Consider the following 144,179-nt stretch of genomic DNA (forward strand, 5'->3'; position numbering starts at 1 on the left):
TAAACTGATTCTCAATATTATTAACTCGTCGATTGTTTTGGTTATTTTCTATGAGTTTGTGGATATGCTCTGCCCTGGCAGTTTTTAAAACCTGTCTATAGCTTGACATACTGTTTATGCGTGCAATTCTAAAAACAATTCTTAAAAAGTTAGTTTTTTTTCCATTTGCATTCAAGGCTACAAGTTTCTTTCATGAGAGAGTGAGTTTTACTGTTATACCATGGCACAGTACGTTTTTCTCTAACCATTTTCAATTTGATGGGGGGCAACAGCTTCTAATGTATTAGAGAAAATAGTGCCAATGTTGCCAGTCATTTCATCTAGTTCATGTGAATTTTTGGGTACAAATAATAGTAGAGACAAATCAGGCAGGTTATTTGCGAATCTGTCTTAGGTGGCTGGAACAATAGTTTTGCCCAGACGGTAACGCTGAGACATATAGTTAATATCAGTGATATGCAGCATGCACGATACAAGGAAATGGTTTGTAACATCATCACTTTGAGGTATGATATCTATATCAGTAAGATCGATTCCATGCGATATAATTAAATCTAATGTACGATTACAATGATGAGTGGGCCTGGTGACATTTTGCTTGACTCCAAAAAAGTTTATTAGGTCATTAAACCCAAGTCCTAATGCATCATTTGTATTATCAACGTGAATATTAAAATCTCCCATGATTAAGCGCTTTATTAACTGTAACGAGAAGGTCTGAGAGAAAAATCAGCAAATTCTTTTAAGAATTCTGTATATGGCCCTGGTGGTGTATACACAGTAGCCAGAGCAAGAGATACATTAGATTTATTTTTCATTTCTGACAGTGTAACATTAAACAGAAGTATTTTGAATTAGTTAAACCTGTATTCTGTTTTCTGGGTAGCATTGAGAATATCACTATATATTGTTGCAACACCTCCGCCACGACCAGTCTGATGGGGCTCATGCTTATGAAAGTAATTCAGTGGAGTAGACTCATTTAGACCAATATAATCATTTGGTTTTAGCCAGGATTCAGTCAAGCACAGTATATGAAAACTATTATCTGTTATCATTTCATTTACAATAACTGCTTTAGATGTGAGTGATCTAATATTTATGAGCCCAAAGTTTAAAAATAGTTTTTGTTCATTTACTTTACATTTTTCTGGTTTAATCACGATAAGATTTTTTCTGGATCCTACATTAAATTCATATTTTGACCTCACTATTCGGGGAACAGACACAGTCTTAATAGATTTTACAGCACAAGTACTTTTATCATTTAAGCAGGTGGAACAAAAGTCATCAAAATAATTATTTGAGAATTGGCTTACTAGTCAAATGGAGCTAAGTGCCCTGGAGATGTTGTCAGAGAGCATCTCTGCTTCGAAAAAGCCTAGGACGCTCCCAGAAAAGGTTCAAATTTTTAAGTTTACTGAACCTTTCGTGTCCTCGTCGCTATGTGGGCAGTGGTCCTGAAATGATGATCGTCACCGCGGGCATCGTGCTGCGAGCGTGCACAGTTGTGCTGTGTCAGATGATGAAGTCTCCGATGATCACAGCATCGTGTTCCGTCTCGCAGAGGGGAGCTAAACAGTTTCGTGTTGAGATCTCGAAGACTAGATGGGGAGAAGACGTCGCCCGGGGCCTGGCTCGTATCCTCCGCTGTGGATGCACCCAGGGTCCATGGTGTCCCGTATACTTAGCCTGGACTTGTGAGCATCAGCACGCGAGGTTTCCAGCATGGCTCTTGTAAGAAAGGCAGAGCAGATAACTGAACAATCACATATGCGCAACTCTATCAAATCCTGGTGTATCACTTGAGGTTGGAAGAGGCAAGGTTGATAGCAGATTCATATCTGAATTCCCCCAGACCTTACACTGATACCATGGCAGCTCTTTAATCTAAAGTTTGGCCAGCCTCATCAGATAGCTCTGAATAAAATAGCCAGTGTTATGGACTCGCCTGATATTCGGCGCAGTGATCAAGCTGCCTTCGAAAAGTTCAACCTACAGGTCCAAGCACTCGTGGGCATGCTTAAATCCCTCGGTTCCCCAGGAGAGATAGCTGCAGTGCGGATCTTACGTAGCAGCTTTACTTTACATTTTTCTGGTTTATATTTTGACCTCGCTATTCGGGGAACAGACACTGTCTTAATAGATTGTACAGCACAAGTACTTTCATCATTCAAGCAGGTGAAACAAAAGTCATCAAAATAGTTATTTTAGAATTGGCTTACTAGTCATATGGAGCTAAGTGCCCCGGAGATGTTGTCAGAGAGCAGCTCCGCTTCGACTCTGCTGGGGTGCAGGCCATCAGCGCGAAAAAGCCTAGGACGCTCCCAGAAAAGATTCACATTTTTAACAAGTAACAGTTTCTGTCCTTTACACTATGACAACAACCATTCATTCAGGAGAAGTTCGACCTACAGGTACAAGCACTAGTGGGCATGCTTAAATCCCTCGGTTCCCCAGGAGAGATAGAGCTACAGTGTGGATCTCAGGTAGCACGCTTGCCTTTATCCAGGAACAACATATACTCTCACTGATCTCTCTGATTGGTTGCAGTATGAGTCATTCAGGAGGAGAAACAATGGCCTAGACAGGAGCCTTGGCAGAAGAGGTGGACCACTACTGTGCTACATGGATCTAGAGAGACAATGGAGAGAGAAGTTTTACTGGCACATCTGAATCCATCCACTAAGAACAGAATTGCACCCTACTGTCCATTCTGTAACAATACAGAGCACTTCTTAAGTCAATGCACTGAGGTTGTAAAAATGACCACAGACCAATTATCAGAATGGATCCATACCAATCAAAGGTGCTGGCGATGTGCTAGAACTCACCAAGCAGCCCAGTGCAATCTGCAGAAACCTTGTAGCATTTGTCAAGGTAAACACCTACCAGTGCTGCATGAAGTTAATTCCAGGTCACCCAAGACTGTGGTCAAGTCAACTAAAGAGGAGAGCTGTCTAGTGAATACATCTTCTGAAGTGCTGTATGTAGACAAGCCAGTAGATGGAAGTCAAGGTTATTAGAGTACTACTCCACCATGCTAAGCACACTCTGAGCACCTATGCTATCCTGGACGATGGCTCAGAGAGGACTATGCTCTTACAAGCAGCAACACGCCACCGGGGCATCCAAGGAAAGCCAGAAGACCTGGCATTACAGAATATACGTCAAGATATTCAAGCTATTCATGGGTCCAATGTGTTATTCCGTGTTTCCCAAGCCGATAAGCCTCAGCACAGCTTTCTCATCCCTGATGCCTTCACTGCAGACCACCGTGGTCTTGCACTTCACTCTTACCCCATGAACAAATTACAGAAAAGTTACAAGCACCTTGTGGGCCTCCCCAATACAGTTATTCGAACAGGCACAGCCCTTGCTGCTAATTGGAGTGGATCACCCTCACCTGATTACAGCTACAGTATCGCATCAGACAGTGTACTATAGACCCACTGAGGAACAGTTCCACTCATTCTCTACTATAGGAGAGGAAGAATTGCATAAACTTGTTAAATCATCTAAACCAACAACATGTATGTTAGACCCAATTCCATCTAAGCTCCTAAAAAGGTGCTTCCAGAAGTCATAGATCCTCTTCTGACTATTATTAATTCCTCATTGTCATTAGGATATGTCCCCAAAACCTTCAAACTGGCTGTTATTAAGCCTCTCATAAAAATAAAAAAAAACCCAAAGAACAAGTTAATTATAGACCTTATCATCTGATCGTGGTTGTATCTCTCTATTAGTTTTATTGGATCTTAGTGCTGTGTTTGACACAATTGACCACATCATTCTTTTGCATAGACTTGAACACTTTGTTGGAATTAATGGAAGTGCTTTAGCATGGTTTAAATTGTACTTATATGACTGCCATCAGTTCGTAGCAGTAAATGAAGATGTATCATATCGATCACAAGTGCAGTATGGAGCACCTCAACGCTCAGTACTAGGGCCGCTACTCTTCACGCTTTATATGTTACCCTTGGGAGATATTATCAGGAAACATGTTATGCTGATGATACTCAGCTCTATATTTCTTCACGGCCCTGGTGAAAGACACCAATTTGAAAAACGAATGGAATGCATAGTCGATATAAAAAACTGGATGTCGAGCAATTTCTTACTGCTAAATTCTGAAAAAAGGTGTTAATTATAGGACTTAAAAACTCTGCTTGTAATAACCTAGAACACTGTCTAAGACTTGATGGTTGCTCTGTCAATTCTTCATCATCAGTTAGGAACCTAGGTGTGCTATTTGATCGCAATCTTTCCTTAGAAAGCCACGTTTCTAGCATTTGTAAAACTGCATTTTTCCATCCAAAAATTTATCTAAATTATGGCCTATGCTCTCAATGTCAAATTCAGGAATGTTAATCCAATCATTTATGACCTCAAGGTTATATTATTGTAATGCTTTATTGGGTGGTTGTTCTGCATGCTTAGTAAACAAACTACAGCTAGTCCAAAATGCAGCAGCGAGAGTTCTTACTAGAACCAGGAAGTATGACCATATTAGCCCAGTCCTGTCAGCACTGCACTGGCTCCCTATCAAACATCGTATAGATTTTAAAATATTGCTTATTACTTATAAAGCCCTGAATGGTTTAGCACCTCAGTATTTGAATGAGCTCCTTTTACATTATAATCCTCTACGTCCGCTAGTACCGCTACGTTCTCAAAACTCTACCTAACATTGTTCAGGAGGCAGACACACTCTTGCAGTTTAAATCTAGATTAAAGACCCATCTCTTTAACCTGGCTTACATATAACATACTAATATGCTTTTAATATCAAAATCCGTTAAAGGATTTTTAGGCTACATTAATTAGGTAAACCTGAACCCGGAACACTTCCCATACCACCCGATGTACTTGCTACACCATTAGAAGAATGGCATCTACGCTAATATAAGTCTATTTCTCTCTTATTCCGAGGTCAACGTAGCCACCAGATCCAGTCTGTATCCAGATCAGAGGGTCACTGCAGTCACCCGGATCCAGTACGTATCCAGACCAGATGGTGGATCAGCACCTAGAAAGGACTTCTACATCCCTGTAAGACAGCAGAGACCAGGACAACTAGAGCCCCAGATACAGATCCCCTGTAAAGACATTGTCTCAGATCACCATCAGGACAAGACCACAGGAAACAGATGATTCTTCTGCACAATCTGACTTTGCTGCAGCCTGGAATTGAACTACTGGTTTCATCTGGTCAGGGGAGAACTGGCCCCCCAACTGAGCCTGGTTTCTCCCAAGGTTTTTTTCTCCATTCTGTCACCAATGGAGTTTCGGTTCCTTGCCGCTGTCGCCTCTGAATTGCTTAGTTGGGGTCACTTCATCTAGAGCGATATTGTTGACTTGATTGCAAATAAATGCACAGACACTATTTAAACTGAACAGAGATGACATCACTGAATTCAATGATGAACTGAGTTTAACTGTCATTTTGCATTATTGACACACTGTTTTGCTAATGAATGTTGTTCAGTTGCTTTGACGCAATGTATTTTGTTGAAAGCGCTGTATTAATAAAGGTGACTTGACTTGACTTGACACTACCCGTGACAAAATATTAGCGAGACAACTATGGGACAAACACAGACTGGGATGACACCCAGCTGCTGCAGGATCTAATACAGGCCTGGAGGGATTGGAAAGGAGAGTTAAAATACCTGCCAAGGATCACGTTCCCCCGAGCCTGCGTACCTCCTGCCATGGATGAGAGAAGAATAACTCATGAGATACATGTGTTCTCTGATGCCTCAGAACAATCTCATGGAGCTGTCGCTTACCTGAGGACAGTTAATTCTCAGGGTCAGCCTTATCTCTCCTTCATTGTAGCCCGTTCAAAAATTGCACCAAAATGACTGCACTCAATGCCCAGACTGGAGCTCTGTGCTGCACCAACAGGAGCCCAACTCAGTCGGTTGTTATGTGAAGTGACATTCAGCCAAGTATGGTGACCCATACTCAGAATTTGTGCTCTGCATTTAACCCATCCGAAATGCACACACACAGAACACACACACTGTGAGCACACACCCGGAGCAGTGGGCAGCCATTTATGCTGCGGCGCCCGGGGAGCAGTTGGGGGTTCAATGCCTTGCTCAAGGGCACCTAAGTCGTGGTATTGAAGGTGGAGAGAGAGCTGTTCATGCACTCCCCCACCCACAATTCCATCCGGCCCGAGACTAGAACTCACAACCCTTCGATTGGGAGTCCAACCCTCTAACCATTAGGCCACGACTTCCCCCCTAAACGAGAGCTTACCCTGCCAATCAGCCGAACTACCCTCTGGACCGACTCAACCACGTTCTTCTACTGGTTACACTCTGAGTCATGTCGATTTAAGGTTTTTGTTGGCACTCGAGTGGCAGAAATTAAGGAGCTCACTGATTGACTTTCATGGCGATATGTTGACTCAGTGAAAAAAACCCGCTGATGACCTCACCAGAGGTAAGAAGCTAGAAGAACTAGCTGAGTCCAAACGATGGAGCCATGGGCCACCCTTTCTTCTTCAAAGCCCAGACAAATGGCCGACCTCACCAACAACAGTAATAGACGAGTGTCACACAGAACTTTGCAAGTCTATATTCTGTGGAGTCACTACTACCATACCTGACAAGGAGCCTTATCTACCAGATGTGCATCAGTACACCACTTGGAGGGAACTTTTAGAGGCAACTGTACAGAAGCTTCAAGGGGCGGAAATTAACAGCAGAGCTCTTAGGGCTGATGACTACAGTACAGCCGAGATTCCTATCCTAAGAAGTGCACAACAGGAGAGTTTCAGAGAGGAGTTCAGCCTACTGCAAAATGGGAAACCAGTTCAACGCAATAGCCATCTACTTATGCTGTCTCCAGAGCTGGACAAGAAATATGAACTCATTAAAGTTGGTGGCAGATTGAGAAGATCTCAAGACTTAAACCCAGTTGCTGTGCATCCTATTATTTTGGATCAGCACCATCCCACCACTAAGCTTTTGATCCAAGACTACGATTCTCGACTTGGCCACCCCAGCCCTGAGAGAGTGTTTGCAGAGATCCGCCAAAAGTTTTGGATCTTACGAGGTCGAGAAGCAATTCTACGATATCAGCATACCTGCACTGATTGTAGACGATGGAAATCAAGCCCTCAAATTCCAAAGATGGCTGACTTACCTATAGCATGCCTACGCCTTTATAAGCCAGCATTTTACTCAACGGGTATGGACTGTTTCGGGCCCTTTGTAGTCAAGGTGGGCAGGCGCACAGAAAAGAGGTGGGGAGTCTTATTTAAATGCCTTACAACCAGATGTGTACATTTAGAGATCCTTACCAGCATGAATGCCGACTCCTTCTTAATGGCCTTGAGGAGGTTCACAGCCAGAAGAGGGACACCAGCTTAGTTGTTCTCCGACAAGGGAAGAAATTTCCAGGGAGGAGAAAGAGAGATACGAGAGGCTCTTGCGTAACTGTCCCCAGAACTCCAATTCCAGCTTGCCAAACATAACATACATTTTCACTTCAACCCACCTGGTGCACCCCACTTCGGTGGAACATGGAAAAGGGAAATTTGCTCTGTGAAAACAGCACTTTACAGAGTAGTAGGAAGTCAAGCTATCACAGAGGAAGTGCTCAATACTGTTCTCCTGGAAGTAGAAGCCATGTTGAATGCTAAACCATTGGGAAATGTATACTCCAACCCTAAGGACCTTGACCCGGTGATTCCAAATTTTCTTCTGATGGGGCGGCGGGATGGATCTCTGCCCCAAGTAGTGTACCCCAAATCCAAACTCCTGTGCAGACATAGATGGAGACATTCCCAAATTCTGGCTGATCAGTTCTGTTCTAGTTTCATTAGGAACTATCTCACAGGTTTAAAATGCGCATGGGGATCTGAGGAGGGAATGAGCATAAGATGTTGTAGTTGTAGATGGACAGCGGGTCTATCGACTGGAAAGGAAGCTTGGAGACAGTTCCAACCGGAAAGGTATCTTAGAGATAATGCTTGGAGCAAGGCAATTAAGATTGGATTCTTGGGAAACCTGTTTTTTGTGTTTGGTCTGTGGTATGACCGGCGAAGGATGCATGTTTATTCCGGAGCCAAAACTAACTTTTAAAATTCTGAAATAAATGGGAAATGAGATAAAGAGTCTTCGTATAGGAGTTACTCAGAGGAGGAACTGTTGTTGAGTAGATTAAGTGGGCCTATGCATGAATTGCATAACTGCCAAATATAATTGTCTCTTGTTTATGGTTTCAACTTCTGATCCATGGTCTGAGCGGATGAGTAGATTCGGACTATTCAAACTAGGGATGCACCGAAATGAAAATTCTTGGCCGAAACCGAAAACCGAAAAAGAGAAAACCAAGGCCGAAAACCGAAACCGAAACACCGAAATAAATTATGCCAATTATTAGTACCATTGCATTTATTGCTATGACCGTGTACTAACTTTACTAAAATTAAGACATTGCAATTGCATAAATTAATATTAAAGTTTCAAAGATAATTACAATTACATAACTTACAAAAAAAAAACCATAAAAATACTGTGGCGAGTGGGGCGGGGCCGAGAGGCGTGGGAACGAGGAGTGAGGCCAGGTGTAGTGATTGGAGATGAGCTACACCTGAGCCCCACCGTCGGTATCGAGTCCCACGTAGGAGATGGAAGGATATAAAACTGGAGCGACGACCGTGAAGGACGAGAGAGGACCAGGCCTGGGACATTATTTTATGTGTTTGGCTTTTATTTGCGCGCACCAGTCGTCCGCGAGGGGCTGGTGCGCAGTTTTGTATTTATTTTCGAATATTAAAATGAATTTTGATTGTGCGCCGGTTCCCGCCTCCTTCTTCCCGATGTATATGGAGATTTGTAAAGCGTTACAGTGGTGCCGAAACCCGGGAGAAGGAGGGACGCGCTGCTGAAGATCCCTCGCCACTGTGGTGAATCCGCGGTGCCCTCGAGCTGGCGAGGTATGTGCCGCCAGGGACGCTCGAGGCGGTGGGCTGGAGCGAGTTGCCGGGGACGGGCGAGCTCGCTGCCGACCGCCCACGACAAGGAGGGGCGGCTGCCGTCCGTGAGGGAGCGGAGGAGTCGGCGCCGTTCGCCAGGGGGCCGGAGCCTGCCGCCTCCGTGACGGAATCCGGAGGGGCAGGGAACGGGGGACTCCTGCCGCTGCCCAAAATCGGAGGAGCCGTCGCCGTCCATCGGGCGGCGGAGGAGTGTCGCGCCGTCCGCCGAGGGCCGTCCAGTGCCACCGCCGGGCACCGCGGAGGAGATCACCCAGCTGGTGGAGGGCCGAGCAGCAGTGCGTCTGGGAACCGGATTTTTTTTTTTTTTTTTTTTTTCCTCTCTCCCCTCTCTTGTCCTTGTCGCTCCTCCTTCCATCTCCTTTTCTCTCGCCTCGTCTGTCCTACCCCCAGGTTCCTGCAGGTCCCCGTGAGCGGTCCCCCCCGGAGGGAAGGGGGGGGGGGGAGTAGAGCGCAGTCTCGAGGGTACCCCCCGGCCTGCGAGGGGCGATGGGGGTATGTGGCGAGTGGGGCGGGGCCGAGAGGCGTGGGAACGAGGAGTGAGGCCAGGTGTAGTGATTGGAGATGAGCTACACCTGAGCCCCACCGTCGGTATCGAGTCCCACGTAGGAGATGGAAGGATATAAAACTGGAGCGACGACTGTGAAGAAGGACGAGAGAGGACCAGGCCTGGGACATTATTTTATGTGTTTGGCTTTTATTTGCGCGCACCAGTCGTCCGCGAGGGGCTGGTGCGCAGTTTTGTATTTATTTTCGAATATTAAAATGAATTTTGATTGTGCGCCGGTTCCCGCCTCCTTCTTCCCGATGTATATGGAGATTTGTAAAGCGTTACAAATACATAATTACAAATGATGTAAATATTTATTAAGCACATTGCAACAATGCACAGTATAAAATAAAATTCAAACAAAAAATTTATCCCACTCATGTGTATATTTAATAATAATGTACAGGCCTACTGGCCTGCAGAAAGGTGTTAAAATGAACATTTCTCTCATAAAAACAAAGTGCATTTAGGTGAAGTGCATTTGAAATTTTTCTCTGTAGGACTAGAAAGTGCATCACTTCTCCAGTTGGCAAGACTGTTATCACTTCTGGGGATGGGGACTTCAGACAGATAACCATCTAGCTTTTGAGCAGATTAGCTTGTCATCTGCCTGACATTTGAGAAATATTTGAGAGAGTGTATTTAAATAGGGCCAGGGCATAAATAAACATTTTTAGCAAATTAAAGCAGAAATCTAGCAGAAAATCTAGCATAAATATGGCTACAATCTGATATTATGTATGTATATATGTTTGTGTGTGTGTATAAGAACAAAATAGCCAACGTATTATTATTATTTGAGGCACTTTCTTGCAGAATTCCACTGAACATATCAGACAACGATGGTGCATGCCACTCATCTGGTGCAGAGACCAGTCTTTTTTTCTGCGCTCTGATCTGTCTCCTGCGCTTGGCGCTTCTCCGTCTCCACACGGGTTCTCCGCATCCAGCGCGGCCTGGAACATTTCTCGTGCGCGCTGCCTTATTTCCGCATCCAAGTAATGGTCATTATAACGCGGATCAAGCACATTCGCGATGAAGTGCAGAGGATCCGACAAGATCTCAGTGAGACGTGTGCTAACAGACTCTATAAGACTGTACTTTTCTTTGTTTTTACTTCGTGGTCCATCTTAATCTCTTTGTTAGGAGACGCTTTAGTGCTGCGAATAAAGCAATACGAAGAGAGAGAATGTTCTCACTGGTGTTAAGTGAATGTCGCGGGGAGCTCGTGGTCTTTGCTATGCAGGTGCACGTGCAGGTCGCGGTTTCTGTTTGCGTCATCACAACATTTCGGCCGTGTTGTTTCGGTGATAAAAGTCTATCGGCCGAAAACCGAAAAGGCCATTTTCGGCCGAAAATTTTCGGTGGCCGAAATTTCGGTGCATCCCTAATTCAAACCCCCAAGGATGGCTGTTAAGTCTACTCTTGACTGTTAATTGTAGGAACTGAATTCCGGAGTAAGAATCCTTTGTAGCTTCGGAAAGCGAAACCACCGTCCTAGGGCTGCTTCTGCAAACAAATGAGGCTCACGATGAATTAATGGCACCTTCCCAGAAGCCTCACCAGATTCTTGATGGATAGGCAAGACTTTGAATTTAGTGGTATCGGCTTTGGCCGGCCAAGCTCTGTGGCTTGCTAAGTGAATTATTATTCTGTGATTGTTTTGATATGGTTAATGGTTCGAAAGATAGTATAATGGAGAGATGATAAGTTGATTAAATTCAGCCTCTTCTGCTTGTGTCCTGTCGAGTATGTCAGGTTCTTGATAGGAATGCGGAGGTGCTTTGCAAGTCAGTTTGCTGGTGTCGTAGGGTTGTGAGAGCAGGAGTTTCTCACATGGCTCCATCACAGAATGCACATATGTGAAGGCACCTGCAGTTAGAAGAGAGGCAGCCCTGACAATGGCTGAAAGAAGGGTGGAAGAAAGGATGTTTGGATGAAAGGATGTCTTTGAGTTGAGGAGGAGGCTAGAGGATGAGAAGATTTGGGGGGATAGGGGAAGTAGGGACAGAGTGCGAATGAGAGGTAAAGAGAGGGTAGAATAGGCTGAGGGAAGGGTGGAAGAAGTGATGTTGGGATAAATTATGTTTCTGAGTGGGGTGTGTTGCAAGATGCAGGAAAGGAGGGAGGGAGGGAGGGAGGGAGGGAGGGAGGGGGAGAATGGAAACAGGTTTGGAAATAGAATTGGAGGTTGAAGAAAACTGGCTGGTTTTTGTGAGCAAATGCTATATAATGTGCTGTTGTAGCTGTATTATCATCCACTTGAGGCGCTGCCATGGTGGTGCTGTTGTAGCTGTATGATTGTCCACCTGAGGTGCTCCCGTGATGGTGCTGTTGTTAGCTGAATGGTGGTCCACCTGAGGCACTGCCATGGTGGTGCTGTTGTTAGCTGAATTATGATCCACCTGAGGCACTTCCGTGGTGGTGCTGTTGTTAGTTGAATGATGGTCCACCTGAGGCACTGCCGTGGTGGTGCTGTTGCTAGCTGAATAATGGTCCACCTGAGGCACTGCCGTGGTGGTGCTGTTGTTAGCTGAATGATGGTCCACCTGAGGCACTGCCGTGGTGGTGCTGTTGTTAGCTGAATGATGTTCCACCTGAGACGCTGGCATGGTGGTGCTGTTGTTAGCTGAATGATGTTCCACCTGAGACGCTGGCATGGTGGTGCTGTTGTTAGCTGAATAATGGTCCACCTGAGGCACTGCCATGGTGGTGCTGTTGTTAGCTGAATGATGGTCCACCAGAGGCCCTGCCATAGTGTTGTTGTTGTTTGGTGGGATCATCCACCAGAGGCGGTGCCATGGTGGTGCTGTTGTTAGCTGAATGATGGCCACCTGAGACGCTGCTGTGGTGGTGATTTTGTTAGCTGAATGATGGTACAGCTGACTCGCTGCTGTGGTGGTGCTGATGTTAGCTGATTGATGGTCAACCGGAGGAGCTGCCATGGTGGTGCTGTTGTTAGCTGAATGATGATCCACCTGAGGCACTGCCGTGGTGGTGCTGTTGTTAGCTGAATGATGGTCCACCTGAGGCACTGCCATGGTGGTGCTGTTGTTAGCTGAGGGATCGTCCACCTGAGGGAGGTTGGAAGGGAGAGAATGAAAAGAAGATTTGAAAAAAGAATGGGAGGTTGAAGGCGGACCGGCTGGTCTGCATGAGCAAAGACTAGAGAATACCCACGATTTGTCACTGCTTTAGTTTGAATGGCGTGAGGGACAGTGAATGGGCATCTGGAATTTAGAAGTAGCTATAGAGAATTATTAGAAAACATGGAGCCGTATTGATGATTGTTTGTTTATTTACTTATTAAGCCATACCAGCATATGTGGCTATATTTCATGGCAAAAATCAGTTAATATGTAAATCAATCCGTACACAAGTCTGTAATACATACGATTCAAGGTGGAACCATTTAGAATGTTCAATTTAACAAGCTTGTGTGTCTTTGGGATGTGAGCCGTATTTGCTGTAATCAGCTGAAATGAAGGTTACAGGAATATATTGGGATGAAAGGATGTTTGTGAGTGGAGTTTTATGAGCAAACTGTGAGCATAGAGAAGAGAGATCAGGTTGAGCGAATGCAAGTGGAATTATGTCTTGCCTGTCGCTAGGGGGTGCTGCGGTTTGATGGAAAAGACTGCGATCAGGATGATGAGAGGTGAACCTCGAGTATCGTCAGTGATATTGAATCGAACAGAGCGCCTTCCAGACCAGGCGAGTCCAACTGTCCTTCGAGAGAAGGAGACTAGATGTGCGGTGTGACATGGCCCAGTATATATGTTTTTTTTTTTTAGAAGTCAGGTGATTATTTGGGGTGTGCCCCTGCTCCAAACTTTTGTTAATAACAATTAACTCCATACAGCAGACCCAGGAAATCAAAATAAAACTAGTGATAACAAGGTGCTCTGATTGCTTTTTGTTGTAGGATACGATAGAGGATATATTCACACGTTATAGGATCAAAAATTTTGGTGTACAAAATAGATTTTTAAGATGGTCAAAAAATTGCTGAATAGTTTTTAAATAGTCTGAAAAAAAATTACGCAGCAGCAACAAACAGGAAGTCAACATTTCACATATTGTTCAAACCCTGCCAAGGAAAGTTCAAGCTTGCAGAGATTGAAATCACTTAAAATGAATAGAGGTGCCTCTGGTGTAAGTTGTAGTTTTTGGTGAACACAATCCATGATACAGGCTGCTGCTCTTGCTGCATTGCGGCTACGAGGGACACAAGCAGCACAAACAACCATGCAGACAAACTCCCTCAGGAGATAAAAATGCTTCATTCTTAAACATAAATTTTCAACATCAGGGCAGCACATTGTCTCTTTAATTGTGTACTGTTTGCACCAGGCATTACTCACGTACACAAACAGTCCTACCTTCTCTGCTTTTCCAGTCTTGCGCATTCCTGTTCATCCGTTCAACCGAGAAACCGTTCAACTCTACCGAAGCGTCAGGAATATCCTGTTGCAGTCATGTCTCCATAAGTACCATCAGACTGGAAGTGCGGTATTCAAATCATGCTTTAGAGTTAACTCGAAGTTTCTCCATTTTGCTCTGAAGAGATCATATGGCAAGGCATATACAGAGGCAGGTCAGAACCATGGGGTGCACGACTGGACCATTGTGAGAGATTAGATTCAGAGATGGATCTCAACCTCTGCACAAACAAACAAATGGCTCATGCTATCAGTCATGCAATGGCTGTCCTCTTTGTTACAGAGAGGCATCTGTGACTCACAGAAATTAAGGAAAGGGCAAAGCCTTTTTTTTTTTGGATGCCACTATTTCACCTCTTGACTTATTCAGCAGCACACTTAATACTGTCATTGATAGCTTCTACGAGGCTGAGAACAATCAATAGCTTTCAAATAACTGATCCTAGTGTGGAGGAAAGTCTTCTCTTCTTTGCAAAAATTACTCGAATCAAAGAGCTCTGGATGCCAATTTTTTTTTATTTTATTCATTGCTATATGTGTTTTTAAACACACACACACACACAAACACACACACACACACACACACACATACATATATATATATAGCATTCATCTGGCAAATCACTGCTCTCTACCTAACAAAACGGACAAACTTCTTCTGCTCTCGTGGACAAATAAGGATTTCTTACTTCTGCTGCTCTGTCTTTCACAGAAACCTGGCTGAATGAAGCCATTCCAGACAGTGTGCTCCATCTGCCTGGCTTTCAGCTGTTTAGGGCAGATTGCGACGAAGAATCAATGGGGAAATTGTGTGGGGGTGGGACATGCTTTTACATCAATGAAAGGTGGTGTATAGATGTATAACTCTGTTAAAGAAGATGTGCTGTCCTGATCTAGAACCGCAAGCTGTTCTATTCGTTGCAGGAGTTTCACTCAATCATTCTTGTGAGTGTTTACATTCCTCCGCAAGCGCATGTGAGCTCAGCTTTACAGAAACTTGCTGATCAGATCACAGAGACAGAAAGACAAAACATCTGGACTCTGTTTTAAGCATTCTCTGGGAGTTTAATAAAGCAAAACTTTCCCATTAACTGCCAAGATACAGACAATATGTTACATGTCCCACTAGAGACAGCAATATACTCGATCACTGTTACATAGTAATAAAAGATGCATATCACTCTGTTCCACAAACAGTTTTGGGGCTCTGTGATCACTGCCTGGTTCATCTTATACAAACCTACAGGCAAAAACTTGAATCTGCTAAACCTGTAGTAAAGACTTTAAATAGATGGACCAATGAAACAGAGTGAACTTTAAAATCCTGTTTCAACCTCAACTGATTGGAGTGTTTTTGAAGTGGCTTACCACCGATCTGGACAAACTAATCCTATATCAGTTTCTGTGAGGATATATGCATTCCTAACAGAACTTATTTAACATTCTACAATGATAAGCCATGGTTTACGGCAAAACTCAGACAACTTTGTCAGTCTATTTTATGCTTATAAAATATGGGGACAAAGTCATGTACAATCACGCCATGAACACACTGAATAAGGATATTAAACAACCATTAATACCTCTGTAACAGTCCCTGTCTGTCACATGATTTACTTGTCCTTATTGTCAGTGCTATGTTCATCCCATCCACAAGGGGCCACCAGTAGCACCTGTACTTTATATATAAAAGAGGAAGTAGCAGAGTAAGAGGGGCTACAAAACATGAATGAGGTAAATGTATTTATTGTAATCAGCCCGAAACTATAGAACATGTATTAATGAAATGTAAAAAATATGGAAAAGAAAGGTTAAAACTCATTAATGAAGTTAAAAACATGGGTGTTGAATCATTCAATGTGATAAGTCTTTTGAACGAAAACGCAGAACAAAGAAGAATATATGGTGCCATTATAAAATCCTGGCTTGAGAAAGTGCTGGATAGAGTTTGCTTCGGTGCATAGCACAAAGCAACTGCCCAAGGATTGTATTCAAAGACTCCTGGACTACAACCAGAAGGACAAATACTTCCTTTTATCAATTTCTACCATTTACAGATAAGACTATCCCCTGGAGTTTGCTTACTGAGCAAACAGATCTGTGGATGATGCAGTCATCGTGGGACAGTTAAATGTTCCCCACTTTATGCAATAAAAATGTGCAATAATCTTATATTTATTTGTTACTACCTCCATCCTAGTACATCACTGCATCTCACTCTATCCCATTTTATCATCTATAGCAAAACTGTTCATACAATTTATTTATCTTTCAAATTATTTTTTTTAAATATTTGTCTATTTATATTTAGATATTTGTATTTGTTTGTTTATTTATTTGTTTTTGTCTGTGTGTGATGTTGTTGTCTCTGTGAACTGGAAGCTTATGTCACTAAAACAAATTTCTTGTATGCGCAAGCATACTTGGCAATAAAGCTCATTCTGATTGATTTCTTCTCTGAGCATATTAATTCAGTTGATATAAATGAGGAAGTTTAACTTGCCACAGGAGCTGCTGAAACAGTTCTACTCAGCCGTCATTGAGTCTGTCCTGTGCACTTCAATAACTGTCTGGTTTGGTTCAGCTACAAAATCAGACATCAGAAGACTACAGCAAATGGTTTGGATTGCTAAAAGGATTATTTGTGCTCCCCTGCCCACCCTTCAAGAACTGTATGCATACAGAGTGAGGAAACGGGCTCAGAAAATCACCCTGGATCCCTCACATCCAAGTTATCCCCCTTTTTAACCACCTGACCGGCGCTTCAGAGCCACAGGACCACCAGGCACAAGAACAGTCACCCCTCCCCCCCAAGGTCAATTAACATCATGAACCGTTTCTTCCCAATAAAAATGTGCAATAATATTATATTTGTTTGTTACTACTTCCATCCTTGTACATTCCTGCATCTCTAATACAAATACATTCCTGTATTTGTCTATTTATATTTACATATTTGTATTTGTTTATTTTATTATTATCTATTTTTTATTTATGTATTCGTTTGTCTGTGTGTTGTTGTTGTTGATCTAGTGTACAGAACAAAATCCCTTATGTGGATGGAGTACCTGAGAGGTTCAGAAGTGTTTTCTCCAAGCATAAGATACCTCTTTATTTATTGAGACAACGTTTGGTCCTTCCCAAGGACCGTATTACCAAACATCAAAAAAGTAATACTGTATATGCTGTTGTAGTGAGGAGTGTGAGGATTTATATATAGTAGAAACACAACATCCGCTTTATCGACGCATGGTGCAGCATAGATGTATAAATTCTTCTGAGCAGGATCTGGCAGTCTTCTGCAGTCTACAATTGTCATGACCCAGAAGAGAGAATCCTAGATAGAGAAGAGAGGTGGTTTGAAAGAGGTGTAAAGGAAGTGAATCATGTAAAGGTGGAGCCCCTTTGAATAGGGGAGGGGGTTTGAGACCTCATCTGCCCCATGCCTATGCAGCCGGTTTTTATGAGTATATCTTTATTACGGCAATATGTCGTCATTACGACTGACTTACGATTCAGTCATTTTGAGCTCACAAAACAGATGCTCTTTATGAGGAGGGAACTTTGTGTTATTTATTTTGACAGTACCTTTAGAAGATATATTTTAATTTACATGGACACATTTAGCAGGTGTTAAAACAAGGCTAATGATGTACAATTAAATATAGTCTTACCATTAGACACATGTCATCACAGTACCATGCGCAATGAGTAACAATGAGCAAGAAAAAATGTGATATCCCTGATATGATTACTTATTATTATCATGATTGTATATTTGAGTACATTCTGCCTTGTTCACAAGCATTGCATAATTTATGTAAATGATCATGATAACATCTGATTGGCCGTAATAACTGCTTCATGTTGTATTGTTGTCTATTTGATAAATAAACTTGTCTCCGTTCATCAGCTGAGAGACCAGATCAATCAGATGTCTGATCTTTTATTAGGCTATATAAAAACACATACTTTCAATGAACTTTAATTTTTTAAGTCACCTATAATTTTTAAGTTATTATTTAATCAATGCAACCCAACTGCAGTTTGATTGATATTACTTGGATTAAAATAAATAAATAAATAAAATAAAATTTGCTTTTCTTAAAGCTCAGATTTATGAATATGTGGAGATTTTCGCGTTAAGCCGTCTGTCTGCTGTAGTTTTATGTTTAGTATCCTCTCATTTCACATTATACTATACTATTTGTAAAATATTTATAGTGAATATATACACATTCACAACATTACAAACCACTGAGAGATGAAGTGAATAACATTGATTATATCATTACAATGGCATCTGTAAATAGGTGTGATATCTTAGGAAGCAAGTATGTAAATCTTTTCTAATCCATATTTAGATATGTCTTATAACATAAAGACCCTGCAAAAGATGTTAAACATTGATGGGAGGTGATAAATCATAAACATTGTTTATTTTTTCCATTAGAAATAGAAAATTCAACCACATTGAATTGTTGGAAACTGTATCTCATGCACTATGTTCTCAGATATAGTTATTTTTGAGTAAATCCTCTTCAATATGTATTTCAGTGTTTTCTCTACTAATTGTCTTTTTTAACGAGTGGTTTCGGCTTGGTGCCGCTGGTGTGAATAGTCTGCAGTGATGCTGAAGCGTGTGTGTTTTCGTTGTGTGCTGCAGGAGCAAAGGCAGCTGACCCATGAGAACGTCCAGAGGAAGCAGGCGCGCACAGGAGAGGAGCGAGACGAAGAGGATGAAGAGCAGCCCAGCGAGAGCGAGAGTGAAGACGAAGACAATGAGATCATATACAACCCCAAAAACCTGCCGCTCCGCTGGGACGGAAAGGTGCATTTAGATCTGTTGTAGTTATTTATAGTGTTCATCAGAGATTGAATCAGAAAACTGTTTTTTTTTTTTTTAATTCAAATTAGACATTCAGATAATACCAGACCCTCCAAAAACATAATAAACAGTAGTGATCATTAAGACTTGGGTCTTTGTACATAACGTTTCTAGTATTTTAACTCTTCACTATTTCAAACCTCACACAGCTCTAGTGTTAAAACACTTCTAGTGTGTCATTAACCTTGTCTTTTTTTTGTCTTTAGCCGATTCCATACTGGCTGTACAAGCTGCACGGCCTGAACATCAATTACAACTGTGAGATCTGTGGGAATTACACGTACAGAGGACCCAAAGCCTTCCAGAGACACTTTGCAGTAAGTTTGCAAGAAAAATGATCCTCCTCCAGCAGATGTATCAATCAAGCAGGATCTCAGTTTAGTGATTTTACTGACTTTTATTGCAGTTTCCAGATGTTTTCTGATACCTTTAATGAGAGATCTACTCTTATAGTAAAATAAAATATCTGCTAGTGTCTTACACAGTAGAGTATAGACAGAAATGTAAAAGAACAAGTACGTGTAACTGGTTTGGTGTATTGAAAAGCCTATAACAGCTGTGGTGTTCCCGGTTTTCTGTGTTGCAGGAGTGGCGTCACGCTCATGGCATGCGCTGTTTGGGCATTCCTAACACTGCCCACTTTGCCAACGTCACCCAGATTGAGGACGCAGTGTCCCGTGAGTACAGTAATTCATCACAGATATACACAAACCACCCAGTTCATGCAGTGTATAGTATGAGTTACTGTTAATAAATGATCACACAGCATTCTTCCATCTCCAGTCAAGCTGTTATTTAACTGTTAACAGAATCAACAGTTTTGTTGTAGTTGGACATTACTATCCTTCTGATCAAACTCATGGCAGTATTAGCTATTTGTTGGTACAAACAGATAATATTTTATTTTATTTTTTTGACAAAATGAACATCGATGACTCTTAATAATCAACACCAAAAGTTCTCTAAAAAATGGTCCTAATGGTATCTGTTCTCGAACTTAATGCGTTTTTCCCTTTACTCTGTATAGTCTGGTCAAAGCTGAAGTCACAGAAAGCATTAGAGCGCTGGCAGCCGGACACAGAGGTGAGTTCTTCTCAAACACATTACACTGAGTGAAGTCACATTCAGCTCTGCTCCAACTGAAGCATCTGCTTTAAACAACATTCATCAGCTGTTAAACTCTGCTTCAGAGGCTTGATTTGATCCTTTTGGAGAGAGTTTAGTGATTAGTGAAGATTTCAAGCTGAAACATCTTCAGACTGGATGTTTGTGAGTTCAGAGAGAGAGAAAATATCTGTATATTTGATCTTGCAGGAGGAATATGAAGACTCCAGCGGAAACGTGGTCAACAAGAAAACTTATGAGGATCTGAAGCGACAGGGTCTTCTGTAGCTCAACAAACAAGAGTCTGAACACACAAAACACTCACAGCGTGAATACTGAAGCAGAAATGTGAAAGAGTTTCGTCCTCTTGTGTTCCCCACAGTTTGGGAGGAATTTGATTTGTCTTTTTGAGAATGAGCAGTTTGTACATTTGTATTACTCTTTCATTATTCCTTGTTTTTGCATTTGATGTCTTAAATATGAAACAGAGACTTTCATTAATCAATCAAGTTTAGTACGTTGTGTGAACAATGTTTACTTGAGCAGCCTGCTGTTTTTAACCAGTCTGGAGACTTTAAACCTGCTGTAGAATAAAATCAAACAGTGAGATGGTTTTACTTCAGCAGACATCTGTCACTAAAATATATTCAGACCCCTTCATTTAATGTTGCAGTCTAATGCTAAAATCCTTTATTTTTCATTCACATCAATCTACACTCCATACATCATAATGACAGAAAATCAGATGTGATGACTGCAAATGTGTTGAAAGAAAGAACAAACAGAAAAACAGTGTCACATTGACTGAATTCAGTTCAGAAGCACCTCATTTCTCTGAATCATCATCGAGATTTAAAATACAATTATTAAAATGCAGATTTCTGTATTTCAAGGTTGAGTTCATCTTATTAAAGCTCCTCTTGTGTGTAATAAGAGCACAGCTGTATCAGATTATGAAAATACAAAGCCATTCCAGAGACAAAGAGTTTGACTTATTTTACAATCAATATTAGATTAATCTGATGAAAAAGTATTCGCTCAGTTATATAGTATTGTATAATTTATGTTAAGTTCAGCTCTAGTTTTGTTATAAAGGGGTCAAGAGAGATTTTTTACTTTTGTCAGTATGTACCTTAAGGTTTACTTCTGTTAGTAATGTTAATAAAGTGTTTTGCTAAAAAATAAATAAATGTAGATAATTATTATTTTCAAACCTTATTCTGTCTAAAACGAGCTGTTTTAAGGGGCGAGACTGTTTCTGTGTGTTATTAAAGATACTGCTTGTAATTAGACCTCTGCTCACATTTTGTGAATCAAACAATATAGACAGAGAATCACAGTCTGTATTTATGTTGTCAGATCAGAGAGTTTGACTGAATCCCAAACCATAAACCCAGGATATAGCGGCTGAGTGAATGTGGTCTGGACTGTGTGGATGAGGTTCATTGAGTCAGAGACGCTGTAGAAGGACAGAGTTCCTGCTCTGTGATCCACATACACTCCTATTCTCCTGCAGCTGGAGGAAACAGGGAGTTTAGTCTGTTTGTTATCGTGACAGAATGAGAAACTAGAGGAAGAGCAGTGCAGTCTCCAGGACTGATCATTACGTCCAAACACACACTCATTACCAGATCCCTTCCTGCTGATGCTCTTATATGACACTGATATATTCACACCAGTCCCACTCCACTCCAGCTCCCAGTAACAGCGTCCACTCACACTCTCTCTACACAACACCTGACGATAATAATCAAATCTGTCTGGATGATCAGGATACGGCTGAGCTGTGTCAGTGGTAGTCACCAATCTGTTCCCTTCAGACAGACAGAGATGTTTCTGTGCAGTGTTTGGATCCAGAGTGAACTGATGACGATCTGATGAAGAAACAAAACACTGTAATCAAGAGTTGTAAAAGTTAAGCTTCTATCTTATTCATATCTTATCTAAAATAATGTATTTATTTTTAAAGAGTGTTTTGATCTATCAGAGTTGTGTTATGATGTTCATGAATTCACTTCAAAAACTGTTCTCACATTGAAAGTTTACATCTGGAGTGTTTCATGACCAGATTTTGCTTCTCTCAACTTACTTTCATTTTTATCCAAACTTTCTTTAGCATTTAAGCCAAATCCCTTTTTATTTTATTTTTTGTGTAGCTGAACTTTAAAAAAATATTTGTCCGGATTGAAAAAAAAAAGTGCTTTTATCAAAAATGTACAGTAAACATCAGTATGAATGTATTGCAGAACTAAAGTGAGTGTGATTGTGTTTGTTAGTGACTTACATTGTAGGAAGTCCTCTCTGCTCCTGGGAACAATGTTACTGACTGAGAAAATAACAGATATAAACACTCAGAGAGAAAATGAGACCTGGATCTATTCCTTAGACATTTCTCACATTTTCTTTATGATATTAGATGATGTTTGTGTCGTTACAGAGAGCAGATGAATCTCTAATATTTTACCAGATATCTTTTTCATCTCCTCTTTGCAGAAATCCTCCAGTTTGAGTCTCAGCTGACGGACAGATTCTCTCACTCCATCAAAAGAAAAGAGGAAACTGTCAGAGATGTTTTCTGTAGATTCAGGAGGAGCTGAGAGAGACTGAAGACTCTGCAGGAATAACAACACACACGACTCAAAGACCTGATTATCTCACACTGTCCTCAATAACCTGCTCTACAGTTGGGTTACCTGCAGGAAATGGATGTGATCGTCTGTGTGTGAAAGCTGCTCCAGCTCAGTGTTTCTCTTCTTCAGATCTTCAATCTCTTGCTCCAGTCGCTCCATTTGTCCTTCAGCTCGACTCACTGCAGTCTTTTCCTGATCTCTGATCCGCTGTGTCACCTCAGAGCGGCTTCTCTCAATGGAGCGGATGAGCTCAGTAAAGATCCTCTCACTGTCCTCCACTGCTGTCTGTGCAGAGCGCTGTTAGACACACATCACAATCAGCTCTTACTGCTTCCTCACAGCGGCTTCAGTGGGACTGAAAGAGGAGTCAAACTGAGTCTCAAACTTCTCTTCTTCTCCAAACTCACCTTATGAGACTCCACAGCGTCTCTCAGCTGCTCAAGATCTTTCTGTCTCTGCTGGATTCTCTGCTGGATTTCACTCTGTGTCTCCTTCAAGTGTTTCTGGAGGACACATTCAAAACAGCAAATCACATACAAAGCTATCACAAACTCATATAAAATTGTGCCTGTTTGATAAAAAATATCTTCTCTACAGAGTTTCTCAGAGTTTTAAGATCATTAATTGAATTTAGTTTCCATGAAGACCTCACATTTAAAGCAGTACATATGTTTATTGTCATCATTATTCTGTGATCAAGAATTAATGTGAAGGAATGGACAAAAACAATATGATGCATGTACAGTTATAGCAGAAATCTTGAGCGATGTGTCAGAGGTGAGTAAAGTTGAGCTCATGCTCTAATGCACAGAGTCATGTAGTAACTCTCAATGGGAGAGTAGATCACATGATGCACTCATGATCAGCTGGAGACTGCAGTGAGGAGAAACACTTGAAGGGTCAGCATTAAATGTGTGATTTCAGTTCATACCTCTTTCTCTGTCCTCTCTGCTGCAGTTGACACAGTCTCATGGTTTTTATGTTCATCCATTGCACACAGCATGCAAACACATTGCTGGTCAGTACGACAGAAAACCTCCAGAAGCTTCTCATGTTTCTGGCAGATCATCTGCTGCAGTCGTCCAGTGGCATCAGTCACTTTGTGTCTCTTTCCTGAACGAAACTCTTCATGACGCTCAAAGTGAGTTTGACAGTAAGACTCCAGACACACCAGACAGGACTTGACAGCTTTGTGTTTTCTTCCAGTACAGATGTCACACTCCACGTCTCCAGATCCAGCAGGAACAGCAGCTTTTAATTTGGTCTTCTTCAGTTTCTCCACCACTTCAGCCAGCATGGTGTTTTTAGCTAAAGCAGGTCTTGGACTGAAGGTCTGTCTGCACTGAGGACAGCTGTAGACTCTCTTCTGATCCTCTTGATCCCAGCAGTCTGTAATGCAGCTCATACAGTAACTGTGTCCACAGGGAATGGCCACAGGATCCTTCAGGAGATCCAGACACACTGGACAGCTGAACTGCTCCACTGAAAAAACACTGGCTTCAGCCATTTCACTGTCTACAGCAATACAGACACAAACAACAGCTCAACAGAAGAACAGTTTCAGTTTCTTTTAACTGAGTTTCCTGGTTCTGTGTTTGAGAGACGTGTGCAAAACAAGTGTGTCTGTAAATCTGAAAACATACTGAAATGTCCACTAGGTGTCAGTCTTATACAGAAACTCAGAGTTAGTGAGATAACACAAAATGGGATAAACACCTTTACAAAATAAAACTACAGTAATACATGAATGTAACTTGCACATGGACATTTTACACGCGCAGGGTTTGAAACTTTTTCACTCACAAGCTAGTTTATCTATTAAATATGTTCCTTTAGGAGTGAAATTGAAAGGATGCTAATGCCATGAGATCCTGGTGAGATCCAGATATGAGGTGTTGAGATCCTGGAAGAAACCTTATTTGGCTCATGCCCATAACCCAGCTATGTTATTACAGGGTCTGGAGCTAAGAATGCTGTTTCATGCTCACAATCTTCAAAGCTGTTTGAGCTTATTCTTAAACTGCACTGTAAAAAGTTACCAAACCACATATTCATTCCATATCGAATAACATTCTCCAGCACAGCTTGACAGAACAACTACCCGATCTTACTGTTAACACCATAGAGTCTCACCCTTCTCAAGAAATACAGGCTCTGTTATATCTTGGAACATGTGAATACAAAGGTATTTGTAATAGTACACCTTGATAATAGGAACATCATGGGAAAAAAACTGGACTGTAATCTCAAAGATCATCTCCTCGGTTTTCTTCACAGTGACTATAAGATGGTGTACATCACACCTTTCCACAAATTGTTTAATTTCACCATGATAAGATCTTGATATATCTTGGTCTTTGTATAACAAACTAAGTATTGCTGTCATCACTGAATTTTACAACATAGTTTGTGGTTTCCCTCACACAACCATTTGTGTATGTGAAGAGGACGGGGAAGTTCAACATCCTCTTGGGGCACTGGTTCTAATGAATTTGGAATCCAATATTGTACTATTTACCTAACCCTTATGAAACAAAAATATATTGCAGTATATTGGAAAATATCATGTATTATAGTAGGCATATATTCTTATATATATTTATTTTTTCCAATATATTGCAATATATTGAAAGCGGCAATCATTTGTATATTTTGCAATATATTATATAATATATGTATCATCAATATATTATTAAATGTATTCAAATACATAAAATACTAGAAAATAAAAAGGGAAAATAATATATTACAATATATCTCAATATATTTTAAGAAATATATTGGTAAATATATTTTCCTTTCGTAAGGCAAACCTGTTGTGTTCTATTTTTTAAAAAGTTCTACCGCACAAGTTTTTAAAAGACAATTAGATTGCACTGATCTGAAAAATCCTGCGTTTCAAACCGAAGGCAAAAATCGCATAGCTCATTTGCTAAAGAAACCTCATCCATTTCACATTTACGTGGTTTACTTGGTTCCATACTTGTAAAAAAATGTTTTTAGAGTTTCCACATATTTTTAAAGTTTAAGGTGGTAAATTTATACTCATTCATATCTTTCTGTCGTCCTCTAGCTTGCCTTAATTGACAACTGAGCTTTTTTGTATGATTATCAACTCAACATAATCTTTGTTTTTAAATGCTGTTTTTTTTTTTCAGATTAATGCAATCCTTCAGCTCCTTAGTTATATACAGCTTATTGTTTGGATATATGAAAACAATCTTTTTGGTTAATACATTATCCACACAGAAGTTTATGTAGTCTGTAATAGTCTCCGTAGTCTCATCAATGTGCATGTTATTAAAAACATAACAAGTCTGTGCATATTAAAAGACCTTTTAGTCTTTCTATAGCCCATCTGACCACAATTTTATATTTTTTTACTATTGGTTTGCTACGTTTGATCATGGTTTTATATGTAGGAATGAGGTAAATGGTATTATGTTCAGCACTGGCCAAAGGTGGTTTAGATCTGGCCGCATAATTAAATCCTAGTTATATCCCGTGGCAAAACAGCCCTTACGAAAGGAAAATATATTTACCAATATATTTCTTAAAATATATTGTGATATATTGTAATATATTATTTTCCCTTTTTATTTTCTAATATTTTATATATTTGAATACATTTAATAATATATTGATGATACATATATTATATAATATATTGCAAAATATACAAATGATTGCCGCTTTCAATATATTGCAATATATTGGAAAAAATAAATATATATAAGAATATATTCCTAATATATTACATTACATTTTCCAATATACTGCAATATATTTTTGTTTCATAAGGGAGAGAAACAAATAGAGACATAATTAGCGTAGCTGCTGTTCCAACAAAGTAAAATAAATCAGTTTAACCAAAGCTAAAGAATAATAATGCACATTTGATCAGATACAACTGCAGTTAAAAAATATGAGATGCATTATTCGAATGCTTGGTGAAAAAGATGTGTTTTTAATCTAGAGTCACAAGTTCACCCTTACATCTAATTTGATAGCAAATAGTTAGCATATTTTGGCATGCTGTCCTGGGGGAAGGGTCTGGGCCCGGAACAGATGGGGTGGAGGAGGGATGCTGATAAACCGTCAATGGATAGAGATAAGTCAGTGATATTTATACTATAGAATTGAATACTTGATTGCGGTCGACCTATGTTGATTAGGCTAAGTATCTGACACGCTCCTCCCGAATCTTGTTACTAAAACATAATTTCACGAGTTCACGCTTACATATAATTAGCTGAGGTATGGTATGCATATTTGGCGTACTGGGAAGGGCTCCGAGCTCAGGAATGGCCCGAACCTAGAGTACCCCCCAAAAATGGAAGAGAGGACAGCCGCCAGATTAAGAACGCCCCCAAAATAGCATTGAGTACTGGTGGGGGCTGATTTTATTTTTCTGAGAAGTCATCTCGTTGGCAGGCCGGAAGAGCCTACTTACTCCAGTGGGAGTGACTTAAGCGTTGGAAGGGTAGGCCCTACTGGCTGCAGGTACTGGACTATATGGTTAGAGATGCCCGGTCGGTAGGGCTCGAGCCGATGCTCAACTGGAACTCACAGCATTGGAACGGTGAGCCCTATCGGCCGATGAGGAGGAGTAGCGTGGTTGTATAGCCTGAGTTGCCTCGACTGGAATAAGTCACTGTGTTGGCATATGGGCCCTACTGGCTGATAAGCCCCTGCTATTCAGAGGGCAAAGGGCATATGGCTGACCGAGAGGGCCCATGAAGCCTCGTCCGACGGGAGCACACACTATCGAATGGGTAAGCCTCTCTGACCATAGAAAAAGAACAGGTAAGTTTGTCTAGCCTGGAGACTCTTGCCGACGTCCGACGGGAGTTTGTACTCACGGCATCGAACAGGTAAATTTATCCGGATTTAAGACGGAAAGGTAAAGTTGTGTGGCCAAGAAGCTTTCACCAGCATCCAACAGGATCTTCATGCTCGCTGTATCTGCTGGGTCAGCGTCGCAGGCTGTAGGATGGAAGAGGTAAGTTTGGGTGGCCGTGAGGCTCTCGCTGACGGCCGATGGGAGCTTGTATTCACGGAATCGAACGGGTAAGCCTCGACGACTGTAGAATGGAAAATTAGGTTCTCACCGGGCTCCCGTGGGAGCTGGATATTCCCAAAATGGATAGGTCAGCTTGGAGGCTGTAAAAAGGAAAGGAAAGGTCTGGCCAGGAGGCTCTCGCTGGCATCCAATGGGAGCACAAGCATTGAATGGGTAAGCTTTGCTGGCCGAAGGATGGAAAAGGTAAGTTTGTCTAGCCAGGAGGTTCTCGCCGACATTCGATGGGAGCTTCCTACTCATGGCATCGAATGGGTAAACCTCTCCAGGCGTAGAAGGAAAGGTAAAGTTGTGTGGCCGGGAGGCTCTCGCTGGCAATCGATGGCAGCACACGCATCGAATGGGTAAGTCTCGTCGACCGTAAGAAGGAAAAGATAACGTTATCTAAACTGAATGCTCTCGCCGACGTCCAATGGGAGTACATACATCGAATGGGTAAGCCTCGCTGGCTGTAGAGTAGAAGGGTAAAAATGTCTGGCCCGGAGGCTACAGATGGGTAAGTCTCGCCGAACATAAAAGGATTTACTCCAAAACTTGACTCCAAAAGAGTTTATTAGGTCATTAAACCCAAGTCCTAATGCATCATTTGTATTATCAACGTGAATGTTAAAATCTCCCATGAGTGCGTATCTCACGTAGCACGCTTGCTGAGCAAGTTGCTGAGAGAGCTGAGAACTGAGTTCAGGCGCAGCAAGTTCCATTATCCAGGAACAACCTATACTCTCACTGATCTCTCTGATTGGTTGCAATATGAGTCATTCAGGAGCCTTGGAAGAAGAGGTGGACCACTACTATGCTACATGGATCTAGAGATGCTAAGCACACTCTGAGCACATATGCTATCCTGTACGATGGCTCAGAGAAGACTATGCTCTTACAAGCAAACTTGGCACATCTGAATCCATCCACTAAGAACAGAACTGCACCCTACTGTCCATTCTGTAACAATACAGAGCACTTCTTAAGTCAATGCACCAAGGTTGTATGCACCTATGCTATCCTGGACGATGGCTCAGAGAGGACTATGCTCTTACAAGCAGCAACACGTCACCTGGGCATCCAAGGAGAGCCAGAAGACATGGCCTTACGGAATATACGTCAAGATATTCAAGTTCTTCATGGGTCCAAGTTGTCATTCCGTGTTTCCCAAGCCGATAAGCCTCAGCACAGCTTTCTCATCCCTGATGCCTTCACTGCAGACCACCTTGTTCTTGCACTATAGACCCCCTGAGGAACAGTTCCACTCATTCTCTACTATAGAAGAGGAACATCATCTAAACCAACAACATGTATGTTAGACCCTATACCATCTACGCTCCTAATAGAGGTGCTTCCAGAAGTCATAGATCCTCTTCTGACTATTATTAATTCTTCATTGTCATTAGGATATGTCCCCAAAACCTTCAAACTGGCTGTTATTAAGCCTCTCATAAAAAAAAAAAAACACAACTTGACCCCAAAGAACTAGTTAATTATAGACCAATATCGAATCTCCGTTTTCTGTCCAAGATACTAGAAAAGGTGGTATCCTCACAATTATATTCCTTCTTAGAGAGAAAAATGGTATATGAGAGGATTTCTAGTCAGGATTTAGACTGTATCATAGTACTGAGACTGCTCTCCTTAGAGTTACAAATGACCTGCTCTTATCATCTGATCGTGGTTGTATCTCTCTATTAGTTTTATTGGATCTTAGTGCTGCGTTTGACACAATTGACACAACGATCTTTTGCATAGACTTGAACACTTTGTTGGCATTAATGGAAGTGCATTAGCATGGTTTAAATCGTACTTATATGACCGCCATCAGTTCGTAGCAGTGAATGAAGATGTATCATATCGATCACAAGTGCACTATGGAGTACCTCAAGGCTCAGTACTAAGGCTGCTACTCTTCACGCTTTATATGTTACCCTTGGGAGATATCATCAGGAAACATGGTGTTAGCTTTCACTGTTATGCTGATGATACTCAGCTCTATATTACTTCGCGTCCTGGTGAAACACACCAATTTGAAAAACTAATGGAATGCATAGTCAATATAAAAAAACTGGATGTCGAGTAATAGGTACCTAGGTGTGCTATTTGATCAAAATCTTTCCTTAGAAAGCCACGTTTCTAGCATTTGTAAAACTGCATTTTTCCATTTAAAAAATATATCTAAATTATGGCCTATGCTCTCAATGTCAAATGCAGGAATGTTAATCCATGCATTCATGACTTCAAGGTTAGATTATTGTAATGCTTTATTGGGTGGTTGTTCTGCATGCTTAGTAAACAAACTACAGCTAGTCCAAAATGCAGCAGCAAGAGTTCTTACTAGAACCAGGAATTATGAACATATTAGCCCGGTCCTGTCAACACTGCACTGGTTCCCTATCAAACATTGTAGAGATTTAAAAATATTGCTTATTACTTATAAACCCTGAATGGTTTAGCACCTCAGTATTTGAATGAGCTCGTTTTACATTATAATACGTTTACATTATAATACGTTCTCAAAATGTAATTTTATTAATACGATTCAGGAGGAGCGCGTCAGATACTTATCCTAACCAACACAGGTGGACCATAATCAAGTAATCAATCCCATAGTATAAATATCGCTGACTTACCTCTATCCACTGACGGTTTATCAGCATCCCTCCTCCACCCCATCTCCTCACTTCGAGCTCACTTTATAGACATACATCTGCAATTAAAGCAGGTAACAGTGAGTAAAGCAATATTAATGTATGTGAATAGAGTATTAGCAATTCAAGCGGGATTTGAGGTGATGATGCTGGCGATGCGAAAGGGTTATAAGCTAATTCACAAGCTAGGACCACGCCACAAACAAGCAAAGAAACTGGGGAAGAGTAGAAAGAGGATGAAGGGGTCGAGAGAATGGGATGATGGTCAGGTGGATCAGGGCATCTTGAATTGATGGCTCAGAGAGACTCAGAGTGGGGAAACTGTCTCTAGGATATATTTAGGCCAGACAATGAGGACCCCAAAGCTGGGAAGAGCTGAGTTAAGCGTGAGCTCAGAATGCCTGATCATACGGAGAGGATGCAGAGGCTGATTAGTTCAGGAGTTTGATGGTTGACACAGGTTCTTGTTTTCATAAGACTTTAGAAGTACGAATGTGTGAGAATGAGAGAAGCTGGGACATTATAGCCAGTGTATATTAGTAGGTTATTAGGTGCAATTAAGTTTAAAATGCGCATGGGGATCTGAGGATGGAATGAGCATAAGATGTTAAGTTGTAGATGGACAGTGGGTCGGTCAATTGGAAAGGAAGCTTTGGGACAGTTCCAACCGGAAAGGTATCTTAGAGATAATGCTTGGAGCAAGGCAATTAAGATTGGATTCTTGGGAAAACTGTTTGGTGTTTGGTCTGTGGTATGACCGACGAGGGATGCAGGTTTATTCCGGAGCCAAGTCTAAATTTGAAATTCTAAAATAAATGGGAAAAGAGACGAAAAGTCGGTAACGAGATTGAGGAGTCTTGGTATAGGAGTTACTCAGAGGAGGAACTGTTGTTGAGTAGATTAAGTGGGCCTATACATAACTGTATATTGCATAACTGACAAATATAATTGTCTCTTGTTTATGGTTTGAACTTCTGCTGCATAGTTTGAGCAGATGAGTAGATTCAGACTATTCAAACCCCCAAGGATGGCTGTTAAGTCTACTCTTGACTGTTGATTGTAGGAACTGAATTCCGGAGAAAGAATCCTTTGTAGCTTCGGAAAGTGAGACCAACGTCCTAGGGCTGCTTCTGCAAACGAATGAGGCTCACAATGAATTATTGGCACCTTCCCAGAAGCCTCACCAGATTCTTGATGGATAGGCAAGACTTGGAATTTAGTGATATCAGCTTTGGCCGGCCAAGCTCTGTGGCTTGCTAAGTGAATTATTATTCTGTGATTGTTATGATATGGTTAATGGTTGGAAAGATAGTGTCATGGAGAGATGATAAGTTGTTTTAATTCAGCCTCTTCTGCTTGTGGCCTGTCGAGTATGTTCAGGTGTGTTGCAAGACGCAGGAAGGGAGGGAGGGAGGGGGAGAATGGAAAGAGGTTTGGAAATAGAATTGGAGGTTGAAGGAGACTTGCTGGTCTGTGTGAGTAAATACTATAGAATGTGCTGTTGTAGCTGTATGATCATCCACTTGATGCGCTGCCATGATGGTGCTGTTGTAGCTGTATGACTGTCCGCCTGAGGCACTGCCGTGGTGGTGATGTTGTTAGCTGAATAATGGTCCACCTGAGGCGCTGTCGTGGTGGTGCTGTTTTTAGCTGAATAATGGTCCACCTGAGGCACTGCCATGGTGGTGTTGTTGTTAGATGAATGATGGTCCACCTGAGGCGCTGCCATGGTTGTGCTGTTGTTAGCTGAATGATGGCCATCTGAGAAGCTGCTGTGGTGGTGGTGTTGTTAGCTGAATGATGGTACAGCTGAGGCGCTGCTGTGGTGGTGCTGTTGTTAGCTGAATGATGGTCCACCGGAGACACTGCCATGGTGGTGCTGTTGTTTGCTGAGGGATCATCCACCTGAGGCGCTACCATGGTGGTGCTGTTGTTAGCTGAATGATGGTCCACCTGAGGCCCTGCCATGGTGTTGCTGTTGTTTGCTGAGGGATCATCCACCTGAGGCGCTGCCATGGTGGTGGTGTTGTTAGATGAATGATGGCCATCTGAAACACTGCTGTGGTGGTGCTGTTGTTAGCTGAATGATGGTCCACCTGAGGCGCTGCCGTGGTGGTGCTGTTGTTAGCTGAATAATGGTCCACCTGAGGCACTGCAATGTTGGTGCTGTTGTTAGCTGAATGATGATCCACCTGAGGGGCTGCCATGGTGGTGGTGTTGTTAGCTGAGGGATCGTCCACCTGAGGGAGGTTGTAAGGGAGAGAATGAAAATAAGATTTGAAAAAAGAATTGGGAGGTTGAAGGAAGACCAGCTGGTCTGCATGAGCAAAGACTAGAGAATACCCAAGTTCCCCATCGAGGGAGAGACGATGCGTCGATAACGCTTTGGGAACGCATTCTGCGTGAGTGCGTCTGAAGCATCCATGTCAACTAGTCCAATGGCGAGAGTGAGCGTCAGGAGTGACGTCACGACCAGGAATTGATAAAAACCCCAACCGGAGCAACTCGTGTTAGCTTTCTGTGCCTCAGCAAGCGATCTGAGTCAAACCTGTCTGTCATATTTACTGTTGTCTTGTGCAAAGTTTATATACTATGGCTAAGCAACTATTCAAACCGTGTGCTTCTCCCTGCCCGCGTTATTTAACGGGTGGGGATACACACGAGCTTTGTGTAGTTTGTTCGGGAGTGGAGCATGCGTTATCAGCCTTCGAGGAGACTGATTGCCCGCATTTTGAGAAGCTTTCGCTTCGCATGCTCCGCTCCTGCTTGTCATTCTTTGATGAGAAGAGCGGCGAGCCTCGCGCTCCTCAGGGTGCAGGACCCGCTTCTGCCGAGGCAGAACGGAGAATGCATTCCTGGGGTTCGCAAATGGATCTCTCAGCGGGGTTGGAGACGGGTCCGAGGGCTCTTTCTCTTCCCTTACCTGGGAGATCCATAGCTCAAACTCCGGTGTCGGAAGCCGGCCCCGCGGCTTCTTCCGCCCGGGGGGAGAGCCCATTGCTTCGTTGCTCTAGCTCCGAGGAGTTAGATGTAACGGGCAGTGAAGGTGACACAATCAGGGGGGAAGAGGATTCGCCATCTCTTTCCCCAGCATATGAGGAGTTGGTTGATGTATTAACACGAGCTGTAGATAAATTACATATATCTTGGCCATCTGATAAACAGAGCGCTCGTCCTAAAAGCAAATTAGACGAGCGTTTTCTGTCTTCTAAAACATCGCCTACATCACGGGGTCTCCCTTTTTTCCCTGATCTTCACAGTGAGCTGTCTAGATCGTGGAATAAGCCATATTCATCACGTCTTTTCAGCCCTCAAGTGCGCATTTATTCTGATATAAGAGGGCTGAAAGAAAATGGTTATGAAGCGATGCCCCGGGCGGAGCAGACACTCGCGAGCTATCTTTCCCCTGGTTCAGCGTCATCTATTAAGAACCCGACTTTGCCCACGAAGCCTTTAAAGATCACATCTAATTTAGTGGGTAAAGCTTACACAGCAGCAGGTCAGGTTGGAGCTTGCCTTCACTCGATGGCTTTGCTTCAGGCTTATCAGGCTGAGCTGCTGGGGGAGTTAGATAACAGTGAGGGAGTCAGCCGTGACGAAATTCGCGAACTTCGTCAGGCTACGGATTTATCTCTCAGGGCGACTAAAGAAACAGCACGTGCTATTGGTGGATCTATGGCTGCTTTGGTTTCTACAGAAAGACACCTTTGGCTTAATCTTTCAGATATTAAAGATAAAGATAGATCTTTTCTTTTAGACGCTCCCATTTCTCATGAAGGTCTGTTTGGTGATGCTGTGAATGAAGTGGTTGAAAGATTTCAAGAAAATAAAAAGCAATCTGAAGCTTTTAAAAGTTTTCTCCCTCACCGTTCTAATCCTGATGCTGCTGGGCATGCAAGGCAGCCCCAGCCATCATGCTCCTCATATCGTGTTTTTCAAAAAGAGAGTGTTGCGTCTCGCGCTCCTCCTCAAAAATCACGGGGACCGAGCCAGCACTCACAGCCAAAGCAATCTAAGCAGAAGCCGGATCTGAGGACCGTTCTTCTCGCTAAGAAAGCTTCGGCTCAGAAGAAAAGCCCCCACGCCAAATGGGTCAGACCTGTGAGGGCAGCCCCAATCGAGACGGTGCGGTGTACACCTCAGTATACGGTGCCCGTCCGGTCTCGGTGCTCTCATGGGGCCGTCCTGCCAACCCCGCCACCCTTGGTGCCTCGGGGCGCAGCGGTCTCCAGCGGGTCTCTGGCTCACTCCCTCTGAGGGGGGTCCAAGAGCAGTTAGCTCGGGTGGTTCCTGCGCTTCGGCTTCAGGTCCCCGAACTAGCTGTTCAAATTACACCAGAGGCCAGCCTCGAGAGGCTGGTTCCCTTAGTAGAATGTCTGACAGAATGGGAAAGTCTGCCGAATATATCTCAATGGGTCCTGCAGATAGTAGAGAAGGGTTACAGAATCCAGTTCGGTTCTCGTCCCCCACGCTACAACGGGGTGTTGCTCACAGTAGTGCATCCCGAGCAGGCTCTGGTCATGGAGCAAGAAGTGAAATCTCTTTTAGCGAAAAATGCTATAGAGCAGGTGTATCCTCCCGACAGGGCATCGGGTTTTTACAGCCGTTATTTCATTGTTCCAAAAAAGGATGGAGGGCTGCGTCCCATTTTAGATCTTCGTCTGTTGAATCGTACAGTTCAGAAATTAAAATTCAAGATGCTGACACTCAAACAGATCGTGACTCAAATCAGATCCGAGGACTGGTTCGTCACAATAGACCTAAAAGATGAGTACTTCCATATCTCCATCCTCCCTCAGCACAGGAAGTTCCTAAGGTTTTCTTTCGGGGGCAAAGAATACCAGTATCGGGTACTTCCCTTCGGTCTAGCTCTCTCACCCCGCACATTCACGAAATGCGTAGATGCAGCTCTGGCCCCGCTCAGGCTGCAGGGCATACGTATTCTGAATTACCTGGACGACTGGTTGATTTTAGCAGAATCAGAACAGTTGGCGGTTCGGCATCGAGATGTCGTCCTCGCTCATATGCAAAAGTTGGGTTTGAGGCTCAATACCAAGAAGAGTGTGCTATCTCCATTACAGAGGACCACTTTTCTTGGGGTGGTATGGGATTCGGTCACGATGCGAGCCCGCTCATGTAGCCAACATCCTGGCAGCCACTTCGGAGCTAAAGCAAGGCCAGTCACGCACTGTAAAACAGTTCGAGAGATTGTTGGGTCTCATGGCAGCAGCGTCCAATGTGATCCCCTTTGGCCTGCTGGGCATGAGACCTTTACAGTGGTGGCTCAGGACCAGAGGGTTCTCCCTTGGTCATATGGAGAGAACACTGGTTCCTGTCCCAGGGTCCGGTATTGGGAGCTCTTTGTCATCGGGTTACCATCTCGACAGATGCTTCCCTTACCGGCTGGGGAGTGGTAATGGAAGGCCGCTCAGCTCAGGGTCTGTGGGAGAGCCATCATCACTCTTGGCACATCAACTGCCTGGAGATGATGGCTGTCTTCAAAGCTTTGAGGCACTTCCTGCCAGACCTGAGGGACCATCATGTGCTGGTCCGCACAGACAATACATCGGTGGTCTCTTACATCAACCGTCAGGGGGGTCTGCGCTCGCGCCCACTCTGCAAATTAGCGCACCAGATCCTCCTGTGGTCTCTGGGGAAATTACGCTTTCTGAGGGCGATGTATATACCAGGGACTCATAATATTGGAGCAGACACCCTGTCGAGGCAGGTGCTGAGGCCAGGGGAATGGAGGCTTCACCCGGAGGTGGTGGAGCTCATATGGGAATGTTATCTTAGCTTTGGGTGTGGCCTCTGAGGGGGCACAACTCATAGAGAGTGGTCTCTCAACTGAGGTTGTGGAGACCATTCTTAGCTCCGGAGCTCCAGCTACGAGGAAACTTTATAGACTCAAATTGAATGTTTTTTCTTCTTGGTGTTACCAACATCAGTGTGACCCCGTCCACTGCTCTGTTGGCTCAGTTCTTGAGTTTTTACAAGACCGCTTCGCTTCTGGTCTATGTCCATCCACCTTAAAAGTTTACGTGGCGGCCATCTCGGCTTTCCACGCCCCAGTGGGTGGTGCATCTCTGGGTCGAGACCCTCTTATCTCTCGTTTCCTTCGTGGCACCTTGAGGCTGAGACCTGCAACTCGTTCTAGAGTGCCGGCCTGGGACCTGGCTATAGTTTTAGAAGGCCTTTCTAGGGCTCCGTTTGAACCCCTAGATTCGGTCTCTGAGAAGTTTCTTTCGTTTAAGACTACTTTTCTCCTTGCTATTTCGTCCCTTAAAAGAGTCAGAGACCTTCAGGCTCCCTCGGTTTCTCCCACCTGCCTTGAATTTGCACCTGGGATGGTCAAAGCATTTCTCTACCCGAAGCAGGGATACGTCCCTAAGGTACCGACCGTTGTTCCGAGACCTATTGTTCTGCAGGCTTTCTGTCCTCCCCCGTTTGCATCATCGGACCAGGAAAAGTCCAACCTCTTGTGCCCGGTGCGAGCATTGGACACTAATGTTCATCGGACTTCTTCTTTTCGGAAATCCGATCAGCTGTTTGTTTGTTTCGGGTCACCTAAGATCTTCCTGCCACTAAACAGACACTTAGTAAGTGGATAGTTGGGGCTATCCTTCTTGCCTATGAGTCTTCTGACCTACCGTGCCCTTTGGGGGTCAGAGCTCATTCTACTAGGAGTATGGTGGCCTCTAGAGCCTTATTATCTGGAGCCTCTCTTCAGGATGTTTGTGATGCGGCAGGCTGGTCCTCGCCACTCACATTCGTCAGGTTTTATAGCCTAGACCTGGACGCTACTCCCGGGTCTCAGGTTTTTAATTCTAGAGGCGTTGGGTTTTCTGTCTGACACTCAGGCACTTGTATTATGGCGGTTTGGGTATTCTCGTTCCCAAAGCGTTATCGACGCATCGTCTCTCCCTCGATGGGGAACGTCTCGGTTACGTCTGTAACCTCGGTTCCCCGAGAAGGGAACGAGACGATGCGTCTCCCTGCCATACTTCCTTCGTTCCTGTGATCGACTTGCTTCGGCACTGTCGAAGCTAACACCGGTTGCTCCGGTTGGGGTTTTTATCAATTCCTGGTCGTGACGTCACTCCTGACGCTCACTCTCGCCATTGGACTAGTTGACATGGATGCTTCAGATGCACTCACGCAGAATGCGTTTCCAAAGCGTTATCGACGCATCGTCTCATTCCCTTCTCGGGGAACCGAGGTTACAGACGTACAGACGATTTGTTACTCCTTTAGTTTGAATGGTGTGAGGGACAGTGAATGGGCATCTGGAATTTAGAAGTAGCTATAGAGAATTATTAGAAAACATGGAGCTGTATTGATGATTGTTTGTTTATTTACTTATTAAGCCATACCAGCATATGTGGCTATATTTCATGGCAAAAATCAGTTAATATATAAATCCATCCGTACACAAGTCTGTAATACATACGATTCAAGGGGGAACCATTTAGAAAGTTTAATTTAACAAGCCTGCTTGTCTTCCCTTATGAAACAAAAATATATTGCAGTATATTGGAAAATATCATGTAATATATTAGGCATATATTCTTATATATATTTGTTTTTTCTAATATATTGCAATATATTGAAAGCGACAATCATTTGTATATTTTGTAATATATTATATAATATATGTATCATCAATATATTATTAAATGTATTCAAATATATAAAATTTTAGAAAATAAAAAGGGAAAATAATATATTACAATATATCACAATATATTTTAAGAAATATATTGCTAAATATATTTTCCTTTCGTAAGGGTTTGGGCTGTGAGCCGTATTTGCTGTAATCAGCTGAAATGAAGGGTGTAGGAATATGTTGGGATGAAAGGATGTTTGTGAGTGTAGTTTTATGAGCAAACTGTGAGCACAGAGAAGAGAGATCAGGTTGAGCGAACGCAAGTGGAATTATGTCTTGCCTGCAGAGGGGGCGCTGCGGTTTGATGGAAAAGTATGCGATCGGTACGATGAGAGGTGAACCTCAAGTATCGCCTGTGATATTGAATCGAACAGAGCGCCATCCAGACCAGGCGAGTCCAACTGTCTTTCGAGGGAAGGAGACTAGCTGTGCGGTGTGACGTGGCCCAGTATATATGGTTTTTTTTAGAAGTCAGGTGATTGTTTGGGGCGTGCCCCTGCTTCGAACTTTTGTTAATAACAATTAACTCCATACAGCAGACCCAGGAAATCAAAATAAAACTAGTGATAACAAGATGCTCTGATTGCTTTTTGTTGTAGAATACGATAGAGGATATATTCACACGTTATAGGATCAAAAATTATGGTGTATAAAATAGATTTTTAAGATAGTCAAAAAAATTGTTGAATAGTTTTTAAATAGTTGGAAAAAAAATTACGCAGCAGCAACAAACAGGAAGTCAACATTTCACATATTGTTCAAACCCTGCCAAGGAAAGTTCAAGCTTGCAGAGATTAAGATGAATAGAGGTGCCTCTGGTGTAAGTTGTAGTTGTTGGTGGACACAATCCGTGATACAGGCTGCTGCTCTTGCTGCATTGCGGCTACGAGGGACACAAGCAGCACAAACAACCATGCAGACAAACTCCCTAAGGAGATAAAAAGGCCTCATTCTTAAACATAAAATTTCATCATCGGGGGTGCACATTGTCTCTTTAATTGTGTACTGTTTGCACCAGGCATTACTCACGTACACAACCAGTCCACTCGCTCTGCTTTTCCCTTCTTGCGCACTCCTGTTCATCCGTACAAGCGATAAACCGTTCAACTCCACCCCAGCGTCAGGAATATCCTGTTGCAGTCATGTCTCCATAAGTACCATCAGACTGGAAGTGCGCTACTCAAAGCATGCTTTAGAGTTAACTCGAAGTTTCTCCATTTTGCTCTGGAGAGATCTCTTATTGCACAATATAATAGACGGCAGGGGTGGCCTATTTCCCCAACGCTGAAGATGCTGCTGTATCCTGCCTCGCTGACCTCTTTTCCTCAGTCTCCTCTTGTGTTCAGGTTACAACCTCACAAGATCTGGCTGGTCCAATGGATAAGGTTGAACATATTAAAGCTCAAGCAGTGCATCTCTGGTGGAACAAATAGGCATCCATGCTCCCACTCCTTCATTGGCTGTTTGGCACCTTATAAGAAATCCTGACACAATACCTCCCAGGCAAACAAGTTGGACAGTCATCGCCATGATATCCGCACAAAAAAAAAAAAGTCACAAAAAGAATCACAGGCACAAATCGACAAACAACTGATGCAGTAGAGAAGCACAACTGGAAGATACCTTTCTTTTTAAGCCCTGTATAGTTACATTTGGTTTGGAAGGCAAGGCCAAGACAGAGGCAGGTCAGAACCATGGGGTGCAAGACTGGACCATGGTGAGAGATTAGATTCAGAGACGGATCTCAACCTCTGCACAAACAAAGAAATGGCTCATGCTATCAGTCATGCAATGGCTGTCCTCTTTGTTACAGAGAGGCATCTGTGACTCACAGAAATCAAGGAAAGGGCAAAGCCTTTTTTTTTTGGTTGCCACTATTTCACCTCTTGGCTTATTCAGCAACACACTTAATACTGTCATTGATAGCTTCTACGAGGCTGAGAACAATCAATAGCTTTCAAATAACTGATCCTAGTGTGGAGAAAACTATTCTCTTATTTGCATAAATTGCTCGAATCAAAGAGCTCCAGATGCCAAAATTAAACTTTATTGGTGAAAACAACAAAGCTGAGATGCCAGCTGCACATCTGACCATCCTTTCAAGTTTCTCTGTTTTTATACAGTATCTTTAAAACTTTGAATATTTAAACACATTCAAAGATGATATATTCTGAAGATACTGAATAAACTTTGGTTAAAGACAAAAGTGCTAAGTTATTTCTATTAGTGACACTTTTATACACCGGAGATGTGAATAAAACAGTGTGACAGTTTACATGAAACTGCATTAAACAGAACATTTTTCCCTTACATAAAGAAAATATTTCCTCATATAATAACAAACAATAAATTAAATCATTTGTTGCATATAGAACATTTTCTGAATAATATTTTTGTTAATATGTTCCAACAGAGTAATACATAAGGATTTGCTACTTTTTATATATTGAAAAATATGTGACAATGTTTACTTATATACTGAAATATATGCAATTTTATATTCAATAATATCGTTCATAAAACATAGATGTAAATTAGAGGTAGAACGGTTCAACATTTTCATATTTTGGTTTGTTTCACGGTTTTAGAGTCACGGTCTCGGTATGGTTGCTATGGTTGTGCTATGTTTATGGAGAAACTATATATCTATCTATTGTAATTACAAGCAACAGCACAAATAAATACAATACAGTAAATATACCAATAAAATAAACAGTGATTTTCAGTTTTTTATTTATTTAGGGAGGTCTAGCATTAGTTTTTAGGTACAGAAATTGAAAAAAGTAATCAAATGTAAAACAGCATCACATATTTGACTGTATAAATTAAATATTGTTCTTTATTAACGTTACAAAAGCTTTTTATTCAACAGCAGTGAGTGATTTCTTTGTTAGTGCTGTTTGATTAATATAAAAAAAAGTGCTGTCCCTTTAAGAGAATGCACTGATGCAGTGCACTGATACAGTAGGCCTATGTTTAGCTGGCTATGTCTGCTGTAGTGTACTTACCAAAATTGGCATTTTGACATAATTTTTGTGAGAATTTGTCCATTTTAATTAATCACTATAATTCAGACAAAGCTTATTTTTGCGCGTGTTCTGAGGTGGGTTATCGGACTACGGATGAGCGCATGCACAAATCTTTACACTGCACATGCAAGCTCTCGTCCCCTGGCTCTAAACTGACAAAGGTTGAATGAATTTAGTTTAAACACAGATATCAACGTGTGCTGTTCAGGTCTCATCTGTGTATGACAGAATAAATGACAGCTCATATTCCATCAAAAGGCATTCACATAGAACATGAGTGCGTGGTTTGGCCACGTTTTTCTATGTCTGGGAATCCAGGATGCGCATGCATCAACAGAAACATATATTAGCTGAAACCTTGTTGTTTTACAGGTTATTTATAGCAAACCATATTACAAATGCATTGTCAGATTTAAGTTGGTCCCAGCACATGCCGAACCGTGTGTGGTGAACCTAACGGTTCGGTTTTTTTTTTTTTTTTTTTTTTTTTGTGAACCGTGCCATCCGTAATGTAAATGTAATAAAATATGGTATTGTGTGTGTGTAGATATATTGGAACTTATATGTACCATACATTCACATATGGAAACATGTATGTATAATTATTTGTACTCAGTTATGACGAAAATATATATTGTCATACATGTATTTATATTTATTCATAGTACATAAAGCACACAATTATGTTATAAATGTCAAATCCCATTTTTTTACCCACCATGTTGCCATGACTTTAACAAGGCATCTAATTATCTAAAATTACAAAACTTCTTATATTTGTTTTAGTAAATCTTTCAGGTATCTTTTCTTATAAATCATCATACATGTTTTCATATACCAAATGTGTATCTATGCAAACAGTAAGATATGTTCCTGGATCAACATCTTCTGATGATCCTGGATCAACATTATTGTCCAGAAATATAGACTTAACCCAGTGCCTACCCCTAAACATAACCCTACCAATAATTTATTTCTAAAATCAGTTGGAAATGACAGCTGATTGACAAAGGTGTAGAAGCACCTAACTATGGTTTTAAACCTAAAACAGGTATTTCATGAAAAGTTCAATTTCAATTCTGATTGGTTGATTTGAATGTTGATCCAGGAACATGTTGTACTTGGTGAAATCACGCTCGCCGTTCAGCTTTATATAAAATCAAGTATTTACTCTTTGATTATTTAATTAATTGTTGAGAAATTAATTGAGTGTTTCATTAAAGCTATTACATGTAAACATTTTATTCATTGCTATATGTGTTTTTAAACACACACACATATATATATATATATATATATATATATATATATATTTGTGTTTTGTATCAATATGCAGCCACATGAATGAATATATTGCAATATACCGAAAAACATAAGCATGAGTTTCCCATTTATGGGAATGTATTAATATATTGAATTATATTTTCCAGTATATTTCCATCTGTCTGTGTAGATAAACTAAACCATCTAGGTGTTAAAACATTCCAAAAATATATATATTTTTATTAAAATCACTGGACTAAAAAAAGCTTAAAAAGATTTTTCGGTGTTTATCCAAACACCATTATCAGTTATAAAAACAGGAAGTTACTCTGGCAAATATATCCAAAAAAATGACACATGACCAATAGACCTCTAGAGTGAGCAATCATATTATTACGAGATTAGATGTGTAACACATGCCAGAGTAGATGGTGTTACTGCTCCCCCTGTATCACATTTAGTGGCCGATCCCTACATGTAGGAAGTGGAACAAAAACTTTGGCCATGTATAGTGGGGCGAATCCAAGCCACTGCTTCAGATTTGTGGACGATACATGGGTGAAGATTAAGAGAAGGGAGGAGATTGATTAAGTGTCCTGATGGCACCGCACATGGCAGCCGAGGTGCTTTGTTCTCCAGTTGTTTTGCTGTTTTTGTCATTTTTTCCTGGTTTTTGTTTTTCATACTCAATACTGCTGAACATTCGGCAGAACATGCCACAAAATCTCCGATCAGTTTTCATTTATTCTGATGTTTTGCTGAACGTTGTAGTTGGTGGAGCAGTGGTGCTGATCAAATGCTTCAGGAAGCGCAGACGGGGGAAGACAGCTGGCTCACTCATCAAGCTCAGGAAGCTTGATTTTGAACGCTTCCTAGCATTGCCTAGCATTCATCTGGCAAATCACTGCTCTCTACCCAACAAAACGGACAAACTTATTCTGTTCTCGTGGACAAATAAGGATTTCTCAGTTCTGCTGCTCTGTCTTTCACGGAAACCTGGCTGAATGAAGCCATTCCAGACAGTGTGCTCCATCTGCCTGGCTTTCAGCTGTTTAGAGCTTTTACCTCAATGAAAGGTGGTGTATAGATGTGTAACTGTGTAAAAGAATATGTGCTGTCCTGATCTAGAAGCACAAGCTGTTCTATTCGTTGCAGGAGTTTCACTCAATCATTCTTGTGAGTGTTTACATTCCTCCGCAAGCGCATGTGAGCTCAGCTTTACAGAAACTTGCTGATCAGATCACAGAGACAGAAAGACAAAACATCTGGACTCTGTTTTAAGCATTCTCTGGGAATTTAATAAAGCAAAACTTTCCCATTAACTACGAAAATACGGACAGTGTGTTACATATCCCACCAGAGACATCAAAGAAGTAATGCTGTTTATGCTGTTAAGTGTAGTGAGGAGTGTGAGGATTTATACATAGTAGAAACACAACATCCGCTTTATCGACGCATGGTGCAGCATAGATGTATAAATTCTTCTGAGCAGGATCTGGCAGTCTTCTGCAGTCTACAGTTGTCATGACCAAGAAGTGAGAATACTAGATAGAGAAGAGAGGTGGTTTGAAAGAGGTGTAAAGGAAGTGAATCATGTAAAGGTGGAGCCCCTTTGAATAGGGGAGGGGGTTTGAGACCTCATCTGCCCCATGCCTATGCAGCCGGTTTTTATGAGTATATCTTTATTACTGCAATATGTCGTCATTACGACTGACTTACGATTCAGTCATTTTGAGCTCACAAAACAGATGCTCTTTATGAGGAGGGAACTTTGTGCTATTTATTTTGACAGTACCTTTAGAAGATATATTTTAATTTACATGGAGACATTTAGCATGTGTTAAAACAAGGCTAATGATGTACAATTAAATATAGTCTTACCATTAGACACATGTCATCACAGTACCATGCGCAATGAGTAACAATGAGCAAGAAAACATGTGATATCCCTGATATGATTACTTATTATTATCATGATTGTATATTTTAGTAAATTCTGCCTTGTTCACAAGCATTGCATAATTTATGTAAATGATCATGATAACATCTGATTGGCCGTAATAAATGCTTCATGTTGTATTGTTGTCTATTTGATAAATAAACTTGTCTCTGTTCATCAGCTGAGAGACCAGATCAATCAGATGTCTGATCTTTTATTAGGCTATATAAAAACACATACTTTCAATGAACTTTAATTTTGTAAGTCACCTATAATTTTTAAGTTATTATTTAATCAATGCAACCCAACTGCAGTTTGATTGATATTACTTGGAATAAAATAAATAAATAAATAAAATAAAATTTGCTTTTCTTGAAGCTCAGATTTATGAATATGTGGTGATTTTCGCTTTAAGCCGTCTGTCTGCTGTAGTTTTATGTTTAGTATCCTCTCATTTCACATTATACTATAATATTTGTAAAATATTTACAGTGAATATATACACATTCACAACATTACAAACCACTGAGAGATGAAGTGAATAACATTGATTATATCATTACAATGGCATCTGTAAATAGGTGTGATATCTTAGGAAGCAAGTATGTAAATCTTTTCTAATCCCTATTTAGATATGTCTTATAAAATAAAGACCCTGCAAAAGATGTCAAACATTGATGGGAGGTGATAAATCATAAACATTGTTTATTTTTTCCATTAGAAATAGAAAATTCAACCACATTGAATTGTTGGAATAGATCTAGTGTCAGATCTTTTTGTTATTTTTGAGTAAATCCTCTTCAATATGTATTTCAGTGTTTTCTCTACTAATTGTCTTTTTTAACGAGTGGTTTTGGCTTGGTGCCGCTGGTGTGAATAGTCTGCAGTGATGCTGAAGCGTGTGTGTTTTCGTTGTGTGCTGCAGGAGCAAAGGCAGCTGACCCATGAGAACGTCCAGAGGAAGCAGGCGCGCACAGGAGAGGAGCGAGACGAAGAGGATGAAGAGCAGCCCAGCGAGAGCGAGAGTGAAGACGAAGACAATGAGATCATATACAACCCCAAAAACTTGCCGCTCGGCTGGGACGGAAAGGTGCATTTAGATCTGTTGTAGTTATTTATAGTGTTCATCAGAGATTGAATCAGAAAACTGTTTTGTTTTTTTAATTCAAATTAGACATTCAGATAATACTCCAAAAACATAATAAACAGTAGTGCTCATTAAGACTTGGGTCTTTGTACATAACTTTTCTAGTATTTTAACTCTTCACTATTTCAAACCTCACACAGCTCTAGTGTTAAAACACTTCTAGTGCGTCATTAACCTTGTCTTTTTTTGTCTTTAGCCGATTCCATACTGGCTGTACAAGCTGCACGGCCTGAACATCAATTACAACTGTGAGATCTGTGGGAATTACACGTACAGAGGACCCAAAGCCTTCCAGAGACACTTTGCAGTAAGTTTGCAAGAAAAATGATCCTCCTCCAGCAGATGTATCAATCAAGCAGGATCTCAGTTTACAATTAAGTCAGTGATTTTACTGACATTTAATGCAGTTTCCAGATGTTATCTGGCACCTTTAATGAGAGATCTACTCTTATAGTAAAATAAAATATCTGCTAGTGTCTTACACAGTAGAGTATAGACAGAAATGTAAAAGAACAAGTACGTGTAACTGGTTTGGTGTATTGAAAAGCCTATAACAGCTGTGGTGTTCCCGGTTTTCTGTGTTGCAGGAGTGGCGTCACGCTCATGGCATGCGCTGTTTGGGCATTCCTAACACTGCCCACTTTGCCAACGTCACCCAGATTGAGGACGCAGTGTCCCGTGAGTACAGTAATTCATCACAGATATACACAAACAACCCAGTTCATGCAGTGTATAGTATGAGTTACTGTTCATAAATGATCACACAGCATTCTTCCATCTCCAGTCATGCTGTTATTTAACTGCTAACAGAATCAACAGTTTTGTTGTAGTTGGACATTTCTATCCTTCTGCTCAAACTCATGACAGTATTAGCTATTTGTTGGTACAAACAGATAATATTTTATTTTATTTTTTTTGACAAAATGAACATCAACACCAAAAGTTCTCTAAAAAATGGTCCTAATGGTATCTGTTCTCGAACTTAAATGTATTTTTCTCTGTTCTCTGTATAGTCTGGTCAAAGCTGAAGTCACAGAAAGCATTAGAGCGCTGGCAGCCGGACACAGAGGTGAGTTCTTCTCAAACACATTACACTGAGTGAAGTCACATTCAGCTCTGCTCCAACTGAAGCATCTGCTTTAACCAACATTCATCAGCTGTTAAACTCTGCTTCAGAGGCTTGATTTGATCCTTTTGGAGAGAGATTAGTGATTAGTGAAGATTTCAAGCTGAAACATCTTCAGACTGGATGTTTGTGAGTTCAGAGAGAGAGAAAATATCTGTATATTTTATCTTGCAGGAGGAATATGAAGACTCCAGCGGAAACGTGGTCAACAAGAAGACTTATGAGGATCTGAAGCGACAGGGTCTTCTGTAGCTCAACAAACAAGAGTCTGAACACACAAAACACTCACAGCGTGAATACTGAAGCAGAAATGTGAAAGAGTTTCGTCCTCTTGTGTTTCCCACAGTTTGGGAGGAATTTGATTTGTCTTTTTGAAAATGAGCAGTTTGTACATTTGTATTACTCTTTCATTATTCCTTATTTTTGCATTTGATGTCTTAAATGTGAAACAGAGACTTTCATTAATCAATCAAGTTTAGTACGTTGTGTTAAAAATGTTTTCTTGTGCAGCCTGCTGTTTTTAACCAGTCTGGAGACTTTAAACCTGCTGTAGAATAAAATCAAACAGTGAGATGGTTTTAGTTCAGCAGACATCTGTCACTAAAATATATTCAGACCCCTTCATTTAATGTTGCAGTCTAATGCTAAAATCCTTTATTTTTCATTCACATCAATCTACACTCCATACATCATAATGACAGAAAATCAGATGTGATGACTGCAAATGTGTTGAAAGAAAGAACAAACAGAAAAACAGTGTCACATTGACTGAATTCAGTTCAGAATCACCTCATTTCTCTGAATCATCATCGAGATTAAAAATACAATTATTAAAATGCAGATTTCTGTATTTCAAGGTTGAGTCCATCTTATTAAAGCTCCTCTTGTGTGTAATAAGAGCACAGCTGTATCAGATTATGAAAATACAAAGCCATTCCAGAGACAAAGAATTTGACTTATTTTACAATCAATATTAGATTAATCTGATGAAAAAGTATTCGCTCAGTTATAGTATTGTGTGATTTATGTTAAGTTCAACTCTAGTTTTATTTTAAAGGGGTCAAGACAGATTTGTTTCTTTTGTCAGTATGTACCTTAAGGTTTACTGTTAGTAATGTTAATAAAGTGTTTTGCTAAAAAATTAAATAAATGTAGATAATTATTATTTTCAAACCTTATTCTGTCTAAAACGCGCTGTTTTAAGGGGCGAGCCTGTTTCTGTGTGTTATTAAAGATACTGCTTGTAGTTAGACCTCTGCTCACATTTTGTCAATCTAACAATATAGACAGAGAATCACAGTCTGTATTTATGTTGTCAGATCAGAGAGTTTGACTGAATCCCCAACAATAAACCCAGGATATAGCGGCTGAGTGAATGTGGTCTGGACTGTGTGGATGAGGTTCATTGAGTCAGAGACGCTGTAGAAGGACAGAGTTCCTGCTCTGTGATCCACATACACTCCTATTCTCCTGCAGCTGGAGGAAACAGGGAGTTTAGTCTGTTTGTTATCGTGACAGAATGAGAAACTAGAGGAAGAGCAGCGCAGTCTCCAGGACTGATCATTACCTCCAAACACACACTCATTAAAAGATCCCTTCCTGCTGATGCTCTTATATGACACTGATATAAACACAACACTCCCACTCCACTCCAGCTCCCAGTAACAGCGTCCACTCACACTCTCTCTACACAACACCTGAAAACAACCATCAAATCTGTCTGGATGATCAGGATACGGCTGAGCTGTGTAAGGTGTGTAAGTCACCAATCTGTTCCCTTCAGACAGACAGAGATGTTTATGTGCAGTGTTTGGATCCAGAGTGAACTGATGACGATCTGATGAAGAAACAAAACACTGCAATCAAGAACTGTAAAAGTTAAGCTTCTATCTTATTTATAACTTATCTATAATAATGTATTTATTTTTAAAGAGTGCTTTGATCTATCAGAGTTGTGTTATGATGTTCATGAATTCACTTCAAAAACTGTTCTTCTCACATTGAAAGTTTTCATCTGGAGTGTTTCATGACCAGATTTTGCTTCTCTCAACTTACTTTCATGTTTATCCAAACTTTCTTGAAAGTTGAAAGCCCAACAGTGAAAACAGTGAAGCAAAATCCCTTTTTATCTTTTTGTGTAGCTGAACTGTAAAAACTCTTTGTTCAGATTGAAAGAAAAAAGTGATTTTTATCAAAATTTGATTAATTCTATTCAGTAATACGTTCTTTTTTTCTTTTGCATAAACAGAAATGCAAACACATTCACATATAGGCCTTTACACACAAGCACAGAAAGCTGTAGATACATGGACAGAACAGACAAATATCAAGCTGTATTTTTAGAAATGTACAGGATTGGTTGTTGTAATGCTGCTGGTGATGGATGAACTGTAGGGCATCATATTTTAACTTGTTTGTTGGTTTGTTAAATGAGTGTTAATTATTATTAATAAAGTAATCTGATTACAGCTTTAGATTAAATAAAAAGAGTAATTCACAGTAAACATCAGTATGAATGTATTGCAGAACTAAAAGTGAGTGTGATTGTGTTTGTTAGTGACTTACATTGTAGGAAGTCCTCTCTGCTCCTGGGAACAATGTTACTGACTGAGAAAATAACAGATATAAACACTCAGAGAGAAAATGAATCCTGGATCTATTCCTTAGACATTTCTCACATTTTCTTTATGATATTAGATGATGTTTGTCTCGTTACAGAGAGCAGATGAATCTCTAATATTTTACCAGATATCTTTTTCATCTCCTCTTTGCAGAAATCCTCCAGTTTGAGTCTCAGCTGACGGACAGATTCTCTCACTCCATCAAAAGAAAAGAGGAAACTGTCAGAGATGTTTTCTGTAGATTCAGGAGGAGCTGAGAGAGACTGAAGACTCTGCAGGAATAACAACACACACGACTCAAAGACCTGATTATCTCACACTGTCCTCAATAACCTGCTCTACAGTTGGGTTACCTGCAGGAAATGGATGTGATCGTCTGTGTGTGAAAGCTGCTCCAGCTCAGTGTTTCTCTTCTTCAGATCTTCAATCTCTTGCTCCAGTCGCTCCATTTGTCCTTCAGCTCGACTCACTGCAGTCTTTTCCTGATCTCTGATCCGCTGTGTCACCTCAGAGCGGCTTCTCTCAATGGAGCGGATGAGCTCAGTAAAGATGCTCTCACTGTCCTCCACTGCTGTCTGTGCAGAGCGCTGTTAGACACACATCACAATCAGCTCTTACTGCTTCCTCACAGCGGCTTCAGTGGGACTGAAAGAGGAGTCAAACTGAGTCTCAAACTTCTCTTCTTCTCCAAACTCACCTTATGAGACTCCACAGCGTCTCTCAGCTGCTCAAGATCTTTCTGTCTCTGCTGGATTCTCTGCTGGATTTCACTCTGTGTCTCCTTCAAGTGTTTCTGGAGGAGACATTCAAAACAGCAAACCTCACATATTACACAAAACTATCACAAACGCATGTAAAATTGTGCCTGTTTGATTAAAAATATCTTCTCTACAGTGTTTCTCAGAGTTTTAAGATAATTAATTGAATTTAGTTTCCATGAAGTCCTCACATATGAAGGAGGGCATATGTTTATTATCATAATTATTCTGCAATCAAGAATTAATGTGAAGTAATGGACAAAAACAATAACTCTGGTGCATGTAGAGTTATAGCAGAAATCTTGAGCGATGTGTCAAAGGTGAGTAAAGTTGAGCTCATCCTCTAATGCACAGAGTCATGTAGTAACTCTCAATGGGAGAGTAGATCACATGATGCACTCATGATCAGCTGGAGACTGCAGTGAGGAGAAACACTTGAAGGGTCAGCATTAAATGTGTGATTTCAGTTCATACCTCTTTCTCTGTCCTCTCTGCTGCAGTTGACACAGTCTCGTGGTTTTTATGTTCATCCATTGCACACAGAATGCAAACACATTGCTGGTCAGTACGACAGAAAACCTCCAGAAGCTTCTCATGTTTCTGGCAGATCATCTGCTGCAGTCGTCCAGTGGCATCAGTCATTTTGTGTCTCTTTCCTGAACGAAACTCTTCATGACGCTCAAAGTGAGTTTGACAGTAAGACTCCAGACACACCAGACAGGACTTGACAGCTTTGTGTTTTCTTCCAGTACAGATGTCACACTCCACGTCTCCAGATCCAGCAGGAACAGCAGCTTTTAGTTTGGTCTTCTTCAGTTTCTCCACCACTTCAGCCAGTATGGTGTTTTTAGCTAAAGCAGGTCTTGGACTGAAGGTCTGTCTGCACTGAGGACAGCTGTAGACTCTCTTCTGATCCTCTTGATCCCAGCAGTCTGTAATGCAGTTCATACAGTAACTGTGTCCACAGGGAATGGCCACAGGATCCTTCAGGAGATCCAGACACACTGGACAGCTGAACTGCTCCACTGAAAAAACACTGGCTTCAGCCATTTCACTGTCTACAGCAATACAGACACAAACAACAGCTCAACAGAAGAACAGTTTCAGTTTCTTTTAACTGAGTTTCCTGGTTCTGTGTTTGAGAGACGTGTGCAAAACAAGATTGCGTGTAAGTCTGAAAACTCACATACTGAAATGTCCACTAGGGGTCAGTCTCATACAGAAACTCAGAGTTAGTGAGAATACAAAGTGGGATAAACCAGAACAACTACCTGATCTTACTGTTAACACCATAGAGTCTCAGCCTTCTCAAGAAATACAGCCTCTTTTATTTCTTGGAACATGTGAATACCAAGGTATTTGTAATAGTACACCTTGATAATAGGAACACCATGGGAACAAACTGGACTGTAATCTCCAATTGACTTGGGATTCAAAGATCATCTCCTAAGTTTTCTTCACATTAACAACAAGATGGTGTACATCACACCTCTCCACAAATTGTTTAATTTCATCAGGATAAGATCTTGATATATCTTGGTCTTTGTATAACAAACTAAGTATGGCTGTCATCACTGAATTTTACAACATAGTTTGTGGTTTCCCTCACACAACCATTTGTGTACAATGTGAAGAGGACGGGGAAGTTCAACATCCTCGTGGGGCTCTGGTTCTAATGAATTTGGAATCCAATATTGTACTATTTACCTTAACCTGTTGTGTTCTATTTGTTAAAAAGTTCTACCGCACCCGTTTTTAAAAGACAGACTACAGAGTCTACAATTAGATTGCACTGATCTGAAAAATCCTGCGTTTCAAACCGAAGGTAAAAATAGTATAGCTCATTTGCTATAGTAACCTCATCCATTTGACATTTACGTGGTTTACTTGGTTCCATATTTATAAAATTTTTTTTAGAGTGTTCCACATATTTTTAGAGTTTAGGGTGGTAAAATTATACTCAGTCATATCTTTCTGTTGTCTCCTAGCTTTCCTTAACTGACAAATGAGCTTTTTTTTGTATGATTATCAACTCAACATAATCTTTTTTTTTTTTAATGCAGTTTTTTTTTTTTTCAGATTAATGCAATCCTTCAGATCCTTATTTATATACAGCTTATTGTTCGAATATATGAAAACAATCTTTTTGGTTAGTACATTATCCACACAGAAGTTTATGTAGTCTGTAATAGTCTCCGTAGTCTCATCAATGTGCATGTTACTAAAAACATAACAAGTCTGTGCTTATTAAACGACCTTTTAGTCTTTCTATAGCGCATCTGACCACACTATTATATTTTTTCCTATTGGTTTGCTACCGAACCTAGAGGACCCCCCTTTTCCGTCTATTTATAAAGTGAACTCGAAGTGAGGAACATTGTATAGATTTTAAAATATTGTTTATTAGTTATAATGCCCTGAATGGTTTAGCACCTCAGTATTTGAATGAGCTCCTTTTACATTATACTCCTCTACGTCCGCAACGTTCTCAAAACTCAGGCAATTTGATAATACCTAGAATATCAAAATCAACTGCGGGCGGCAGATCCTTTTCCTATTTGGCGCCTAAACTCTGGAATAACCTACCTAACATTGTTCAGGAGGCATACACACTCTTGCAGTTTAAATCTAGATTAAAGAACCAATCTCTTTAACCTGGCTTACACATAACACACCAATATGCTTCTATATCCAAATTTGATTTTTAGGCTGCATTAATTAGGTAAACCGGAACCGGGAACACTTCCCATAACACCCTATATGTACTTGCTACATCATTAGAAGAATGGCATCTACGCTAATATTACGCTCTTGTTCCGAGGTCACCGTATTCACCAGATCCAGTCTGTATCCAGATCAGAGGGTCACTGCAGTCACCCGGATCCAGTACGTATCCAGACCAGATGGTGGATCAGCACCTAGAAAGGACCTCTACATCCCTGAAAGACAGCGGAGACCAGGACAACTATAGCCCCAGATACAGATCCCCTGTACAGACCTTGTCTCAGAGGACCACCAGGACAAGACCACAGGAAACAGATGATTCTTCTGCACAATCTGACTTTGCTGCAGCCTGGAATTGAACTACTGGTTTCGTCTGGTCAGAGGAGAAGGGTCTGTCTGCAGACTGCAAGACAGGGGCATAACTTGAAGTAGGGGGCGTAACCTGAAGTAGGAGGCGTAACTTGAAGTTGTTCAAATCACACAGAACCACGCGAGATGTCTAAACGAGATTTTGTCGGGATGCGTTCGAAACTGCATACCCTTTAATTAGGCACTTAATTTCAATAAGAACTAACTTAATGAGCACTAAAAGAGTACATACTCTACAGCCTGAATCCGTATGTATGAAGTATGAATGCAATTTGTATATCATCATCCGCTATGTTGATCATGTGACCTACAAAGTTAAAACAAGCACAAAAACTTAAAACTTGTCTAAATGATTAAAACAATGTATAAAAGTTAGCATCACAATAAATGCATACATGTACAAGTCAACAACACATGATACAAAGTTTCATTCAAACGTATTGTTCTAACAATCATGTATTTACAGATGGTGAAACCAACATCCTCCTGCCATCTGAACACATCTGATACAGTTCTGCTGCTGCACTTCACAATCTCACTCTTCTCAATGCGGATGTCGTTGAGCAACAGGATGAGGAAGACCTTGATGACGGCTCTCTGAACCACACAACCTTGAAGCGAGAGCAGAAGAACACGTGCAGGACAATCTGACTGCTGTATCTGCTCCAAACTTTCATGTGCCTGCACCCCATGAGCACGACTACCTAAAAACCATTTACACAGAGTTTACAAGTACATGCATTGATTTATTACTTTTGTAGTGGGCTAAACCACTGAAGTGGTTCAAATTTATAAATAAATTATAAATTTATCCAAAGCGACTTACAGTGTATTCAGACTAACAGTTTTTACCTAACAAGTGTTCCCTGGTATTCGAACTGAGAATGAAGACACCACAGCAGCATCTGGTCCTGATGAGACCATAAGAGCTGGAGTGATGGAGCGTCTCATCTGCTCCTGATGAGACAGTAAAGGGCAAGTGGAGTGAGGGAGCATCTCATCAATTCCAGGATGATGCTGTGGTCTTCTCCATCCTCAGTGCACACACCAGTCTACAGACATTTTCATGCCCTACAAAAATCCACATATACAATACAAAAAGTCATTACATTATTCTTTTGTTTCAGGTTTTCCCTTTTTTTTCACCTTTCCTTGCAGGTCCTGCTCCACCACAAAAGATCTGCAGCAAATGCACAGAAATCAAGAATAAGAAAAGAGATGTAATAGTTGTTTAAAATTACATTAAAATAAAATACAACTTAAGATTAAAAATGTTTCATTTATTTTTGTAGTGTACTTAACACAAATCCTTTAATGGCAGCATTCCTTCATCAGTCTCTCTGCAGCAGATAAACACACGTGTCTCATCTGTTCCTGTAACATCCAGACAAGAGTCAGTCTCCTCTGTCATATATCTGTGATATGCTGCATTTGATGTTACTCACTTTTTATCCAACACAAATGTTCCTTAAATTATCAATATTGCAAACGGACAAATAAAATAGATAACTTATGTTTAGTTACTTTACATAGATTTGTTTGTTTACATGACTTACACTCATCTATAGCAGTGTTGACAAATGTGAATTCTACACAATATCACACACACACATCACTCAGACACCTGTTTCATGTCTGTTAGATGTGCTCATCTACAATTCTTATCAAACATTATCCAGTCAGATCATAAATAGACATTTTAGTAATAGTAAAAGAAGTATATATGGTTTATGTAAATGCACTATTGAGTCGTGTACTTAATTGAGCTCCCCTGTTATAAAATATGTTTATGGCAAAATCACAAATATGCTATATTATAGGTCACAGACAGGGTTTAGATTAAGCCTGTGAAACCGGAGGATAGCGTCTTTAGACCTTTTGCTTTTAGGTTGCTTACTTTACGCCTTAGTTTTAATAATAAAACTGTCTCTCACAGCCATAGACAGTAAAAGAAATGGACACAGCGACCCCATTGGAACTCAATTGAGACAAGTGAAGCCCATTTTTAGCGTTTTTTAGCACTTCCGTTTCTGACGCGCAGACTCAAACGAAGCTTGACGACGTCAGCAACCTGTCTGCCAGATGTAAATCTTCTAAGTGGCTGTGCGTGCAAACTGCCATCGTTAATCTTGCAGAGACGGCTAGCTTGAGCAGGGAGTTCTTTCGCGTGAGTGAGCAGGAGTAAGTATTCTGATTAATTATTTTGTATAGTATTTTAAAATGTAACGCCAGTACGCCATATTAAGTTAATTGCCTGCGAGCTTCTCCTCCTGTCTGTACGGTAATGCGACAGAGAGCCGAGTGGTTATGACGCAATCGTTAGCCTATTTTGTACAAAAACTGTTTATACGGGGCCATAATGTAACATAGAAGGTAATGAAGCCCTTTATACATTGTAGTGTATCTTTAGAAATAAATAATGGACAAACGGAGTCTTTAAACGCCTCAGATGTAAAGTTATTCGCTGTCAAAGTGACGCCAAAATGAATGGGAGTCAATGGGAATGCTAACGCAAGTGAAGTTCTGCTAAAAGATGGCAGCCCCCACCCAACTTCAACTTCCGGTCGAGTTCCTTGCCCCCTGCTCACAGCAAGCTGTCATATTCGTCTTCTTTCCAGTTTAACGGCGGTTGGCATCCAGCTTATTGCTGCATTACCGCCCTCTTCTGTTCCGGAGTGTGGATCAGATAATACGTTTTCCTACTAAAATGTACACATCTCTCACATTGTCCCCTAACATTAATATCTACACACACATCATGCATAAAATAACCCTGCCTAAAACCCCTGCCTCCCTTAAAACGTAATCAATATTCTACTCTGTGCCCTAATTAAAGCCGCCATATTGTCAACAACTTATCGTTTTGAGATCTCGCATGGTTCTGTATGATTTGGACAACTTCAAGTTACGCCACCTACTTCAAGTTACGCCCACTTCAAGTTACGCCCCCGTCTTGCAGTCTGCAGACGTACACGCTTGGGTCAGAGGAGAACTGGCCCCCCCAACAGAGCCTGGTTTCTACCAAGGTTTTTTTCTCCATTCTGTCACCGATGGAGTTTTGGTTCCTTGCCGCTGTCGCCACTGGCTTGTTTAGTTGGGGTCACTTCATTTACAGCGATATTGTTGACTTGATTGCAAATAAATGCACAGACACTATTTAAACTGAACAGAGATTACATCACTGAATTCAATGATGAACTGCATTTAACTGTCATTTTGCATTATTGACACACTGTTTTCCTACTGAATGTTGTTCAGTTGCTTTGACGCAATGTATTTTGTTTAAAGCGCTATATAAATAAAGGTGACTTGAATTGACTTAAGGAGAGGGGATGGAGGAGGGATGCTGATAAACCGTCAATGGATAGTGATAAGTCAGTGATATTTATACTATAGAATTGAATACTTAATTGTGGTCGATCTACGTTGAGAATTTGACACGCTCCTCCCGAATCTTGTTACTAAAGTTCACGCTTACATATAATTAGCCCGAGGTATGGTATGCTTATTTGGCGTGCTGTCCGGGGAAGGACTCCGAGCTCAGGAATGGCCTGAACCTAGAGTACCCCCCAAAAAGCAAATAGACGAGAGGAAAGCCGCCAGATAAAGAACGCCCCCCAAAATAGCTGAGTACTGATGGGGGCTAATTTTATTTTTCTGAGAAGTCATCTCGTTGGCAGGCCGGAAGAGCCTACTTACTCCAGTGGGAGTGACTTAAGCGTTGGAAGGGTAGGCCCTACCGGCTGCAGGTACTGGTCTATGTGGTTAGAGGTGCCCGGTCGGTAGGGCTCGAGCCGATGCTCAACGGGAACTCACAGCATTGGAACGGTGAGCCCTACCAGCCGATAAAGAGGAGTAGCGTGGTTGTATAGCCCGACCGTGAGGGCCCACATTGCCTCGACTGGAATAGGTCACGGTGTCGGCATACGGGCCCTACTGGCTGATAAGCCCCTGCTATTCAGAGGGCAAAGGGCATATGGCTGACCGAGAGGGCCCATGAAGCCTCCGACTGGAGATTAAGACTCAGTACGACGGAGTTCTGGGTCCTCTCGGCTTGACAAATAAAAAGGTTTTTGGGCTGACCAACAAGGAGACTTTTGCGACATCCGATGGGAGGTCGATACTCATGGCATCGGATGGATGAGACTCGCTTGGGGGCAGCAAGTATGGTCACCGACCGGGAGAACTCTCACCGACGTCTGACGGGAGCACACGCATCAGATGGGTAAGCCTCACCGGATGGGGAGAGGAAAAGAAAGCCCGTGCTGGGAGGCTCTCGCTGCATCCAATGGGGTATCAACTCAGAACATCGAATGGGTAAACCTCGACAGGCGGGGGGAAAACATGTAAGGATAGTGGAGATAGTTTAGACAGTATTTGATGGAAGATCGAGACTCGTGGTGTCGGACAGTTATGCCTCGCCTACCTTCGAATGGAAATGTAAAGTTATGTCACTGGGAGACTCTCGCTGACATCCAATGGGAGCTCACATGATCGAATGGGTAAGTCTCGCCGACCATAGAAAAGGAACAGGTCAGTCAGCTCACGGCATCAAATGGGTAAACCTCTCCAGGCGTAAAAGGAAAGGTAAAGTTGTGTGGCCGGGAGGCCCTCGCCAACATTCGATGGGAGCACACGCATCGAATGGGTAAGTCTCGCCGACCGTAGGAAGGAAAAGGTAAGGTTATCTAACCTGAAGGCTCTCACCGACGTCCGATGGGAGCACACGCATCGAAGTAATAGTACATCCGTCTAGTTACAAAATGGAATCTTCAAAATTGTGTGTACTGTTTTTTGGTCCAATAATTAATATCTCTGTCTTATCCGAATTTAATAGTAGAAAATTATTGGTCCTCCAATCTTTTACATTATTAAAACAATCTGTTAGCTTAGATAATTTAGAAGTTTCATCTGGTCTCGTTGAGATATATAGCTGAGTATCATCCGCATAACAGTGGAAACTAATCCCATATTTTCTAATAATATTACCAAGGGGCAACATGTATATTGAATAGAAGGGGACCTAGGACTGTCATGATTCTGCCCTCGTGTCCTTGATTTTTCCTAGTCTTGAGGCAGGATCATGGCAGACCGTGTTTTGTGTACAAGCACATGGCCTTGTCTTTGGACCATGTGCTTGTGTTGTCTCGTTCCCTTGCCCCGCCCCCCTTGTTATCCTAGTCTTGTTGTGATTGCCTTATCTGTGCCACCTGTTGTGTCCTGATTAGTTCCCCTATTTAGATCCCCTAGTGTGCTGTCTTTTGTCGGTTCATTGTTCAACTTATGTGTTCCTACCTGTCAGCCTCCTGAGATATCTTGTCCTTGAAACCCCTCTAAGAAGTCTTTTGTCTAGCAGTGAGTGTTTATTTGTAGTTCGTGTTCTCCTGTTTAGAGTCCTTGTTTACCTTGTCTACTCAGTTTTTGTTAAATTATTTAGTGTCTACCCTAGCCCTTGTTTTCCCCCTCGTGGGTTTTGTTTTTCCCCTTTTTGTATATAATAAATCCTGTGTAACCCGATTCCTGTCTGCACTTGAGTTCCTCCCTTGCCAACCCTGACAGAATGAACCGACCAAAAAGGAACTCAGCAGGCAGGAGGTCCCCCGAGCTCCAACACCTGTTGGAGTTCCGTCGTCAATGTTGGATGTCATCCCCCACCGACAGGAAGGGGGTCACCCTCCCATACTCGCCCGAGGGGGAATGGATCCTACAAAATTATGTCCGGCTGTGGGAGAGCGTCTCCCAGGAGGAGCCACCGAGGTCCCCCCCACCTACCCAGCTGCCAACGATCCCTGAGGGTCGTGTCCTGGCCGTGGCAACCCTGGGGAATCAGGCAAGTCCCTCCCAAAATCCTGAGGCACCTCCCACTACCTTCAGTCTCCCCAACAAGCGAGGGAGACGGTTTTCATGGGAGTCAGCTTCAGAGTCTTCGGCGTCCGAGTCTGCCCTGCCCGAGACCAAACTCCCCCAACCCGCCTCTGACCCAGCTGTGGCCTCTGCACCGCGCCCAAGGAGGAAGAGGAAGAAGAAGGGGCCTGCCGGTCCTGTGACCCTGTCTCCTCCTGAGCCAGCAGCGGAGAGCGCTGGCGTGCCCATGCGAGCAGCGGAGAGCGCTGGCGTGCCCGAGCCAGCAGCGGTGAGCGTGCCCGAGCCAGCAGCGGTGAGCGTGCCCGAGCCAGCAGCGGTGAGCGCTGGCATGCCCGAGCCGGCAAAGAAGAGAGCTGTATTCAAGTCTGCAGTCGTGAGAGCGGAGGAGAGAGCCGCGGCCGACTCTGCAGCAGAAACTCTAGTACAGTCTGTCTCATCTCGTAAGGAGATGCCAGTTATCATAGCTGCTAAAGCTTTGTCTGATTATTTGTCCCGTCTTGTTCAAATATTAGAAGTCCCCGTCAGTCCTGTCTTGTCCCCTGACCCTGTCCCCAGAAATCCCGAGTGTCCAGCCGTTGTCCCCCCGTGTCCTGTGGTCCCCCGGTGTCCAGTAGATGTGGTCCCCCGGTGTCCAGTAGATGTGGTCCCCCGGTGTCCAGTAGATGTGGTCCCCCCGTGTCCAGTAGATGTTGTCCCCCCGTGCCCAGTAGATGTTGTCCCCCCGTGCCCAGTAGATGTGGTCTTCCCGTGTCCTGTTGTTGCCCCGCGTCCCGTAAGTGTTGCCCCGCGTCCTGTATCTGCTCCTGTCATGTCCTCTGTCAGTTGTCCCGAGTCCCCCCCACCCCTCACCACCCAGACCTGCCCGGACCCCTCGTCGTCAGCCTCCGTCCCATCCTCCTAAGACTCCTGCCCCTCCCACCCACCCTGGTCTGTCCCCCATGAACTTTGTGGTCCCGCCTCCTCCCCTTCCCTGTTTGTTTTTTTGATTTGCCACCCTAACCCTGCCATTGTGTATTCATGTTTGCCGTTGTTATTATTTGTCATGTCTTGTTGGTTTGTGTCGGTGTCCCAGTCTGTCATGTCAGTCATGTCCCGTGTTTGATGTTCCCTTGATGAGCGTCTGGAAGCCGCTCCTTAAGGGAGGGGTTCTGTCATGATTCTGCCCTCGTGTCCTTGATTTTTCCTAGTCTTGAGGCAGGATCATGGCAGACCCGTGTTTTGTGTACAAGCACATGGCCTTGTCTTTGGGCCATGTGCTTGTGTTGTCTCTTCCCTTGCCCCGCCCCCCCTTGTTATCCTAGTCTTGTTGTGATTGCCTTATCTGTGCCACCTGTTGTGTCCTGATTAGTTCCCCTATTTAGATCCCCTAGTGTGCTGTCTTTTGTCGGTTCATTGTTTAACTTATGTGTTCCTACCTGTCAGCCTCCTGAGATATCTTGTCCTTGAAACCCCTCTAAGAAGTCTTTTGTCTAGCAGTGAGTGTTTATTTGTAGTTCGTGTTCTCCTGTTTAGAGTCCTTGTTTACCTTGTCTACTCAGTTTTTGTTAAATTATTTAGGGTCTACCCTAGCCCTTGTTTTCCCCCTCGTGGGATTTGTTTTTCCCCTTTTTGTATATAATAAATCCTGTGTAACCCGATTCCTGTCTGTACTTGAGTTCCTCCCTTGCCAACCCTGACAAGGACAGATCCTTGTGGCACTCCATATTTTATTGGTAATAAATGAGATGACTCCCCATTTAAAAAAAAAAAAAAATGGTAGCGATCGGACAGCTAGGATTTTTATCCAAGGATCTTTTTCTGTTGAGTTAGGTAAGTTTTCTTCATCTATTGCCCCTATATCTGTGGAGTGCCCCAAGGATCCATTTTAGGGCCACTTCTTTTTCATTTATATATGCGACCTTTAGGGGACATAATGTTTCATTTCATCTATATGCTGATGATACCCAGTTGTACATACCATTGAAGGCTGGCGGGACCATTGAACCCTTATTGGCCTGTCTTGGGGACATCAAAAAATGGCTGTCCAATAGCTTTCTTGGATTAAATGAAAATAAAACCGAGGTAATCGTCTTTGGCCCCCCAGAGTTGAGAAGTGGTCTCATAAATGAGCTTGGCAAGCATTTCTCCTCAGTCTCCTCCCAGGTCAGGAACCTTGGTGTCATTCTGGACTCTGAACTTTGCTTAAATAAGCAAATTAATACAGTTGTCAAGAAAAGTTTATCAATTATGGATCATCTGGAGATGGAAATCATTTTTAACTTTTAATGACCTGGAGAAAGTCATTCATGCTTTTACTACCTCCCGCCTTGACTACTGTAATTAATTATATCTGGGTCTTCCTCAGTCATACATTGCAGGCTTACAGATGGTGCAAAATGGTGCTGCAAGGCTGTTGACCGGGACAAAGAAAGCAGATCACATTACACCAATTTTAGCTTCTCTTCATTGGCTTTCTGTCTATTAAAGAATTCAATTTAAAATGTTGTTATTTGTTTTTAAAGCTCTTAATGGTCAAGCTCCATCTTATCTCTCAGATCAGCTAATTCCGGTTTCATCCTCCAGATCTCTAAGATCCTGATAGAGCTCTTTTAGTTGTCCCTCGCTCATGTTTAAAAAAGAAGGGTGATAGGGCTTTTTCTATTCCTCCCCCCCTGTCTCTGGAACCAACTTCCACTGGACATTCGCCTTTCACCTTCTATTACAAAATTTAAAATAAAGTTGAAAGCATATCTTTATTCCCAGGATTTTTAATTTTTTACATTTGGATTGTATCTATGTTCTATTGTTTTTCTGTGTCATCTGTTTTGTTTATTTTATGTATATCTTTGACTTTGTTCAGTGCTTTGTGAGTCGTGTGCAGTTTATGTGCTATGGTGGGGCCTGAAACCTGACTGAAATTCTTCATACAGATAATTTTTTTTGCAGGAAGTTGCTCAATTGAACAGACACAACTTTTTCAAAAATTTTAGACATAAATGGAAGATTTGAAATAGGCCTATAATTTGCCAGTTCACTGGGATCTAGTTTTGGTTTCTTAATAAGAGGCATAAATACAGCCAGCTTAAATGGCGTTGGGACGTGACCTAAAGATAACGACGAGTTAATAATATTGAGAATCGGTTTATTTGGCTACAGGTAACAACTCTTTCAGTAATATAGTGGGTACAGGATCTAATAAATATGTTGTTGGTTTAGATACAGTGATACATTTAGTTAGCGCTTCCTGTCCTAGAGTTGTAAAGCACTGCAGTTTATCTTTGGGTGCGATGGATCAAATTGAAATTTTTTAGACGCTGTAGAATCTACATTCACTATTGTATTTCTAATGTTATCTATTTTATCAGTGAAGAAATTCATAAAGTCATTACTATTAAACGTTGATGGAATATTTGATTCAGGTGGCATCTGGTTATTTGTTAATTTAGCCACTTTGCTAAATAAAAACCTTGGATTGTTTTGGTTATTTTCTATGAGTTTGTGGATATGCTCTGCCCTGTCTATAGCTTGATATACAGTTTTTCCGTGCAATTCTAAAAACAATTCTTAAAAAGTTAGTTTTTTTTTCCATTTGCGTTCAAGGCTACAAGTTTCTTTCACGAGAGAGTGAGTTTTACTGTTATACCATGGCACAGTACGTTTTTCTCTAACCATTTTCAATTTGATGGGGGCAACAGCTTCTAATGTATTAGAGAAAATAGTGCCAATGTTGCCAGTCATTTCATCTAGTTCATGTGAATTTTTGGGTACAAATAATAGTAGAGACAAATCAGGCAGGTTATTTGCGAATCTGTCTTTGGTGGCTGGAACAATAGTTTTGCCCAGACGGTAACGCTGAGACATATAGTTAATATCAGTGATATGCAGCATGCACGATACAAGGAAATGGTTTGTAACATCATCACTTTGAGGTACGATATCTATATCAGTAAGATCGATTCCATGCGATATAATTAAATCTAATGTACGATTACAATGATGAGTGGGCCTGGTGACATTTTGCTTGACTCCAAAAGAGTTTATTAGGTCATTAAACCCAAGTCCTAATGCATCATTTGTATTATCAACGTGAATATTAAAATCTCCCATGATTAAGCGCTTTATTAACTGTAACGAGAAGGTCTGAGAGAAAAATCAGCAAATTCTTTTAAGAATTCTGTATATGGCCCTGGTGGTCTATACACAGTAGCCAGAGCAAGAGATACATTAGATTTCTTTTTCATTTCTGACAGTGTAACATTAAACAGAAGTATTTTGAATTAGTTAAACCTGTATTCTGTTTTCTGGGTAGCATTGAGAATATCACTATATATTGTTGCAACACCTCCGCCACGACCAGTCTGATGGGGCTCATGCTTATGAAAGTAATTCAGTGGAGTAGACTCATTTAGACCAATATAATCATTTGGTTTTATCCAGGTTTCAGTCAAGCACAGTATATGAAAACTATTATCTGTTATCATTTCATTTACAATAACTGCTTTAGATGTGAGTGATCTAATATTTATGAGCCCAAAGTTTAAAAATAGTTTTTGTTCATTTACTTTACATTTTTCTGGTTTAATCACGATAAGATTTTTTCTGGATCCTATATTAAATTAATATTTTGACCTCACTATTCGGGGAACAGACACAGTCTTAATAGATTTTACAGCACAAGTACTTTTATCATTTAAGCAGGTGAGAATTGGCTTACTAGTCAAGTGGAGCTAAGTGCCCTGGAGATGTTGTCAGAGAGCATCTCTGCTTCGAAAAAGCCTAGGACGCTCCCAGAAAAGGTTCAAATTTTTAACAAGTAGCAGTTTCTGTCCTTAACACAATGAAAACAACCATTCATTTAAAAGCAACAAGTTTACTAAACCTTTCGTGTCCTCGTCGCTATGTGGGCAGTGGTCCTGAAATGATGATCGTCACCGCGGGCATCGTGCTGCGAACGTGCACAGTTGTGCTGTGTCAGATGATGAAGTCTCCAGGATCAAAGCATCGTGTTCCGTCTCGCAGAGGGGAGCTAAACAGTTTCGGGTTGAGATCTCGAAGACTAGATGGGGAGAAGACGTCGCCCGGGGCCTGGCTCGTATCCTCCGCTGTGGATGCACCCAGGGTCCGTGGTGTCCCGTATACTTAGCCTGGACTTGTGAGCATCAGCACGGGAGGTTTCCAGCATGGCTCTTTTAAGAAAGGCAGAGCAGATAACTGAACAATCACATATGCGCAACTCTATCAAATCCCGGTGTATCACTTGAGGTTGGAAGAGGCAAGGTTGATAGCAGATTCATATCTGAATTCCCCCAGACCTTACACTGATACCATGGCAGCTCTTTAATCTAAAGTTTGGCCAGCCTCATCAGATAGCTCTGAATAAAATAGCCAGTGTTATGGACTCGCCTGATATTCGGCGCAGTGATCAAGCTGCCTTCGAGAAGTTCAACCTACAGGTCCAAGCACTCGTGGGCATGCTTAAATCCCTCGGTTCCCCAGGAGAGATAGCTGCAGTGCGGATCTTACGTAGCAGCTTTACTTTACATTTTTCTGGTTTATATTTTGACCTCACTATTCGGGGAACATACACTGTCTTAATAGATTGGACAGCACAAGTACTTTCATCATTTAAGCAGGTGAAATAAAAGTCATCAAAATAGTTATTTTAGAATTGGCTTACTAGTCATATGGAGCTAAGTGCCCTGGAGATGTTGTCAGAGAGCAGCTCTGCTTCGACTCTGCTGGGGTGCAGGCCATCAGCGCGAAAAAGCCTAGGACGCTCCCAGAAAAGATTCACATTTTTAAAAAGTAACAGTTTCTGTCCTTTACACTATGACAACAACCATTCATTCAGGAGAAGTTCGACCTACAGGTACAAGCACTAGTGGGCATGCTTAAATCCCTCGGTTCCCCAGGAGAGATAGAGCTACAGTGTGGATCTCACGTAGCATGCTTGCCTTTATCCAGGAACAACATATACTCTCACTGATCTCTCTGATTGGTTGCAGTATGAGTCATTCAGGAGGAGAAACAATGGCCTAGACAGGAGCCTTGGCAGAAGAGGTGGACCACTACTGTGCTACATGGATCTAGAGAGACAATGGAGAGAGAAGTTTTACTGGCACATCTGAATTAATCCACTAAGAACAGAATTGCACCCTACTGTCCATTCTGTAACAATACAGAGCACTTCTTAAGTCAATGCACTGAGGTTGTAAAAATCACCACAGACCAATTATCAGAATGGATCCATACCAATCAAAGGTGCTGCCGATGTGCTAGAACTCACCAAGCAGCCCAGTGCAATCTGCAGAAACCATGTAGCATTTGTCAAGGTAAACACCTACCAGTGCTGCATGAAGTTAATTCCAGGTCACCCAAGACTGTGGTCAAGTCAACTAAAGAGGAGAGCTGTCTAGTGAATACATCTTCTGAAGTGCTGTATGTAGACAAGCCAGTAGATGGAAGTCAAGGTTATTAGAGTACTACTCCACCATGCTAAGCACACTCTGAGCACCTATGCTATCCTGGACGATGGCTCAGAGAGGACTATGCTCTTACAAGCAGCAACACGCCACCGGGGCATCCAAGGAAAGCCAGAAGACCTGGCATTACAGAATATACGTCAAGATATTCAAGTTATTCATGGGTCCAAGGTGTCATTCCGTGTTTCCCAAGCCGATAAGCCTCAGCACAGCTTTCTCATCCCTGATGCCTTCACTGCAGACCACCGTGGTCTTGCACTTCACTCTTACCCCATGAACAAATTACAGAAAAGTTACAAGCACCTTGTGGGCCTCCCCAATACAGTTATTCGAACAGGCACAGCCCTTGCTGCTAATTGGAGTGGATCACCCTCACCTGATTACAGCTACAGTATCGCATCAGACAGTGTACTATAGACCCACTGAGGAACAGTTCCACTCATTCTCTACTATAGGAGAGGAAGAATTGCATGAACTTGTTAAATCATCTAAACCAACAACATGTATGTTAGACCCAATTCCATCTAAGCTCCTAAAAAGGTGCTTCCAGAAGTCATAGATCCTCTTCTGACTATTATTAATTCCTCATTGTCATTAGGATATGTCCCCAAAACCTTCAAACTGGCTGTTATTAAGCCTCTCATAAAAAAAAAAAAAAAAAAAAAAACACAACTTGACCCCAAAGAACAAGTTAATTATAGACCTTATCATCTGATCGTGGTTGTATCTCTCTATTAGTTTTATTGGATCTTAGTGCTGTGTTTGACACAATTGACCACAACATTCTTTTGCATAGACTTGAACACTTTGTTGGAATTAATGGAAGTGCTTTAGCATGGTTTAAATTGTACTTATATGACCGCCATCAGTTCGTAGCAGTAAATGAAGATGTATCATATCGATCACAAGTGCAGTATGGAGCACCTCAACGCTCAGTACTAGGGCCGCTACTCTTCACGCTTTATATGTTACCCTTGGCAGATATTATCAGGAAACATGTTATGCTGATGATACTCAGCTCTATATTTCTTCACGGCCTGGTGAAAGACACCAATTTGAAAAACTAATGGAATGCATAGTCGATATAAAAAACTGGATGACGAGTAATTTCTTACTGCTAAATTCTGAAAAAACAGAGGTGTTAATTATAGGGCCTAAAAACTCTGCTTGTAATAACCTAGAACACTAAGACTTGATGGTTGCTCTGTCAATTCTTCATCATCAGTTAGGAACCTAGGTGTGCTATTTGAGCGCAATCTTTCCTTAGAAAGCCACGTTTCTAGCATTTGTAAAACTGCATTTTTCCATCCAAAAAATATATCTAAATTATGGCCTATGCTCTCAATGTCAAATTCAGGAATGTTAATCCAAGCATTTATGACCTCAAGGTTATATTATTGTAATGCTTTATTGGGTGGTTGTTCTGCACGCTTAGTAAACAAACTACAGCTAGTCCAAAATGCAGCAGCGAGAGTTCTTAATAGAACCAGGAAGTATGACCATATTAGCCCAGTCCTGTCAGCACTGCACTGGCTCCCTATCAAACATCGTATAGATTTTAAAATATTGCTTATTACTTATAAAGCCCTGAATGGTTTAGCACCTCAGTATTTGAATGAGCTCCTTTTACATTATAATCCTCTATGTCCGCTAGTACCGCTACGTTCTCAAAACTCAGGCAATTTGATAATACCTAGAATATCAAAATCAACTGTGGGTGGGAGATCCTTTTCCTATTTGGCGCCTAAACTCTGGAATAACCTACCTAACATTGTTCAGGAGGCAGACACACTCTTGCAGTTTAAATCTAGATTAAAGACCCATCTCTTTAACCTGGCTTACATATAACATACTAATATGCTTTTAATATCCAAATCCGTTAAAGGATTTTTAGGCTGCATTAATTAGGTAAACCGGAACCCGGAACACTTCCCATACCACCCGATGTACTTGCTACATCATTAGAAGAATGGCATCTACGCTAATATAAGTCTATTTCTCTCTTATTCCGAGGTCAACGTAGCCACCAGATCCAGTCTGTATCCAGATCAGAGGGTCACTGCAGTCACCCGGACCCAGTACGTATCCAGACCAGATGGTGGATCAGCACCTAGAAAGGACTTCTACATCCCTGTAAGACAGCAGAGACCAGGACAACTAGAGCCCCAGATACAGATCCCCTGTAAAGACATTGTCTCAGATCACCATCAGGACAAGACCACAGGAAACAGATGATTCTTCTGCACAATCTGACTTTGCTGCAGCCTGGAATTGAACTACTGGTTTCATCTGGTCAGGGGAGAACTGGCCCCCCAACTGAGCCTGGTTTCTCCCAAGGTTTTTTTCTCCATTCTGTCACCAATGGAGTTTCGGTTCCTTGCCGCTGTCGCCTCTGACTTGCTTAGTTGGGGCCACTTCATCTACAGCGATATTGTTGACTTGATTGCAAATAAATGCACAGACACTATTTAAACTGAACAGAGATGACATCACTGAATTCAATGATGAACTGCGTTTAACTGTCATTTTGCATTATTGACACACTGTTTTGCTAATGAATGTTGTTCAGTTGCTTTGACGCAATGTATTTTGTTGAAAGCGCTGTATTAATAAAGGTGACTCGACTTGACTTGACACTACCCGTGCCAAAATATTAGCGAGACAACTATGGGACAAACACAGACTGGGATGACCCCCAGCTGCTGCAGGATCTAATACAGGCCTGGAGGGATTGGAAAGGAGAGTTAAAATACCTGCCAAGGATCACGTTCCCCCGAGCATACGTACCTCCTGCCCTGGATGAGAGAAGAATAACTCATGAGATACATGTGATCTCTGATGCCTCGGAACAATCTCATGGAGCTGTCGCTTACCTGAGGACAGTTAATTCTCAGGGTCAGCCTTATCTCTCCTTCATTGTAGCCCATTCAAAAATTGCACCAAAATGACTGCACTCAATGCCCAGACTGGAGCTCTGTGCTGCCCTAACAGGAGCCCAACTCAGTCGGTTGTTAGAACAAGAGCTTACCCTGCCAATCAGCCGAACTACCCTCTGGACCGACTCAACCACGGTCTTCTACTGGTTACACTCTGAGTCATGTCGATTTAAGGTTTTTGTTGGCACTCGAGTGGCAGAAATTAAGGACCTCACTGATTGACTTTCATGGCGATATGTTGACTCAGTGAAAAAAACCCGCTGATGACCTCACCAGAGGTAAGAAGCTAGAAGAACTAGCTGAGTCTAAACGATGGAGCCATGGGCCACCCTTTCTTCTTCAAAGTCCAGACAAATGGCCGACCTCACCAACAACAGTAATAGACGAGTGTCACACAGAACTTTGCAAGTCTATATTCTGTGGAGTCACTACTACCATACCTGACAAGGAGCCTTATCTACCAGATGTGCATCAGTACACCACTTGGAGGGAACTTTTAGAGGCAACTGTACAGAAGCTTCAAGGGGCGGAAATTAACAGCAGAGCTCTTAGGGCTGATGACTACAGTACAGCCGAGATTCCTATCCTAAGAAGTGCACAACAGGAGAGTTTCAGAGAGGAGTTCAGCCTACTGCAAAATGGGAAACCAGTTCAATGCAATAGCCATCTACTTATGCTGTCTCCAGAGCTGGACAAGAAATATGAACTCATTAAAGTTGGTGGCAGATTGAGAAGATCTCAAGACTTAAACCCAGTTGCTGTGCATCCTATTATTTTGGATCAGCACCATCCCACCACTAAGCTTTTGATCCAAGACTACGATTCTCGACTTGGCCACCCCAGCCCTGAGAGAGTGTTTGCAGAGATCCGCCAAAAGTTTTGGATCTTACGAGGTCGAGAAGCAATTCTACGATATCAGCATACCTGCACTGATTGTAGACGATGGAAATCAAGCCCTCAAATTCCAAAGATGGCTGACTTACCTATAGCATGCCTACGCCTTTATAAGCCAGCATTTTACTCAACGGGTATGGACTGTTTCGGGCCCTTTGTAGTCAAGGTGGGCAGGCGCACAGAAAAGAGGTGGGGAGTCTTATTTAAATGCCTTACAACCAGATGTGTACATTTAGAGATCCTTACCAGTATGAATGCCGACTCCTTCTTATTGGCCTTGAGGAGGTTCACAGCCAGAAGAGGGACACCAGCTGAGTTGTTCTCCGACAAGGGAACAAATTTCCAGGGAGGAGAAAGAGAGATACGAGAGGCTCTTGCGGAACTGTCCCCAGAACTCCAATTCCAGCTTGCCAAACATAACATACATTTTCACTTCAACCCACCTGGTGCACCCCACTTCGGTGGAACATGGAAAAGGGAAATTTGCTCTGTGAAAACAGCACTTTACAGAGTAGTAGGAAGTCAAGCTATCACAGAGGAAGTGCTCCATACTATTCTCCTGGAAGTAGAAGCCATGTTGAATGCTAAACCATTGGGAAATGTATACTCCAACCCTAAGGACCTTGACCCGGTGACTCCAAATTTTCTGATGGGGCAGCGGGATGGATCTCTGCCCCAAGTAGTGTACCCCAAATCCAAACTCCTGTGCAGACATAGATGGAGACATTCCCAAATTCTGGCTGATCAGTTCTGTTCTAGTTTCATTAGGAACTATCTCGCAGGTTTAAAATGCGCATGGGGATCTGAGGAGGGAATGAGCATAAGATGTTGTAGTTGTTGATGGACAGCGGGTCTATCGACTGGAAAGGAAGCTTGGAGACAGTTCCAACCGGAAAGGTATCTTAGAGATAATGCTTGGAGCAAGGCAATTAAGATCGGATTCTTGGGAAACCTGTTTTTTGTGTTTGGTCTGTGGTATGACCGGCGAAGGATGCATGTTTATTCCGGAGCCAAGTCTAACTTTTGAAATTCTGAAATAAATGGGAAATGAGATGAAGAGTCTTCGTATAGGAGTTACTCAGAGGAGGAACTGTTGTTGAGTAGATTAAGTGGGCCTATGCATGAATTGCATAACTGCCAAATATAATTGTCTCTTGTTTATGGTTTCAACTTCTGATCCATGGTCTGAGCGGATGAGTAGATTCGGACTATTCAAACCCCCAAGGATGGCTGTTAAGTCTACTCTTGACTGTTAATTGTAGGAACTGAATTCCGGAGTAAGAATCCTTTGTAGCTTCGGAAAGCGAAACCACCGTCCTAGGGCTGCTTCTGCAAACAAATTAGGCTCACGATGAATTAATGGCACCTTCCCAGAAGCCTCACCAGATTCTTGATGGATAGGCAAGACTTTGAATTTAGTGGTATTGGCTTTGGCCGGCCAAGCTCTGTGGCTTGCTAAGTGAATTATTATTCTGTGATTGTTTTGATATGGTTAATGGTTGGAAAGATAGTATAATGGAGAGATGATAAGTTGATTAAATTCAGCCTCTTCTGCTTGTGTCCTGTCGAGTATGTCAGGTTCTTGATAGGAATGCGGAGGTGCTTTGCAAGTCAGTTTGCTGGTGTCGTAGGGTTGTGAGAGCAGGAGTTTCTCACATGGCTCCATCACAGAATGCACATATGTGAAGGCACCTGCAGTTAGAAGAGAGGCAGCCCTGACAATGGCTGAAAGAAGGGTGGAAGAAAGGATGTTTGGATGAAAGGATGTCTTTGAGTTGAGGAGGGGGCTAGAGGATGAGAAGATTTGGGGGGATAGGGGAAGTAGGGACAGAGTGCGAATGAGAGGTAAAGAGAGGGTAGAATAGGCTGAGGGAAGGGTGGAAGAAGTGATGTTGGGATAAATGATGTTTCTGAGTGCGGTGTGTTGCAAGATGCAGGAAAGGAGGAAGGGAGGGAGGGGGAGAATGGAAACAGTTTTGGAAATAGAATTGGAGGTTGAAGAAGACTGGCTGGTTTTTTTGAGCAAATGCTATAGAATGTGCTGTTGTAGCTGTATGATCATCCACTTGAGGCGCTGCCATGGTGGTGCTGTTGTAGCTGTATGATTGTCCACCTGAGGTGCTCCCGTGATGGTGCTGTTGTTAGCTGAATGGTGGTCCACCTGAGGCACTCCCATGGTGGTGCTGTTGTTAGCTGAATTATGATCCACCTGAGGCACTTCCGTGGTGGTGCTGTTGTTAGCTGAATGATGGTCCACCTGAGGCACTGCCGTGGTGGTGCTGTTGCTAGCTGAATAATGGTCCACCTGAGGCACTGCCGTGGTGGTGCTGTTGTTAGCTGAATGATGGTCCACCTGAGGCACTGCCGTGGTGGTGCTGTTGTTAGCTGAATGATGTTCCACCTGAGACGCTGGCGTGGTGGTGCTGTTGTTAGCTGAATAATGGTCCACCTGAGGCACTGCCATGGTGGTGCTGTTGTTAGCTGAATGATGGCCACCTGAGACGCTGCTGTGGTGGTGATTTTGTTAGCTGAATGATGGTACAGCTGACTCGCTGCTGTGGTGGTGCTGTTGTTAGCTGATTGATGGTCAACCGGAGGAGCTGCCATGGTGGTGCTGTTGTTAGCTGAATGATGATCCACCTGAGGCACTGCCGTGGTGGTGCTGTTGTTAGCTGAATGATGGTCCACCTGAGGCACTGCCATGGTGGTGCTGTTGTTAGCTGAGGGATCGTCCACCTGAGGGAGGTTGGAAGGGAGAGAATGAAAAGAAGATTTGAAAAAAGAATGGGAGGTTGAAGGCGGACCGGCTGGTCTGCATGAGCAAAGACTAGAGAATACCCACGATTTGTCACTGCTTTAGTTTGAATGGCGTGAGGGACAGTGAATGGGCATCTGGAATTTAGAAGTAGCTATAGAGAATTATTAGAAAACATGGAGCCGTATTGATGATTGTTTGTTTATTTACTTATTAAGCCATACCAGCATATGTGGCTATATTTCATGGCAAAAATCAGTTAATATGTAAATCAATCCGTACACAAGTCTGTAATACATACGATCCAAGGTGGAACCATTTAGAATGTTCAATTTAACAAGCTTGTGTGTCTTTGGGATGTGAGCCGTATTTGCTGTAATCAGCTGAAATGAAGGGCATAGGAATATATTGGGATGAAAGGATGTTTGTGAGTGGAGTTTTATGAGCAAACTGTGAGCATAGAGAAGAGAGATCAGGTTGAGCGAATGCAAGTGGAATTATGTCTTGCCTGTCGCTAGGGGGTGCTGCGGTTTGATGGAAAAGACTGCGATCGGGATGATGAGAGGTGAACCTCGAGTATCGTCAGTGATATTGAATCGAACAGAGCGCCTTCCAGACCAGGCGAGTCCAACTGTCCTTCGAGAGAAGGAGACTAGATGTGCGGTGTGACGTGGCCCAGTATATATGTTTTTTTTTAGAAGTCAGGTTGTAAGAGCCATATAAAGATTAGTTAATCTGAAATAATAATTTAGTAAAATTAATAAGAAAATATTTTATTAAAATTCATAAGATATATTTTGGTTTAAAATGCATACTTAGTAATGTGTAGATCTGTTTACATTTAACTGTTTTGAGCTTCCAGTCAGATCGCACCACGTCACAATGCAAGTGATTGGATGTGTTTAGTTTTAGTTTTGAAGTTAGATACGTTGGAAGCAACACAGTTTTTTGACCGTGCGTACCATGTAACGTTTTTTTTTTTTTTTTTTTTGGAAGTAAACATTTAAAATGAAGATCGTGGTTTGCTCGTGTTTCAAATACTGTTTATTATTTGACTCACTTCAAAAAGTGGTACAGAAGAATTAGAAGCGAATATGTGCCACAACATTAGTCAAAAAACTCGCTAATCTGAAACGCCGTTGGATTACTTGGATAAAAGGAGGACGTGGCGAGCTTGTTGTTGGATGAGGAAACAGCGGATTGGACTTTAGCGCCGTGAACAAACCACAGAGCTGGGACAAGTCTGCTCAAGAGACCCGCGACAAGATCGGCAGTTTCACCGCTGTTTGTCGAGCTATCCTCTGGCCCGCTAGCTAACGGCTAATTGGCCTGTGAGTCAACAGAGAAGTGACGCTGCGCGCTGAAGTGCGGACTTTTTTCTTCAAAAGACGGGATAAAAACGCACGAAGATAATGAGTGAGTTTGGAAGAAAAGAAAAGAAAAAAAATATATCAGCTTCTCCCTGTAAAACGTATGCCTATTAAGCTCTAATTCAGTCAATGTGGAGTTATGGCGAGAAATAAGAAGTAGTTTTGCACTTGGTTTATTTAGAAAAGTAACTTTGAAGAAAGTGTTTGAAACATTTGCATACGACTAAAGCATTAACTCTGCTATATGTAAGATGGCTGAAGAAGATGAACAAAGATGTATTGAGGATACAATGGAAAAGGGAAGGTCACATAAACTGACAGAAAAGGCATTAGAAGAGAGATTGCAGAGGTGCATTGCACTGAGAAGAAGAACATTAGGAATTCTGACAAGCAAAAGAAAGGAGTTAGAATCAATGATGAGTGATGCTCAAAATTTACACCGGGTGAAAAATATGATGGAAAATGATTTTGCAACATCACTAAATGAGTTTAACCGTCTCAACAACGAAGTTGCAAATCTTTTGACTGAGGATGAAAAAACAGCTGATCAAGACATCTGGTTTGAACCTAAAATGGCAGCAATTAAAGGATTTATGAAAAGGACAAAAAATTGGATTGCAGCTGAGCATGAACCCATACTGACAGTGGAAAAGGTGCTGCAAGAAGAAAATAATGTGGTTGATTATCTGCAAGAAACTGTTAAACCAAATGACAGTGTTTCACAGGTGGGGGTCAGTGATGTCACACATGACAGCCCACGTGGATCACAAGTCAGTCGCACCTCAGCTGTGTCACGAGTATCGTCAGCAAGAGCTAGACAGGAAGCGGAACATGCAGCCCTGCTTGAACGTGCTGCAGCACTAAAGAAAATGCAACAGCTTGAGTTTGAAGCAGCTAAAATCAAAGCTGAAAAGGAAGAGTTAGTGCTGGAAACTGCATTAGCTGAGAGTAAAGCAAAATTAAGGGTGCTTAAAGAATATGAAAGATCTGAAGATGGTTTAAGTAGTTACTCGGCAGTGCTAAAGTCAAAAGTTGGACACATGAAGAAAAGAGCTAGCATTTTGCTTCCACAGCAAGCTAATACGAACACTTATGTTCAATCACATACACAGCACTCTCGAATACAACAACAATCTCAACCAGACTTCAATTATGTGTCTAATGCTCAATCTAACAGCCGTGATGACATAATAACGGTTATGCAAAAACAGAATGTAATCACTGAGCTACTAGTAAAACAACAACAGCTATCTCACCTACCAACCAAGGACATTCCTGTGTTAAAGGGTGATGCACTACAATACAAATCTTTCATGAGGGCGTTTGAGCACGCAATAGAGCAGAAAACCAGCAATGATCAAGACAAATTGTACTTCTTGGAACAATTTACGGCCGGTGAACCTCAAGAGCTTGTTCGCAGCTGTGCTCATATGACGCCAAACAAAGGCTACTGCGAGGCGAAGCGACTACTTCATAAGCACTATGGGGATGAATTACGGATTGCCAGCGTGTACATTGACAAAGCACTCAAATGGCCTCAAGTGAAATCTGATGATGGGAAAGCGTTAAGCGCCTATGCAATGTTCCTGATTGGATGTCGCAATACTATGGAAGACATCGAATTCTTAGAGGAGATGGATAATCCAACCAATTTACGGACAGTGGTGTCTAAGTTACCATATAAATTGAAAGAACGTTGGCGTGCTGAAGCTTATGACATAAAAGAGCAAAGAGGCAGGAGAGCAAAATTTGCTGATTTGGTGAGTTACATAGACCGCCAAGCTAGAATAGCAATGGATCCCCTCTTTGGTAATATCTCAGACAGCCGCACAATCTCAAGTGGAAAGACTGACCAAAAAGAAAAGCATCATGGAAGGAAAGAGGTCCGTGGAAGCAGTTTCGCAACAAATGTTTTCACCGAAAGCAAAGGGCCTCAAGAAATGCATGTTAAACCAGCAAATTCAAGTAAAACTGTGAGTGCCTTTGAGAAGCCATGTTTGTACTGTCAGCAATCACATACCCTTGCCTCATGCAGCAAAATCAAACACCAACCACATAAGGAACGTGTGGAATTCTTAAAACAGAAGGGCTTGTGTTTTGGATGCTTAGTTCCGGGTCATCTTAGCAAATACTGCAAAAGAAGAATTGAGTGTAAAGAGTGTGCTTTAAAGCATCCGGATATTCTGCATATAATAAAAGAAGAAGGTTCTGTCTCACCTGAAAAGAAAGATGGTCATCATGGAAGTGAAGTATCTTGTGCTCAAGTTTCTATTCTGCAAGAGTCCTGTAGCCTCATGGGGGCCGGAGAAGCGGAATGTGTGCTGTCAATAATACCAGTGAAGATAAAATCGAAAAGGAGTGACAAGTGTGTTGAAACATACGCCTTTTTGGACCTGGGAAGCACAGCAACGTTCTGCACAGAAGACCTGCAAAAGAAACTAAACATGAAAGGGAAACCGACACGAATACTTCTTAGCACTATGGGTCAAGACAAACCTGAAGAGCAGAAGCTCATGAACAGTTTCGTCATATCAGACTTAGAAGTGTGCGGGTTGGAAGATACCAAGTTCATTGAGCTACCTAAGGTGTTTACTCATAGTAACATACCTGTTCACATCAAAAACATACCTAAAAAGTCAGATATCCAGAAGTGGTCTTATCTCAATGAAGTACGCTTACCAGAGATAGAAGCGGATGTAGGCCTGCTTATTGGAGCTAACTGTTCAAGAGCAATGGAACCATGGCATGTTATCAATGCCAAGGATGGAGGCCCTTATGCTGTGAAGACTGCCATTGGCTGGGTTGTGAATGGGCCTGTAAGAAAAGAACTGAACAATGCAATGAATAAAACGCCTACTTTTTCAGTAAATAGAATTTCTGTGATGGAGATTGAGTCTTGTGAAGACAAAAGGTTTATGCAGTCTGTGCAGAAAACCACAATTTTTGAGAACGGGCATTACAGCATTGGACTGCCATTAAAGAATGAGAACATCCAAATGCCCAATAACCGTTGTCTGGCGGAACAGCGTATAGCCTGTTTGCTTAGAAAGTTCAAGAAGAATCCTGAATTTTTTGAAGAGTACAAGAGCTTCATGGAGACCATCATTGACAAAGGCTACGCTGTTCAAATTCCAGTCCAACAGCTGAAACGTGATGACAACAGGCTGTTTTACATACCGCATCATGGGGTGTACCACCCGAAGAAAAAAAAGTTGCGGGTGGTCTTCGACTGCACAGCTTCATTTCAAGATAGGTCTCTGAATAGTGAACTGCTCCAAGGACCTGACTTGACCAACACGTTAATTGGTGTGCTTTTAAGATTTCGTGAGGAGCCAGTAGCTATAATGGCGGACATCGAGTCGATGTTTTATCAGGTCAAGGTGCCAGAAAGTGACGCAGACCTACTCCGTTTTCTTTGGTGGCCCAACGGCAAATTGAACAAGCCTATGGAGGAATTCCGAATGACTGTGCACCTCTTCGGAGCCACTTCTTCACCAAGTGTTGCCTCATATGCACTAAAAAGAACTGCTGAAGATCACAAGGCTGATGTGTCTCCAGAAACTGTCCAGACAGTTCTGCGCAACTTCTACGTAGATGACTGTTTGAAGAGTGTAGCTAAAGAAGAAGATGCAGTGACCCTGGCTAAAGATCTTCGTACCCTGTGTGCCAGTGGAGGCTTCACTCTAACAAAGTGGGTGAGCAATAGCAGGAAGGTGTTAATGACAATCCCTGAAGTGCATAGAGCCAGCGAAGTGAAGGATCTGGATCTGAGACATGATGCTTTAACAGTCGAGAGGACCCTCGGTGTACAGTGGGACACAGAAACTGATACCTTCACCTACAGTATGAAGCTGCAAGACAAGCCAATGACCAGAAGAGGCATTTTATCAGTCGTGAATTCCATATATGACCCCCTTGGCTTTCTGGCTCCGGTTATTTTGCCCGCTAAACTCCTGCTGAAAGATCTTTGTAAAGAACAATATGGATGGGATGAGAACATTGATGAAAAACATGCTGAAGTTTGGAAAAGATGGATCGAAGATGTCAGTCATCTCTCTAATTTCCATGTGAGGAGGTGTTTGAAGCCTACAGATTTTGGATGCACTGCAGTAGCACAGTTACATCATTTTTCAGACGCTTCTGAGTCTGCATACTGCACTGTGTCTTATCTGCTGCAAGAGAATAGCCAAGGTGAGAAACATTGTGCATTCCTCATGGGAAAGGCAAGAGTGGCTCCACTCAAACTGTTCACCATTCCCAGACTCGAGTTGACTGCAGCAGTTGTTGCTGTTAAAATAGACAAGATGTTAAATCAAGAGCTTCAAGTTCCATTGCAGCAATCTATTTTTTGGACAGACATTACTACTGTGCTCCGATATATTGACAGTGAAACTGCTCGTTTCAAAACCTTTGTTGCGAACAGAATCTCGTTGATCTGAGAGGCAACCAAGCCATCACAATGGAAGTACGTCAGAACAACTGAAAATCCTGCAGATCAAGCCAGCAGGGGACTGAAAGCTAAAAGTCTGATGCAAGGAGGAACCTGGATCAATGGGCCAGACTTCTTGCTGGACAAAGAATGTGATTGGTCGGAACAACCTTTGCGAAGGAAGGAAAGCCTTCAAAATGATCCGGAAGTCAAGAATGGAGCTACAGTCAACATGATCAAAGTTGAAGAAAACATGGAACCAATCGACAAACTGATCAGCTATTACTCAGACTGGAAAAAGCTAAAAAGAGCAGTGGCCTGGATAAACAGCTCGGTCGCAGCAGTCAGCTATTTAAACTGGATCCGATTCTTCAAGATGGCATGTTAAGGGTTGGCGGAAGACTCAACGACAGGAGTAGGAGGAGTAGGAGGAGATGACGACAGCCTTCACGTGGCCCCCTCCGTGAGTAGCAAGAAATGGTGCAAGACCAGCTTGCGAAACTAATGTCGCCAACCAGTCATCATCTAGCTGGCAGACCGAGGTGCAAGAGACCGAAGGGACATGGTGCGTCCATGTCAGGACGAGTGACCATCCCGACCATCGAGTACCAAGGTCTGTCGGTGTTCCAACTTAATGTAGAGGGCCTTACCACCGCCAAAATGGAAGTCATCTACCACCTCGCTGACTCCCACAAAGTAGCAGCCGTCCTCCTCCAGGAGACACACTGTGACAGTGATAACATCCTCAAGCTGCCCGGTTTCCAGCTTGCTGGGTCTACCCACAGCAAACAGCACGGACTTGCAACCTTTGTAAGGAACAACCTTAGTTGGACAGCCACTGGCCAATCTCCACCAGGCTCGAGTATCGAATGGCTGTCCACTAAGGTGCAGACCACAACGGTTGTCAATGTCTACAAGCCCCCACCATCAATGCTGACCATGGCATCACTTCCACCGGCACCTGCACCCGCCATCTATGCAGGGGACTTTAACTGCCAACACATACATTGGGGTTACAGCCATACTACACCAAATGGAGAGATATTAAGCCAATGGGCCTCCAGTGCCAATGCGTTGCTGCTGTTCGACCCCAAAGAACCTCCAAGCTTCTTTTCAGCACGCTGGAATACCCACACCAACCCGGACCTGGCTTTCGTTGTGTGGCACACGGCTCAAAAGCCAGAGAGACGTGTCCGGGATAGATTCCCCCGCTCACACCACCGACCGTCCATCATAAAGGTCCCATCCCTGGTGCAGCCAGTTGTAGGGAAACCCGTCAGGAGATGGAACTTTCGTAAGGCAAATTGGCAGTCATTCACTGAGGAGACAGAAAAAGCATCATTCTGTCTCCCATATCCAGACAACGCTGATGTGGATGCTGGGTATGCAGCTTACTGCAGAGTACTCCTTGGGGCAGCAAGGAAAACCATCCCCCGTGGCTTTAACACAAATTACATCCCGGGCTGGGATGGAGAATGCAGCCACCTCCTGCATGTCCACCAGCAGGCAAGCTCCAGGGAGGAAGTTGAAGAATCTGCAACGGTACTTCTGCAGAAGCTAGATGCCACCCGTAGGTCAAGGTGGATAGAAGTAGTTCAGTCAATTGACTTCACCCACTCCAGCCGTAAGGCGTGGCGGACAATAAACCAGCTGACAGGTAGAACACCATCGACCTCCCGGTGCCCAATAACAGCAAATGCCATCGCATCCCAGCTCCTTAAGAACAGCTGTTTCCCTGATGCTGATAAGAACTTTGCCCGCACAATATCACACCAGGTGACTTCCCTGTATAGAGCAGCTAGTGTGGATGCCAACTTGTCAGGGGAATTTACAACAGCTGAACTCCAGACTGCCTTGAGTAAGACCAAACAAGGGAAAGCACCAGGCCATGATTACATCCACCCTGAGTTTGTGACTCACCAGAGTGTAAGAACATCTGTATGGCTCTGCTCATTCTACTCGACATGCCTTCGGAGGTCCAAGCTCCCGAAGATATGGCGCCGCGCTGCTGTTATAGCCCTTCCAAAACCAAACAAGCCTGCGGAAGACCCCAAATCCTACCGACCCATCTCACTGCTCTGTGTTCCATTCAAAACCCTGGAGAGGCTGATCTATAATCGTATCGAGCCAATAGTGGACCCTCAACTCCCACGGGAACAAGCTGGCTTCCGGCGCAGTCGGTCAACGGTTGACCAGGTGACACTGCTCACCCAAGACATTGAGGACAGCTTTCAGGAAAAACAGAAGGCTGGAGTAGTGCTGCTTGATCTTACAGCCGCTTACGATACCGTTTGGCACCGCGGACTCCACCTAAATCTACTATAGATCATTCCCGACCGGCACATGGTGAAGTTCATCATTGAGATGGTGAAGAACCGCAGCTTCACCTTAAAGACAAGTGACGGTCAATACAGCAGGCTTAGAAGGCTGAGGAATGGTGTTCCGCAGGGATCTGTCCTTGCACCGATGTTATTCAATATCTACATCCATGACTTACCGGAAACAACATCCCGGAAATATGGTTACGCTGACGACCTGGCCATTATGATGAGACAACAAACATGGGAGCAGATACAGGCCAGCCTAAACCAGGACATGGACACCTTGGCAGCCTACCTGCGTGAGTGGCATCTACAGCTCAGCATCGGCAAGACAGTTGTAGCAGCTTACCACCTGAACAACAGTGAGGCCAGACGGGAACTGGACATATTCGTTAATAACAAGCGTCTTGAGTTCCAGCAAGCCCCACGGTACCTTGGCGTACGCCTGGATAGATCTCTAACATTCAAACAACACCTTGAAGAAGTGACGGCCAAAGTGTCATCAAGGGTGGCAATAATTCAACGTCTTGCTGGTACTAGCTGGGGTGCAACTGCCAAGGTGCTTCGAATATCAACAGTAGCTCTCGTTTTCTCCACAGCTGAATACTGTGCCCCAGCCTGGTGCAGAAGCCCACACGCCAGGAAATTCGACACTGCCATAAACACCGCCCTTCGGACTATAACTGGCTGCCTGAATTCTACCCCTGTCTACCATCTGCCAACACTAGCAGGAATTGCCCCGGCCGGCGTCCGACGAGAGGCTGCTACCCTCGCTCTTGCAAGGAAAGCCCAAAGATGCAACTGGCATATCCTGCACAATACCACCACAACAGCACTGCCTCCTCATAGACTGAAGTCCCGCCACCCGTACAACAAGGCGGCACAAGACCTGCTCAGGTCCATCCCTGAAGACCTGTCTACAGAGGCATGGCTCGCGGCAGCTTGGAAGCAGGAGTGGGAGTCAGCAGGACCCTCACGAATCCACCGTTACATCTTTGACCCTGGAGGCGGTCTTGAAGGAGAGGATCTGCCACGTCGGCAATGGACTCTGCTAAACCGCCTGCAAACTGGGGTGGGACGTTACAAAGCATCGATGAGGAAGTGGGGCCTGGAGGACAGAGCAGTGTGTGAGTGTGGGGAGCCAGAGCAGACCGCTGAGCACATAATCACCACCTGTCCACTGTATAAACCACCTTTGGAGGCCGGCCTCTTCGACGTGGGACCTGAGATGAGAACGTGGCTGAGTTCTACTGAGCTGGACATTTGATGACGACACACGAAAGAAGAAGAAGAAGAAGGAAGACTCAACAAGTCTGCCATGCCAGAAAACGCGAAACATCCAGCAATTATTTCAAAGCACAGCAGAGTTGCTACATTGAGTTTGAGAGACATACACCAAAGAACAGGACACTGCGGACGCAGTTATGTTTTGGCACAACTGAGGTGCAGGTACTGGATCCCAAAAGCAAATTCTGCAATTCGAAAGATAATCAACAAATGCACAGTGTGCCGTAGGATTAATGGAAAGGTTGGTGAGCAAAAGATGGCAAACCTCCCTGATGATAGGCTCTTGCCAGATAAACCTCCTTTTACAAATACCGGTGTTGATTTCTTTGGGCCGTTTGATGTCAAGCGGGGCCGGAGTACCATCAAAAGGTATGGCGTGATGTTCACTTGTCTCACTCTCAGAGCAGTGCACATTGAACTTGCAGATAGCCTCGACACAGACTCCTGCATTAATGCAATTCGTCGCTTTGTGTGCAGGAGAGGTCAAGTTACCATCATGCGTTCTGACAACGGCACAAATTTTGTGGCCGCTGAAAGAGAGTTGAGAGAAGCCATTCAACGGCTGGATAATGACAAAATTGAAAAGGCCTTGCAACCAAAGGGAATAAAATGGATATTCAATAGCCCAGCTGCTTCGCACCAAGGCGGGATTTGGGAAAGACAAATTCGGACTGTGCGAAGAATCCTTAATTCCCTTTTGAAAGAGCAAGCAGTGAATGATGATTGTCTTCTGAAAATAATGTGTGAGGTCGAAAGCATCATCAATGGTAGGCCGCTTACAACTATTTCAGATGATGTGAATGACGTAGAACCTCTAACACCCAATCACTTAATGCTGTTGAAATCTCAACCCGACATGCCTCCAGGGATTTTCAGCAAAGATGACATGTACAAAAGAAAGAGATGGAAGCAAGTTCAACATCTTGTGGATTTATTTTGGACTAGATGGACACGTGAATACCTTTCACTTCTTCAGGAGCGCCAGAAATGGCTTAAGCCAAGAAGAAACTTCATGATGGGAGATGTTGAGTTAATAGTGGATAGTTCTTCCCCACGGAACTCCTGGCTCATGGGAAGGGTAGTTGAAACGTTCCCGGACTCCAGTGTAACAGTACGAAGAGTGAAGATAAGGACCAAGACCAACACTCTGGAAAGACCTATAAACAAACTGTGCTTATTGGAAGAGGCAACGTCAGAAGAGTGAAGAAAGAAGAAACAAGTTGATAGTTTATGGACATTTAGAAATTGTTTGGCTCTCAGTGTTTAAGTTTATAATTGCTTAGTCCTCCTGCCTAACCAATTAGGGGCCGGATAATGTAAGAGCCATATAGAGATTAGATAATCTGAAATAATAATTTAGTAAAATTAATAAGAAAATATTTTATTAAAATTCATAAGATATATTTTGGTTTAAAATGCATACTTAGTAATGTGTAGATCTGTTTACATTTAACTGTTTTGAGCTTCCAGTCAGATCGCACTACGTCACAATGCAAGTGATTGGATGTGTTTAGTTTTAGTTTTGAAGTTAGAGACGTTGGAAGCAACACAGTTTTTTGACCGTGCGTACCATGTAACGTTTTTTTTTTTTGTTTTTGTTTTGGAAGTAAACATTTAAAATGAAGATCGTGGTTTGCTCGTGTTTCAAATACTGTTTATAATTTGACTGACTTCAAAAAGTGGTACAGAAGAATTAGAAGCGAATAGGTGCCACAACACAGGTGATTATTTGGGGTGTGCCCCTGCTCCAAACTTTTGTTAATAACAATTAACTCCATACAGCAGACCCAGGAAATCAAAATAAAACTAGTGATAACAAGGTGCTCTGATTGCTTTTTGTTGTAGGATATGATAGAGGATATATTCACACGTTATAGGATCAAAAATTTTGGTGTACAAAATAGATTTTTAAGATGGTCAAAAAATTGTTGAATAGTTTTTAAATAGTCTGAAAAAAAATTACGCAGCAGCAACAAACAGGAAGTCAACATTTCACATATTGTTCAAACCCTGCCAAGGAAAGTTCAAGCTTGCAGAGATTGAAATCACTTAAAATGAATAGAGGTGCCTCTGGTGTAAGTTGTAGTTTTTGGTGAACACAATCCATGATACAGGCTGCTGCTCTTGCTGCATTGCGGCTACGAGGGACACAAGCAGCACAAACAACCATGCAGACAAACTCCCTCAGGAGATAAAAAGGCCTCATTCTTAAACATAAATTTTCAACATCAGGGCAGCACATTGTCTCTTTAATTGTGTACTGTTTGCACCAGGCATTACTCACGTACACAAACAGTCCTACCTTCTCTGCTTTTCCAGTCTTGCGCATTCCTGTTCATCCGTACAACCGAGAAACCGTTCAACTCCACCGAAGCGTCAGGAATATCCTGTTGCAGTCATGTCTCCATAAGTACCATCAGACTGGAAGTGCGGTATTCAAATCATGCTTTAGAGTTAACTCGAAGTTTCTCCATTTTGCTCTGAAGAGATCATATGGCAAGGCATATACAGAGGCAGGTCAGAACCATGGGGTGCACGACTGGACCATTGTGAGAGATTAGATTCAGAGATGGATCTCAACCTCTGCACAAACAAACAAATGGCTCATGCTATCAGTCATGCAATGGCTGTCCTCTTTGTTACAGAGAGGCATCTGTGACTCACAGAAATTAAGGAAAGGGCAAAGCCTTTTTTTTTTTTTGGATGCCACTATTTCACCTCTTGACTTATTCAGCAGCACACTTAATACTGTCATTGATAGCTTCTACGAGGCTGAGAACAATCAATAGCTTTCAAATAACTGATCCTAGTGTGGAGGAAAGTCTTCTCTTCTTTGCAAAAATTACTCGAATCAAAGAGCTCTGGATGCCAAGTTTTTTTTTTTATTCATTGCTATATGTGTTTTTAAACACACACACACACACACACAAACACACACACACACACACACACATACATATATATATATATATATTTGTGTTTTGTATCAATATACAGCCACAAATGGTGCATGAATATATTGCAATATACTGAAAAACATAAGCATGAGTTTCCCATATATGGAAATGTATTAATATATTGAATTATATTTTCCAGTATATTTCCATCTGTCTGTGTAGATAAACTAAACCATCTAGGTGTTAAAACATTCCAAAAATATATATATTTTTTATTAAAATCACTGGACTTAAAAAAGCTTAAAAGATTTTTCGGTGTTTATCCAAACACCATTATCAGTTATAAAAACAGGAAGTTACTCTGGCAAATATATCCACAAAAGTCACATGACCAATAGACCTCTAGAGTGAGCAATCATATTATTACGAGATTAGATGTGTAACACATGCCAGAGTAGATGGTGTTACTGCTCCCCCTGTATCACATTTAGTGGCCGATCCCTACATGTAGGAAGTGGAAGAAAAACTTTGGCCACGTATATAGTGGGGCGAATCCAAGCCACTGGTTCAGATTTGTGGACGATACATGGGTGAAGATTAAGAGAAGGGAGATTGATTAAGTGTCCTGATGGCACCGCACATGGCAGCCGAGGTGCTTTGTTCTCCAGTTGTTTTGCTGTTTTTGTGAACAGAAAGCTTGATTTTGAACGCTTCCTAGCATTGCCTAGCATTCATCTGGCAAATCACTGCTCTCTACCCAACAAAACGGACAAACTTCTTCTGCTCTCGTGGACAAATAAGGATTTCTCACTTCTGCTGCTCTGTCTTTCACAGAAACCTGGCTGAATGAAGCCATTCCAGACAGTGTGCTCCATCTGCCTGGCTTTCAGCTGTTTAGGGCAGATTGCGACAAAGAATCAATGGGGAAATTATGTGGGGGTGGGACATGCTTTTACATCAATGAAAGGTGGTGTATAGATGTATAACTCTGTTAAAGAAGATGTGCTGTCCTGATCTAGAAGCACAAGCTGTTCTATTCGTTGCAGGAGTTTCACTCAATCATTCTTGTGAGTGTTTACATTCCTCCGCAAGCGCATGTGAGCTCAGCTTTACAGAAACTTGCTGATCAGATCACAGAGACAGAAAGACAAAACATCTGGACTCTGTTTTAAGCATTCTCTGGGAATTTAATAAAGCAAAACTTTCCCATTAACTGCCAAGATACAGACAATATGTTACATGTCCCACTAGAGACAGCAATATACTCACTCACTGTTACATAGTAATAAAAGATGCATATCACTCTGTTCCACAAACAGTTTTGGGGCTCTGTGATCACTGCCTGGTTCATCTTATACAAACCTACAGGCAAAAACCTGTAGTAAAGACTTTAAATAGATGGACCAATGAAACAGAGTGAACTTTAAAATCCTGTTTCAACCTCAACTGATTGGAGTGTTTTTGAAGTGGCTTACCACCGATCTGGACAAACTAATCCTATATCAGTTTCTGTGAGGATATATGCATTCCTAACAGAACTTATTTAACATTCTACAATGATAAGCCATGGTTTACGGCAAAACTCAGACAACTTTGTCAGTCTATTTTATGCTTATAAAATATGGGGACAAAGTCATGTACAATCACGCCATGAACACACTGAATAAGGATATTAAACAACCATTAATACCTCTGTAACAGTCCCTGTCTGTCACATGATTTACTTGTCCTTATTGTCAGTGCTATGTTCATCCCATCCACAAGGGGCCACCAGTAGCACCTGTACCTTATATATAAAAGAGAAAGTAGCAGAGTAAGAGGGGCTACAAAACATGAATGAGGTAAATGTATTTATTGTTATCAGCCCGAAACTATAGAACATGTATTAATGAAATGTAAAAAAAAATATGGAAAAGAAAGGTTAAAACTCATTAATGAAGTTAAAAACAATGGGTGTTGAATCATTCAATGTGATAAGTCTTTTGAACGAAAATGCAGAACAAAGAAGAATATATGGTGCCATTATAAAATACATTAAAGAAATAGGAATAATTAATATAATTTAATATATATATATATATATATATATATATATATATATATATATATATATATATATATATATATATATACCTTTTGTTTTCTTTTTTTTTGTCATCTGCATATCAGTGCTTTATACTCCAGTCTAGTCGGTGGCGGTAAATGCACCAAAAGTTGGTTTGCCATCCGCCACAAAAAGTTATTAGAAGAAGAAGAAGAAGAAGAAGAAGAGGGGCTTCAGTTTAAGTAACCACATGATATTGGCTGTTCTCTTAAATAATCCTGGCTTGAGAAAGTGCTGGATAGAGTTTGCTTCGGTGCATAGCACAAAGCAACTGCCCAAGGATTGTATTCAAAGACTCCTGGACTACAACCAGAAGGACAAATACTTCCTTTTATCAATTTCTACCATTTACAGATAAGACTATCCCCTGGAGTTTGCTTACTGAGCAAACAGATCTGTGGATGATGCAGTCATCGTGGGACAGTTAAATGTTCCCCACTTTATGCAATAAAAATGTGCAATAATCTTATATTTATTTGTTACTACCTCCATCCTGGTACATCACTGCATCTCACTCTATCCCATTTTATCATCTATAGCAAAACTGTTCATACAATTTATTTATCTTTCAAATTATTTTTTTAAATATTTGTCTATTTATATTTAGATATTTGTATTTGTTTGTTTATTTATTTGTTTTTGTCTGTGTGTGATGTTGTTGTCTCTGTGAACTGGAAGCTTATGTCACTAAAACAAATTTCTTGTATGCGCAAGCATACTTGGCAATAAAGCTCATTCTGATTGATTTCTTCTATGAGCACGTTAATTCAGTGGATATAAATGAGGAAGTTTGACTTGCCACAGGAGCTGCTGAAACAGTTCTACTCAGCCGTCATTGAGTCTGTCCTGTGCACTTCAATAACTGTCTGGTTTGGTTCAGCTACACAATCAGACATCAGAAGACTACAGCAAATGGTTTGGATTGCTAAAAGGATTATTTGTGCTCCCTTGCCCACCCTTCAAGAACTGTATGCATACAGAGTGAGGAAACGGGCTCAGAAAATCACCCTGGATCCCTCACATCCAAGTTATCCCCTTTTTTAACCATCTGACCGGTGCTTCAGAGCCACAGGACAACCAGGCACAAGAACAGTCACCCCCCCAAGGCTAATTTACCTCATGAACCGTTTCTTCCCAATAAAAATGTGCAATAATATTATATTTGTTTGTTACTACCTCCATCCTTGTACTTCCCTGCATCTCACTCTATTCAATTTTGTCAGCTATAGCACAACTGTTCATACAGTTTATTTAGTTTTGAAATTATTTGTCAGTATTTGTCTATTTATATTTACATATTTGTATTTGTTTATTTTATTATTATCTATTTTTTATTTATGTATTCGTTTGTCTGTGTGTTGTTGTTGTTGATCTAGTGTACAGAACAAAACCTGAGTGTGATTCACACCTTGTAACATCGAGCGGATAATCACATTAAACAAACAAAATTGGACATTTATTTAAACTCATACAAAATTAAAAAGGGAGATGAAACAGAACAAAGGAGACATCATTTCCAAAAAACAAGCAAACAAGTTGTTATCCCTTATGTGGCTGGAGTACCTGAGAGGTTCAGAAGTGTTTTCTCCAAGCATAAGATACCTCTTTATTTATTGAGACAACGTTTGGTCCTTCCCAAGGATCGTATTACCAAACATCAAAGAAGTAATGCTGTATATGCTGTTAAGTGTAGTGAGGAGTGTGAGGATTTATACATAGTAGAAACACAACATCTACTTTATCGACGCATGGTGCAGCATAGATGTATAAATTCTTCTGAGCAGGATCTGGCAGTCTTCTGCAGTCTACAATTGTCATGACCCAGAAGTGAGAATCCTAGATAGAGAAGAGAGGTGGTTTGAAAGAGGTGTAAAGGAAGTGAATCATGTAAACGTGGAGCCCCTTTGAATAGGGGAGGGGGTTTGAGACCTCATCTGCCCCATGCCTATGCAGCCGGTTTTTATGAGTATATCTTTATTACTGCAATATGTCGTCATTACGACTGACTTACGATTCAGTCATTTTGAGCTCACAAAACAGATGCTCTTTATGAGGAGGGAACTTTGTGTTATTTATTTTGACAGTACCTTTAGAAGATATATTTTAATTTACATGGACACATTTAGCAGGTGTTAAAACAAGGCTAATGTTGTACAGTTAAATATAGTCTTACCATTAGACACATGTCATCACAGTACCATGCGCAATGAGTAACAATGAGCAAGAAAAAATGTGATATCCCTGATATGATTACTTATTATTATCATGATTGTATATTTGAGTACATTCTGCCTTGTTCACAAGCATTGCATAATTTATGTAAATGATCATGATAACATCTGATTGGCTGTAATAATTGCTTCATGTTGTATTGTTGTCTATTTGATAAATAAACTTTTCTCTGTTCATCAGCTGAGAGACCAGATCAATCAGATGTCTGATCTTTTATTAGGCTATATAAAAACACATTCTTTCAATGAACTTTAATTTTGTAAGTCACCTATAATTTTTAAGTTATTACTTAATCAATGCAACCCAACTGCAGTTTGATTGATATTACTTGGATTAAAATAAATAAATAAATAAAATAAAATTTGCTTTTCTTGAAGCTCAGATTTATGAATATGTGGAGATTTTCGCGTTAAGCCGTCTGTCTGCTGTAGTTTTATGTTTAGTATCCTCTCATTTCACATTATACTATAATATTTGTAAAATATTCATAGTGAATATATACACATTCACAACATTACAAACCACTGAGAGATGAAGTGAATAACATTGATTATATCATTACAATGGCATCTGTAAATAGGTGTGATATCTTAGGAAGCAAGTATGTAAATCTTTTCTAATCCATATTTAGATATGTCTTATAAAATAAAGACCCTGCAAAAGATGTTAAACATTGATGGGAGGTGATAAATCATAAACATTGTTTATTTTTTCCATTAGAAATAGAAAATTCAACCACATTGAATTGTTGGAATAGATCTAGTGTCAGATCTTTTTTTTATTTTTGAGTAAATCCTCTTCAATATGTATTTCAGTGTTTTCTCTACTAATTGTCTTTTTTAACGAGTGGTTTTGGCTTGGTGCCGCTGGTGTGAATAGTCTGCAGTGATGCTGAAGCGTGTGTGTGTTTTCATTGTGTGCTGCAGGAGCAAAGGCAGCTGACCCATGAGAACGTCCAGAGGAAGCAGGCGCGCACAGGAGAGGAGCGAGACGAAGAGGATGAAGAGCAGCCCAGCGAGAGCGAGAGTGAAGACGAAGACAATGAGATCATATACAACCCCAAAAACCTGCCGCTCGGCTGGGACGGAAAGGTGCATTTAGATCTGTTGTAGTTATTTATAGTGTTCATCAGAGATTGAATCAGAAAACTGTTTTGTTTTTTTTAATTCAAATTAGACATTCAGATAATACTCCAAAAACATAATAAACAGTAGTGATCATTAAGACTTGGGTCTTTGTACATAACATTTCTAGTATTTTAACTCACTATTCACTATTTCAAACCTCACACAGCTCTAGTGTTAAAACACTTCTAGTGTGTCATTAACCTTGTCTTTTTTTTGTCTTTAGCCGATTCCATACTGGCTGTACAAGCTGCACGGCCTGAACATCAATTACAACTGTGAGATCTGTGGGAATTACACGTACAGAGGACCCAAAGCCTTCCAGAGACACTTTGCAGAAGTTTGCAAGAAAAATGATCCTCCTCCAGCAGATGTATCAATCAAGCAGGATCTCAGTTTACAATTAAGTCAGTGATTTTACTGACATTTAATGAAGTTTCCAGATGTTTTCTGGCACCTTTACTCGGGTCTAATTGTACGCTAATGAGAGATCTACTCTTATCATGAAATAAAATACCTGCTAGTGAACAGGACTAATAGATCGGTAGGGGTGTTGATGCTAATCCACCACAGGGCTCCGGTAAGAAGTGTGACAGGAGACAGGGCACTGTTCAAATCTTTATCTAAAGTATTTTAGGGTTTACAGCAGATGGCACAACATTACTCCAATTAGACTGGATATTGTACAAATTATGGCCACTAAGTGTTAAATGTGGTCTTTCTGAAATAAACTGAATAAACAAACATCGTTTACATCTGCTAAATGTAAATTACAGACATGTAATGGAACTAAAACTTGCTACTGTCACATTATGTATTAATCAACATGAGAGCATTAACAATAGCGAGCATACACATTTGGATCATGGTATATCTTAAATATAACAACATTATAAACAATGTAAATTTCGATTACACAAGCTGAAAAAAAAAAAAAAAAAAGTAAACATAGCTGACCTATAATCAGGAATGATTAAATAAACTTACATTCAATCACGCACATTAACACCTGATGAAATGGTGGTGCAAGCGGCTAGTGAAAGTGAAACTTCTGGGAAGCTGCGGGTCGATTATCATTACCACTGTGTTCCCAGCTAGATCTTGAGTTACCCGCTGCCATTTCTGGTGAGTCTGGAAACCCGGTAGGTAGTGTTGTGTAAAGTAAGACCAGAAATGATCGATTTCTGTATTCTGGAAATGACACCAACGACCCTTGGACAAGGGCTCAGGGGTGTAGATCACCTAGGGAACCAAGGCGTCTCGCCGCCCCATGAGAAGCAAATTCGGGTTAATTGGATCCAAGTCTGTCACGTCAGATGAAACGTTATCCCAAGGGCTTGCTGTTCAGGATACCCTCTACTTCGATCAGATCAGTCTGCAAGACATCTTCAGGCACAGACTGACTCCTGATGACTACTCGTAGTGCAGACTTTACAAATTGGCCTCTGAAGTGGGGTGCGCCGGAAGGATTCATCCTAAAAATAATTTGATAGCTAGCCAGCTACTCCTGCAGTCTGGGCTCCATCTCCTTGAAAGCTTCTCTCAGCTGTGGGTAAGTCAGCCATAATAGGTAGAGTCGGCTTAGCTCTCCACTTCTGACACGTTACACACTCTCTCTGGTGTCGTTTGATGACTTGCCTGCCCCTTAGGATCCAGAAATGGCAACGTAGCTCTGCGAAGACCCTATCAGGTCCTGGATGGAGTAAACGCTCATCAAAGTGCTTAACAATGAGTTTAGTCACCTGATGATGGGGATCTAGAACCACTAGGTATATCTCGGTTTTGCTAAAGACATCGATCGCTGTAGCCTACCTCCCACACGAATTGGACAGAACTCAGGGTCAAACTCGGGTGCAAGTGTGTTGAGACGGCTGGCTGCGGGCACCTGGTTCCCTAATTTTAAAGCCTTGAACTCCTCTGAGAAGGATTCCTCCTGACATTGACTTAAGATGAGAGCTTCTGCACGCCTTTATTCTAAGGATGCTTTACTAGTATCTTGGGTGGCCGCCCCATGGAGGGACCGGTAGGTCGCGTTGACTAAGGCACTCCAAGAGGTATACTGATATGCATCCACAGAATACGGCTTTCCTTGTTTTTGAGGTATCTTCTCTGGCCTCTACAAGGGGCTTGACTGGCCAACAGTCTGGTGGTTCACGGAGGAATTCTGGGCCTCAACTCCAGATGTCAGAGTTCGCCAGCTCCATGAGCGTCTTTACTCTGGTAATATCGTCCGCCGGGTTATTCGATGAATCAATGTATCACCAAGAGTGGAGCTCAGTCAACACTTGTATTTCTGCCACCCTTGTCCCAACGAACACCTTGTATCTACAGGACTCAGACTGTATCCAGGTGAGCACCGTAGTTGAGTTAGCTCCTGTCTGAGAAACTGTGCAAGCTGAGCACTAGTCAATGCTGCACAGACCTCGAGACGTGGCATTGATAGCTGACACTTGGGGGCTACCCTAGAGTGAGCCATGAGAAAGGTGGTGTGGATCTTACCTTGCAGCTCGGCACGGAGATAAGCCACCGATCCATAAGCAACCTCAGACGAGTAGCCAAACACATAAAGGCTTAAATTTGATTTCTCCACATCAAAGTTGGCAGGAAGATAGCACCTTGGAAGCTTGATCTTACAGAGATCATGCAACCCATTCTCCCATACGTTCCACTTCTCCAGCAGGTCTGCAGGAAGATTCGGATTGTCCCAATCCCTCAGTTTGGTCCAGAGTCTCAGAACGAGAACTTTGGCTCGTATGGTGAAAGGAATGGAGGATCCTAGAGGGTCATATTGTGTTGCCAAGACCTTATAAAAATACCTCATGGTCGGGTGATCCTCTGCTAGTGTACAATGCTTGTAACCCAGGCTGTCTTCTAGGCAGTGCCACATTAAGCCAAGAGCTGGCTCCAATGGGTCTGAATGATTTTGCCATAACCACAATTAGATTCTCTCTGAACGAGCCTTAGATGGGAGGTGCTGGACAACTGAAGGGATATTAGTAGCACACTGTCTGAATTCAAATCCCTCGGAGGCTAAGAGAGGTCTCATCTTGTCAATTAGTCGCTTGGCTTCCTCAGCAGTGGGAAGGCTCTGTAGGCAGTTTTCCACGTAGAAGCTCTGCTCTATGGACTGCAACACTTCTTCATTCCTGAACTGTTGGCAGCGAACGTGCATCTGCATCACAAAGGTGGCACAGCAGGGGCTGCAGGTCGTCCCCAAAGGCAAGACTTGCCATTCATAGATGTCCAGCAGGTCCTTTCTGCATATTCCTCCAGATTAACCTCAGAAGGGGTCTATCCTCTGATAGGAGTCTCACTTGGTGGAACATATCGACTGCCCCTTCAATTCTCTGATGTCATGTTGGATGGTGCGAAGGGCCATAATCTCTTATCTTCCCTCAATTCCAAGCTGCTGGACTGCTGCAGGAAGGATGATACTCCGATACATCCTTTATCCACTTCAGAATCTGATCAGGTGAGCACTCAGTGATTTTGCTACACTGTGACAGGTAATGCTCCTGACTCTTACAGAACAGACACAAACGCTTCAGTCTCCTGGCTGATTATTGAGCATTAGCAGCATTGGTATGGATAGACTGTCCTGTGCCAGCTTCCATGGGCTGTTCACTGCCATGATAGACTGCAGTGGACCGAGTCTGGGGCTTGGGTACAGACTGGCGGTCCTTACGTGAGACATGTACTCTCTCTGGCTTGTAGCGCTGCACCATCTTGGTAGATAAACACTTTGCTTCTGCCTTGACCTTCAACCAGTCAGCAAGGTCATGTAGGTTATATGGATTGAGGCTGTCAGTGTGCAATAGACCTCGCAATTGTGAATGCTCTATAAAGTTGTCTTGGTAGAGTTTGGGCAATTTACTGAGTAATCTATTGACATGCCCTGTACAAGAGAGCTCTCCTCCCTGTGGCCCCTCGAGTGACATCAGCATACCAACTAGCAAGTCAACATTTAGTGCAAAACTCTGAAAGGCCTTTGCATCCCCAACTCTAATATCAGGTGAGTTCAGCAGGGCTGTGATCTCGCTTTGTGCCAGTTGATGAGGCTGGCCATACTGCCGTTGCAATGCTATCATAGCTGCCTTATAAGGCGCAGGATGATGCCGACATGCTTGTGCAACCAGCCTAGCTTCCTCAAGAGCCAACTGCTCCATCAGTACCCTGTATTTATAGTGCTCTGTAAGCTCTGTGTGAGGATTGAGAAGAGTATCCAAGGCCATCTTCAGGTCTGTGAACTCCCTCTCTATTGTTCACAAGCTTAGGCAAGGCTGGAATGGGAACTGGTTGTAGCTGGGGTGTAATTGACAAAGGCTGGTAAACCAGAAAAGGAGGTGGTGGCTGGCGAACCACTGAAGGGGGATACCCAGGCTGCACAGGAGTGTAGAGAGGAGGCTGAGCAGAGGGCGGTACGGGTCGGACACTGCGAATGATTGTCGCGTGGCTTGGCTCAGCATGTGCGCCTTTAACTGATATACAACTGATATATATGTAACTGATATATATAACTGAAGTAACGGTATGTAGCAGTGAGGAGGCAAGCTGACATGTAGAATCTGCTGTGCTGAATAGAATCCCCTGCTGTGGCGTTACATGTGGCGCAGATAGGGGGGGAGCACCATGGTATGTTGAAGTAGTACCATATGCAGCAAGAAGGGTGCCTTGTTTACATGCCACAAATCTGACTGCTGAGAAATATCAATGTGGGCTGTTTGAGCTTGAAATTACTGGCCTAAATGCGGAAACGGGACAGATGAGACTGCAGTAGCCTTCGGTCTGACTACAGGTGGTGATATAGTTTGGGCTTGAACATCTACCTGGAACATGGGTGATGCAGCACCACTGTTGAATGAATCACACTCTGATGCGCTGTGATACCCTGGAGGATCTACTAAAGAGCTAGGATGACCCACAGATCTCTCAACATCCAACTGATGACTCATAGCGGAAACTTCTTCATACAGCACCAGCGATAGATCACCCATGGGCAGCTGCTCCACAGTCGAGACTGGCTTGGCCTGTCCACTGAGGTCAAACGGCGCTGCTGGAGAATCAGTCCTTGGTAAGTTGTATGAACTGTCATGAAGAACAGGGTCTGGTATGAGAGACTTCGGCAAGGCTATATCATAAGCTTGCAGACGTGTGGAAAGCTGACGTGCTCTCGCCTGTGTGCGAACACCGTTTGTCGTATCAGGGGAATGAAGCAGGCTCTGTTGCTCCATATCACCAAAGTGAGTCTAGCATCTGGCTCGAAGGACCAAAATTAACAGGACTAATAGATCGGTAGGGGTGTTGATGCTAATCCACCACGGGACTCCGGTAAGAAGTGTGACAGGAGACAGGGCACTGTTCAACTCTTTATCTGATGTATTTTAGGGTTCACAGCAGATGGCACAACATTACTCCAGTAAGACTGGATATTGTACAAATTATGGCCACAAAGTGTTAAATGTGGTTTTTCTGAAATAAACAGAATAAACAATCATCAGTTTACATCTGCTAAATGTAAATTACAGACATGTAATGAACTAAAACTTGCTACTGTCACATTATATATGAATCATCATGAGAGGATTAACAATAGCGAGCATACACATTTGAATCACGGTATATCTTAAATATAACAACATTATAAACAATGTAAATTTCGATTACACAAGCTGAATATTTAAACACAACGAAATAAACATAGCTGATCTATGATCAGGAATGATTAAATAAACTTACATTCAATCACGCAAATTAACACCTGATGAAATGGTGATGAATGATGAACTCACATCAACTAGCGGCACACATTCATAATAATAGTCCTTCCACCATGAACATGCAAAGGGAATTTAGAACAGCTAGTGTCTTACACAGTAGAGTATAGACAGAAATGTAAAAGAACAAGTACGTGTAACTGGTTTGGTGTATTGAAAAGCCTATAACAGCTGTGGTGTTCCCGGTTTTCTGTGTTGCAGGAGTGGCGTCACGCTCATGGCATGCGCTGTTTGGGCATTCCTAACACTGCCCACTTTGCCAATGTCACCCAGATTGAGGACGCAGTGTCCCGTGAGTACAGTAATTCATCACAGATATACACAAACCACCCAGTTCATGCAGTGTATAGTATGAGTTACTGTTAATAAATGATCACACAGCATTCTTCCATCTCCAGTCATGCTGTTATTTAACTGCTAACAGAATCAACAGTTTTGTTGTAGTTGGACATTTCTATCCTTCTGCTCAAACTCATGGCAGTATTAGCTATTTGTTGGTACAAATACAGATAATATATATATTTTTATTTTTTTGCTTATATCTATTCTTAGAAAATAACGGGTTTATAAATGTCCCCAACATATTTTAATAATCTTTGATAAGAGGAGAACACATTTTAATAAATGGGGGAAAAAAAGACAAGATTGTTGCATGGAGCACAACATAATATCATTGAGCTTTACACAATGTATTGGAAATTTATATAAATGAACATTGATGACTCCTCATAATCAACACCAAAAGTTCTCTAAAAAATGGTCCTAATGGTATCTGTTCTTGAACTTAAATGTGTTTTTCCCTTTACTCTGTATAGTCTGGTCAAAGCTGAAGTCACAGAAAGCATTAGAGCGCTGGCAGCCGGACACAGAGGTGAGTTCTTCTCAAACACATTACACTGAGTGAAGTCACATTCAGCTCTGCTCCGACTGAAGCATCTGCTTTAACCAACATTCATCAGCTGTTAAACTCTGCTTCAGAGGCTTGATTTGATCCTTTTGGAGAGAGATTAGTGAAGATTTCAAGCTGAAACATCTTCAGACTGGATGTTTGTGAGTTCAGAGAGAGAGAAAATATCTGTATATTTGATCTTGCAGGAGGAATATGAAGACTCCAGCGGAAACGTGGTCAACAAGAAGACTTACGAGGATCTGAAGCGACAGGGGCTTCTGTAGCTCAACAAACAAGAGTCTGAACACACAAAACACTCACAGCGTGAATACTGAAGCAGAAATGTGAAAGAGTTTCGTCCTCTTGTGTTTCCCACAGTTTGGGAGGAATTTGATTTGTCTTTTTGAGAATGAGCAGTTTGTACTTTTGTATTACTCTTTCATTATTCCTTATTTTTGCATTTAATGTCTTAAATGTGAAACAGAGACTTTCATTAATCAATCAAGTTTAGTACGTTCTGTGAACAATGTTTTCTTGTGCAGCCTGCTGTTTTTAACCAGTCTGGAGACTTTAAACCTGCTGTAGAATAAAATCAAACAGTGAGATGGTTTTAGTTCAGCAGACATCTGTCACTGAACTATATTCAGACCCCTTCATTTAATGTTGCAGTCTAATGCTAAAATCCTTTATTTTTCATTCACATCAATCTACACTCCATACATCATAATGACAGAAAATCAGATGTGATGACTGCAAATGTGTTGAAAGAAAGAACAAACAGAAAAACAGTGTCACATTGACTGAATTCAGTTCAGAAGCCCCTCATTTCTCTGAATCATCATCGAGATTAAAAATACAATTATTAAAATGCAGATTTCTGTATTTCAATGTTGAGTCCATCTTATTAAAGCTCCTCTTGTGTGTAATAAGAGCACAGCTGTATCAGATTATGAAAATACAAAGCCATTCCAGAGACAAAGAATTTGACTTATTGTATAATCAATATTAGATTAATCTGATGAAAAAGTATTCGCTCAGTTATAGTATTGTATAATTTATGTTAAGTTCAACTCTAGTTTTGTTTTAAAGGGGTCAAGAGAGATTTTTCACTTTTGTCAGTATGTACTTTAAGGTTTACTTCTGTTAGTAATGTTAATAAAGTGTTTTGCTAAAAAATAAATAAATGTAGATAATTATTATTTTCAAACCTTATTCTGTCTAAAACGAGCTGTTTTAAGGGGCGAGACTGTTTCTGTGTGTTATTATTGCTTGTAATTAGACCTCTGCTCACATTTTGTCAATCTAACAATATAGACAGAGAATCACAGTCTGTATTTATGTTGTCAGATCAGAGAGTTTGACTGAATCCCCAACCATAAATCCAGGATATAGCGGTTGAGTGAATGTGGTCTGGACTGTGTGGATGAGGTTCATTGAGTCAGAGACGCTGTAGAAGGACAGAGTTCCTGCTCTGTGATCCACATACACTCCTATTCTCCTGCAGCTGGAGGGAACAGGGAGTTTAGTCTGTTTGTTATCGTGCCAGAATGAGACGCTAGAGGAAGAGCAGAACAGTCTCCAGGACTGATCATTACCTCCAAACACACACTCATTACCAGATCCCTTCCTGCTGATGCTCTTATATGACACTGATATATTCACACCAGTCCCACTCCACTCCAGCTCCCAGTAACAGCGTCCACTCACACTCTCTCTACACAACACCTGACGATAATAATCAAATCTGTCTGGATGATCAGGATACGGCTGAGCTGTGTAAGTGTAAGTCACCAATCTGTTCCCTTCAGACAGACAGAGATGTTTATGTGCAGTGTTTGGATCCAGAGTGAACTGATGACGATCTGATGAAGAAACAAAACACTGTAATCAAGAACTGTAAAAGTTAAGCTTCTATCTTATTTATAACTTATCTATAATAATGTAAGAGTGTTTTGATCTATCAGAGTTGTGTTATGATGTTCATGAATTCACTTCAAAAACTGTTCTTCTCACATTGAAAGTTTGCATCTGGAGTGTTTCATGTCCAGGTTTTGCTTCTCTCAACTTACTTTCATGTTTATCCAAACTTTCTTGAAAGTTGAAAGCCCAACAGTGAAAACAGTGAAAACAGTGAAGCAAAATCCCTTTTTATCTTTTTGTGTAGCTGAACTGTAAAAACTCTTTGTTCAGATTGAAAGAAAAAAGTGATTTTTTATCAAAATTTGATTAATTCTATTCAGTAATACGTTCTTTTTTTCTTTTGCATAAACAGAAATGCAAACACATTCACATATAGGCCTTTACACACAAGCACAGAAAGCTGTAGATACATGGACAGAACAGACAAATATCAAGCTGTATTTTTAGAAATGTACAGGATTGGTTGTTGTAATGCTGCTGGTGATGGATGAACTGTAGGGCATCATATTTAAATTTGTTTGTTGGTTTGTTAAATGAGTGTTAATTATTATTAATAAAGTAATCTGATTACAGCTTTAGATTAAATAAAAAGAGTAATTCACAGTAAACATCAGTATGAATGTATCTTCTGTCAAACAGAACTAAAAGTGAGTGTGATTGTGTTTGTTAGTGACTCACATTGTAGGAAGTCCTCTCTGCTCCTGGGAACAATGTTACTGACTGAGAAAATAACAGATATAAACACTCAGAGAGAAAATGAGACCTGGATCTATTCCTTAGACATTTCTCACATTTTCTTTATGATATTAGATGATGTTTGTCTCGTTACAGAGAGCAGATGAATCTCTAATATTTTACCAGATATCTTTTTCATCTCCTCTTTGCAGAAATCCTCCAGTTTGAGTCTCAGCTGACGGACAGATTCTCTCACTCCATCAAAAGAAAAGAGGAAACTGTCAGAGATGTTTTCTGTAGATTCAGGAGGAGCTGAGAGAGACTGAAGACTCTGCAGGAATAACAACACACACGACTCAAAGACCTGATTATCTCACACTGTCCTCAATAACCTGCTCTACAGTTGGGTTACCTGCAGGAAATGGATGTGATCGTCTGTGTGTGAAAGCTGCTCCAGCTCAGTGTTTCTCTTCTTCAGATCTTCAATCTCTTGCTCCAGTCGCTCCATTTGTCCTTCAGCTCGACTCACTGCAGTCTTTTCCTGATCTCTGATCCGCTGTGTCACCTCAGAGCGGCTTCTCTCAATGGAGCGGATGAGCTCAGTAAAGATCCTCTCACTGTCCTCCACTGCTGTCTGTGCAGAGCGCTGTTAGACACACATCACAATCAGCTCTTCCTGCTTCCTCACAGCGGCTTCAGTGGGACTGAAAGAGGAGTCAAACTGAGTCTCAAACTTCTCTTCTTCTCCAAACTCACCTTATGAGACTCCACAGCGTCTCTCAGCTGCTCAAGATCTTTCTGTCTCTGCTGGATTCTCTGCTGGATTTCACTCTGTGTCTCCTTCAAGTGTTTCTGGAGGAGACATTCAAAACAGCAAATCTCACATATCACACACAAAAAAAAAAATCTTCTTTACAGTGTTTCTCAGAGTTTTAAGATCATTAATTGAATTTAGTTTCCATGAAGTCCTCACATATGAAGGAGGGCATATGTTTATTATCATCATTATTCAAGAATTAATGTGAAGTAATGGACAAAAACAATAACTCTGGTGCATGTACAGTTATAGCAGAAATCTTGAGCGATGTGTCAAAGGTGAGTAAAGTTGAGCCATGTAGTCATGTAGTAACTCTCAATGGGAGAGTAGATCACATGATGCACTCATGATCAGCTGGAGACTGCAGTGAGGAGAAACACTTGAAGGGTCAGCATTAAATGTGTGATTTCAGTTCATACCTCTTTCTCTGTCCTCTCTGCTGCAGTTGACACAGTCTCATGGTTTTTATGTTCATCCATTGCACACAGCATGCAAACACATTGCTGGTCAGTACGACAGAAAACCTCCAGAAGCTTCTCATGTTTCTGGCAGATCATCTGCTGCAGTCGTCCAGTGGCATCAGTCACTTTGTGTCTCTTTCCTGAACGAAACTCTTCATGACGCTCAAAGTGAGTTTGACAGTAAGACTCCAGACACACCAGACAGGACTTGACAGCTTTCTGTTTTCTTCCAGTACAGATGTCACACTCCACGTCTCCAGATCCAGCAGGAACAGCAGCTTTTAGTTTGGTCTTCTTCAGTTTCTCCACCACTTCAGCCAGCATGGTGTTTTTAGCTAAAGCAGGTCTTGGACTGAAGGTCTGTCTGCACTGAGGACAGCTGTAGACTCTCTTCTGATCCTCTTGATCCCAGCAGTCTGTAATGCAGCTCATACAGTAACTGTGTCCACAGGGAATGGTCACAGGATCCTTCAGGAGATCCAGACACACTGGACAGCTGAACTGCTCCACTGAAAAAACACTGGCTTCAGCCATTTCACTGTCTACAGCAATACAGACACAAACAATAGCTCAACAGCAGAACAGTTTCAGTTTCTTTTAACTGAGTTTCCTGGTTCTGTGTTTGAGAGACGTGTGCAAAACAAGTGTGTCTGTAAATCTGAAAACATACTGAAATGTCCACTAGGTGTCAGTCTTATACAGAAACTCAGAGTTAGTGAGATAACACAAAGTGGGATAAACACCTTTACAAAATAAAACTACAGTAATACATGAATGTAACTTGCACATGGACATTATACACGGGTTTGAAACTTTTTCACTCACAAGCTAGTTTATCTATTAAATATGTTCCTTTAGGAGTGAAATTGAAAGGATGCTAATGCCATGAGATCCTGGTGAGATCCGGATATGAGGTGTTGAGATCCTGGAAGAAACCTTATTTGGCTCATGCCCATAACCCAGCTATGTTATTACAGGGTCTGGAGCTAAGAATGCTGTTTCATGCTCACAATCTTCAAAGCTGTTTGAGCTTATTCTTTAACTGCACTGTAAAAAGTTACCATACCATATATTCATTCCATATCGAATAACATTCTCCAGCACAGCTTGACAGAACAACTACCTGATCTTACTGTTAACACCATAGAGTCTCACCCTTCTCAAGAAATACAGGCTCTGTTATATCTTGGAACATGTGAATACCAAGGTATTTGTAATAGTACACCTTGATAATAGGAACACCATGAAAAAAAAAAAAAAACTGGACTGTAATCTCAAAGATCATCTCCTCAGTTTTCTTCACATTAACAATCACCTTTATTTATATAGTGCTTTAAACAAAATACATTGCGTCAAAGCACTGAACAACATTCATTTGGAAAACAGTGTCTCAATAATGCAAAATGATAGTTAAAGGCAGTTCATCATTGAATTCAGTGATGTCATCTCTGTTCAGTTGAAATAGTGTCTGTTTTTATTTGCAATCAAGTCAATGATATCGCTGTAGATGAAGTGACCCCAACTAAGCAAGCCAGAGGCGACAGCGGCAAGGAACCGAAACTCCATCGGTGACAGAATGGAGAAAAAACCTTGGGAGAAACCAGGCTCAGTTGGGGGGTCAGTTCTCCTCTGACCAGACGAAACCAGTAGTTCAATTCCAGGCTGTAGCAAAGTCAGATTGTGCAGAAGAATCATCTGTTTCCTGTGGTCTTGTCCTGGTGGTCCTCTGAGACAAGGTCTTTCCAGGGGATCTGTATCTGGGGCTCTAGTTGTCCTGGTCTCCGCTGTCTTTCAGGGCAGTAGAGGTCCTTTCTAGGTGCTGATCCTCCATCTGGTCTGGATACGTACTGGATCCGGGTGACTGCAGTGACCCTCTGATCTGGATACAGACTGGATCTGGTGGCTACGGTGACCTCGGAACAAGAGAGAAACAGACAAATATTAGCGTAGATGCCATTCTTCTAATAATGTAGAAAGTACGGTGTTATGTGAAGTGTTTCCGGTTCCGGTTTACCTAATTAATGCAGCCTAAAAATCCTTTAACGGATTTGGATATTAAAAGCATATTAGTATGTTATGTGTAAGCCAGGTTAAAGAGATGGGTCTTTAATCTAGATTTAAACTGCAAGAGTGTGTCTGCCTCCCGAACAATGTTAGGTAGGTTATTCCAGAGTTTAGGTGCCAAATAGGAAAAGGATCTGCCGCCTGCAGTTGTTTTGATATTCTAGGTATTATCAAATTGCCTGAGTTTTGAAAACGTAGCGGACGTAGAGGATTATAATGTAAAAGGAGCTCATTCAAATACTGAGGTGCTAAACCATTCAGGGCTTTATAAGTAATAAGCAATATTTTAAAATCTATACGATGTTTGATAGAGAGCCAGTGCAGTGTTGACAGGACCAGGCTAATATGGTCATACTTCCTGGTTCTAGTAAGAACTCTTGCTGCTGCATTTTGGACTAGCTGTAGTTTGTTTACCAAGAGTGCAGAACAACCACCCAATAAAGCAATTTTAACTACAAGATGGTGTACATCACACCTTTCCACAAACTGTTTAATTTCACCATGATAAGATCTTGATATATCTTGGTCTTTGTATAACAAACTAAGTATGGCTGTCATCACTGAATTTTACAACATAGTTTGTGGTTTCCCTCACACAGCCATTTGTGTACAATGTGAAGAGGACGGGGAAGTTCAACATCCTCGTGGGGCTCTGGTTCTAATGAATTTGAAATCCAATATTGTACTATTTACCTAACCCTTATGAAACAGAAATATATTGCAGTATATTGGAAAATATCATGTATTATATTAGGCATATATTCTTATATATATATTTATTTTTTCCAATATATTGCAATATATTGAAAGCGGCAATCATTTGTATATTTTGCAATATATTATATAATATATGTATCATCAATATATTATTAAATGTATTCAAATACATAAAATACTAGAAAATAAAAAGGGAAAATAATATATTACAATATATCTCAATATATTTTAAGAAATATATTGGTAAATATATTTTCCTTTCGTAAGGCAAACCTGTTGTGTTCTATTTTTTAAAAAGTTCTACCGCACAAGTTTTTAAAAGACAGACTACAGAGTCTACAATTAGATTGCACTGATCTGAAAAATCCTGCGTTTCAAACCGAAGGCAAAAATCGTATAGCTCATTTGCTAAAGAAACCTCATCCATTTCACATTTACGTGGTTTACTTGGTTCCATACTTGTAAAAAAATGTTTTTAGAGTTTCCACATATTTTTAAAGTTTAGGGTGGTAAATTTATACTCATTCATATCTTTCTGTCGTCCTCTAGCTTGCCTTAATTGACAACTGAGCTTTTTTGTATGATTATCAACTCAACATAATCTTTGTTTTTAAATGCAGTTTTTTTTTTTTCAGATTAATGCAATCCTTCAGCTCCTTAGTTATATACAGCTTATTGTTTGGATATATGAAAACAATCTTTTTGGTTAGTACATTATCCACACAGAAGTTTATGTAGTCTGTAATAGTCTCCGTAGTCTCATTAATGTGCATGTTATTAAAAACATAACAAGTCTGTGCATATTAAAAGACCTTTTAGTCTTTCTATAGCCCATCTGACCACACTTTTATATTTTTTTCCTATTGGTTTGCTACGTTTGATCATGGTTTTATATGTAGGAATGAGGTAAATGGTATTATGTTCAGCACTGGCCAAAGGTGGTTTAGATCTGGCCGCATAATTAAATCCTAGTTATATCCCGTGGCAAAACAGCCCTTACGAAAGGAAAATATATTTACCAATATATTTCTTAAAATATATTGTGATATATTGTAATATATTATTTTCCCTTTTTATTTTCTAATATTTTATATATTTGAATACATTTAATAATATATTGATGATACATATATTATATAATATATTGCAAAATATACAAATGATTGCCGCTTTCAATATATTGCAATATATTGGAAAAAAATAAATATATATAAGAATATATTCCTAATATATTACATTACATTTTCCAATATACTGCAATATATTTTTGTTTCATAAGGGAGAGAAACAAATAGAGACATAATTAGCGTAGCTGCTGTTCCAACAAAGTAAAATAAATCAGTTTAACCTCAGTTATTAAAAGTTTATTTAAAGAATAATAATGCACATTTGATCAGATACAACTGCAGTTAAAAAATATGAGATGCATTATTCGAATGCTTGGTGAAAAAGATGTGTTTTTAATCTAGAGTCACAAGTTCACCCTTACATCTAATTTGATAGCAAATAGTTAGCATATTTTGGCATGCTGTCCTGGGGGAAGGGTCTGGGCCCGGAACAGATGGGGTGGAGGAGGGATGCTGATAAACCGTCAATGGATAGAGATAAGTCAGTGATATTTATACTATAGAATTGAATACTTGATTGTGGTCGACCTATGTTGATTAGGCTAAGTATCTGACACGCTCCTCCCGAATCTTGTTACTAAAACATCATTTCACGAGTTCACGCTTACATATAATTAGCTGAGGTATGGTATGCATATTTGGCGTACTGGGAAGGGCTCCGAGCTCAGGAATGGCCCGAACCTAGAGTACCCCCCAAAAATGGAAGAGAGGACAGCCGCCAGATTAAGAAAGCCCCCAAAATAGCATTGAGTACTGGTGGGGGCTGATTTTATTTTTCTGAGAAGTCATCTCGTTGGCAGGCCGGAAGAGCCTACTTACTCCAGTGGGAGTGACTTAAGCGTTGGAAGGGTAGGCCCTACTGGCTGCAGGTACTGGACTATATGGTTAGAGGTGCCCGGTCGGTAGGGCTCGAGCCGATGCTCAACTGGAACTCACAGCATTGGAACGGTGAGCCCTATCGGCCGATGAGGAGGAGTAGCGTGGTTGTATAGCCGGAGTTGCCTCGACTGGAATAAGTCACTGTGTTGGCATATGGGCCCTACTGGCTGATAAGCCCCTGCTATTCAGAGGGCAAAGGGCATATGGCTGACCGAGAGGGCCCATGAAGCCTCGTCTGACGGGTGCACACACTATCGAATGGGTAAGCCTCTCTGACCATAGAAAAAGAACAGGTAAGTTTGTCTAGCCTGGAGACTCTTGCCGACGTCCGACGGGAGTTTGTACTCACGGCATCGAACAGGTAAATTTATCCGGATTTAAGACGGAAAGGTAAAGTTGTGTGGCCAAGAAGCTTTCACCAGCATCCAACAGGATCTTCATGCTTGCTGCATCTGCTGGGTCAGCGTCGCAGGCTGTAGGATGGAAGAGGTAAGTTTGGGTGGCCGTGAGGCTCTCGCTGACGGCCGATGGGAGCTTGTATTCACGGAATCGAACGGGTAAGCCTCGACGACTGTAGAATGGAAAATTAGGTTCTCACCGGGCTCCCGTGGGAGCTGGATATTCCCAAAATGGATAGGTCAGCTTGGAGGTTGTAAAAAGGAAAGGAAAGGTCTGGCCAGGAGGCTCTCGCTGGCATCCAATGGGAGCACACGCATCGAATGGGTAAGCTTTGCTGGCCGAAGGATGGAAAAGGTAAGTTTGTCTAGCCAGGAGGTTCTCGCCGACATTCGATGGGAGCTTCCTACTCATGGCATCGAATGGGTAAACCTCTCCAGGCGTAGAAGGAAAGGTAAAGTTGTGTGGCCGGGAGGCTCTCGCTGGCAATCGATGGCAGCACACGCATCGAATGGGTAAGTCTCGTCGACCGTAAGAAGGAAAAGATAAGGTTATCTAAACTGAATGCTCTCGCCGACGTCCAATGGGAGTACATGCATCGAATGGGTAAGCCTCGCTGGCTGTAGAGTAGAAGGGTAAAAATGTCTGGCCCGGAGGCTACAGATGGGTAAGTCTCGCCGATCATAAAAGGATTTACTCCAAAACTTGACTCCAAAACTTGACTCCAAAAGAGTTTATTAGGTCATTAAACCCAAGTCCTAATGCATCATTTGTATTATCAACGTGAATATTAAAATCTCCCATGAGTGCGTATCTCACGTAGCACGCTTGCTGAGCAAGTTGCTGAGAGAGCTGAGAACTGAGTTCAGGCGCAGCAAGTTCCATTATCCAGGAACAACCTATACTCTCACTGATCTCTCTGATTGGTTGCAATGAGTCATTCAGGAGCCTTGGAAGAAGAGGTGGACCACTACTATGCTACATGGATCTAGAGATGCTAAGCACACTCTGAGCACATATGCTATCCTGTACGATGGCTCAGAGAAGACTATGCTCTTACAAGCAAACTTGGCACATCTGAATCCATCCACTAAGAACAGAACTGCACCCTACTGTCCATTCTGTAACAATACAGAGCACTTCTTAAGTCAATACACCAAGGTTGTATGCACCTATGCTATCCTGGACGATGGCTCAGAGAGGACTATGCTCTTACAAGCAGCAACACGTCACCTGGGCATCCAAGGAGAGCCAGAAGACATGGCCTTACGGAATATACGTCAAGATATTCAAGTTCTTCATGGGTCCAAGTTGTCATTCCGTGTTTCCCAAGCCGATAAGCCTCAGCACAGCTTTCTCATCCCTGATGCCTTCACTGCAGACCACCTTGTTCTTGCACTATAGACCCCCTGAGGAACAGTTCCACTCATTCTCTACTATAGAAGAGGAACATCATCTAAACCAACAACATGTATGTTAGACCCTATACCATCTACGCTCCTAAAAGAGGTGCATCCAGAAGTCATAGATCCTCTTCTGACTATTATTAATTCTTCATTGTCATTAGGATATGTCCCCAAAACCTTCAAACTGGCTGTTAGTAAGCCTCTCATAAAAAAAAAAAAAACACAACTTGACCCCAAAGAACTAGTTAATTATAGACCAATATCGAATCTCCGTTTTCCGTTATATTCCTTCTTAGAGAGAAAAATGGTATATGAGAGGATTTCTAGTCAGGATTTAGACTGTATCATAGTACTGAGACTGCTCTCCTTAGAGTTACAAATGACCTGCTCTTATCATCTGATCGTGGTTGTATCTCTCTATCAGTTTTATTGGATCTTAGTGCTGTGTTTGACACAATTGACACAACGATCTTTTGCATAGACTTGAACACTTTGTTGGCATTAATGGAAGTGCATTAGCATGGTTTAAATCGTACTTATATGACCGCCATCAGTTCGTAGCAGTGAATGAAGATGTGTCATATCGATCACAAGTGCACTATGGAGTACCTCAAGGCTCAGTACTAGGGCTGCTACTCTTCACGCTTTATATGTTACCCTTGGGAGATATCATCAGGAAACATGGTGTTAGCTTTCACTGTTATGCTGATAATACTCAGCTCTATATTTCTTCGCGTCCTGGTGAAACACACCAATTTGAAAAACTAATGGAATGCATAGTCAATATAAAAAAACTGGATGTCGAGTAATAGGTACCTAGGTGTGTTATTTGATCAAAATCTTTCCTTAGAAAGCCACGTTTCTAGCATTTGTAAAACTGCATTTTTCCATTTAAAAAATATATCTAAATTATGGCCTATGCTCTCAATGTCAAATGCAGGAATGTTAATCCATGCATTCATGACTTAAAGGTTAGATTATTGTAATGCTTTATTGGGTGGTTGTTCTGCATGCTTAGTAAACAAACTACAGCTAGTCCTAAATGCAGCAGCAAGAGTTCTTACTAGAACCAGGAATTATGACCATATTAGCCCGGTCCTGTCAACACTGCACTGGTTCCCTATCAAACATTGTAGAGATTTAAAAATATTGCTTATTACTTATAAACCCTGAATGGTTTAGCACCTCAGTATTTGAATGAGCTCGTTTTACATTATAATCCTCTACGTCCGCTACGTTCTCAAAATGTAATTTTATTATTAAGATTCAGGAGGAGCGCGTCAGATACTTATCCTAACCAACACAGGTGGACCATAATCAAGTAATCAATCCCATAGTATAAATATCGCTGACTTACCTCTATCCACTGACGGTTTATCAGCATCCCTCCTCCACCCCATCTCCTCACTTCGAGTTCACTTTATAAATAGACGGGGAAGTGGGGGTACTCTAGGTTCGGGCCATTCCCGAGCTCGGAGCCCTTCCCCGGACAGCACGCCAAATACGCATACCATACCTCAGCTAATTATATGTAAGCGTGAACTAGTGAAACTCAGGCAATTTGATAACACCTAGAATATTAAAATCAACTGCGGGTGGCACATTGTTCGAGAGGCAGACACACTCTTGCAGTTTAAATCTAGATTAAAGACCCATCTCTTTAACCTGGCTTACACATAACATACTAATATGCTTTTAATATCCAAATCCATTAAAGGATTTTTAGGCTGCATTAATTAGGTAAACCGGAACCAGGGAACACTTCACATACCGCCCGATGTACTTGCTACATCATTAGAAGAATGGCATCTACGCTTATATTAGTCTGTTTATGTCTTATTCCGAGGTCAATGTAGCCACCAGACCATCAGGACAAGACCACAGGAAACAGATGATTCTTCTAGACAATCTGACTTTTCTGCAGCCTGGAATTGAACTACTGGTTTCATCTGGTCAGGGGAGAACTGGCCCCCCAACAGAGCCTGGTTTCTCCCAAGGCTTTTTTCTCCATTCTGTCACAGATAGAGTTTTGGTTCCTTGCCGCTGTCGCCTCTGACTTGCTTAGTTGGGGTCACTTCATCTACAGTGATATCATTGACTTGATTGCAAATAAATGCACAGGCACTATTTAAACTGAACAGAGATGACATCACTGAATTCAATGATGAACTGCCTTTAACTGTCATTTTGCATTATTGACAAACTGTTTTGCTAATTGATGTTGTTCAGTTGCTTTCATGCAATGTATTTTGTTTAAAGCGCTATATAAATAAAATTGACTTGCCAATGGCAAAATATTAGCGAGACAACTATGGGACAAACACAGAGACTGGGATGACCCCCAGCTACTGCAGGATCTGATACAGGCCTGGAGGGATTGGAAAAGGAGAGTTAAAATTCCTGCCAAGGATCACGTTCCTCTGAGCACACGTACCTTTATTCTGTGGAGTCACTACGACCATACCTGACAAGGAGCCTTATCTACCAGATGTGCATCAGTATACCACTTGGAGGGAACTTTAAGAGGCAACTGTACAGAAGCTTCAAGGGGCAGCAAATTAACAGCAGAGCTCTTAGCGCTGATGACTACAGTACAGCCGACATTCTTATCCTAAGAAGTGCACAACTGCTTCTCCATGGCCTCTAGCTCAAGATGCATTCGATGCTGCAACATGTCCTCACCTGCAATCACAGGTAGACATACATCTGCAATTAAAGCAGGTAACAGTGAGTAAAGCAATATTAATGTATGTGAATAGAGTATTAGCAATTCAAGCGGTATTTGAGGTGACGATGCTGGCGATGCGAAAGGGTTATAAGCTAATTCACAAGCTAGGACCACGCCACAAACAAGCAAAGAAACTGGGGAAGAGTAGAAAGAGGATGAAGGGGTCGAGAGAATGGGATGATGGTCAGGTGGATCAGGGCATCTTGAATTGATGGCTCAGAGAGACTCAGAGTGGGGAAACTGTCTCTAGGATATATTTAGGCCAGACAATGAGGACCCCAAAGTTGGGAAGAGCTGAGTTAAGCGTGAGCTCAGAATGCCTGATCATACGGAGAGGATGGGGATCTGAGGATGGAATGAGCATAAGATGTTAAGTTGTAGATGGACAGTGGGTCGGTCAATTGGAAAGGAAGCTTTGGGACAGTTCCAACCGGAAAGGTATCTTAGAGATAATGCTTGGAGCAAGGCAATTAAGATTGGATTCTTGGGAAAACTGTTTGGTGTTTGGTCTGTGGTATGACCGGCGAGGGATGCAGGTTTATTCCGGAGCCAAGTCTAAATTTGAAATTCTGAAATAAATGGGAAAAGAGACGAAAAGTCGGTAACGAGATTGAGGAGTCTTGGTAAAGGAGTTACTCAGAGGAGGAACTGTTGTTGAGTAGATTAAGTGGGCCTATACATAACTGTATATTGCATAACTGACAAATATAATTGTCTCTTGTTTATGGTTTGAACTTCTGCTGCATAGTTTGAGCAGATGAGTAGATTCAGACTATTCAAACCCCCAAGGATGGCTGTTAAGTCTACTCTTGACTGTTGATTGTAGGAACTGAATTCCGGAGAAAGAATCCTTTGTAGCTTCGGAAAGTGAGACCAACGTCCTAGGGCTGCTTCTGCAAACGAATGAGGCTCACAATGAATTATTGGCACCTTCCCAGAAGCCTCACCAGATTCTTGATGGATAGGCAAGACTTGGAATTTAGTGATATCAGCTTTGGCCGGCCAAGCTCTGTGGCTTGCTAAGTGAATTATTATTCTGTGATTGTTATGATATGGTTAATGGTTGGAAAGATAGTTTCATGGAGAGATGATAAGTTGTTTTAATTCAGCCTCTTCTGCTTGTGGCCTGTCGAGTATGTTCAGGTGTGTTGCAAGACGCAGGAAGGGAGGGAGGGAGGGGGAGAATGGAAAGAGGTTTGGAAATAGAATTGGAGGTTGAAGGAGACTTGCTGGTCTGTGTGAGTAAATACTATAGAATGTGCTGTTGTAGCTGTATGATCATCCACTTGATGCGCTGCCATGATGGTGCTGTTGTAGCTGTATGACTGTCCGCCTGAGGCACTGCCGTGGTGGTGATGTTGTTAGCTGAATGATGGTCCACCTGAGGCGCTGTCGTGGTGGTGATGTTGTTAGCTGAATAATGGTCCACCTGAGGCACTGCCATGGTGGTGTTGTTGTTAGATGAATGATGGTCCACCTGAGGCGCTGCCATGGTTGTGCTGTTGTTAGCTGAATGATGGCCATCTGAGAAGCTGCTGTGGTGGTGGTGTTGTTAGCTGAATGATGGTACAGCTGAGGCGCTGCTGTGGTGGTGCTGTTGTTAGCTGAATGATGGTCCACCGGAGACACTGCCATGGTGGTGCTGTTGTTTGCTGAGGGATCATCCACCTGAGGCGCTGCCATGGTGGTGCTGTTGTTAGATGAATGATGGCCATCTGAGACGCTGCTGTGGTGGTGCTGTTGTTAGCTGAATGATGGTCCACCTGAGGCGCTGCCGTGGTGGTGCTGTTGTTAGCTGAATAATGGTCCACCTGAGGCACTGCAATGTTGGTGCTGTTGTTAGCTGAATGATGATCCACCTGAGGGGCTGCCATGGTGGTGGTGTTGTTAGCTGAGGTGATCGTCCACCTGAGGGAGGTTGGAAGGGAGAGAATGAAAATAAGATTTGAAAAAATAATTGGGAGGTTGAAGGAAGACCAGCTGGAGTGACGTCATGACCAGGAATTGATAAAAACCCCAACCGGAGCAACCGGTGTTAGCTTTCTGTGCCTCAGCAAGCGATCTGAGTCAAACCTGTCTGTCATATTTACTGTTGTCTTGTGCAAAGTTTATATACTATGGCTAAGCAACTATTCAAACCGTGTGCTTCTCCCTGCCCGCGTTATTTAACGGGTGGGGATACACACAAGCTTTGTGTAGTTTGTTCGGGAGTGGAGCATGCATTATCAGCCTTCGAGGAGACTGATTGCCCGCATTTTGAGAAGCTTTCGCTTCGCATGCTCCGCTCCCGCTTGTCACTCTTTGATGAGAAGAGCGGCGAGCCTCACGCTCCTCAGGGTGCAGGACCCACTTCTGCCGAGGCAGAACGGAGAATGCATTCCTGGGGTTCGCAAATGGATCTCTCAGCGGGGTTGGAGACGGGTCCGAGGGCTCTTTCTCTTCCCTTACCTGGGAGATCCATAGCTCAAACTCCGGTGTCGGAAGCCCGCCCCGGTGTCGGGAGAGCCCATTGCTTCGTTGCTCTAGCTCCGAGGAGTTAGATGTAACGGGCAGTGAAGGTGACACAATCAGGGGGGAAGAGGATTCGCCATCTCTTTCCCCAGCATATGAGGAGTTGGTTGATGTATTAACACGAGCTATAGATAAATTACATATATCTTGGCCATCTGATAAACAGAGCTCTCGTCCTAAAAGCAAATTAGACGAGCGTTTTCTGTCTTCTAAAACATCGCCTACATCACGGGGTCTCCCTTTTTTCCCTGATCTTCACAGTGAGCTGTCTAGATCGTGGAATAAGCCATATTCATCACGTCTTTTCAGCCCTCAAGTGCGCATTTATTCTGATATAAGAGGGCTGAAAGAAAATGGTTATGAAGCGATGCCCCGGGCGGAGCAGACGCTCGCGAGCTATCTTTCCCCTGGTTCAGCGTCATCTATTAAGAACCCGACTTTGCCCACGAAGCCTTTAAAGATCACATCTAATTCAGTGGGTAAAGCTTACACAGCAGCAGGTCAGGCTGGAGCTTGCCTTCACTCGATGGCTTTGCTTCAGGCTTATCAGGCTGAGCTGCTGGGGGAGTTAGATAACAGTGAGGGAGTCAGCCGTGACGAAATTCGCGAACTTCGTCGGGCTACGGATTTATCTCTCAGGGCGACTAAAGAAACAGCACGTGCTATTGGTAGATCTATGGCTGCTTTGGTTTCTACAGAAAGACAACTTTGGCTTAATCTTTCAGATATTAAAGATAAAGATAGATCTTTTCTTTTAGACGCTCCCATTTCTCATGAAGGTCTGTTTGGTGATGCTGTGAATGAAGTGGTTGAAAGATTTCAAGAAAATAAAAAGCAATCTGAAGCTTTTAAAAGTTTTCTCCCTCGCCGTTCTAATCCTGATGCTGCTGGGCGTGCAAGGCAGCCCCAGCCATCATGCTCCTCATATCGTGTTTTTCAAAAAGAGAGTGTTGCGTCTCGCGCTCCTCCTCAAAAATCACGGGGACCGAGCCAGCACTCACAGCCAAAGCAATCTAAGCAGAAGCCGGATCTGAGGACCGTTCTTCTCGCTAAGAAAGCTTCGGCTCAGAAGAAAAGGTACTGACGCCAAATGGGTCAGACCTGTGAGGGCAGCCCCCCCGAGACGGTGCGGTGTACACCTCAGTATACGGTGCCCGTCCGGTCTCGGTGCTCTCACGGGGCCGTCCTGCCAACCCCGCCACCCTTGGTGCCTCGGGGCGCAGCGGTCTCCAGCGGGTCTCTGGCGCTGTGTCTCCCAGACGCTGCGTCAGGCTCGCTCCGTCTGAGGGGGGTCCAAGAGCAGTTAGCTCGGGTGGTTCCTGCGCTTCGGCTTCAGGTCCCCGAACTAGCTGTTCAAATTACACCAGAGGCCAGCCTCGAGAGGCTGGTTCCCTTAGTATAATGTCTGACAGAATGGGAAAGTCTGCCGAATATATCTCAATGGGTCCTGCAGATAGTAGAGAAGGGTTACAGAATCCAGTTCGGTTCTCGTCCCCCACGCTACAACGGGGTGTTGCTCACAGTAGTGCATCCCGAGCAGGCTCTGGTCATGGAGCAAGAAGTGAAATCTCTTTTAGCGAAAAATGCTATAGAGCAGGTGTATCCTCCCGACAGGGCATTGGGTTTTTACAGCCGTTATTTCATTGTTCCAAAAAAGGATGGAGGGCTGCGTCCCATTTTAGATCTTCGTCTGTTGAATCGTACAGTTCAGAAATTAAAATTCAAGATGCTGACACTCAAACAGATCGTGACTCAAATCAGATCCGAGGACTGGTTCGTCACAATAGACCTAAAAGATGCGTACTTCCATATCTCCATCCTCCCTCAGCACAGGAAGTTCCTAAGGTTTTCTTTCGGGGGCAAAGAATACCAGTATCGGGTACTTCCCTTCGGTCTAGCTCTCTCACCCCGCACATTCACGAAATGCGTAGATGCAGCTCTGGCCCCGCTCAGGCTGCAGGGCATACGTATTCTGAATTACCTGGACGACTGGTTGATTTTAGCAGAATCAGAACAGTTGGCGGTTCGGCATCGAGATGTCATCCTCGCTCATATGCAAAAGTTGGGTTTGAGGCTCAATACCAAGAAGAGTGTGCTATCTCCATTACAGAGGACCACTTTTCTTGGGGTGGTATGGGATTCGGTCACGATGCGAGCCTCTCTTTCGCCCGCTCGTGTAGCCAACATCCTCGCAGCCACTTCGGAGCTAAAGCTAGGCCAGTCACGCACTGTAAAACAGTTCGAGAGATTGTTGGGTCTCATGGCAGCAGCGTCCAATGTGATCCCCTTTGGCCTGCTGGGCATGAGACCTTTACAGTGGTGGCTCAGGACCAGAGGGTTCTCCCTTGGTCATATGGAGAGAACACTGGTTCCTGTCCCAGGGTCCGGTATTGGGAGCTCTTTGTCATCGGGTTACCATCTCGACAGATGCTTCCCTTACCGGCTGGGGAGCGGTAATGGAAGGCCGCTCAGCTCAGGGTCTGTGGGAGAGCCATCATCACTCTTGGCACATCAACTGCCTGGAGATGATGGCTGTCTTCAAAGCTTTGAGGCACTTCCTGCCAGACCTGAGGGACCATCATGTGCTGGTCCGCACAGACAATACATCGGTGGTCTCTTACATCAACCGTCAGGCCAGGAAATCAAAATAAAACTAGTGATAACAAGATGCTCTGATTGCTTTTTGTTGTAGAATACGATAGAGGATATATTCACACGTTATAGGATCAAAAATTATGGTGTATAAAATAGATTTTTAAGATAGTCAAAAAAATTGTTGAATAGATTTTAAATAGTTGGAAAAAAAATTACGCAGCAGCAACAAACAGGAAGTCAACATTTCACATATTGTTCAAACCCTGCCAAGGAAAGTTCAAGCTTGCAGAGATTAAGATGAATAGAGGTGCCTCTGGTGTAAGTTGTAGTTGTTGGTGGACACAATCCGTGATACAGGCTGCTGCTCTTGCTGCATTGCGGCTACGAGGGACACAAGCAGCACAAACAACCATGCAGACAAACTCCCTAAGGAGATAAAAAGGCCTCATTCTTAAACATAAAATTTCAACATCAGGGGTGCACATTGTCTCTTTAATTGTGTACTGTTTGCACCAGGCATTACTCACGTACACAACCAGTCCACTCGCTCTGCTTTTCCCTTCTTGCGCATTCCTGTTCATCCGTACAAGCGATAAACCGTTCAACTCCACCCCAGCGTCAGGAATATCCTGTTGCAGTCATGTCTCCATAAGTACCATCAGACTGGAAGTGCGCTACTCAAAGCATGCTTTAGAGTTAACTCGAAATTTCTCCATTTTGCTCTGGAGAGATCTCTTATTGCACAATATAATAGACGGCAGGGGTGGCCTATTTCCCCAATGCTGAAGATGCTGCTGTATCCTGCCTCGCTGACCTCTTTTCCTCAGTCTCCTCTTGTGTTCAGGTTACAACCTCACAAGATCTGGCTGGTCCAATGGATAAGGTTGAACATATTAAAGCTCAAGCAGTGCATCTCTGGTGGAACAAATAGGCATCCATGCTCCCACTCCTTCATTGGCTGTTTGGCACCTTATAAGAAATCCTGACACAACCTCCCAGGCAAACAAGTTGGACAGTTATCGCCATGATATCCGCACAAAAAAAAAAAAGTCACAAAAAGAATCACAGGCACAAATCGACAAACAACTGATGCAGTAGAGAAGCACAACTGGAAGATACCTTTCTTTTTAAGCCCTGTATAGTTACATTTGGTTTGGAAGGCAAGGCCAAGACAGAGGCAGGTCAGAACCATGGGGTGCAAGACTGGACCATGGTGAGAGATTAGATTCAGAGACGGATCTCAACCTCTGCACAAACAAAGAAATGGCTCATGCTATCAGTCATGCAATGGCTGTCCTCTTTGTTACAGAGAGGCATCTGTGACTCACAGAAATCAAGGAAAGGGCAAAGCCTTTTTTTTTTGGTTGCCACTATTTCTCCTCTTGGCTTATTCAGCAACAAACTTAATACTGTCATTGATAGCTTCTACGAGGCTGAGAACAATCAATAGCTTTCAAATAACTGATCCTAGTGTGGAGAAAAGTATTCTCTTATTTGCATAAATTGCTCGAATCAAAGAGCTCCAGATGCCAAAATTAAACTTTATTGGTGAAAACAACAAAGCTGAGATGCCAGATGCACATCTGACCATCCTTTCAAGTTTCTCTGTTTTTATACAGTATCTTTAAAACTTTGAATATTTAAACACATTCAAAGATGATATATGCTGAAGATACTGAATAAACTTTGGTTAAAGACAAAAGTGCTAAGTTATTTCTATTAGTGACACTTTTATACACCGGAGATGTGAATAAAACAGTGTGACAGTTTACATGAAACTGCATTAAACAGAACATTTTTCCCTTATATAAAGAAAATATTTCCTCATATATTAATATTAATGATTTAATAAATTAAATCATTTGTTGCATATAGAACATTTTCTGAATAATATTTTTTGTTAATATGTTCCAACAGAGTAATACATAAGGATTTGCTACTTTTTATATATTGAAAAATATGTGACAATGTTTACTTATATACTGAAATATATGCAATTTTATATTCAATAATATCGTTCATAAAACATAGATGTAAATTAGAGGTAGAACGGTTCAACATTTTCATATTTTGGTTTGTTTCACGGTTTTAGAGTCACGGTCTCGGTATGGTTGCTATGGTTGTGCTATGTTTATGGAGAAACTATATATCTATCTATTGTAATTACAAGCAACAGCAAAAATAAATACAATACAGTAAATATACCAATAAAATAAACAGTGATTTTCAGTTTTTTATTTATTTAGGGAGGTCTAGCATTAGTTTTTAGGTACAGAAATTGAAAAAAGTAATCAAATGTAAAACAGCATCACATATTTGACTGTATAAATTAAAGATTGTTCTTTATTAACGTTACAAAAGCTTTTTAATCAACAGCAGTGAGTGATTTCTTTGTTAGTGCTGTTTGATTAATATATAAAAAAAGTGCTGTCCCTTTAAGAGAATGCACTGATGCAGTGCACTGATACAGTAGGCCTACGTTTAGCTGGCTATGTCTGCTGTAGTATACTTACCAAAATTGGCATTTTGACATAATTTTTGTGAGAATTTGTCTATTTTAATTAATCACTTTAATTCAGACAAAGCTTATTTTTGCGCGTGTTCTGAGGTGGGTTATCGGACTACGGATGAGCGCATGCACAAATCTTTACACTGCACATGCAAGCTCTCGTCCCCTGGCTCTAAACTGACAAAGGTTGAATGAATTTAGTTTAAACACAGATATCAACGTGTGCTGTTCAGGTCTCATCTGTGTATGACAGAATAAATGACAGCTCATATTCCATCAAAAGGCATTCACATAGAACATGAGTGCGTGGTTTGGCCACGTTTTTCTATGTCTGGGAATCCAGGATGCGCATGCATCAACAGAAACATATATTAGCTGAAACCTTGTTGTTTTACGGGTTATTTATAGCAAACCATATTACAAATGCATTGTCAGATTTAAGTTGAACCGCGGTCCAGCACATGCCGAACCGTGTGTGGTGAACCTAACGGTTCGTTTTTTTTTTGTTTGTTTTTTTGTGAACCGTGCCATCCGTAATGTAAATGTAATAAAATATGGTATTGTGTGTGTGTAGATATATTGGAACTTATATGTACCATACATTCACATATGGAAACATGTATGTATAATTATTTGTACTCAGTTATGACGAAAATATATATTGTCATACATGTATTTGTATTTATTCATAGTACATAAAGCACACAACTATGTTATAAATGTCAAATCCCATTTTTTTTACCCACCATGTTGCCATGACTTTAACAAGGCATCTAATTATCTAAAATTACAAAACTTCTTATATTTGTTTTAGTAAATCTTTCAGGTATCTTTTCTTATAAATCATCATACATGTTTTCATATTCCAAATGTGTATCTATGCAAACAGTAAGATATGTTCCTGGATCAACATCTTCTGATGATCCTGGATCAACATTATTGTCCAGAAATATAGACTTAACCCAGTGCCTACCCCTAAACATAACCCTACCAATAATTTATTTCTAAAATCAGTTGGAAATGACAGCTGATTGACAAGGGGGTAGAAGCACCTAACTATGGTTGTAAACCTAAAACAGGTATTTCATGAAAAGTTCAATTTCAATTCTGATTGGTTGATTTGAATGTTGATCCAGGAACATGTTGTACTTGGTGAAATCACGCTCGCCGTTCAGCTTTATATAAAATCAAGTATTTACTCTTTGATTATTTAATTAATTGTTGAGAAATTAATTGAGTGTTTCATTAAAGCTATTACATGTAAACATTTTATTCATTGCTATATGTGTTTTTAAACACACACACACACACACACACACACACACACACACACACACACACACATATATATATATATATATATATATATATATATATATATATATATATATATATATATATATATATATATATATTTGTGTTTTGTATCAATATGCAGCCACACATGGTCCATGAATATATTGCAATATACTGAAAAACATAAGCATGAGTTTCCCATTTATGGGAATGTATTAATATATTGAATTATATTTTCCAGTATATTTCCATCTGTCTGTGTAAATAAACTAAACCATCTAGGTGTTAAAACATTCCAAAAATATATATATTTTTATTAAAATCACTGGACTAAAAAAAGCTTAAAAAGATTTTTCGGTGTTTATCCAAACACCATTATCAGTTATAAAAACAGGAAGTAACTCTGGCAAATATATCCACAAAAGTCACATGACCAATAGACCTCTAGAGTGAGCAATCATATTATTACGAGATTAGATGTGTAACACATGCCAGAGTAGATGGTGTTACTGCTCCCCCTGTACCACATTTAGTGGCCGATCCCTACATGTAGGAAGTGGAAGAAAAACTTTGGCCACGTATAGTGGGGCGAATCCAAGCCACTGGTTCAGATTTGTGGACGATACATGGGTGAAGATTAAGAGAAGGGAGATTGATTAAGTGTCCTGATGGCACCGCACATGGCAGCCGAGGTGCTTTGTTCTCCAGTTGTTTTGCTGTTTTTGTCATTTTTTCCTGGTTTTTGTTTTTCATACTCAATACTGCTGAACATTCGGCAGAACATGCCACAAAATCTCCGATCAGTTTTCATTTATTCTGATGTTTTGCTGAACGTTGTAGTTGGTGGAGCAGTGGTGCTGATCAAATGCTTCAGGAAGCGCAGACGGGGGAAGACAGCTGGTGCACTCATCAAGCTCAGGAAGCTTGATTTTGAACGCTTCCTAGCATTGCCTAGCATCCATCTGGCAAATCACTGCTCTCTACCCAACAAAATGAACAAACTTCTTCTGCTCTCGTGGACAAATAAGGATTTCTCACTTCTGCTGCTCTGTCTTTCACGGAAACCTGGCTGAATGAAGCCATTCCAGACAGTGTGCTCCATCTGCCTGGCTTTCAGCTGTTTAGAGCTTTTACCTCAATGAAAGGTGGTGTATAGATGTGTAACTCTGTTAAAGAAGATGTGCTGTCCTGATCTAGAAACACAAGCTGTTCTATTCGTTGCAGGAGTTTCACTCAATCATTCTTGTGAGTGTTTACATTCCTCCGCAAGCGCATGTGAGCTCAGCTTTACAGAAACTTGCTGATCAGATCACAGAGACAGAAAGACAAAACATCTGGACTCTGTTTTAAGCATTCTCTGGGAGTTTAATAAAGCAAATCTTTCCCATTAACTACGAAAATACGGACAGTGTGTTACATATCCCACCAGAGACATCAAAGAAGTAATGCTGTATATGCTGTTAAGTGTAGTGAGGAGTGTGAGGATTTATACATAGTAGAAACACAACATCCGCTTTATCGACGCATGGTGCAGCATAGATGTATAAATTCTTCTGAGCAGGATCTGGCAGTCTTCTGCAGTCTACAATTGTCATGACCAAGAAGTGAGAATCCTAGATAGAGAAGAGAGGTGGTTTGAAAGAGGTGTAAAGGAAGTGAATCATGTAAAGGTGGAGCCCCTTTGAATAGGGGAGGGGGTTTGAGACCTCATCTGCCCCATGCCTATGCAGCCGGTTTTTATGAGTATATCTTTATTACTGCAATATGTCGTCATTACGACTGACTTACGATTCAGTCATTTTGAGCTCACAAAACAGATGCTCTTTATGAGGAGGGAACTTTGTGTTATTTATTTTGACAATACCATTGTTTTCTTTGAAGTACCTTTAGAAGATATATTTTAATTTACATGGACACATTTAGCAGGTGTTAAAACAAGGCTAATGATGTACAATTAAATATAGTCTTACCATTAGACACATGTCATCACAGTACCATGCGCAATGAGTAACAATGAGCAAGAAAAAATGTGATATCCCTGATATGATTACTTATTATTATCACGATTGTATATTTGAGTACATTCTGCCTTGTTCACAAGCATTGCATAATTTATGTAAATGATCATGATAACATCTGATTGGCTGTAATAACTGCTTCATGTTGTATTGTTGTCTATTTGATAAATAAACTTTTCTCTGTTCATCAGCTGAGAGACCAGATCAATCAGATGTCTGATCTTTTGATAGGCTATATAAAAACACATACTTTCAATGAACTTTAATTTTGTAAGTCACCTATAATTTTTAAGTTATTACTTAATCAATGCAACCCAACTGCAGTTTGATTGATATTACTTGGATTAAAATAAATAAATAAATAAAATAAAATTTGCTTTTCTTAAAGCTCAGATTTATGAATATGTGGAGATTTTCACGTTAAGCCGTCTGTCTGCTGTAGTTTTATGTTTAGTATCCTCTCATTTCACATTATACTATAATATTTGTAAAATATTTATAGTGAATATATACACATTCACAACATTACAAACCACTGAGAGATGAAGTGAATAACATTGATTATATCATTACAATGGCATCTGTAAATAGGTGTGATATCTTAGGAAGCAAGTATGTAAATCTTTTCTAATCCCTATTTAGATATGTCTTATAAAATAAAGACCCTGCAAAAGATGTTAAACATTGATGGGAGGTGATAAATCATAAACATTGTTTATTTTTTTCCATTAGAAATAGAAAATTCAACCACATTGAATTGTTGGAATAGATCTAGTGTCAGATCTTTTTGTTATTTTTGAGTAAATCCTCTTCAATATGTATTTCAGTGTTTTCTCTACTAATTGTCTTTTTTAACGAGTGGTTTCGGCTTGGTGCCGCTGGTGTGAATAGTCTGCAGTGATGCTGAAGCGTGTGTGTTTTCGTTGTGTGCTGCAGGAGCAAAGGCAGCTGACCCATGAGAACGTCCAGAGGAAGCAGGCGCGCACAGGAGAGGAGCGAGACGAAGAGGATGAAGAGCAGCCCAGCGAGAGCGAGAGTGAAGACGAAGACAATGAGATCATATACAACCCCAAAAACTTGCCGCTCGGCTGGGACGGAAAGGTGCATTTAGATCTGTTGTAGTTATTTATAGTGTTCATCAGAGATTGAATCAGAAAACTGTTTTGTTTTTTTAATTCAAATTAGACATTCAGATAATACTCCAAAAACATAATAAACAGTAGTGATCATTAAGACTTGGGTCTTTGTACATAACATTTCTAGTATTTTAACTCACTATTCACTATTTCAAACCTCACACAGCTCTAGTGTTAAAACACTTCTAGTGTGTCATTAACCTTGTCTTTTTTTTGTCTTTAGCCGATTCCATACTGGCTGTACAAGCTGCACGGCCTGAACATCAATTACAACTGTGAGATCTGTGGGAATTACACGTACAGAGGACCCAAAGCCTTCCAGAGACACTTTGCAGTAAGTTTGCAAGAAAAATGATCCTCCTCCAGCAGATGTATCAATCAAGCAGGATCTCAGTTTACAATTAAGTCAGTGATTTTACTGACATTTAATGCAGTTTACAGATGTTTTCTGGCACCTTTACTCGGGTCTAATCGTGCGCTAATGAGAGATCTACTCTTATCATGAAATAAAATACCTGCTAGTGAACAGGACTAATAGATCGGTAGGGGTGTTGATGCTAATCCACCACGGGACTCCGGTAAGAAGTGTGACAGGAGACAGGGCACTGTTCAAATCTTTATCTAAAGTATTTTAGGGTTTACAGCAGATGGCACAACATTACTCCAATTAGACTGGATATTGTACAAATTATGGCCACTAAGTGTTAAATGTGGTCTTTCTGAAATAAACTGAATAAACAAACATCAGTTTACATCTGCTAAATGTAAATTACAGACATGTAATGGAACTAAAACTTGCTACTGTCACATTATGTATTAATCAACATGAGAGCATTAACAATAGCGAGCATACACATTTGGATCATGGTATATCTTAAATATAACAACATTATAAACAATGTAAATTTTGATTACACAAGCTGAAAAAAAAAAAAAAAAAAAAAGTAAACATAGCTGACCTATAATCAGGAATGATTAAATAAACTTACATTCAATCACGCACATTAACACCTGATGAAATGGTGGTGCAAGCGGCTAGTGAAAGTGAAACTTCTGGGAAGCTGCGGGTCGATTATCATTACCACCGTGTTCCCAGCTAGATCTTGAGTTACCCGCTGCCATTTCTGGTGAGTCTGGAAACCCGGTAGGTAGTGTTGTGTAAAGTAAGACCAGAAATGATCGATTTCTGGATTCTGGAAATGACACCAACGACGCTTGGACAAGGGCTCAGGGGTGTAGATCACCTAGGGAACCAAGGCGTCTCGCCGCCCCATGAGAAGCATATTCGGGTTAATTGGATCCAAGTCTGTCACGTCAGATGAAACGTTATCCCAAGGGCTTGCTGTTCAGGATACCCTCTACTTCGATCAGATCAGTCTGCAAGACATCTTCAGGCACAGACTGACTCCTGATGACTACTCGTAGTACAGACTTTACAAATTGGATCTCCCTTTCCCATGTGCCTCTGAAGTGGGGTGCGCCGGAAGGATTCATCCTAAAAGTAATTTGATAGCTAGCCAGCTACTCCTGCAGTCTGGGCTCCATCTCCTTGAAAGCTTCTCTCAGCTGTGGGTAAGTCAGCCATAATAGGTAGAGTCGGCTTAGCTCTCCACTTCTGACACTTTACACACTCTCTCTGGTGTCGTTTGATGACTTGCCTGCCCCTTAGGATCCAGAAATGGCAACGTAGCTCTGCGAAGACCCTATCAGGTCCTGGATGGAGTAAACGCTCATCAAAGTGCTTAACAATGAGTTTAGTCACCTGATGATGGGGATCTAGAACCACTGGGTGTATCTCGGTTTTGCTAAAGACATCGATCGCTGTAGCCTACCTCCCACACGAATTGGACAGAACTCAGGGTCAAACTCGGGTGCAAGTGTGTTGAGACGGCTGGCTGCGGGCACCTGGTTCCCTAATTTTAAAGCCTTGAACTCCTCTGAGAAGGATTCCTCCTGACATTGACTTAAGATGAGAGCTTCTGCACGCCTTTATTCTAAGGATGCTTTACTAGTATCTTGGGTGGCCGCCCCATGGAGGGACCGGTAGGTCGCGTTGACTAAGGCACTCCAAGAGGTATACTGATATGCATCCACAGAATACGGCTTTCCTTGTTTTTGAGGTATCTTCTCTGGCCTCTACAAGGGGCTTGACTGGCCAACAGTCTGGTGGTTCACGGAGGAATTCTGGACCTCAACTCCAGATGTCAGAGTTCGCCAGCTCCATGAGCGTCTTTACTCTGGTAATATCGTCCGCCGGGTTATTCGATGAATCAATGTATCACCAAGAGTGGAGCTCAGTCAACTCTTGTATTTCTGCCACCCTTGTCCCAACGAACACCTTGTATCTACAGGACTCAGACTGTATCCAGGTGAGCAACGTAGTTGAGTTAGCTCCTGTCTGAGAAACTGTGCAAGCTAAGCACTAGTCAATGCTGCACAGAGCTCGAGACGTGGCATTGATAGCTGACGCTTGGGGGCTACCCTAGAGTGAGCCATGAGAAAGGTGGTGTGGATCTTACCTTGCAGCTCGGCATGGAGATAAGCCACCGATCCATAAGCAACCTCAGATGCGTAGCCAAACACATAAAGGCTTAAACTTGATTTCTCCACATAAAAGTTGACAGGAAGATAGCACCTTGGAAGCTTGAGCTTACAGAGATCAGGCAGCCCATTCTCCCATATGTTCCACTTCTCCAGCAGGTCTGCAGGAAGATTCGGATTGTCCCAATCCCTCAGTTTGGTCCAGAGTCTCAGAACGAGAACTTTGGCTCGTATGGTGAAAGGAATGGAGGATCCTAGAGGGTCATATTGTGTTGCCAAGACCTTATAAAAATACCTCATGGTCGGGTGATCCTCTGCTAGTGTACAATGCTTGTAACCCAGGCTGTCTTCTAGGCAGTGCCACATTAAGCCAAGAGCTGGCTCCAATGGGTCTGAATGATTTTGCCATAACCACAATTAGATTCTCTCTGAACAAGCCTTAGATGGGAGGTGCTGGACAACTGAAGGGATATTAGTAGCCCACTGTCTGAATTCAAAGCCCTCGGAGGCTAAGAGAGGTCTCATCTTGTCAATTAGTCGCTTGGCTTCCTCAGCAGTGGGAAGGCTCTGTAGGCAGTTTTCCACGTAGAAGCTCTGCTCTATGGACTGCAACACTTCTTCATTCCTGAACTGTTGGCAGTGAACGTGCATCTGCATCACAAAGGTGGCACAGCAGGGGCTGCAGGTCGTCCCCAAAGGCAAGACTTGCCATTCATAGATGTCCAGCAGGTCCTTCTGCATATTCCTCCAGATTAACCTCAGAAGGGGTCTATCCTCTGATAGGAGTCTCACTTGGTGGAACATATCGACTGCCCCTTCAATTCTCTGATATCATGTTGGATGGTGCGAAGGGCCATAATCTCTTCTCTTCCCTCAATTCCAAGCTGCTGGACTGCTGCAGGAAGGATGATACTCCGATACATCCTTTATCCACTTCAGAATCTGATCAGGTGAGCACTCAGTGATTTTGCTACACTGTGACAGGTAATGCTCCTGACTCTTACAGAACAGACACAAACGCTTCAGTCTCCTGGCTGATTATTGAGCATTAGCAGCATTGGTATGGATAGACTGTCCTGTGCAAGCTTCCATGGGCTGTTCACTGCCATGATAGACTGCAGTGGATCGAGTCTGGGGCTTGGGTACAGACTGGCGGTCCTTACGTGAGACATGTACTCTCTCTGGCTTGTAGCGCTGCACCATCTTGGCAGATAAACACTTTGCTTCTGCCTTGACCTTCAACCAGTCAGCAAGGTCATGTAGGTTATATGGATTGAGGCTGTCAGTGTGCAATCGACCTCGCAATTGTGAATGCTCTATAAAGTTGTCTTGGTAGAGTTTGGGCAATTTACTGAGTAATCTATTGACATGCCCTGTACAAGAGAGCTCTCCTCCCTGTGGCCCCTCGAGTGACATCAGCATACCAACTAGCAAGTCAACATTTAGTGCAAAACTCTGAAAGGCCTTTGCATCCCCAACTCTAATATCAGGTGAGTTCAGCAGGGCTGTGATCTCGCTTTGTGCCAGTTGATGAGGCTGGCCATACTGCCGTTGCAATGCTATCATAGCTGCCTTATAAGGCGCAGGATGATGCCGACATGCTTGTGCAACCAGCCTAGCTTCCTCAAGAACCAACTGCTCCATCAGTACCCTGTATTTATAGTGCCCTGTAAGCTCTGTTTGAGGATTGAGAAGAGTATCCAAGGCCATCTTCAGGTCTGTGAACTCCCTCTCTATTGTTCACAAGCTTAGGCAAGGCTGGAATGGGAACTGGTTGTAGCTGGGGTGTAATTGACAAAGGCTGGTAAACCAGAAAAGGAGGTGGTGGCTGGCGAACCACTGAAGGGGGATACCCAGGCTGCACAGGAGTGTAGAGAGGAGGCTGAGCAGGGTGATACCCAGCGGTCTGTATTGGAGGGCGATACGGGTCGGACACTGAGAACGACTGTCGCGTGGCTTGGCTCAGCATGTGCGCCTTTAACTGATATACAACTGATATATATGTAACTGATATATATAACTGAAGTAACGGTATGTAGCAGTGAGGAGGCAAGCTGACATGTAGAATCTGCTGTGCTGAATAGAATCCCCTGCTGTGGCATTACATGTGGCGCAGATAGGGGGGGGAGCACCATGGTATGTTGAAGTAGTACCATATGCAGCAAGAAGGGTGCCTTGTGTTACATGCCACAAATCTGACTGCTGAGAAATATCAATGTGGGCTGTTTGAGCTTGAAATTACTGGCCTAAATGCGGAAACGGGACAGATGAGACTGCAGTAGCCTTCGGTCTGACTACAGGTGGTGATATAGTTTGGGCTTGAACATCTACCTGGAACAAGGGTGATGCAGCACCACTGTTGAATGAATCACACTCTGATGCGCTGTGATACCCTGGAGGATCTACTAAAGAGCTAGGATGACCCACAGATCTCTCAACATCCAACTGATGACTCATAGCGGAAACTTCTTCATACAGCACCAGCGATAGATCACCCATGGGCAGCTGCTCCACAGTCGAGACTGGCTCGGCCTGTCCACTGAGGTCAAACGGCGCTGCTGGAGAATCAGTCCTTGGTAAGTGGTATGAACTGTCATGAAGAACAGGGTCTGGTATGAGAGACTTCGGCAAGGCTACATCATAAGCTTGCAGACGTGTGGAAAGCTGACGTGCTCTCGCCTGTGTGCGAACACCGTTTGTCGTATCAGGGGAATGAAGCAGGATCTGTTGCTCCATATCACCAAAGTGAGTCTAGCATCTGGCTCGAAAGTCCAAAATTAACAGGACTAATAGATCGGTAGGGGTGTTGATGCTAATCCACCACGGGACTCCGGTAAGAAGTGTGACAGGAGACAGGGCACTGTTCAACTCTTTATCTGATGTATTTTAGGGTTCACAGCAGATGGCACAACATTACTCCAGTAAGACTGGATATTGTACAAATTATGGCCACAAAGTGTTAAATGTGGTTTTTCTGAAATAAACAGAATAAACAATCATCAGTTTACATCTGCTAAATGTAAATTACAGACATGTAATGAACTAAAACTTGCTACTGTCACATTATATATGAATCATCATGAGAGGATTAACAATAGCGTGTCATGATTCTGCCCTGGCCTTGTCTTTGGGCCATGTGCTGGTGTTGTCTCGTTCCCTTGCCCCGCCCCCCTTGTTAACCTAGTCGTGTCGTGATTGTCCTATCTGTGTCACCTGTCGTGTCTTAATTGTTCCCCCTATTTAGATCTCCTAGTGTGCTCTGTCTTGCGTCGGTTCATTGTGATTTGTGATTGTTCCTCACCTGTGATTATACCCTGGTAACCCCTTTGAGATATTGTGTCCTGTGTAACCGTGAGTGTTTACTTGTAGTTAGTGTTCTCTAGTTTTGAGTCTTTGTTTATCTTGTCTAATCAGTCCTGTTTAGTTATTTTTGTATCTGCCCTAGTCCTTGTTTTCCCCCTCGTGGGTTTTGTTTTCCCCTTTTGTATTAATAAATCCTGTGTGTAACCCGATCCCTGTCTGCACTTGAGTTCCTCCCTTACCAAACCCTGACAGAATGAACCGACCACCAAGGAACTCAGCAGGCAGGAGGGCCTCTGAGTTTCAGCGTCAGGCGGAGTTCCGGAGGCTGTGCTGGACGTCATCCCCCACCGACAGGAAGGGGGTCACCCTCCCATACTCGCCTGAGGGGGAATGGATCCTCCAAAATTATGCCCGGCTGTGGAAGAGCATCTCCCAGGAGGAGCCACAGAGGTCCCCCCCACCTACCCAGCTGCCAACGATCCCAGAGGGTCGTGTCCTGGCCGTGGCAACCCTGGGGGATCAGGCAAGTCCCTCCCAAGATCCTGAGGCACCTCCCACTACCTTAAGTCTCCCCAACAAGCGAGGGAGACGGTTTTCATGGGAGTCAGCTTCAGAGTCTTCGGCGTCCGAGGCTGCCCTGCCCGAGACCAAACTCCCCCAACCCGCCTCTGACCCAGCTGTAGCCTCTGCACCGCGCCCGAGGAGGAAGAAGAAGGGGCCTGCCGGTCCTGTGACCCTGTCTCCTCCCGTGCCAGCAGCGGTGAGCACTGGCGTGCCCGTGCCAGCAGCGGAGAGAGCTGGCGTGCCCGAGCCAGCAGCGGAGAGAGCTGGCGTGCCCGAGCCAGCAGCGGTGAGCGTGCCCGAGCCAGCAGCGGTGAGCACTGGCGTGCCCGAGCCGGCAAAGAAGAGAGCTGTCTGCAGTCGTGAGAGCGGAGGAGAGTGCCGCGGCCGACTCTGCAGCAAAGACTCTAGTACAGTCTGTCTCATCTCGTAAGGAGATGCCAATTATCCTAGCTGCTAAAGCCTTCTCCGATTATTTGTCTAGTCTTGTCCAGATCCTAGAAGTCCCCGTCAGTCCTGTCTTGTCCCCAGACCCTGTCCCCAGAAGTCCCGAGTGTCCAGCCGTTGTCTCCCCGTGTCCTGTTGTCCCCCCGAGCCCAGTAGATGTTGTCTCCCCGTGCCCAGTAGATGTTGTCTCCCCGTGTCCAGCTGATGTTGTCATGTGTCCTGTTGTCCCCCCGCGTCCCGTTGATATAGTCGTCCCTCGTCCAGCTGTTGTCGTCCCTCGTCCTGTGACTCCTCCTGTCATGTCCTCTGTCAGTTGTCCCGAGACCCCTTCCCACCCCTCACCACCCAGACCTGCCCGGACCCCTCGTCGTCAGCCTTCGGCCCACCCTCCTAAGACTCCGGTCCCGCCCCCTCCCCTTCCCTGTTTGTTTTTTTTTTATTTGTCACCCCAACCCTGCCATTGTGTATTCATGTTTGCCGTTGTTATTATTTGTCATGTCTTGTTGGTTTGTGTCTGTGTCCCAGTCTGTCATGTCAGTCATGTCCCGTGTTTGATGTTCCCTTGAGGAGCGTCTGGAAGCCGCTCCTTGAGGGAGGGGTTCTGTCATGATTCTGCCCTCGTGTCTTTGATTTTTCCTAGTCTTGAGGCAGGATCATGACAGACCCATGTTTTGTGTACAAGCACATGGCCTTGTCTTTGGGCCATGTGCTGGTGTTGTCTCGTTCCCTTGCCCCGCCCCCCCTTGTTAACCTAGTCGTGTCGTGATTGTCCTATCTGTGTCACCTGTCGTGTCTTAATTGTTCCCTATTTAGATCTCCTAGTGTGCTCTGTCTTGCGTCGGTTCATTGTGATTTGTGATTGTTCCTCACCTGTGATTATACCCTGGTAACCCCTTTGAAATATTGTGTCCTGTATAACCGTGAGTGTTTACTTGTAGTTAGTGTTCTCTAGTTTTGAGTCTTTGTTTATCTTGTCTAATCAGTCCTGTTTAGTTATTTTTGTATCTGCCCTAGTCCTTGTTTTCCCCCTCGTGGGTTTTGTTTTCCCCTTTTGTATTAATAAAATCCTGTGTGTAACCCGATCCCTGTCTGCACTTGAGTTCCTCCCTTACCAAACCCTGACATAGCGAGCATACACATTTGAATCACGGTATATCTTAAATATAACAACATTATAAACAATGTAAATTTCGATTACACAAGCTGAATATTTAAACCCAATGAAGTAAACATAGCTGACCTATGATCAGGAATGATTAAATAAACTTACATTCAATCACGCACATTAACACCTGAGGAAATGGTGATGAATGATGAACTCACATCAACTAGCAGCACACATTCATAATAATAGTTCTTCCACTATGAACATGCAAAGGGAATTTAGAACAGCTAGTGTCTTACACAGTAGAGTATAGACAGAAATGTAAAAGAACAAGTACGTGTAACTGGTTTGGTGTATTGAAAAGCCTATAGCAGCTGTGGTGTTCCCGGTTTTCTGTGTTGCAGGAGTGGCGTCACGCTCATGGCATGCGCTGTTTGGGCATTCCTAACACTGCCCACTTTGCCAACGTCACCCAGATTGAGGACGCAGTGTCCCGTGAGTACAGTAATTCATCACAGATATACACAAACCACCCAGTTCATGCAGTGTATAGTATGAGTTACTGTTAATAAATGATCACACAGCATTCTTCTATCTCCAGTCAAGCTGTTATTTAACTGTTAACAGAATCAACAGTTTTGTTGTAGTTGGACATTTCTATCCTTTTGATCAAACTCATGACAGTATTAGCTATTTGTTGGTACAAACAGATACTATTTAATTTTATTTTTTTGACAAAATGAACATCGATGACTCTTAATAATCAACACCAAAAGTTCTCTAAAAAATGGTCCTAATGGTATCTGTTCTTGAACTTAAATGTATTTTTCTCTGTTCTCTGTATAGTCTGGTCAAAGCTGAAGTCACAGAAAGCATTAGAGAGGTGAGTTCTTCTCAAACACATTACACTGAGTGAAGTCACATTCAGCTCTGCTCCGACTGAAGCATCTGCTTTAACCAACATTCATCAGCTGTTAAAACTCTGTTTCAGAGGCTTGATTTGATCCTTTTGGAGAGAGATTAGTGAAGATTTCAAGCTGAAACATCTTCAGACTGGATGTTTGTGAGTTCAGAGAGAGAGAAAATATCTATATTTTTTATCTTGCAGGAGGAATATGAAGACTCCAGCGGAAACGTGGTCAACAAGAAGACTTACGAGGATCTGAAGCGACAGGGGCTTCTGTAGCTCAACAAACAAGAGTCTGAACACACAAAACACTCACAGCGTGAATACTGAAGCAGAAATGTGAAAGAGTTTAGTCCTCTTGTGTTTCCCACAGTTTGGGAGAAATTTGATTTGTCTTTTTGATAATGAGCAGTTTGTACATTTGTATTACTCTTTCATTATTCCTTATTTTTGCATTTGCTGTCTTAAATATGAAACAGAGACTTTCAATCAATCAATCACCTTTATTTATATAGTGCTTTTAACAAAATACATTGCGTCAAAGCACTGAACAACATTCATTTGGAAAACAGTGTCTCAATAATGCAAAATGATAGTTAAAGGCAGTTCATCATTGAATTCAGTTATGTCATCTCTGTTCAGTTGAAATAGTGTCTGTTTTTACTTGCAGTCAAGTCAATGATATCGCTGTAGATGAAGTGACCCCAACTAAGCAAGCCAGAGGCGATGGCGGCAAGGAACCGAAACTCCATCGGTGACAGAATGGAGAAAAAAACCTTGGGAGAAACCAGGCTCAGTTGGGGGGTCAGTTCTCCTCTGACCAGACAAAACCAGCAGTTCAATTCTAGGCTGCAGCAAAGTCAGATTGTGCAGAAGAATCATCTGTTTCCTGTGGTCTTGTCCCGGTGGTCGTCTGAGACAAGGTCTTTACAGGGGATCTGTATCTGGGGCTCTAGTTGTCCTGGTCTCCGCTGTCTTTCAGGGCAGTAGAGGTCCTTTCTAGGTGCTGATCCACCATCTGGTCTGGATACGTACTGGATCCGGGTGACTGCAGTGACCCTCTGATCTGGACACAGACTGGATCTCGTGGCCACGGTGACCTCGGAACAAGAGAGAAACAGACAAATATTAGCGTAGATGCCATTCTTCTAATGATGTAGAAAGTACATAGGGTGTTATGTGAAGTGTTTCCGGTTCCGGTTTACCTAATTAATGCAGCCTAAAAATCCTTTAACGGATTTGGATATTAAAAGCATATTAGTATGTTATGTGTATGCCAGGTTAAAGAGATGGGTCTTTAATCTAGATTTAAACTGCAAGAGTGTGTCTGCCTCCCGAACAATGTTAGGTAGGTTATTCCAGAGTTTAGGCGCCAAATAGGAAAAGAATCTGCCGCTTGCAGTTGATTTTGATATTCGAGGTATTTTCAAATTGCCTGAGTTTTGAGAACGTAGCGGACGTAGAGGAGTATAATGTAAAAGGAGCTCATTCAAATACTGAGGTGCTAAACCATTCAGGGCTTTATAAGTAATAAGCAATATTTTATAATCTATACGATGTTTGATAGAGAGCCAGTGCAGTGTTGACAGGACTGGGCTAATATGGTCATACTTCCTGGTTCAAATAAGAACTCTTGCTCCTGCATTTTGGACTAGCTGTAGTTTGTTTACTTAGCGTGTAGAACAACCACCCAATAAAGCATTACAACAATCTAACCTTGAGGTCATAAATGCATGGATTAACATTTCTGAGGTCAGAGGTCTAACCCACCTGACATCTACGAATGGCAAGTTTTGCCCTTTGGCACAGTATGTAGTCCATGTTGCGCAATATATGCTTTACAAAGGCATGTCCATGATCATCAAGGAGGATATGAAGATATAGTGAATTCTGTACTTCAGTCATTCTATGTGGACAACTGTTTAGAGAGTTTCCCAAATGTGCAAACTGCAAAAAACTTTCTAGACCGAAAGCATTCTCTACTGAGGAGTGGAGGATTTGAAATCAGACAGTGGGCAAGTAACCAGCCTGATGTTGTCAGACATCTTCCTCCTGAAGCTAGGTCTGAAAGTGCTGAACTGTGGATCAATCAAGATCTTTGGATCCTAAAGAAGGAGCTCTGGGTATGAGTTGGCACTGTCCCTCTGATTCATTGGGGTTTCGATCCCGAGCTGTGTAGTATAAAGCAACAACCCTGCGCAATATATATATATAAAGTCTTCGCCAGTAAGTATGACCCCTTGGGCTACATCTCCCCCTTTACAACGCGAGCTAAAGTCATCATACTACAATGCTGGATGAAGTCCAGGGGCTGGGGTGATCCCTTTATGCCAGATCCTATTCAACAAGCCTGGAAGGCTTGGGAAAATGAGCTCCATGATCTGTCATTGATACAGCTTTCTAGATGTTATTCAACCTTGCCTTCCAATCAAATTGCATCCAGAGAGTTGCAAATATTTTGTGACGCCTCAGAGAGTGCAAATGGGTCTGTAGCCTATTTGCGAATGGAAAGTGACAAGGGTGTGGTACATACTATATCATGGCAAGATCTTGAGTGACCCCTAAAAGGCAAATATCCATCCCTCGTCTGGAACTTTGCGCTGCTCTAACAGGTGCACAGCTTTGTAAACTCCTGCAGAATGAATTGACTCATCCTTTGACAAATATTGTCCTTTGGTCAGATTCAACAACCGTCTTGTCTTGGCTGCATTCCCTCTCCTGCCGTTACAAAGTTTTTGTAGCTAATAGAGTCACTGAAATTCTGGAACTTACTGATGGTGGTGGTGGTGATGGCGCAGTGGATAAGACGCATGCCATTGGCAAGACACTTAACCCCTAGTTGCTCCAGAGGCGTGCAACCTCTGACATATATAGCAATTGTAAGTCGCTTTGGATAAAAGCGTCAGCTAAATGAATTAATGTAATGTACTGATCGCTGTTCTTGGAGGTATATTCCTTGTGTACAGAATTCAGCAGATGACATTACTAGAGGTAAAACTCTTGTTGAGTTAGCCAAACCTGCTCATAGATGGCGACAAGGCCCAATGTTTCTGAAATTTCCTCCACATGAATGGCCCAAAAATATAGTGCCCAGACCTGCTAGTCCTGATCCTGAGCTCCGCAAGCCACTCCTTTGTGGCTTAACAAAAGTGGATCATTTCGTACTCCCAGATCCTTCCAGTTTCAAATCATGGTCAGAGTTACAGTCTGCAACAAGTGAGTTATTGCTAAAACATAGGGAGGACCCCTGTGATACCTCTTCAATCACCTTTATTTATATAGTGCTTTAAACAAAATACATTGCGCCAAAGCACTGAACAACATTCATTTGGAAAACAGTGTCTCAATAATGCAAAATGATAGTTAAAGGCAGTTCATCATTGAATTCATTGATGTCATCTCTGTTCAGTTGAAATAGTGTCTGTTTTAATTTGCAATCAAGTCAACGATATCGCTGTAGATGAAGTGACCCCAACTAAGCAAGCCAGAGGCGACAGCGGCAAGGAACCGAAACTCCATCGGTGACAGAATGGAGAAAAAAACCTTGGGAGAAACCAGGCTCAGTTGGGGGGCCAGTTCTCCTCTGACCAGACGAAACCAGTAGTTCAATTCCAGGCTGCAGCAAAGTCAGATTGTGCAGAAGAATCATCTGTTTCCTGTGGTCTTGTCCTGGTGCTCCTCTGAGACAAGGTCTTTACAGGGGATCTGTATCTGGGGCTCTAGTTGTCCTGGTCTCCGCTGTCTTTCAGGGCAGTAGAGGTCCTTTCTAGGTGCTGATCCACCATCTGGTCTGGATACGTACTGGATCCGGGTGACTGCAGTGACCCTCTGATCTGGACACAGACTGGATCTGGTGGCCACGGTGACCTCGGAACAAGAGAGAAACAGACAAATATTAGCGTAGATGCCATTCTTCTAATGATGTAGAAAGTACGGTGTTATGTGAAGTGTTCCGGTTCCAGTTTACCTAATTAATGCAGCCTAAAAATCCTTTAACGGATTTGGATATTAAAAGCATATTAGTATGTTATGTGTATGCCAGGTTAAAGAGATGGGTCTTTAATCTAGATTTAAACTGCAAGAGTGTGTCTGCCTCCCGAACAATGTTAGGTAGGTTATTCCAGAGTTTAGGCGCCAAATAGGAAAAGGATCTGCCGCCCGCAGTTGATTTTGATATTCTAGGTATTATCAAATTGCCTGAGTTTTGAGAACGTAGCGGACGTAGAGGAGTATACTGTAAAAGGAGCTTGGACTCTTCAGTCCAAACCCTTCTTTTTAGAAAGGCCCAGCAACAAAGTTTTCCTATTGAACCTCAAAGTTGTCTCCTTACACTTTCTCCTGAATTCAATGAAGAAACGGGATTTATTGTATTGGAAGGTAAGCTCAGATGTGTAGAGGATATGGAACCTGGAATGGTCAATCCAATTGTACTCGACCCCAAACATCCATTAACCCATTTAATTTTCAAGGATTGTGATGAGAAACTATTCCATCCTGGTCCAGAGAGAGTTTTCTCAGAACTCCGGCGCAATTACTGGATTCCGGTTGTTTAAACCTCCCTTTTTGTCCACCGGAATGGACTGTTTTGGTCCCTTTCATGTCAATATTGGCCGTAGAATGGAGAAGAGATGGGGCATTCTTTTTTACATGCCAGACCAACTCAATGTCTGCATCTTGATTTGTTGAGCAGTTTAAATGTGGACAGATTTCTAATGGCCCTATGCCGCTTCATATCTAGGAGAAGAAGGCCTGGAGCTGCAAGAGAATTAAAGGAAGCTTTTCAAAACCTTACAATTTAGCTGCAAGTCAAGTTGGAAAGTCAGCAGATTAAATTCAAGTTTAATCCACCACAAGCTCCTCATTTTGGGGGTCATGGGAAAGAGAGGTCCGTTCAGTTAAAACAGCTCTGCGGGTGGTACTTGGCAGTAAAACAGTATCAGAGGAAGTCCTACAAACAGTTTTGACTGAAGCAACTTGGTTATGCCTCTTCAAACATTTCAGATCTCGACCCCAATCACTCCAAATCTCCTCCTCATGGGGCGGCGAGACTCTTCTCTACCTCAGGTGATTTATGCCAACACTAAGCTCTTTAGCCAGAGATCTTGGCACCATAGCCAGGTCCTCGTGGACCAGTTCTAGACATCCTTTATCTGAAATTATATACCAGGTCTGCAGCTCCGTCAAAAATGGAACCGAGAACAACCTAATCTAAATGACTCTGCTGTCGTGTTAGTTATTGATTCTCAACTCCCAAGAGCATCATGGACCATGGGTAGGGTAGTATGTCTCTTACCTAGTCAGGATGGGCATGTTAGAGTAGCTGACATCGTTATTAATGGAAAGACATATATTTATTTATATTACATATCCCCCAATTCCAAGCAGACTACAATACCCATGCAAGTGCACTACATTACCCATACACTTCCTGGTCAAGGTCTATAAGTAGACCTCACATCCTTCCATTGTTTCTCTTCCTTTGGTAAGGTGTGGGTGTGTGAATGGACACCCAACCATGTCCTTTGAGTCCTTTCCTTAGGATGCGTTAATGACTTAAGAACATCTTGTACATCTTGTACATTTTGTACATGTTGTCCATCCAGTTCATCCTGTCCATCGATTAACATCTGTCCATCTCCATGCTATGGGAATTGTCTATGAATAATCATCTTGAACTTAAAATAAAAGAGAGCAAAGGACTGGTATCTGTCCTGTGTTTTTAATCAGATACACCATCAAGTTTCTACACCTCCGATGAACTTTGGATATATTAACATCTGATATCCTAACAGGGACCTATGTCGTAGATGATGTCTTCTGGAATGCCAAAGTATCTGAATACATGGTTAAACATTAACTTGGCCATTTCCATGGCCGTGGGTAGACCTTTCAGAGGGAGAAGATGACATGATTTAGAAAACCTGGGAACAATGACAAGGATACAAGTGTTATTGTCAGAGGGAGTCAGATCTGTGATGAAGTCCACCCCTAGGTGTCATCACGGGTGGTTCGGGATGGGCAGTGGGTGTAGCTTGCCTGATGGTAGGTGGCGTGGAGTCTTGGAGATGGCACAGGCTTTACATCCATGCATGTACCTTCTGATGTCCAATGCCATGTTGGGCCACCAGAAGCGTTCCCTTGGCAGCGAGAGGGTTTCATTGACCCCCCGGGTGACCAGTGCCAAGAGACGTGTGAGCCGAGTGGATGAGTTGAGTGCGCCGTGTTAGGGTTAGGGTTCGACTTCGACGACGAAGGGTCGATTGGGGTCAGGATGCACCAGGAGTGGAGCTGTCGTGATAGCCTCCTTGAGGGAGTTGAAGGCCTCCGTGGCAGCTGGGGTCCAGGACAGAGACTTGAGTTTATTACGAAGGAGGCTAGTGAGAGGGTTGGTGATGGAGCTGTAGTTCTGGATGAAGTGTTGGTAGAAATTGGCAAAGCCGAGTAATCATTGTAGTTCTTTGATGGTGGTAGGAGTGGGCCAGTTTTTGACAGTGTTCACCTTCCCCTCGTCCATCCGGATGCCACTGCTATCGATGTTATACCCAAGGAACTGCACCGAGGGCTGAAGGAAGGAGCATTTCTCGGCTTTGAGGCATAGTTGCAAGGCCCTCAGGCATTGCAGGACCTCTGCAACCTGACTAAGATGTGCCCCAGTGACAAGTCCATACGGCATCACCAAGTTCTCATAGTGGCCAGTAGGGGTGATGAAGGCAGTTTTCCACTCAATCCCCCTCACGTATCCAAATGAGGTTGTAAGCGCTGCGGAGGTCCAACTTGGTGAACACAGTGGCACCACGGAGATGTTCCAGGGCAGCTGGGACAAGGGAAAGTGGGTAACGGAACTTGACTGTTATGTTGTTGAGGGCACGGTAATCAACGCAAGGCCACAAGCCTCCATCCTTCTTTTCCTTGAAGAAAAAGCTGGATGCAGCAGGGGAGGTAGATGGACAGATGTAAGCCTGCGCCAGCACCTCCTTGATGTAATCCTCCCTGGCCTTCTCTTGCGGGATGGAAAGGGGATAGATCCTTCCTTTAGGGACTGGTTCACCCGGAAGCAGATCGATGGCACAATACCATGGCCATTGTGGAGGCAGGTTGGAGGCCTATTTGGGGCAGAATAAATCACTGAAGGGGGCATAACAGGTGGATTGGATTGCTTTTCTACTGGGCTCTCGATGGATGTGATACAGACAGGTAGAGGTTCCGGGGAGAGTTTGGCTGGAACAGGGAATCCAGTGATACATCCCTGGAAACAGGAGGTACCCCACTTCAGGACTTTGCCCGTCTTCCATGAAATGACTGGGTTATGCTGCTCCAACCATGGGTGCCCTAGGATGACGTCAGCAGTGGATTCCTCCAGAACCAGAAGATGGATCTCCTCTTTATGAAGTAGCCCGGTTTGGAGGGTTATGGGACCAACACTATGACGAATACATCTTTGACTCAATGGTTTTCCGGTTATTGTGTGTACCTGGTAGGCTGACGGTATTGCCGTGGTAGTGAGCTTGAGCTGCCGGCAGAGAGCGCCGGAGATGAAGTTGCCGGCTGACCCAGAATCGAAGAGGGCGGAAACTGGAAGATACATTGAGGGGAGAATGGCACTCACCATGGGACGAGGACAGATGGGGCATTATGAGATGATATGCCCCGGGGATGCATAGATGCGTAGAGACATAGAATCTGGGCCAGCCATCTTTGATATTCAGCATCAGAATAAGACTCAATAAGAGTTGACGAGCATGGGCTCACTTGCTGGTTCTGGGGAGCTGATGGTCTCTGGTCGGCAGAATGGTGAGTTGGAATACGTCTGGCCCTGGTGCTCTTCGAGGCATGACTGCATACGAGTGGCGAAGCGGATGGAGAATTGAATGAAGCATTCGAGCCCTATGGTATCCTCGTATGCAGCGAGATGCAACCGCACTCAAAGTTCCAATCCCTGATGATAGGTGGTCAGCAAGGCCTGCTTATTCCATGCGCTGGTGGCCGCAAGAGTCCTAACTTAAGAGCATATTCATTGACAGACATTTTTCCTTGTTTTAAAAAGCTTCTCACCAATAGAAGAGTCCCAAGCGGGTTTGTCAAAAACTTCTCGGAAATGGTCGATTAAGCTAGAATAAGACTGGACATCTGGGTTATTCTGTGTCCAAATAGAATCAGCCCACTGAAGCGCTTTACCTTGTAGTTGAGATATCAGGAAGGCCACTTTAGATCGTTTGGTGGGATACAAGTGCGGTTGCATCTCCAGGACCAGCAAGCATTAAAGCAGGAATCCTCTGCAATACTCAGCCGAACCAGAGTAGGGTGCCGGCTTGGCCATGGGACCGGCGTGCATGGCAGATGTGGAAGTGGTGGTGTTGTCAGCGGAAGTGCTCGCAGGTGATGGGGATGCCGGAAGAGTGGTGAGTGTTCGACTCAAAGTGTCAACCAGGTCCTGGAAGGGGTCCGTGAGGCTCATGCTTGTGCCGATCGGTCTTGGTCCGGTCTTCTGTTACGGAATACTATTTCTGCCATCTAATGAAATAAAACATGAAAGAAAACATTTATTTCAGTAATTTGTTTAATACACAAATCATAACAAACAAACAAACATTAATTTATTTAACTTACTGTACAAACCAAAACCCCACTGTTGTTGAAGTTTGTCTGCATCCACTGTACAATGCACGGAATACCTCAGTATGACCATGTTCTCTTCTGAAGTAGATTTGTCTTGACAAATACACTCAAATCTGACTGACCAAACCATACAAGACCTGAAAAAAAGGAAAACACAAAAAGCTTTACTCTGAAGGTATTAACCAGTGTGGAGCATAAATCTCTTGTATACCACCACATACCCACATAATGTGGGTTTCCCTTTTCTGTGCTCTCTCCTCCAACAATCCTTGGGAGAAGAACCGTGTCATTCTCATCAACATCTGTTTTTTAGGGAATAATTAGTGCTGCAGTTATTGTCTTTTAGTAATATTATTGCATTTTATTTACCTTCATGCAAAAAATGAGACTGTCATCCACAGCTTTCTTGCCAACAAAGGATTGCCACTACAGAATGAATGTGTGCACACATTCAAGTAAAGCAGTTCCACCAAAAACTCGACAGAGCTGTACAATCCTAGTGTCAAGAATCTAAAAACGTAGAGCAAAAAAGTCAAATATTAACATTATGAAGTTATTTCATTATGTCTCTAGTAGGTCAAATTAGTTAAATTCGTCATTTAGCCATGGAAAACTTTTATTTCGTGGACACTGTCTATTTTAGTCTGTTTAGTTAATCAGTGCCTTTTTCCGTTCCTTTTCCTCCTTAATTCTCAGAGACATTTCCATAAATAATAAAGAAAATTGTTTAATAAAATCTCTATTCTACTGTTATATTATATTTTCCAGCTCCAAGATTTTGAAGCGATTTATGGGAAATGGAACGATTTCTGTGAACACAGTGGATTTATTTACAAATGTTTTTTATTAAAGTGTCTGGTTTCTTACTATAGTCATGGTCCCCAATATGCACTGAAAAAGATTGTATGAACAATAACCCTAATTTAGTAAAACACAATGACACCCATTTATCCATTCTCCAAGCCACATCCAGTTTTTGTGTGGAGCCCTTTCCAGTGTGTCTGATTTAATTAAAAAAGATCCACAAATAGATATACATGTTATTTCTCACCATCCATCTTGATATTACATCTCAAAAAGGGTTTCAGTTGTGAAACCATTGTTTTTTGACAGAGAATCTTGCCTGATTTGTCAGTAAGGGTATCCAGTACTACCTTAGTACTATGCAGTGCTGTCACCTCGGCAATCCGAGCATCTATACCTACCTCAGGATTCAAAGCAATTTGTCTGTGATTTGTGCTTTGTGTTGAGAACCCCTGTCATAAGTGGATGGCGGTTAAACAAAAGAAAGTATGTTTGAGGCCTAAAAAAAGAGTTTTGCCAATTTACATCTCCATAATGTGTGTGCACTTTGAAGACAAATAACACAAATCTTTGTTAGAAATAATAATAACCTGGTTCACAAACTCCCTCCCTCGGTCTGTGATTATTCTTTCCACAACTCCAAATTAAAACAGTTTGTCCAAAACCACTGCTGCCACCTCAGACGCAGTCTTATTCTTCAATAACCCACTTTGTGAAGAGTTCAATTCAATTCAATTCAATTCAGGTTTATTTGTATAGTGCTTTTTACAAAACAAATCGTTACAAAGCAACTTTACAGAAAATTATGTTTCTACAATATTTAGTAGTAGCTAGTAGTTTGTCCACATTTGACAGGATTTTAGAAAAAATAAAAATAATAATTATAATACAAGACGTAGTCAGCTAGATTTATTTATATATAGAGCAAAATTATTAATTAAGTTATTATATGATTCAGTCACACATTTAGCAATAATTGTTAGTTCTGTTTGTTGATTCAGGGTTAGCATCATATGAGGTCCTCTGAGGGTCAGCATCATCTCTTCTCAGGTGTTCTGGATCCAGACTGGAGCTTGTGTAAATCTTAGTTACCATCCCGTGGCGAAACATAGAAACAAAATAGAGACATCATAACATAGTTGCTGATCCAACAAAGTAAAATTAGTTTAACCCAAGCTAATGAATAAAAATGCACCTTTGATCAGATGCAACTACACTCACAATTTATTATTCGAATGCTTGGCGAAAGAGATGCGTTTTTAATCTAGATTTAAACAGAGAGAGTGTGTCTGAACCCCGAACATTATCAGGAAGGCTATTCCAGAGTTTGGGAGCCAAATGTGAGAAAGCTCTACCTCCTTTAGTGGACTTTGCTATCCTAGGAACTACCAAAAGTCCAGCGTTTTGTGACCTTAGGGTGCGTGATGGGTTGTAGCGTGGTAGAAGGCTAGTTAGGTACGCAGGATCTAAACCATTTAGGGCCTTATAGGGAAGTAATGATAATTTGTAACTGATACGGAACTTAATAGGTAGCCAGTGCAGAGACTGTAAAATTGGGGTAATATGATCATATTTTCTTGACCTGGTAAGGACTTGCTACTACCTGTAGCTTGTTTATTGAAGAAGCAGGACAACCACCTAGAAGTGCATTACAATAGTCCAGTCTAGAGGTCATGAATGCATGAACTAGCTTTTCTGCATCAGAAACAGATACCATGTTTCGTAGCTTGGCAATGTTTCTAAGATGGAAGAATGCAGATTTTGTAACATTGGAAATATGATTTTCAAAAGACAAATTACTGTCTAATATAACACCCAGATTTCTGACTGTAGAGGAAGTAACAGTATATCCGTCTAGTTGCAGATTGTAATCTACAAGATTCTGTGTAGTGTTTTTTGGTCCAATAATTAGTATCTCTGTCTTATCCGAATTTAATTGGAGAAAATTATTTGTCATCCAATCTTTTACATTTTTAACACACTCTGTTAGCTTAGATAATTGGGAAGTTTCATCTGGTCTCGTTGAGATATATAGCTGAGTATCATCAGCATAACAGTGAAAGCTAATTCCGTATTTTCTAATAATATTACCAAGGGGCAACATGTATATTGAAAATAGAAGGGGACCTAGGACGGATCCTTGTGGCACTCCATATTTTACTGATGATAAATGAGATGACTCCCTATTTAAGTAAACAAAATGGTAGCGATCGGACAGGTAGGATCTAGCATCTTAGAGCCTGCCCTTGAATACCTGTATAGTTTTGTAATCGATCTAGGAGTATGTCATGATCTATGGTGTCGAACGCAGCACTAAGATCAAGTAAGACTAGAAATTAGATGCAGCCTTGATCTGACGCAAGGAGCAGGTCATTTGTAATTTTAACAAGTGCAGTTTCTGTGCTATGGTGGGGCCTAAAACCTGACTGAAATTCTTCATACAGATCATTTTTATGCAGGAAGGTGCTCAATTGAGCAGACACAACTTTTTCTAAAATTTTAGACATAAATGGAAGATTTGAAATAGGCCTATAATTTGCCAGTACAGTAGGATCTACTTTTGGTTTCTTAATAAGAGGCTTGATAACCACCAGCTTGAATGGTTTTGGGACGTGACCTAAAGATAACGACAAGTTAATGATATTGAGAAGCGGTTCTTTGGCTACAGGTATCAGCTCTTTCAGTAATTTAGTGGGTACAGGATCTAATAAACATGTTGTTGGTTTAGATACAGTGATAAGTTTATTTAGCTCTTCCTGTCCTATGGTTGTAAAGCACTGCAGTTTATCTTTGGGTGCGATGGATGAAACTGAAGTGTTAGACGCTGTAGAATCTACATTCGCTATTGTATTTCTAATGTTATCTATTTTATCAGTGAAGAAATTCATAAAGTCATTACTATTTAACGTTGGTGGAATATTTGAATCAGGTCGCGTCTGGTAATTTGTTAACTTAGCCACTGTGCTAAATAAAAACCTTGGATTGTTTTGGTTATTTTCAATGAGTTTGTGTATATGCTCTGCCCTAGCAGTTTTTAGAGCCTGTCTGTAGCTGGACATACTGTTTTTCCATGCAATTCTAAAAACTTCTAAGTTAGTTTTTCTCCATTTGCGTTCAAGACTACGAGTTACTTTCTTGAGAGAGTGAGTATTACTGTTATACCATGGTACAATACGTTTTTCTCTAACCTTTTTCAATTTGATCGGGGCAACAGCTTTTAATGTATTAGAGAAAATAGTGCCCATGTTGTCAGTAATTTTGTCTAATTCATGTGTATTTTTGGGTACAAATAGCAGTTGAGATAGATCAGGCAGGTCATTTGCGAATCTGTCTTTGGTGGCTGGAACAATAGTTTTGCCCAGACGGTATTGCTGAGACATATAGTTAATATCAGTTATACGCAGCATGCACGATACAAGGAAATGGTCTGTAATATCATCACTTTGAGGTACAATATCTATAGCAGTAAGATCGATTCCAGGCGATATAATTAAATCTAGTGTATGATTAAAACAATGAGTGGGCCCGGTGACATTTTGCTTGACTCCAAAGGAGTTTATTAGGTCAGTAAACGCAAGTCCTAATGTATCATTTGCATTATCAACATGAATATTAAAATCTCCCATGATTAGCGCCTTATCAACTGTAACTAGAAGGTCTGAGAGGAAATCTGCAAATTCTTTTAGGAATTCTGTATATGGCCCTGGTGGTCTATACACAGTAGCCAGAGCAAGAGATACATTAGATTTCTTTTGCATGTCTGACAGAGTATCATTTAGCAGAAGTATTTCAAAAGAGTTAAACCTGTATCCTGTTTTCTGGGTAACATTGAGAATATCACTATATATTGTTGCAACACCCCCGCCACGACCAGTCTGACGGGGCTCAAACTTATAACAGTAGTTTGGTGGAGTAGACTCATTTAGACCAAAATAATCATTTGGTTTTAGCCAGGTTTCAGTCAAGCAGAGTACATCAAAACTATTATCTGTGATCATTTCATTTACAATAACTGATTTTGGTGCTGCGAACCGTCTCGATCAGGCAGCTGAAGTCCCTCTTCAGCGTCTCCGTCTGCCGCAGCATGGTGTCGTTAACCCCGGCGTGAAGCACAACCACTCTGGGGCTCTCGTCGTCCTTCAGGATTGCGGGTATCTGGGCAGAAACATCGAGAACACGAGCACCAGGCAAACAATGAGTGTGCACTTTACCTTCGGCTAACGTAGCACTTACGTGTCGGACGATGGAGTCTCCGATGATCACAGCGTTGCGTCCTGTCTCACGGAGGGGAGCGAAGCGGTTCCGGATGGA

At 42.1% G+C, this 144,179-nt stretch overlaps 5 protein-coding genes across 7 annotated transcripts in view; 1 reads left to right on the forward strand and 4 right to left on the reverse strand.

The window, feature by feature from the left end:
- Positions 1–21,098: 21,098 nt before the first annotated feature.
- On the reverse strand, positions 21,099–24,187 carry LOC127979278 (tripartite motif-containing protein 16-like). Its single transcript, XM_052584626.1, has 6 exons — positions 23,568–24,187; positions 23,044–23,139; positions 22,700–22,933; positions 22,471–22,618; positions 22,291–22,332; positions 21,099–21,880 (listed from the first exon to the last, which is right to left on the reverse strand). Exons 1-6 carry the CDS (start codon positions 24,141–24,143, stop codon positions 21,354–21,356), a joined length of 1,623 nt encoding a protein of 540 aa, XP_052440586.1. The 5' UTR covers positions 24,144–24,187; the 3' UTR covers positions 21,099–21,353.
- Positions 21,099–51,034, reverse strand: LOC127979277 (tripartite motif-containing protein 16-like). 2 transcript variants are annotated; one of them, XR_008158770.1, is made up of 7 exons: positions 50,373–50,972; positions 49,838–49,933; positions 49,494–49,727; positions 49,265–49,412; positions 49,085–49,126; positions 47,773–48,356; positions 21,099–21,299 (listed from the first exon to the last, which is right to left on the reverse strand). XR_008158770.1 is itself a non-coding variant. In XM_052584625.1 (6 exons), the coding sequence occupies exons 1-6, from the start codon at positions 50,946–50,948 to the stop codon at positions 47,827–47,829; spliced, it is 1,626 nt and encodes a 541-aa protein (XP_052440585.1). In that variant the 5' UTR covers positions 50,949–51,034; the 3' UTR covers positions 47,144–47,826. The 2 variants fall into 2 exon arrangements, 1 of the variants encoding a protein (XP_052440585.1); XM_052584625.1 differs by lacking the exon at positions 21,099–21,299 and having other exon boundaries at positions 47,144–48,356; positions 50,373–51,034.
- On the reverse strand, positions 21,099–100,763 carry LOC127979279 (tripartite motif-containing protein 16-like). 2 transcript variants are annotated; one of them, XM_052584629.1, is made up of 8 exons: positions 100,161–100,760; positions 99,681–99,776; positions 99,337–99,570; positions 99,108–99,255; positions 98,928–98,969; positions 97,925–98,191; positions 97,611–97,833; positions 21,099–21,299 (listed from the first exon to the last, which is right to left on the reverse strand). In XM_052584629.1, the coding sequence occupies exons 1-7, from the start codon at positions 100,734–100,736 to the stop codon at positions 97,820–97,822; spliced, it is 1,377 nt and encodes a 458-aa protein (XP_052440589.1). In that variant the 5' UTR covers positions 100,737–100,760; the 3' UTR covers positions 21,099–21,299; positions 97,611–97,819. The 2 variants fall into 2 exon arrangements, with proteins under 2 accessions (XP_052440589.1, XP_052440588.1); XM_052584628.1 differs by having other exon boundaries at positions 97,611–98,191; positions 100,161–100,763.
- Positions 100,764–121,348: 20,585 nt separating this feature from the next.
- LOC127979588 (splicing factor 3A subunit 3-like) lies at positions 121,349–130,707 on the forward strand. Its single transcript, XM_052585126.1, has 5 exons — positions 121,349–121,549; positions 121,808–121,918; positions 129,946–130,036; positions 130,388–130,424; positions 130,650–130,707. Exons 1-5 carry the CDS (start codon positions 121,349–121,351, stop codon positions 130,705–130,707), a joined length of 498 nt encoding a protein of 165 aa, XP_052441086.1.
- Positions 130,708–141,100: 10,393 nt separating this feature from the next.
- Positions 141,101–144,179, reverse strand: part of LOC127979288 (uncharacterized) — a 366,522-nt gene continuing 363,443 nt past the window's right edge. The window contains exon 2 of the mRNA XM_052584640.1: positions 141,101–142,122. The gene's annotated coding sequence lies outside the window, so the exon portion shown is untranslated. The remainder of the gene's footprint in view (positions 142,123–144,179) is intronic.

This window comes from Carassius gibelio, chromosome B19 (genome assembly GCF_023724105.1).
Source record: "Carassius gibelio isolate Cgi1373 ecotype wild population from Czech Republic chromosome B19, carGib1.2-hapl.c, whole genome shotgun sequence".
In the NCBI taxonomy this organism is placed as follows: Eukaryota; Metazoa; Chordata; class Actinopteri; order Cypriniformes; family Cyprinidae; genus Carassius; species Carassius gibelio.

Bases quoted from the DNA above. Each gene is read 5' to 3' on its own strand.
- LOC127979278 (XM_052584626.1), bottom strand. From the start codon at position 24,143: ATGGCTGAAGCCAGTGTTTTTTCAGTGGAGCAGTTCAGCTGTCCAGTG. The intron at 22,934-23,043 runs GTGAGTTTGGAG...TGTGTCTAACAG, and splicing joins ACGCTGTGGAGTCTCATAAG to CGCTCTGCACAGACAGCAGT. The intron at 22,333-22,470 runs GTAAAATATTAG...TTATTTTCTCAG, and splicing joins GGAGATGAAAAAGATATCTG to TCAGTAACATTGTTCCCAGG.
- LOC127979277 (XM_052584625.1), bottom strand. From the start codon at position 50,948: ATGGCTGAAGCCAGTGTTTTTTCAGTGGAGCAGTTCAGCTGTCCAGTG. The intron at 49,728-49,837 runs GTGAGTTTGGAG...TGTGTCTAACAG, and splicing joins ACGCTGTGGAGTCTCATAAG to CGCTCTGCACAGACAGCAGT. The intron at 49,413-49,493 runs GTAACCCAACTG...TTATTCCTGCAG, and splicing joins ATCACATCCATTTCCTGCAG to AGTCTTCAGTCTCTCTCAGC.
- LOC127979279 (XM_052584628.1), bottom strand. From the start codon at position 100,736: ATGGCTGAAGCCAGTGTTTTTTCAGTGGAGCAGTTCAGCTGTCCAGTG. The intron at 99,777-100,160 runs GTATGAACTGAA...TGTCTCCTCCAG, and splicing joins CAGAGAGGACAGAGAAAGAG to AAACACTTGAAGGAGACACA. The intron at 99,256-99,336 runs GTAACCCAACTG...TTATTCCTGCAG, and splicing joins ATCACATCCATTTCCTGCAG to AGTCTTCAGTCTCTCTCAGC.
- LOC127979588 (XM_052585126.1), top strand. From the start codon at position 121,349: ATGCTGAAGCGTGTGTGTTTTCGTTGTGTGCTGCAGGAGCAAAGGCAG. The intron at 121,550-121,807 runs GTGCATTTAGAT...TTTTGTCTTTAG, and splicing joins CGCTCGGCTGGGACGGAAAG to CCGATTCCATACTGGCTGTA. The intron at 130,425-130,649 runs GTGAGTTCTTCT...TTTATCTTGCAG, and splicing joins TCACAGAAAGCATTAGAGAG to GAGGAATATGAAGACTCCAG.